The 144,179-nt window shown below is 46.8% G+C and overlaps 3 protein-coding genes, 1 long non-coding RNA gene and 1 other non-coding gene across 8 annotated transcripts; 4 read left to right on the top strand and 1 right to left on the bottom strand.

Moving 5' to 3' along the window:
- Positions 1–21,909: 21,909 nt before the first annotated feature.
- LOC141192445 (uncharacterized) lies at positions 21,910–43,005 on the top strand. Its single transcript, XM_073661977.1, has 12 exons — positions 21,910–23,338; positions 23,468–23,630; positions 23,714–23,837; positions 23,921–24,018; positions 24,216–24,306; positions 27,354–27,511; positions 30,041–30,190; positions 30,320–30,499; positions 30,581–30,704; positions 30,788–30,885; positions 31,082–31,172; positions 34,652–43,005. Exons 2-12 carry the CDS (start codon positions 23,607–23,609, stop codon positions 35,923–35,925), a joined length of 2,412 nt encoding a protein of 803 aa, XP_073518078.1. The 5' UTR covers positions 21,910–23,338; positions 23,468–23,606; the 3' UTR covers positions 35,926–43,005.
- LOC141192474 (U5 spliceosomal RNA) lies at positions 32,141–32,258 on the top strand. Its single transcript, XR_012265883.1, has one exon. It is a non-coding gene; the product is annotated as a U5 spliceosomal RNA (small nuclear RNA).
- Positions 43,006–61,703: 18,698 nt separating the features above from the next.
- LOC141192467 (uncharacterized) lies at positions 61,704–63,258 on the bottom strand. Of its 2 annotated transcripts, none has more exons than XR_012265881.1 (3): positions 63,059–63,258; positions 61,969–62,397; positions 61,704–61,839 (listed from the first exon to the last, which is right to left on the bottom strand). It is a non-coding gene; the product is annotated as an uncharacterized lncRNA (long non-coding RNA). The 2 variants fall into 2 exon arrangements; XR_012265882.1 differs by having other exon boundaries at positions 61,969–62,114.
- Positions 63,259–67,697: 4,439 nt separating this feature from the next.
- LOC141192415 (gastrula zinc finger protein XlCGF66.1-like) lies at positions 67,698–69,960 on the top strand. The gene is made up of 6 exons (XM_073661928.1): positions 67,698–67,897; positions 68,842–68,987; positions 69,117–69,296; positions 69,380–69,503; positions 69,587–69,684; positions 69,883–69,960. The coding sequence occupies exons 2-6, from the start codon at positions 68,910–68,912 to the stop codon at positions 69,958–69,960; spliced, it is 558 nt and encodes a 185-aa protein (XP_073518029.1). The 5' UTR covers positions 67,698–67,897; positions 68,842–68,909.
- A 10,253-nt stretch (positions 69,961–80,213) lies between these two features.
- LOC141192466 (uncharacterized) lies at positions 80,214–112,074 on the top strand. Of its 3 annotated transcripts, XM_073662004.1 has the most exons (9): positions 80,216–80,280; positions 103,136–103,543; positions 103,639–103,709; positions 104,329–104,468; positions 104,598–104,702; positions 104,786–104,909; positions 104,989–105,086; positions 105,245–105,335; positions 109,507–112,074. In XM_073662004.1, the coding sequence occupies exons 4-9, from the start codon at positions 104,391–104,393 to the stop codon at positions 110,445–110,447; spliced, it is 1,437 nt and encodes a 478-aa protein (XP_073518105.1). In that variant the 5' UTR covers positions 80,216–80,280; positions 103,136–103,543; positions 103,639–103,709; positions 104,329–104,390; the 3' UTR covers positions 110,448–112,074. The 3 variants fall into 3 exon arrangements, with proteins under 3 accessions (XP_073518106.1, XP_073518105.1, XP_073518107.1); XM_073662005.1 differs by lacking the exons at positions 103,136–103,543; positions 103,639–103,709 and having other exon boundaries at positions 80,214–80,280; XM_073662006.1 differs by lacking the exons at positions 80,216–80,280; positions 103,136–103,543; positions 103,639–103,709 and adding an exon at positions 92,445–92,557.
- The last annotated feature ends 32,105 nt before the right edge of the window (positions 112,075–144,179 follow it).

Genomic DNA, 144,179 nt, shown 5'->3' with positions numbered 1-144,179 from the left:
AGGGATACTGTTGTTTTTAAACCAGGTATTGGTACTTTTGGCAGTGTGGACAGGTGCCAAGTCCTGCTGGAGAATGAAATTTCCATCTCCAAAAAGCTTGTCGGCAGAGGGAAGCATGAAGTGCAGTAAAATTTCCTGGTAGACGGCTGCGCTGACTTTGGTGTTGATAAAACACAGTGGACCTACACCAGCAGATGACATGGCTCCCCAAACCATCACTGATTGTGGAAACTTCACACTAGACCTCAAGCAGCTTGGATTGTGGCCTCTCCACTCTTCCTCCAGACTCTGAGACCTTGATTTCCAAAGGAAAATTGGAACTCTGGGACCTTGTGGATGGTGTCAATGACTGCCTTCTTGGCATTTGTCAAGTCAGCAGTCTTCCCCATGATTGTGGAGCCTACTGAAACAGACTATGGGACATTTTTAAACACTTAGGAAGCCGTTGTAGGTGTTTTTTGTTAATTATTCTAATTTACTGAGATAATGACTTTTGTGTTTTCATTGGCTGTAAGCCATAATCGTCAACATTAACAGAAATAAACACTAGAAATAGATCTCTCTGTCTGTAATGACTCTATATAATATATGAGTTTCACTTTTTGTATTGAACAACTGAAATAAATTAACTTTTTGATGATATTCTAATTTAGTGAGATGCACCTGCATATGATGACTGTTGCCCCCAGTGGAATATATGCGGTGTCTATTTTGGGATATTTTAGTATACCCATGATGATACTATAGACAGCCATTATACCTGGAATGGCCTCTTCCTTGCGTGCCTTGCTTTTTTTGGCTTACATGTCTAACAATCACATATGTGTTGTGTCCCTTCCCCCATCATCCTATTTTTCTATTGCTGAATAGATATGATAGATTTTATTCTCCCTGGACTCCTTTGATGGTCTTTTACCCTGCGGGGTTTTCTTTCATATATGGACTCACTGTGTGGTGGTGATGGTACAGGACATTGTGTAGCAGGATCATTTTGGCCTTGTATAGTAGTAATTTTGGGAATATTGGTCTTTGTATAGTGTATTTTAGATTAGTAACAGTGGTATACTGTAATTATATATGTATAAATCCTCTTTTAAGTGGCAGGGAGGTTATATGGGGAAACATGTACTTTGGGGCTGGGGCTCCTGATCTCTTAGGACCCCAGCCACGCTCCTGCACTGGGGAAAAGCAGGGTCTGGAGGCCACTTTAATATGATCATTTCATGGATATGACGCCAAAGAAACTAATGAAGTGCTTTGCAAAGTGCCAGAATTTTCACAATTCTGAAAAACATTGTAAGTTTAGTTCCACTATAAGTGATGTTAATTCTGTTCTGAGAGCTAACCTTCTGAGACAGTTTATCCATGCGGTGTGTGAATTGTCACATGAAGCTTTGCTACATCTATACATAGTGAAGTTCAGGATCAAAATGCTGCAGGTCCCATCTCTTCTACAGAACAATCCCATGGAAATAAAGCTGATCATTTTATCAGACGGGATAATTAGAACTTACCTGGTTGGATCCTTTGTTTCTGGTGGTTTCTTTCCCAGGTCGTCATTAAGGCCCTTTACAATAAGCTCCAAAAACTCATCGGACTTTCTGAATCTTTCAAGCGTTTTCTCAATCACAGAAAGGACAGAAAGGAGGCGCTTATCCTGGCAGAAGAGAATCAGAGATATATTGTTCTACATCTCCCAGATGTTTGGATTTATCTACAGACTAATGATTAATCTCGCATGAAGAATGATAATATTATAACAGATCACAATTTTGGGTTAAAAATATTCAATTTTAAAAAAATATATATATAGCAATTACATTATTCTGACAAGACCAAATTTTTTTTTTCTTCCCCTTTTTCCCAAAAATAATAACTTTGTTTTTTCATTCACATAGAGGGCTTGTGTTTTGTGGGACTAGTTGTTATTTGGAATGACAACATTCAATTTAGCACATAAAGTATTGAAAAATGGGGAAAAAATCAAAGTAAGGTTATTATTTTTGTTTGTTTGGGTTTTTTTATGAACATTTTAAAAAAAATTTGGTTTGTGATCCCATTTTCATCTTGCGAAGACCTAATTTTATAAAATGATCCCATTGATGGAGTTGTCGGCTTGTTCTTGTGGAGCGATCAGTAGTTACAAGTTTCTGATTGCATTTTTGGGAGGGAAGCAGAGTGACCCAAAAACCACAACCATGGCACTTTACTGTCCTTTACAGCATTGACCCGACGTGTAATAGATTTATAGATTTACACTGTGTTCCAAATTATTATGCAAATAATATTTTCTCAGATTTTCCCAAATTACCTATATGAATTGCAGTCATTGTAATTTTCCAGTCAAATAACTATTAGAGTACAATTGAAAGGTTTTTGTACAAACTGCCTATGATAACAGTATATTTAAAAAAAAATGAAAAACTCAAACTGCACTCAAAATGCATGTTCCAAATTATTATGCACAGCAGAGTTTTCAACCTTTTCATTTTAATAAAGAACAAAAAAATGGTCATTTTTGAAATTATAAGCATTAGCAGGTTATTACAAACTGAAATCAAACAGTTTTCAATTCAAAACTTTATTCTAGGTGATGTTACATTTGCACATAGGACCGCATGTTCGAAAGGAGCTTCTGAACTCTCTCGTCCATTGAATTTGTCAGGTTTTGGATGGTTTCTGCTTCAATTGTTTTGCATGAGGACAGAATACCCTCCCAGAGCTGTTGCTTAGATGTGAACTGCCTCCCGCCATCATAGACACTCCTTTTGATGATGCTCCAGAGGTTCTCAATGGGGTTGAGGTCAGGGGAGCATGGGGGCCACACCATAAGTTTGTCCCCTTTTATGCCCATATCAGCCAGAGATGCAGATGTGTTATGTGCAGCATGAGACGGGGCATTATCATGCATGAAATGATCTCGATGGTCCAGATGGATGGAGTGGAGGATGGCTGGTTGATGGACACCCCATGCAAATACAGCTACGGCGCTAACAAGGAGGAGGTGGAGTAATGTTTTGGGCTGGAATCATGGGGAGAGAGATTGTCGGCCCCTTTAGGATCCCTGAAGGGGTAAAGATGAACTCCATAATGTATGTGGAGTTTCTCAAACAGCACTTCCTTCCATGGTTCAAGAAGAACTGTGCATTCCGCAGCAAGATCATTTTCATGCATGATAATGCCCCGTCTCATGCTGCACATAACACATCTGCATCTCTGGCTGCTATGGGCATAAAAAGGGACAAACTTATGGTGTGGCCCCCATGCTCCCCTGACCTCAACCCCATTGAGAACCTCTGGAGCATCATCAAAAGGAGTGTCTATGATGGCGGGAGGCAGTTCACATCTAAGCAACAGCTCTGGGAGGGTATTCTGTCCTCATGCAAAACAATTGAAGCAGAAACCATCCAAAACCTGACAAATTCAATGGACGAGAGAGTTCAGAAGCTCCTTTCGAACAAGGGGTCCTATGTGCAAATGTAACATCACCTAGAATAAAGTTTGAGTTGAAAACTGTTTGATTTCAGTTTCTAATAAGCTGCTAATGCTTATAATTTCAAAAATGACCATTTTTTTGTTCTTTATTAAAATGAAAAGGTTGAAAACTCTGCTGTGCATAATAATTTGGAACATGCATTTTGAGTGCAGTTTGAGTGATTTATTTTTTTTAAAATATACTGTTGTCATAGGCAGTTTGTACAAAAACCTTTCAATTGTACTCTAAGGCTGAGTTCACACGATGCGTTTTTAATGCGTTTCCGCGGCGGTTTTGCATCTGCGGAAACGCATTAAAAACGCATGGTAGAAGGGCAGCAATGTTCCCCAATTGAAATCCGCATGTGCTGTGCCCATGATGAGGATTTTTCCGCAGCTTAAACGCTGCGCTCAAAAATCCGCAGCATGTCAATTAATTTTGCGGAAACGCTGCTCTTTTGCCGCCATTGACTTGCATTAGACCGCATGGAATCCGCATCACTGTATATGTTGATGCGCATTCCATGCGGTCTAATGCGCGGATGGTACCCGGGTGTGGATGAGAGGACTCTCATCCAGACACAGGTACCATTAAAAAAAAAAGAATAAAATAAAAAATATATATATACTTACCTTCTGACGGCCCGCGCAGCGCTCCTGCTTGGTTCCCGGCACATCGCGGTTGAATGAAGAAGGACCTTCGCTGACGTCAGAGTCATGTGACGGGTCACGTGACGCTGACGTCGGCAGGTCCTTCAGTCTTCACTGCCGGCAGCCGGGATTGAGCGAAGCAGGACACTGGGGGCCATCAGAGGGTAAAGTATATATTTATTTTTTTGACATTCACACACTATATAAATCCATGCCGGCTGCATCGATTTATATAGTGTGAAGTTGACAAGCACTTTCCAAGTGATGCTAAAATCGCTTAGGAAGCGCTTGTCAACCCGCATGCGGAAATGAAAGTGAAGACCGCTTCATTTCCGCATGTCCCTGGCAGGGAACCGCATGTACAATCCGCATGTACAATCCGCATGTGGTTTTTCCTGCCAGGGAGATGCAGAAATGCTCAGGAAAAAATCCTGAGCATTTCTGCATCGTGTGCACATACCCTAATAGTTATTTGACTGGAAAATTACAATGACTGCAATTCATATAGGTAATTTGGGAAAATCTGAGAAAATATTATTTGCATAATAATTTGGAACACAGTGTACATATTATTGTACTTGTGTCAATGCAGCAGTAACAAATATTGTTTTACGCTTTTTCTTTTTTATAGTTGGCCAGAAAACCGCAGAACCTTAAGTAGAAAATGACATGAATGAGAACATCTGCCCGGCTTGTACCGGATCCGGGGGTGTTACGTACAAGGAAAAGTTCCCAGAATAAGGATTTGGTTCATTTTGGTGCAGAGTTTCTAGTAGTTTCTGGTTACTACTGTTACAGGCAGATGCCGTCTGCATAATACAGCCAGCACCGCCTCAACCCCTCCATGCATGTGGACCCCGGCACAAACACTCAGGTACATCCTTTTATGTTAAGACATTAATAATTCTACAATTATCACACACAACTTATATACAGAAACCTCCCAACCGTCCCCGATCCAATGGGACTGTCCGGCTGTCGCTGGAGGTCGGGGCTATGCCCTGACGAGCTGTGTTCTGTCAGGACAGTCTGTGTAGTACAAGAATGTCTCATGCCGTGCTGCTGTGATCGCTCCTGGAGAGGGGCAGCATCCGCTCCGTACACCTCGTACACACACGGCTCCGCTCCGCACGCCTTGTACACGCGTGGCTCCGCTTCGCACGCCTCGTACACAAACCGCTCCGCTCCGCACGCCTCGTACACACGCGGCTCTGCTCCGTACACCTCGTACACACACGGCTCTGCTCCGTACGCCTCGTACACGCCCGGCTCAGCTCCGCACGTCTCGTACACGCCCGGCTCAGCTCCGCTCCGCACGCCTCGTACACGCCCGGCTCAGCTCCGCTCCGCACGCCTCGTACACGCCCGGCTCCGCTCCGTACGCCTCGTACACGCGCGGCTCTGCTCCGTACGCCTCGTACACGCGCTGCTCTGCTCCGTACGCCTCGTACACGCGCGGCTCTGCTCCGTACGCCTCGTACACGCGCGGCTCTGCTCCGTACGCCTCGTACACGCGCGGCTCTGCTCCGTACGCCTCGCACACGCGCGGCTCTGCTCCGTACGCCTCGCACACGCGCGGCTCTGCTCCGTACGACTCGTACACGCGCGGCTCCGCTCCGTACGCCTCGTACACGCGCGGCTCCGCTCCGCAAGCCTCGTACACGCCCGGCTCAGCTCCGCACGCCTCGTACACGCCCGGCTCTGCTCCGCACGCCTCGTAAACGCCGGCTCCGCTCCGCACGCCTCGTACACGCCCGGCTCCGCTCCGCACGCCTCGTACACGCGCGGCTCAGCTCCGCACGCCTCGTACACGCACGGCTCCGCTCCGCACGCCTCGTACACACGCGGCTCCGCGCGCCTCGTACACGCCCGGCTCCGCTCCGCGCGCCTCTTACACGCCCGGCTCCGCTCCGTACGCCTCGTACACGCGCGGCTCCGCTCCGTACACCTCGTACACGCGCGGCTCCGCTCCGTACACCTCGTACACGCGCTGCTCCGCTCCGTACACGCGCGGCTCTGCTCCGTACACATAGTACACACGCGGCTCCGCTCCGTACGCCTCGTACACGCGCGGCTCCGCTCCGTACACGCGCGGCTCCGCTCCGTACGCCTCGTACACGCGCGGCTCCGCTCCGTACGCCTCGTACACGCGCGGCTCCGCTCCGTACGCCTCGTACACGCGCGGCTCCGCTCCGTACGCCTCGTACACGCGCGGCTCCACTCCGCACGACTCGTACACGCGCGGCTCCACTCCGCACGACTCGTACACGCGCGGCTCCACTCCGCACGCCTCGTACACGCCCGGCTCCGCACGCCTCGTACACGCCCGGCTCCGCTCCGCACGCCTCGTACACGCCGGCTCCGCACGCCTCGTACACGCCCGGCTCCGCTCCGCACGCCTCGTACACGCGCGGCTCAGCTCCGCACGCCTCGCACACGCGCGGCTCTGCTCCGTACGACTCGTACACGCGCGGCTCCGCTCCGTACGCCTCGTACACGCGCGGCTCCGCTCCGTACACGCGCGGCTCCGCTCCGTACGCCTCGTACACGCGCGGCTCCGCTCCGTACGCCTCGTACACGCGCGGCTCCGCTCCGTACGCCTCGTACACGCGCGGCTCCGCTCCGTACGCCTCGTACACGCGCGGCTCCACTCCGCACGACTCGTACACGCGCGGCTCCACTCCGCACGACTCGTACACGCGCGGCTCCACTCCGCACGCCTCGTACACGCCCGGCTCCGCACGCCTCGTACACGCCCGGCTCCGCTCCGCACGCCTCGTACACGCCGGCTCCGCACGCCTCGTACACGCCCGGCTCCGCTCCGCACGCCTCGTACACGCGCGGCTCAGCTCCGCACGCCTCGTACACGCGCGGCTCCGCTCCGTACGCCTCGTACACACGCGGCTCCGCGCGCCTCGTACACGCCCGGCTCCGCTCCGCGCGCCTCGTACACGCCCGGCTCCGCTCCGTACACCTCGTACACATGCGGCTCCGCTCCGTACACCTCGTACACACGCGGCTCTGCTCCGTACACCTCGTACACACGCGGCTCTGCTCCGTACACCTCGTACACATGCGGCTCCGCTCCGTACACCTCGTACACACGCGGCTCTGCTCCGTACACCTCGTACACGCACGGCTCCACTCCGTACACCTCGTACACACGCGGCTCTGCTCCGTACACATAGTACACACGCGGCTCCGCTCCGTACACCTCGTACACACGGCTCTGCTCCGTACACCTCGTACACACACGGCTCTGCTCCGTACGCCTCGTACACACACGGCTCTGCTCCGTACGCCTCGTACACGCACGGCTCTGCTCCGTACACCTCGTACACGCACGGCTCTGCTCCGTACACCTCGTACACGCACGGCTCTGCTCCGTACACCTCGTACACGCACGGCTCTGCTCCGTACACCTCGTACACACGCGGCTCCGCTCCGTACACCTCGTATACACACGGCTCCGCTCCGTACACCTCGTACACAGGCGGCTCCGCTCCGTACACCTCGTACACAGGCGGCTCCACTCCGTACACCTCGTACACAGGCGGCTCCGCTCCGTACACCTCGTACACGCGCGGCTCTGCTCCGTACACCTCGTACACACACGGCTCTGCTCCGTACACCTCGTACACGCGCGGCTCTGCTCCGTACACCTCGTACACACACGGCTCTGCTCCGTACACCTCGTACACACGCGGCTCTGCTACATCCACACTGTAAACCCCTCCTGACCCCACACATAAACTTCAGCTCATCCAGCACCATGACAACCAGCACAGCAGAGTCCTGCATCCACTGAGGCCCCTGATCATGTGACCCCTGACTCCTCCCCTCCTGTGACCTCATCACAGCTCCTGTGCGCACAGAGCAGCCATATATGTGGTGGCGGCTCTGCAGGTGGAGGTATGTGGAGACGCCATTACTGGGCGCAGGGGGCATTAACCCCTTCAGCACGAAGACTCTTTTGGGGTCTTGTGTTGCCCCTTTATAAGAATCATAAGGTTTCTGTTCTGTTTCCTGTAATAGATACATACGACCCAACTATGGAGACAGGAAGGGAGGAAACGTATTGTTCTCATAGTACAGGACCCCTTTACTGCCCCCACAGTGTAATGCCCCCATTATACCCCTTATGCAGGATGTATGATGCCCCACACAGTGTAATGCCCCCATTATGCCCCTTATGCAGGATGTATGATGCCCCCACACAGTGTAATGCCCCCATTATGCCCCTTATGCAGAATGTATGATGCCCCCCACAGTGTAATGCCCCCATTATGCCCCTTATGCAGGATGTATGATGCCCCCACACAGTGTAATGCCCCCATTATGCCCCTTATGCAGGATGTATGATGCCCCCCACAGTGTAATGCCCCATTATGCCCCTTATGCAGTATGTATGATGCCCCCCACAGTGTAATGCCCCCATTATGCTCCTTATGCAGTATGTATGATGCCCACCATTATGCCCCTTATGCAGGATGTATGATGCCCCCCCAGTGTAATGCCCCCATTATGCCCCTTATACAGGATGTATGATGCCCCCACACAGTGTAATGCCCCCATTATGCAGGATGTATGATGCCCCCACACAGTGTAATGCCCCCATTATGCCCCTTATGCAGGATGTATGATGCCCCCCACAGTGTAATGCCCCCATTATGCCCCTTATGCAGGATGTATGATGCCCCCCACAGTGTAATGCCCCCATTATGCCCCTTATACAGTATGTATGATGCCCCCCCCCACAGTGTAATGCCCCCATTATGCTTCTTATGCAGTATGTATGATGCCCCCCCCACAGTGTAATGGCCCCCATTATGCCCCTTATGCAGAATGTATGATGCCCCCCACAGTGTAATGCCCCCATTATGCCCCTTATGCAGGATGTATGATGCCCCCACACAGTGTAATGCCCCCATTATGCCCCTTATGCAAGATGTTTGATGCCCCCCACAGTGTAATGCCCCCATTATGCTCCTTATGCAGTATGTATGATGCCCACCATTATGCCCCTTATGCAGGATGTATGATGCCCCCCCAGTGTAATGCCCCCATTATGCCCCTTATACAGGATGTATGATGCCCCCACACAGTGTAATGCCCCATTATGCAGGATGTATGATGCCCCCACACAGTGTAATGCCCCCATTATGCCCCTTATGCAGGATGTATGATGCCCCCCACAGTGTAATGCCCCCATTATGCCCCTTATGCAGGATGTATGATGCCCCCCACAGTGTAATGCCCCCATTATGCCCCTTATACAGTATGTATGATGCCCCCCCCACAGTGTAATGCCCCCATTATGCTTCTTATGCAGTATGTATGATGCCCCCCCACAGTGTAATGGCCCCCATTATGCCCCTTATGTAGGATGTATGATGCCCCCACACAGTGTAATGCCCCTTATGCAGGATGTGTGATGCCCCACACAGTGTAATGCCCCCATTATGCCCCTTATGCAGGATGTATGATGCCCCCCCACAGTGTAATGCCCCCATTATGCCCCTTATACAGGATGTATGATGCCCCCACACAGTGTAATGCCCCCATTATGCTCCTTATGCAGGATGTATGATGCCCCACACAGTGTAATGCCCCCATTATGCCCCTTATACAGGATGTATGATGCCCCCACACAGTGTAATGCCCCCATTATGCCCCTTATACAGTATGTATGATGCCCCACACAGTGTAATGCCCCCATTATGCCCCTTATGCAGTATGTATGATGCCCACACAGTGTAATGCCCCTTATGCAGGATGTATGATGCCCACACAGTGTAATGCCCCCATTATGCCCCTTATGCAGGATGTATGATGCCCCCACACAGTGTAATGCCCCTTATGCAGGATGTGTGATGCCCCACACAGTGTAATGCCCCCCTTATGCAGGATGTATGATGCCCCCGTTATGCCCCTTATGCAGTATGTATGATGCCCCCAAACAGTGTAATGCCCCCATTATGCCCCTTATCCAGGATGTGTAATGCCCCCATTATGCCCCTTATGCAGGATGTATGATGCCCCCCACAGTGTAATGCCCCCATTATGCCCCTTATGCAGGGTGTATGATGCCCCCATTATGCCCCTTATGCAGTATGTATGATGCCCCCACACAGTGTAATGCCCCCATTATGCCCCTTATCCAGGATGTATGATGCCCCCACACAGTGTAATGCCCCCATTATGCCCCTTATCCAGGATGTATGATGCCCCCACACAGTGTAATGCCCCCATTATGCCCCTTATCCAGGATGTATGATGCCCCCACACAGTGTAATGCCCCCATTATGCCCCTTATCCAGGATGTATGATGCCCCCACACAGTGTAATGCCCCCATTATGCCCCTTATCCAGGATGTATGATGCCCCCACACAGTGTAATGCCCCCATTATGCCCCTTATGCAGGATGTATGATGCCCCCCACAGTGTAATGCCCCCATTATGCCCCTTGTACAGTATGTATGATGCCCCCATTATGCTTCTTATGCAGTATGTATGATGCCCCCCACACAGTGTAATGTCCCCCATTATGCCCCTTATGTAGGATGTATGATGGCCCCCACAATGTAATGCCTCCATTATGCCCCTTATGCTGGATGTATGATGCCCCTTATGCAGTATGTATGATGCCCCCCACAGTGTAATGCCCCCATTATGCCCCTTATGCAGGATGTATGATGCCTCCACACAGTGTAATGCCCCCATTATGCCCCTTATGCAGTATGTATGATGCCTCCACACAGTGTAATGCCCCCATTATGCCCCTTATGCAGTATGTATGATGCCACTACACAGTGTAATGCCCCCATTATGCCCCTTATGCAGGATGTATGATGCCCCCCAGTGTAATGCCCCCATTATGCAGGGTGTATTATGCCCCCACACAGTGTAATGCCCCCATTATGCCCCTATGCCCCTTATCCAGGATGTATGATGCCCCCATTATGCCCCTTATCCAGGATGTATGATGCCCCCAGACAGTGTAATGCCCCCATTATGCCCCTTATGCAGGATGTATGATGCCCCCACACAGTGTAATGCCCCCATTATGCCCCTTATGCAGGATGTATGATGCCCCCACACAGTGTAATGCCCCCATTATGCCCCTTATGCAGGATGTATGATGCCCCCACACAGTGTTATGCCCCTTATGCAGGATGTATGATGCCCCCACACAGTGTAATGCCCCCATTATGCCCCTTATGCAGGATGTATGATGCCCCCACACAGTGTAATGCCCCCATTATGCCCCTTATCCAGGATGTTTGATGCCCCAACACAGTGTAATGCCCCATTATGCCCCTTATGCAGGATGTATGATGCCCCCCCACAGTGTAATGCCCCCCATTATGCCCCTTATGTAGTATGTATGATGCCCCACACAGTGTACTGCCCCCATTATGCCCCTTATGCAGGATGTATGATGCCCCCACAGTGTAATGCCCCCCATTATGCCCCTTATGCAGTATGGATGATGCCCTCACACAGTATAATGTTCCCACAGTACCGCCTGAGGTCCTGCAGTGGAATAATCCCGCTGCACTTGGTTTTTCCTCTGCCTGCTCCCCTACATGTAGACCCTTGAGCATGTATACATGCATGTAGGGGAGCAGGCCTTACCAGATATCGAGGCTTTGTACAGTAATATATCGCATGAGGATTATATCAGAGGAGTAAGATGTTTATAGAAATCGAGATCAGTAGAGTGTAGAAGACATAATGACTTCATGGACAATCTTCTAAAATTCATTCTTACTCATAACGTCTTTCTTTTTGACAGGAAGTACTTACCCGATCTCAGGGTTACTGCGATGGGGAGCCCCTGTACCCCCTCATCTGCTAATCTATTCCTGGTCTGGTGGGAGGAAACCAACATACTCAGGGATGATTATAAGTGGTGGCATCCATATATTGGGGCATGATATAGATATATTGACAACATTTTTATCATCCGGTCAGGGACGAGTGAACAGTTTCTTGAATTTGGAACTCAATATCCATAGAGTGGGCCTTAGATTTATATCAGAGTTTAATTATTACCAGTTGCCTTTCCTTGATGTACCAATCAAGAAAGTACGGGATGGGAGCCAGGGCTGTGGAGTCGGTAAGCCAAACCTTCGACTCCTACTCCTAAATTTCCATGACACTGTCTCCGACTTCACGACTCCGACTCCCTCATACATGGCTCATGTTTAAGTGATAAATTTACAGTAGGACAAATTTTTCTCAGCTAAAAGTCTAGACCCTTAGATCAGGAATAGGAAAGACATTTATAGGACATTTCATAACTTTCCCAAATTCTTATGAAAAAATATTCCTCACAAACTGCATTGAACTACTGTACCCAATTTATTACATATTTTAGGCGCCGGAGTGGGTCAATTTTATACCGACTCCAACTCCACCAAAATGGGCACTGACTCCACAGCCCTTGTTTGGACCCTAGGGACACTCATCTACCATAAACTATTAAAGTGGCATAGCCACCACCGCATCCTACTTAAAAAAAAAAAAAAAAACAATATCCAAGGGCCAATGTTTACAGTTGAGAAGAAACTGCTCTGTCACAGATCTTAATATACAGGCAATAGACATAAACACCAGATTCAGGGAAAAAGGTACCCACAGTACATTTTGGATTCCGCATGATTGTTTGCAGAAAAACAGGAGAGACAGACACTCCTCCATACCTAACCAAGACACCAAGAAAAATATGGGATAACACAAGTAATAGGAATTTGTGACAATCAGAGTGACCATATCTTTAATATCCTCAGAAAACACTAGGATGTACTTGTGGCCGACCTGGACCTGAGGGTTCTGTGTGATCTACTCCCACAATAACTTTCAGAAAGGGTTGGTCAATTAGGGACCGTTTAGCGCATAGTTTCTGAAAAAACTGCACCCAAGGGGACATGGCTAGATAGATGAATCTGTGGTTTCTTTAGATGTGTAGAAAGTTGTACATGTAATTGGATGAGACCATGTAAATCTTTCTTGAGTTCCTCTACAGGTGAAACCTTTTTCCAGAGGGATTATTCCAACTGTAAAACCTCAGGACTTGTATATGTGGCCACATGCACCTGCCCCCTAGATTATGTATGCACGACCAAGAGGCCGTCTTAGAGGAGTGTGGAGGGGGCATTTGGGCAAAATACGCCATGGTTGGGTGCCACGGGTGTGTCAGAGGTGACAGTTGCCCTGCAGGGGTTTGCAGGAGATCTCCACGTTTGGCAATGCAGGCAGCTGCCTAGATGGGAGGCTGTGTTTAGGACCCAGATTCTACCTCCATTTAGTCTGGGTGTATATATACCTGGTGTGTCTATGTTGACGTCGCCGGGTATACTCATTTCTACTTGGAACTTGGCTGAAGCAGCATCACGTTCTCTTTGGAGTCTTTAGGCCGTGTGCCCTGTTGGAGTTTCTTCTAAAGCGAAGTTGTAATTCCCCTGTGTTGTCTTCCCCTTTTGTCTTTAGAGTGCTAGCGGAGGTTGACTAGCGCTCATCTCCTTCCACCCCCAGCTATAACCTTATGCCAGGGATAGTTGGGCGAGGCATGTGATGGGCAACAGCTGCGGAGGCTGTATAGGGACGTTAGGGGGAGACTGGATGATGCTAGTCCAGATTAGGAGGTCACCTCTTCCCCCTTTTCCCTAGTGTCTGGGCTCCCTTTCCCTTTCTCCTCTGTGTTGCACTTACACCTGGCGTGACTCTGTGTTGCACTCACACCTGGCGTGACATCGGGACACCCCATTAGTGAGACATATGAACAGTGCACATTGAGGTGAAACAAGAGACTTCTCCTTTTGTATCATTGAGGTGGTTAAACCCAATGTGAGAGGTGGTGATCTCAATAGATGTATCCTCAAAAAGGAAAGTGAGTGGATTTCCAGACTGGATTCACAAGGCCCTAAGTAACTGAGCAAATTTCCTATGCCTGTTTTGTATGAATACAGACCCATTCCGGATTACATTTTAGGATTTTATACTCTACTCATTGCTACTCAGTTCCCTGTGAACGAGGTTCACATATTGTTTTACTTCATCAAGAGATCTGAGCTTCTATATCAGAATTATTTCTTATCAGTTATATCCCACTTATACTATTAAGTAACTAACAAGTGTGGTGATCCTTGTGTATCTCTAATTATGCAATAGGGGTCAAATATGACCATTTAGGAGTATACTGTGGGCCACCATCCCATATATTTTGTAGTGATAAAGTAGATCCACATGCCGATTGCATGATGGGGGGATGTGCAATACTTATTTTTAGTCTCCCATGATATTGATCTCAGAGAGGATTTTTCTGTTGGTGGAATGCAATGCAATACCATATGCTCTCCAGAGACATGTGGGCATGCGCATTTGTGGACAATGATCCTAGATGGAATGATAACTACGGGCATGCGCAGTCACAAACTGATTGCCGCCGCGCAACTCGTACCTATCTGGTGTTTCAGCATAAAGAACGTCACTTCCGGACATGCACACTAGGTGATGGACATTATCGAACCTCTAGCTCATGAGAAGTAGCGTAGGCGCAGTATATTATTGTAGACAGACTCTATTCTGTATATCCTGTGACAATTCACCTCTAGGAATGGGAATGGGTCTCCTAGTCTGGGAGGGGTTTTCGATGAAGTGGGATATTTAAACATGGACACCTGGCTATTAGGCACACTATGCTGAACATCATGAATTATCATCCCTCTATCAAGCCTCCTAATGAACCTGTTGGGAAAATGCGTTGAGGCGGATTATTGAAACATTCTCTGAGTACCATACCCTTTCCTTTATACATATTGTAGGGGTTTTACTCACTAGGGCACAATGGGAGGAAACCAGGAGGCATGTTCCTTTAAAAGTTCATGTGCGTTTATTACTTCATAAACCCAGAAGCCAAACAGAAAAGCAAATCGCCTTTAGATCAGGCAAACAAAGTAAATGTCCTTAGCAGGTCTCTGCTCAGCCAGGCCTGTGTGGCACACAAGCTGGGGTAGCGTCCAGTGTCCTGGCTTGGTCTGAAGACAAACATACACAGTAGGCCTTCTACCTCCAAACACACAGACCATGTGCCAAACAACTGACTTCATTTTATAGGCTGTTAACCACACCCAGAGGTGAGGTATGTGGGTAGCTGGACCCGCCCATTCTCTCCTAGCTACCTGTAACCCGGCTCCCAGGTGCACCAAACGATCCTCTTAGTGCTTATCTGTCCTAGAGAAACACTCCGGGTTACATCACAGAGACCAGCCATCTCTGTGACACATACCTCCCATTTACTATGCGACCATTAGCCACCTTACATACCCCCCCCCTCTGCCTAAAGCCGTGGGCTTGACACCTTTTATTACCAGACAGGGGATTCCCGAGAGAGCATCGGCATTACTATGTAGCTTCCCTGCTCTATGTTCTACAGGGAAGTAGGAGTCCTGTAGGGCTAAAAACCCGAGGGTGACTCTGGCATTTTTTCTCTTTTTTCCCTCATCCATCTGAGTGGAGCATAGTCGGATAATAATCTAAATTTTCGACCTAACAGATAGTACGATAAGGTGTCCACCGCACACTTTATAGCCAAGCATTCCTTCTCTATGACCGAATAATTTTTCTTGCAGGAGGACAGCTTTCTACTCAGGTAGAGGACAGGGTGCTCCTCCCCGTGTATCTCCTGGGAAAGGACTGCTGCTAACCCGACATCTGAGGCATCTGTCTGTAGTATAAACTCTTTCTTGAAGTCCGGGGCAACCAGGACCGGTTGCCTACACAGAGCCAGTTTCATCTTTTGAAAGGATGTCTCCGCCTCTGCAGTCCACTTGGCCTTGGCTGATTTTGTCCCTTTAAGGAGGTCAGTCAGGGGTGCGGCCATCATGGCGAAGTTTGGGATGAATTTCCTGTAGTATCCCACGATTCCCAGGATGGCTCTGACTTGCTTTATCGACCCTGGTCTCAGCCAATTTTGGATTGCTTCTACTTTAGTATTTTGGGGGTTTAGCTCGACTCTACCCACTACATATCCGAATTACTTGGCTTCTTATTTCCCCATGCCACATTTCTTCGAGTTTATTGAAAACCCCACCTTCCTCAGAGCATCAAACACAGCCTGAATCTTTTCCAGATGACTCTCCCAGTCTGGACTGAGGATAGTATTGTCCAGGTATGTTGTGGCATATTTCTTATGGGATGCAAGGATGCAATCCATAGCTCTCTGGAATTTTGCAGGGGCCCCCTGCAGTCCAAACGGCATCCAGGCATACGTAGAAAACGCAGTCTTCTCTTTGGCTATCTGTGCCATGGGTATCTGCCAATATCCCTTCGTCAGATCCAAGGTGGTTATGTGCCTTGCTGGCCGAAGCCTCTTGATCAGCTCGACGACGCGTGGCATTGGATATGCATCAAATTTGGAAACCTCATTCAACTTCAGATAGTCGTTGCAGAATCTCCACTCACCATTGGGATTTGGGACCTAGACGATCAGGCTCGACCAACTGCTCTTGGATTCGTCAATGACACTGAGCTTCAGCATGCAAGCTACCGCTTTGCATATCAACTCTCGTCGGGCCTCAGGTATCAGATAGGGCTTCAAGTTCACCCGCACATGTGGCTCCGTCAGAACCTTGTGTTCTATGACCCTTGTGCAGCCCGACAATTCCGAGAACAGATCCCTGTTCTTCTGCATCAACTCCCGACACTGCTGTTTCTTGGCCTTCATTAGCGTTTCCGCTATTGCGACTCCTCCAACGTCACCTTCTAGCTTGCCCAGCAAGCATGGAGCTTCCACAGCCTCTTTGTCTTGCCACGGCTTGATGAGGTTGATGTGGTATATCTGGTACGGCTTACGTCGTCCCGGTTGATGACCTTGTAGTTCACATCACCCACTTTTACCACCATCTTATACGGCCCTTGCCACTTGGCCAAGAACTTACTTTCCACCATAGGAATTAGCATGAGGACTCCGGTCTCCCGGATTGAATTGCCTCACTCTGGCTGACCGGTTGTAGACTTTAGCATAACCTTCTTGTGCCTGGAGGAGATGTTCTTTTACGATGGGCATCACCTTCACAATCCTCTCCTGCATCAGAGCAGCGTGCTCGATGACAATCCTGTGGGGAGTGAATTCGGCTTCCCAGATTTCCTTTGTGACATCCAGAAGACCCCGCAAATGTCGGCCATACAGAAGTTCGAATGGCGAGAACCCTGTAGAGGCCTGTGAAACCTTTCGGTTGGAGAACAACAGATACGGTAGGAGACAGTCCCAGTCTCTACTGTCCCTTTCTATGTCCTTCCTCAGTATACTCTTCAGAGTCTTGTTAAACTTTTCGACTAAGCTATCTGTCTGAGGATGGTATACTGAAGTCCTCAGTTGGGAGATTTGGAGGGCTTTGCATAACTCCCTCATCACCTTACTCATAGTCACCGACCAGGAAATTCCCTCTATGTCCCTTTGGTAAGCCTGTTGGGGAAAAAACGTGGACCAACTCACGGGATATATTCTTTGCGGAGGAGTTTCTCAGTGGAATCACTTCTGGATAGCATGTGGCATAGTGCAGGATAACCAATATAAATTGATGCCCACGAGCAGATTCAACCAGGGGACTGACCAAGTCCATAGCAATTCTCTCGAACGGCACTTCAATAATGGGCAATGGCACGAGGGGACTTCAAAAGTGAGAGGTGGGGGCAGTTAACTGGCACATAGTGCAAGACCTGCAATACTTAAATATTTCCCGGTGACATCCGGGCCAATAGAACCTTTGTAAAAGATAATGCCTTATCAACACCAGATACAGCAAGCCTCCATGATAAAGGCAAGGCCAGCACATGTGAAAAATACTGATGCAGACAGCCACTCACTAACCTACCAATTCATGGAGGGGGTGGCTGTGTAGTATTATACATGCACACCGATGGAGTCTGCATAGGCCGCCAGTCACACAGATATGTGCGATGCCCAGTTTCTGGCTTGCAGCTTGTTGATGACTCCCATACTATTAGATCAGACGGGCTGCCCCGCACTATATACGTGCACCCCCACAAGACAGACGCCCCAATTCACCCAGCCAACACTCAGGAGGCCTGGCCGCATCCTGCAGCAAAAAAATGTGCAAAAAGATGAAAAATAGTGTAGAAGATAAATACACCACATGAGCTATTGCTCGATATTTTGGCCAAAATACACAAGCTCGCAACCCAAACGTCAAGGGTCCTCATACTTGTCAGTCCTAACACTAAACATTAAAAATGGTGAACATAAAACATCACAGTAAGGCTGTATGCCCACTATCCGTTTTTTAAGCGTTTCCGCCACGGCAATTCCGCTGCAGAAATGCTTAAAAAACGCTTGGTAGAAGGTCTGCCATGTTCTCCAATGATAATCCCATGTGCTGTGCACATGCTGCGGAAATTTCCGCTGCGGATTATCATTGCGGAAAAATCCGCAGCACTACCAATTATTTTGCGTTAGCGCGGTGTTTTCGCCGCCATTGACTTGCATTGGAACTCATGGAATCCGCATCACTGCATCTGTACATGCAGAATCCATGCGTTTCAATGTGCGGATGGTACCCGGGTTTGGAGAAGAGGAGACTCTCCTCCGGACCCAGGTACAATAGAACCTGTAAAAAAAAAAAAATGAATAAAATAAAAAATATACATTATACTTGCCTTCTGATGGCCCCTGGTGTCCTTAGCGATGCGTCTCAGCTTGCCGTCAGCTCGCGATGGTCTGAAAAGGACCTGCCATGACGTCAATTAGTCATGTGACGGGTCACGCGACCGCTAACGTCGGCAGGTCGTTTAGTCTACTGCGAGCTGCCGGCAAACCAGGACGCATCGGATAAAGACACCGGGGGCCATCAGAAGGTAAGTATATATTTATTTTTTACCATTCTTTCAGTCACCCTATATAAATCCATGCCGGTTGCATGGATTTATATAGTGTGACCAAGTTGTCAAGCACTTTCCAAGTGATGCTAAAATCGCTTGGAAAGCGCTTGACAACCCGCATGCGGAAATGCATGTGAAGAACGCTTACAATCCGCATGCTTTTTTTCTGCCAGGGAGATGCAGAAACGCTCAGGAAAAACTCCGGAGTATTTCTGCATCGTGGGCACATAGCCTAAAAGATAATGCCTTACCAACACCAGGTCAGATTACCAATGCACTGCAGGATGCAGCAAGCCTCAATGATAAAGGCGGGGCCAGCACATGTGCAAAATACTGATGCAGACAGTCACTCACTAAACTACCATTTCATGGAGGGAGTGGCTGTGTAGTATTATACATGCACACCGATGGGGTCTGCATAGGGCGCCAGTCACACAGATATGTGTGATGCACATTGTCTGGCTTGCAGCCTATTGATGACACCCATACTATTAGATCAGACGGGCTGCCAAGCACTATATACATGCAAGCCCACAAGACATATGCCCCAATTCACCCAGCCAACACTAAAGAGGCCTGGTGGGGTATTTATCATGTGGTGTATTTATCTTATACACTATTTTTCATCTTTTTTGCACATTTTTTTGCACTGTGCTTCACACATATCTGTGTGACTGGCGTCCGCCCTATGCAGACTATCGGTGTGCATGTATAATACTACACAGCCACCCCCTCTATGAATTTGGTAGGTTAGTGAGTGGCTGTCTGCATCAGTATTTTGCACATGTGCTGGCCCTGCCTTTATCATGCAGGCTTGCTGCATCCTGCAGTGCATTGGCAATCTGACCTGGTGTTGGTAAGGTATTATCTTTTACTGTGATGTTTTTTTAAATTATGTTCAATGTTCACCAATAGAACCTATGCACGATCCGTTCCTGCGTTTTTTCCACTCCCAGATGTCCCCCCAAGACATGTGAATGGGCCATGTCCAACACCTTCCGTCTAAAGGGGCCCGGCTGTATTAACTGCTCCACACTCTCCTCCCTCACTTTCTTGACCTGGTACAACAACTCCTTACTCATCATAAAATGGGGAAACCTTGTGTCAGCCCCCGACTCCTGTGCAACTCCATTTATAATAGTGACATTATTAAAGGCTTCCTTCAGAGTTAGGTCCCTATGTTGGGCAAACGCAAAATTCTCGCTGGTCACCCCTAACTCTGGAATGGCAGACTCAGGGGGCACTACCTCCTCATCCCCCACAAGTACACAAAAAGGAAACCTGTCTGACTCTGGGTGTGGTGATACTTCATTAGGGTTAATTTTTTTCTTATCTGAGCCAGCGAACCCAGAACCCTTCCCCCACAGATCCCAAAGCAAGCAAAAGTCCCAGCCTATAATTATAGGGTGCAACAAGTCCTGAACAACGCCGACCTCGTTGGACTCTGTACCGTGGGCCATTTCAATGTCCACTCTGGCCCTTATGGTAGTCTTTAGCATCACCATGAATGCACTGAACGCCGACTTTTTTCCCCGGGATAATTTGGAGAGGAAGGGTGGCCCTCATAAGGATCACCAGGCTCCCGGAGTCTAGCAGTGCCGTTACCTCCCATCGTTCACCTTCACGTGACATGCTTGTGGCCCCTCGCTGGGTGGACAGTTCACAATGCAGGCCGGATAAGCATAATATGAACTACGTTGTCCTATGCTGCTGTCCATCGGCTCAAGGGTCAGGGGACAACGAGCGGCTATATGGCCTGGGCCGTGGCATCTCCAGCAAACAACATCACCTGTATGGACCTTGGGCACCACCTCCCTCGTCCATTTGGACCTTGGAAGTCCCACCACCTTTTGGGCCTCCACCCCCTGTTGGGAACTCCAGTATGTAGTGGGCTGCCTTCCCAAGGAACCTTCAAACCCCTGGTATCTCTCGATCAGTCCGACCAGTTCATCCGCATACCGGGGATCACCCTGGGCAACCCAAGGCTGTATGGGCCTCGGCAGGGAGTGCACAAACCGGTCCATCACCACCCACTCTACCATCTGCTCAGGCATTGAGGACTCTGGCTGCAGCCACTTCTGGACCAGGTGCCGCAGGTCAAACATTTGGGACAGAGGTGGTTTTGTTCTGGTGATACGAACCCGCTGTGCCCTGATAGTCATTGTCAACCCCAAGCGTGCGAGAATCTCACTTTTTAGCTTGTCATACTCTTTGGCATCCTGCAAAGCTAAATCATAGTACGCCTTTTGGGCGTCCTATGCAGAGCTAAATAGGGCGTACTATGCAAAGCTAAATAGGGTGCCCTGCAAAGATAAATCATAGTATGCCTACTGCGCGTACTTCTGGGGCTCTCCAAGTCAAGTATGGCGACAGTACCTCTGCTCTTGTGGAAATTTCTCCCTCTCGGTGACCCTTTGAAACACCATCAGGAAGGTCTCAACGTCATCCCCCCAGGGTCATTTTCTGCAAAGCCCGTCATGCCGCCTTCCGGACTTGGGAATCATCAGTCGGACCTGGGGTTGGAGCGCTCATCCTCTCCTGGATGGCGGTTGCCAGAAGCTGCATCTGCTGACGTTGTTTCTGCTAGTACTGCTGGATCTGCTGTAACTACAGCGTGTTGGTCTCCTGTTGATGCTGCTTGCTTCATAAACCCAGAAGCCAAACAGAAAAGCAAATCGCCTTTAGATCAGGCAAACAAAGTAAATGTCCTTAGCAGGTCTCTGCTCAGCCAGGCCTGTGTGGCACACAAGCTGGGGTAGCGTCCAGTGTCCTGGCTTGGTTTGAAGACAAACATACACAGGAGGCCTTCTCCCTCCAAACACACAGACCATGTGCCAAACAACAGCCTCCATTTTATAGGCTGTTAACCACACCCAGAGGTGAGGTATGTGGGTAGCTGGACCCGCTCATTCTCTCCTAGCTACCCGTAACCCGGCTCCCAGGTGCACCAAACTATCCTCTTAGTGCTTATGTGTCCTAGAGAAACACTCCGGGTTACATCACAGAGACCAGCCATCTCTGTGACACATGCCTCCCATTGACTACGCAACCATTAACCACCTTAGAATACCTTGATACATATCTGGTTTTATGATTACCCCACGACTGATGAAAGGGAATCTGTCACCCCCTGGGACTTATCTGACCTCTCATATTGGCATACAGGTGATAGAAATGTGAATCTATACATACCTGTATGCCTCATTTTAGAGGTCTGTTTGCTAAGAAATGGCTTTTTATTCAGTGAAGATTCTGATGCTTGCTGGCCGTGGGGTAGTCGGTGGAGTGGATTCCCTTTAATAAATACTCACTTAGCCCCATTCTTCGTGCAGATACTAATAAATCCAGGACCTATGAGATTTTTACCATATGATAGTTGGATAGTTAGGGGTGTATCATCCATAGCAGCAGCCCACAGGGCCACTATGGTGCCCATGAAAAAAACACAGAATTTGAGCTTGGTTTAAGTTGGTATCCATGCAGCACATAAATGCATGTGTACTATGGCCATCAATCAGAAAAAAACTATAAGAAGAAAAATGATCATAAACCCTGCTGTAAATAAATAAAAACCAAACGTGCATTTAAATAAAATAGGGTTCTTAGTAACACTGTTTTTGATCAAAAATAGCATAAAAGCTATCCCACCATGGTAAAATGAACCCATTCGGGATAGTCCTACTCTTTAATATTAAAAACCTTACCATATATCAAAGCCTCAAACTTCTGTGTGTGAATCAGACATGAGAACTAACGTGATAGAAGATTACAGTCCAGGGAAGACGGGAAACATTCATATAGACGGCCGGTGGAGATGTAGTCAGTGAAGAACTCTGGCTAAATATGTTTGTAGAGCCGCAGTAAAAGAGGAAGATGCTGTCCTCCTCCTGAAGTAGTTATTTCTCATGTCACGTATAATGAATATCTCCTGCAGTATTGCTAATGCCGATTGCAGTGTCGGTAAATGAGACGAGAATTAGCGTTATGGAAGATGAGTCTATGAGAAACGTGTTCAGCTACAGACTCCGAGGAACAAACTGCTTGTTGTCTGTGGCCTAAAATATATAGGTTTTATTAGTAGATGTAAAGAAGAAATCTAAATACTGTAAAATAATAAATCTCCTCAAATGTTTCCCTTATTATCTCCAGTAATTGTATTATTACACAATATCAGATCCTCTCAGTGAAGATCTTCTATTTAAGAGAATTTTCCTTATGGACCCATCAAAGATGGATATGGACAGAGACAAGATGACAGAGAGGATATTAAACCTCACCCTAGAGATCCTCTTCCGTCTTTCTGGAGAGGTGAGAGATTCTGATGACGTCACATTACATCATTCTTATCTATGGAAATAACAGATGGACAGAACTGGAGAGGTGAGGACTCTGGAAATGTCTGGAGTGAGATTTATTTATATGTCTTTCCATAACCAGGATTACATATTAGTGGCGCTGTCAGGTCCATGTGTCTGAGGGATGGGAAAGACCCCTGAGCCCAATCACAGGGCCTCCATCTCACCCCTTCATACATGAGGACATCAATGACCAGAAGATCCTAGATCTCACCTACAAGATGATTGAGCTGCTGACTGGAGAGGTGACACTGCTGGGAATGCTGGGACATTATACAGTAATGCTATGAAAGGATTGGGGGGATGACTGTATCATTGTATGTGTCAGGTTCCTGTAAGATGTCAGGATGTCGCTGTCTATTTCTCCATGGAGGAGTGGGAGTATTTAGAAGGACACAAAGATTTGTACAAAGACGTCATGATGGAGGTTCTCCAGCCCCTCACATCACCAGGTAATACACAGGACTAAATACACACGGCCTATAATTATCTGTATGTAAAGAATGAATTCAGTCCCTGTATGTGCTTCCTCCAGATCTATCCAGTAAGAGGACAACACCAGAGAGATGTCCCCGTCCTCTTCTTCCACTGGACTGTAAAGAAGAAGATCCCAATGTTCCTCAGGATCATCAGGTAGATGGAGAGAAGGTGTCATGAGATCTCCCCTATGATGTGTAGACAGCTGTGAAGATCTTGTGCTCAGTCTTGTTTTATCCACCAGTATTATATGTTTTATACTTGTGTAATGAGAACGGTGGAGATAACAGGATTAGAGCTGATCATAGATGTGACTTCTCATCTGTTTGTGACTTTTACAATATTTGTTTCAGGGTGAAGATCTGACCCATATTAATACTACAGAGACATATGTAAGGGGTGATGAGCGGTGTAAAGAGGAGATTCCTACATATGACTACCCAGGTGAGTAGTAACCACTAAATGCAGAGAAGTTACAGATTCTTCTCAGTCACCGGCTGTGGCTGCTTTATCGGTGGTGTAGTCCAGCTGTATCACAATCGTGTCATCACCATTTTGCCTCTAGACCACAACATTCTCTTCCACCCAAAACTGTTCAAATGATTTTGGGCATTGAAACCCTTTTCCATAGAACTTACAACCTGGAGGATCCACCTACTCCCTGTGATTAGGAGACGTTACCTGCCCAGATCTGTAAATCACAAAGTCAGAAATTCACTTAAAAAAATATAATGATGGGACTGTAAGAGAAAGCGGAGGGTAATGATGGTGTTGGCTTCCTAGAACCCTGATATCTTATTGGATGAATCTACCTTCTCTCCCTTCTGTGCTGCTGAATGTGCTCATATGGTCCCTACAAGACCAGGTCCAGTCTTTCTGGCCAAACTTCACTTTTATGATCTACAACATTAAATGTGCAGTGAGGCCAAGTGTGAATTTCTGTACAATAACAGCAGAGTTTCCCTTTATCTTGACTTTTCAATTTCGTTTAAAACCGACTAACTTCAAACCAGATTGTGATAAACTAAACAATAAAAACATTACACCTGTGACATGATATCTCTCTAAGCTAAACTTAAGACACCTCAGCTCTGCAGTATTATAAAAAGTTCTCTTTGAACGTCTAATATTTCTTCCTGAAACTCATCTGACAGAAAATATTGTCCCTTACGATAGTTTAGATTGCCAAGATCCACCGAGCCCCATACTCCAATTACCCCAGAGAGGTTTCACCACTAGTTACTCACTACTTACTGATGGAGACTGTTGAGTTTGATCATTTCAGTAGATGTGTTATTGTCTATACTCACAGTTTTGACTATAGTAGTTAGTGCCCAAAATACTCTGATTTAACCCCTTCCTGCAGCCAGTTTTGTGTTCCTATCTGGGCCCATTTTTCAAATCTTATCTGTGTCACTTTATATGGTGATAACTTTGGAATTCTTCACAAAGGATAATAGGAAACAAATGAACCTTACAGATTATTTTCTAACTTCTCTTGAATCTGACAATACCCTATATACAGCTGTACACTACTGTCTGGCACATGGCAGGTTAAGAAGGGAAGGAGCGACATTTAGCTATTTGAATGCAGATGTTGCTGGGATAGTGTGCAGACACAATGTATTGGGGACACTGTTTGTTGTCACCTGGCAGCTCAAAAGATGGCTACCACAAACAGGCTATGCGTCATCTACTCCATTTTCCAGATCCCAGGGTTTGCCTTGCTCATCACCCTTTAACCCCTCTATATGGATCTGGACTTAGACAGAGACCCCCAGGCTTGGGCCACAGTGTTACCTAATGTTCTGTGGTGTGAGATGGCAAGAAGAATAGTCAGATAGCCGGGTCAGAACCAGGGGGTCAGAGAAAATACAAAATCACACAAAAGTAGTCAGTAAATGGGCCGAGGTCACAACAGGAAACAAATACAGAAGCCGGGAGCTGAGCACAGAGGACTGAACCAGAGGAGAACAAGGCTGGATCTGGCTGCTTCCAGCAATATGCTTCCAGCTTTAGTAGGGTGCGGTGCTTTCCAAATGGCTGAAGCAAGGAGCAGATTACTTCAGCTGGACAGCACACACACTCATACTGCCAGACTGGATGGTACTACAGGTCCCAGCAACCCTAATCTTACTGGCTGGACAGAGCCTGCGCCGCCCAGAGCTTCTGGTTCTGACGTCTCCTCCATCACCAGCGCCGCCTGCAGGATGAATAAGGCGGCTCCTGGTGAGAGAAGCAGACGTTGCAGGAGCAGATCCCAGAGGAGATGGGACCCACCATTTGCAGAAGCCCTAATATGACAAAATTGCAGAAAGCCAGAGCAGTAGAAATCCTCATAAAGTGACTCCATTTTGGAAATTATAACCCTCAGTGAAATAATCTATAGGAGTAGTGACTATTTTGACTCCACAGGCACTTTCTGGAAATTAGCACGCAGGATGATGGAGAGTGAAAATTACAAATATATAATTTTATTACCCAACACATAGTGCCCAGATTGTGCTCCAGGAAACACACACCATAAATTAAGTGGGTTCTTCTCACTATAGTAATGTCATATACATGGAGGCTAAATGTGGTTTAGGCGCACTGCAAGGCTCAGAAGCGAGGGGGAGATCTGACTTTGGGAGAGTGGATATTGCTGGATTGGTTTATGGAAGCCATGTAACCTTTCAAGAGCCTTTGAGCCACTAATAATGTGGAAACCTCTGGTTTTCCATTGACAGATGATGGACCTGAGTGGGGACTTGTTTTTTGTGAGAGGAGTAGAAGTTTTTATTGGTATTATTTTCGCCTACATAACATTGTTTGGTGGCTTTTTATTCCATATTAGGGAGGCAGAATTAACAAACAATTGAACACCACGCTCTACTGCTCCATCCTATGAGGTTTTCTATTAGACTGTGAACTGTTATTGTCTTGGTGAATAATGACGGCTAACATAGGGCAAAATAAAAAAAAACACAGAAAAAGATACAGCCTTACCAGCACCAAATCATATAACAAATGCACTAGCAGGATGCCGCAGACCCCCATGATAAAGGTGGGGGCAGCGCAGGTGCAAAATACTGATGGAGCAACCACTCACAATCATACCAATTCATGGAGGGGGTGGTTGCCTAGTATTAAAGATGCACACAGATGAAGCTTGCATAGGACGCCAGTCACACAGGTAGGTGTGATGCACAGTGTCTGACTTAGAATAGTGATGATGCCCATACTATTACATCAGGAAGGCTGCCCAGCACTATATAAGTGCACCCCACATGGACAGACACCCCAGTACACCCAACCAACACTAAAATGCTAATGCATTTGTTATCTGATTTGGTGTTGGTAAGGCTGATTTTTTCTGTGATGTTTTCTTGGTAAATAATGATACTTTTACATAAAGTAAATTTTTACGGAGAGTTTAAGTAAAAATATTCAACAATATAAATTTTAAGGATATGTTATTCATAAATAATAATTGGTTTTATTCTTGGCAGATGACTGTACCGGGAGATCAGAGGGACAGCTGACATCTTCAATTTTTAAATCAGATGATCTTGAGATCCCACAGGATACAATTGAAGTGAATGCCATTACTCCAGATATCCCATCATCCCTTCACAGCAAAGACCTGTCATCTGATCCTATGAAACAGGTCCTGTCTTCTGATTCGTTACCGACTACTAAGGAAAATCAAGGTCACAAAATAAGCATTAAAAAACAAACTGCTCCTAAAGCAAAGAAGCCATTTTCACATTCTGAATATGGAAATAGTTTTTCCCTCGAAAACTTTTTTCTTAAATATCAAAGCATTCACACAGCGAAGAATAGATTTTTTTTTTGTTTCAAGTGTGGGAAATTTTTTAACCAGAAATCAAATCTTGTTAATCACCAGAGAAGTCACACAGAGGAGAAGCCATTTTCTTGTTCAGAATGTGGAAAATGTTTTACAGAGAAATCAAGTTTAATCAAATATCAGAGAACTCACACAGGGGAGAAGCCTTTTTCCTGTTCAGAATGTGGGAAATGTTTTAGCCGGAAAACAGATTTGGTTGAGCACAAGAGAACTCACACAGGATAGAGGGCTTTTTTCTGTTAAGACATGAGATCTAACTTGATAGAAGATTACAGTCCGGGGAAGACTGGAAACAGTCATATAGATGGGTGGTGATGGACTCTGGCCAAATATGTTTCAAGAGCCGCAGTAGAAGATTAAGGAGTCGTCGTCCTCCTCATGAAGTACAGTACAGACCAAAAGTTTGGACACACCTCATTTAAAAATTTTTCTGTATTTTCATGGCTATGAAAATTGTACATTCACACTGAAGGCATCAAAACTATGAATTAACACATGTGGAATTATATCCTTAACAAAAAAGTGTGAAACAATTGAAAATATGTCTTATATTCTAGGTTCTTCAAAGTAGCCACCTTTTGCTTTGATGACTGCTTTGCACACTCTTGGCATTCTCTTGATGAGCTTCAAGAGGTAGTCACCGGAAATGGTCTTCCAACAATCTTGAAGGAGTTCCCAGAGATGCTTAGCACTTGTTGGCCCTTTTGCCTTCACTCTGCGGTCCAGCTCACCCCAAGCCATCTCGATTGGGTTCAGGTCTGGTGACTGTGGAGGCCAGGTCATCTGGCGTAGCACCCAATCACTCTCCTTATTGGTCAAATAGCCCTTACACAGCCTGGAGGTGTGTTTGGGGTCATTGTCCTGTTGAAAAATAAATGATGGTCCAACTAAACGCAAACCGCATGGAATAGCATGCCGCTGCAAGATGCTGCGGTAGCCATGCTGGTTCAGTATGCCTTCAATTTTGAATAAATCCCCAACAGTGTCACCAGCAAAGCACCCCCACACCATCACACCTCCTCCTCCATGCTTCACGGTGGGAACCAAGCATGTAGAGTCCATCCGTTCACCTTTTCTGCGTCGCACAAAGACACGGTGGTTGGAACCAAAGATCTCAAATTTGGACTCATCAGACCAAAGCACAGATTTCCACTGGTCTAATGTCCATTCCTTGTGTTCTTTAGCCCAAACAAGTCTCTTCTGCTTGTTGCCTGTCCTTAGCAATGTTTTCCTAGCAGCTATTTTACCATGAAGGCCTTCTGCACAAAGTCTCCTCTTAACAGTTGTTGTAGAGATGTGTCTGCTGCTAGAGCTGTGTGTGGCATTGACCTGGTCTCTAATCTGAGCTGCTGTTAACCTGCGATTTCTGAGGCTGGTGACTCGGATAAACTTATCCTCAGAAGCAGAGGTGACTCTTGGTCTTCCTTTCCTGGGGCGGTCCTCATGTGAGCCAGTTTCTTTGTAGCGCTTGATGGTTTTTGCAACTGCACTTGGGGACACTTTCAAAGTTTTCCCAATTTTTCGCACTGACTGACCTTCATTTCTTAAAGTAATGATGGCCACTCGTTTTTCTTTACTTAGCTGCTTTTTTCTTGCCATAATACAAATTCTAACAGTCTATTCAGTAGGACTATCAGCTGTGTTTCCACCAGACTTCTGCACAACACAACTGATGGTCCGAACCCCATTTATAAGGCAAGAAATCCCACTTATTAAACCTGACAGGGCACACCTGTGAAGTGAAAACCATTTCCGGTGACTACCTCTTGAAGCTCATCAAGAGAATGCCAAGAGTGTGCAAAGCAGTCATCAAAGCAAAAGGTGGCTACTTTGAAGAACCTAGAATATAAGACATATTTTCAGTTGTTTCACACTTTTTTGTTAAGTATATAATTCCACATGTGTTAATTCATAGTTTTGATGCCTTCAGTATGAATGTACAATTTTCATAGTCATGAAAATACAGAAAAATCCTTAAATGAGAAGGTGTGTCCAAACTTTTGGTCTGTACTGTAGTTATTTCTCATGTCACTTGTAATGAATATCTCCTGCAGTATTGCTAATGCCTATTGCAGTGTCGGTAAATGAGACGAGAATTAACTTTATGGAAGATGAGTCTTTGAGAAACGTGTTCAGCTACAGACTCCAAGGAAGAAACTGCTTGTTGTCTGTGGCCTAAAATATATAGGTTTTATTAGTAGATGTAAAGAAGAAAACTAAATACTGTAAAATAATATATGTCCTCATAGGTTTCCCCTTATCTCCAGTAATTGTATTATTACACAGGATTTTTATGTTGTTACATCGGCTCATCATCTTCTCATTCAGGTCTCTACAATATCGGATCCTCTCAGTGAAGATCTTCTATTTAAGAGACTTTTCCTTATGGACCCATCAAAAATGGATATGGACAGAGACAAAATGGTGGAGAGGATATTACACCTCACCCTAGAGATCCTCTTCCGGCTTACTGGAGAGGTGAGAGATTCTGATGACGTCACATTACATCATTCTTATCTATGGAAATAACAGATGGACAGAACTGGAGAGGTGAGGACTCTGGAAATGTCTGGAGTGAGATTTATTTATATGTCTTTCCATAACCAGGATTACATATTAGTGAAGAAGACCTCTAGTGAGCGCTGTCAGGTCCATGTGTCTGAGGGATGGGAAAGACCCCTGAGCCCAATCACAGGGCCTCCACCTCACCCCCTGATACATGAGGACATCAATGACCAGAAGATCCTAGAACTCAACTACAAGATGATTGAGCTGCTGACTGGAGAGGTGACACTGCTGGGGATGCTGGGACATTATACAGTAACACTATGAAAGGATCGGGGGGATGACTGTCCTTGTATGTGTCAGGTTCCTATAAGATGTCAGGATGTCACTGTCTATTTTTCCATGGAGGAGTGGGAGTATTTAGAAGGACACAAAGATTTGTATAAAGACGTCATGATTGAGGTTCCCCATCCCCTCACATCACCAGGTAATAGACAGGACTAAATACACACGGCCCATAATTATCTGTATGTAAAGAATGAATTCAGTCCCTGTATGTGTTTCTTCCAGATCTATCCAGTAAGAGGACAACACCAGAGAGATGTCCCCGTCCTCTTCTTCTACAGGACTGCAAACAAGAAGATCCCAATGTTCCTCAGAATCATCAGGTAGATGGAGAGAAGGTGTCATGAGATCTCCCCTATGATGTGTAGACGGCTGTGAAGGTCTTGTGTTCAGTCTTGTTTTATCCACCAGTATTATATGTTTTATATTTGTGTAATGAGAACGGTGGAGATAGCAGGATTAGAGTTGATCATAGAGGTGACTTCTCCATCTGTCTGTGACTTACAATATTTGTTTCAGGGTGAAGATCTGACCCATATTAATACTACAGAGACATATGTGAGGGGTGATGAGCGGTGTAAAGAGGAGAATTCTACATATGACTACCCAGGTGAGTAGTAACCACTAAATGCACAGAAGTTACAGATTCTTCTCAGTCATCGGCTGTGGCTGCTTTATCGGTTGTGTAGTCCGGCCGTATCACAATCGTGTGATCACCATTTTGCCTCTAGAACACAATATTCTCTTCCACCTAAAACTGTTCAAATGATTTTGGGCATTGAAACCCTTTTCCATAGAACTTACAACCTGGAGGATCCACCTACTCCCTGTGATTAGGAGACGTTACCTGCCCAGATCTGTAAATCACAAAGCCAGAAAATCACATGAAGAATAATATTCTGATGGGCCTGTAAGAGAAAGCGGAGGGTAATGATGGTGTTGGCTTCCTAGAACCCTGATATCTTATTGGATGAATCTACCTTCTCTCCCTTCTGTGCTGCTGAATGTGCTCATATGGTCCCTACAAGACCAGGTCCAGTCTTTCTGGCCAAACTTCACATTTATGATCTACAACATTAAATGTGCAGTAAGGCCAAGTGTGAATTTCTGTACAATAACAAGAGTTTCCCTTTTATCCTGACTTTTCAGTTTCTTTTAAAACCGACTAACTTCAAACAGGATTGTGATAAACTAAACAAAAGCAAACATTTCACCTGTGACATGATATCTCTCTAAGATAAATTTAAGACACCTCATCTCTGCACTATTATAAAAAATTCTCTTTGAATGTCTAATATTTCTTGAAACTCATCTGACAGAAAATATTGTCCCTTATGATAGTTTAGATTGCCAAGAGCCACCGAGCCCCATACTCTAATTACCCTAGAGAGGTTTCACCACTAGTTACTCACTACTTACTGATGAAGACTGTTGAGATTGGTCATTTCAGTAGATGTGTTATTGTCTATAGTCACAGTTTTTACTATAGTACTTAGTGCCCAAAATACTCTGATTTAACCCCTTCCTGCAGCCAGTTTTGTGTTCCTATCTGGGCCCATTTTTCAAATCTATAGAAAAATACTCTGGCTTCTCTTCAGAACGTAAAAATCTTTCGCCTTTTACTAAAGATTTCCGTGGAGAGAAGCAAAACTGAGTTTTGTGAAGATATTTTTTCTATTTTTTTTTTTAAACACAAATTGAGAGATTGCGGGAAATTTTACTTTGATTTTACAGAATGTCTGCAAAACTGCTGAATGGTTTGTGGTATCGGGGTATTTATTTTCTGGGCGTTGACTGGATGCTTTTGGTTTTTTTTTTTTACCCTTAACTGAAGGATGCTCCAAAAATGGAAAGAAAAAAACAACCACAAAGAGCTGAAAAATGGAGAGCTTCATCTGCTCCCCCAAACCCGCTATGTTATTAAACCACTAAACCCGTTAAAGAGGTTATGTACGGTTGTCCTGAGGAAGGAGTCGGTGGTCTCTGAAAAGCGTAGCCAATAAACCTACATTTTTATCCATACTAATGGTTTGTCATGACTCCAGAGAACGCAGAAACAACTTCCTTTCCCAGCACCTATCTCTGACATTTTTCAAATCTGACGTGTGTCACTTTATGTGGTGATAAGTGTTGGAATTCTTCACAAAGGATAATAGGAAACAAATGGACCTTACAAATAATATTCCATCTTCTCTTGAATCCGACAATACCCTGTATGCAATTGTACACTGCTGTCTGGGCACATGGCAGGTTAAGAAGGGAAGGAGCGCCATTTAGCTATTTGAATGCAGATTTTGCTGGGATGGTGTGCAGACACAATGCATTGGGGACACTGTTCATGGTCACCTGGCAGCTCAAAAGATGGTCACCACAAACAGGATTAGCGCTTTCTGCTGCATTTTCCAGATCCCAGGGTTTGCCTTGCTCATCATCCTTTAACCCCTCTACATGGATTTGGACTTAGACAGAGACCCCCCTAAGCTTGGGCCACAGTGTTACCTAATGTTCTGTGGTGTGAGATGGGAAGAACAATAGTCAGATAGCCGGGTCAGAACCAGGAGGTCAGAGAAAATACAAAATCACACAAGAGTAGACAGTAAACGGGCCGAGGTCACAACAGGAATCAAATACACAAGCCGGGAGCGGAGCACAGAGGACTGATCCAGAGGAGAACAAGGCTGTATCTGGCAGCTTCCGGCAATATGCTTCCAGCTTTAGTAGGGTGTGGTGCTTTCCAGTTGGCTGAAGCAGGGAGCAGATTACTCCAGCTGGACAACACACACACCCATACTGCCAGACTGGATGGTACTACAGGTCCCAGCAACCCTAATCTTAGTGGCTGGACAGAGCCTGGGCCGCCCAGAGCTTCTGGTTCTATCGTCTCCTCCATCACCAGCGTCGCCTGCAGGATGAATAAGATGGTGAGGGAAGCAGACGTCACAGGAGCAGATCCCAGAGGAGATGGGACCCACCATTTACAGAAGCCCTAATGTGACCAAAATGCCGAAAACCAGAGCAGTAGAAATCCCCATAAAGTGACTCCATTTTGGAAATTATAACCCTCGGTGAAATAATCTATAGGTGTAGTGACTATTTTGACTCCACAGGCACTTTCCGGAAATTAGCACGCAGGATGATGGAGAGTGAAAATTACAAATATATAATTTCATTACCCAACACATAGTGCTCAGATTGTGCTCCAGGAGACACACACCGTAAATTAAGTGGGTTCTTCTCACTATAGTAATGTCAAATACATGGATGCACAATGTGCTTTGGGCGCACTGCAAGGCTCAGAAGCGAGGGGGAGATCTGACTTTGGGAGAGTGGATATTGCTGGATTGGTTTATGGAAGCCATGTTGCTTTTCAAAAGCCTTTGAGAATCTAATAATGTGGAAACCTCTGGTTTTCCATTGACAGATGATGAACCTGAGTGGGGACTTGTTTTTTGTGGGATGAGTAGAAGTTTTTATTGATATTATTTTCGCCTACATAACATTGTTTGATGGCTTTTTATTCTATATTTGGGAGGCAGAATTAACAAACAGTTGGACACCACGCTCCACTGGTTCATCCTATGAGGTTTTCTATTAGACTGTGAACTGTTATTGTCTTGGTGAATAATGATGGCTAACATAGGGCAAAATTAAAAAAAATCACAGAAAAAGATACAGCCTTACCAACACCAATAATCGTACCAATTCATGGAGGGGGTGGTTGCCTAGTATTAAAGATGAACACAGATGAAGCTTGCATAGGACGCCAGTCACACAGGTAGGTGTGATGCAGTGTCTGGCTTAGAATAGTGATGATGCCCATACTATTAGATCAGGAAGGCTGCCCAGCACTATATAAGTGCACCCCACATGGACAGACACCCCAGTACACCCAACCAACACTAAAATGCTAATGCATTTGCTATCTGATTTGGTGTTGGTAAGGCTGATTTTTTCTGTGATGTTTTCTTGGTAAATAATGATACTTTTACATAAAGTGCATTTTTACGTAGAGTTTAAGTAGAAATATTCAACAATATAAATTTTAAGGATATGTTATTCATAAATAATAATTTGTTTTATTCTTGGCAGATGACTGTACCAGGAGATCAGAGAGACAGCTGACATCTTCAATTTTTAAATCAGATGATCTTGAGATCAAACAAGATACAACTGAAGTGAATGTCATTACTCCAGATATACCATCATCCCTTCACAGCAAAGATCTGTCATCTGATCCTATGAAACAGGTCCTGTCTTCTGATTCATTACCGACTACTAAGGAAAATCAAAGTCACAAAATAAGCATTAAAAAACAAACTGCTCCTAAAGCAAAGAAGCCATTTTCACATTCTGAATATGGAATTAGTTTTTCCCTTGAAAAGTCTTTTCTTAAACATCAAAGCATTCACACAGCAGAGAATAGATTTTTTTGTTTCAAATGTGGGAAATTGTTTAACCAGAAATCAGATCTTGTTAATCACCAGAGAAGTCACACAGAGGAGAAGCCATTTTCATGTTCAGAATGTGAAAAATGTTTTAGCTTGAAATCAGATTTGGTTGAGCATCAGAGAATTCACACAGGGAAGAAGCCTTTTTCCTGTTCAGAATGTGGAAAATGTTTTAACTGGAAATCACATTTGGTTGAGCACAAGAGAACTCACACAGGGGAGAAGCCTTTTTCCTGTTCAGAATGTGGAAAATGTTTTAGCTGGAAATCAGATTTGGTTAAGCACCAGAGAATTCACACAGGGGAGAAGCCTTTTTCCTGTTCAGAATGTGGAAAATGTTTTAACTGGAAATCCGATTTGGTTAAGCACCAGAGAATTCACACAGGAGAGAAGCATTTTTCCTGTTCAGAATGTGGGAAATGTTTTAGCTGGAAATCAGATTTGGTTATACACCAGAGAACTCACACAGGGGAGAAGCCTTTTTCCTGTTCAGAATGTGGAAAATGTTTTAGCCGGAAATCAGGTTTGGTTAAGCACAAGAGAACTCATACAGGGGAGAAGCCTTTTTGCTGTTCAGAATGTGGGAAATGTTTTAGCTGGAAATCAGGTTTTGTTACGCACAAGAGAATTCACACAGGGGAGAAGCCTTTTTCCTGTTCAGAATGTGGGAAATGTTTCATCCAGAAATCATATTTTGTTAGGCACCAGAGAATTCACACAGTGGAGAAGCCTTTTTCCTGTTCAGAATGTGGGAAATGTTTTAAAGATAAATCAGATTTGGTTAACCACCAGAGAACTCACACAGGGGAGAAATCTTTTTCCTGTTCAGAATGTGGGAAATGTTTTGTGAAGAAATCATCACTTCTTAGTCACCAGAGAACTCACACAGACGAGAAGCCATTTTCATGTTCTTAATGTGGGAAATGTTTTACACGGAAATCAACTCTTAACAAACTTCATAGAAGTCACACAGGGGAGAAGCCTTTTACATTTTTAACCGAAAATTGTATCTTCGTAAAGGGGTTGTCCACTACTAGGACAACTCCTTCTCATTCCTCATGTTTGGCCTTGTTAAAATAAAAACACTCATACGCACTTACTGTTCTGGCGCCGTTCCATTGGTGTCACAACTTGCGTTTCCGTAAGGCTGTTACATCACACAAGATTGTTACATCACACAATCCTGCTGCCAATCAACGCCGCCTTCAGACGTATTGTACATCAACAGGAAGGACATGGCCTGGACATAGCACCAAGAGAATGCACACAGACATAGCACCAAGAGAATGCACACATTGAAAGCACTCTCTTCAGACCGTGTTCTTGGGGGAATTATAAGCAATTTACAGCCTCAAACATGACTTTCGATATGGGAAAGAAAGATCAGAGGTTAATCTGAAGTCCTCCACCTCTGTCAGCATGTCTGGTATGCAGCGTTTCTTATGGAAGGTCTCATCATCCTTCTCTGGAGCTATTACTGCCTCACCTCAGCATGGAAAAAGAAGCAGTCTTAACCCTCATGATGTCAGACAGCTCCAGCCTGTAAGTCCTGCACCAACTTCTCTCTTAATGTAGGCCTCACAAGAAAACACCACCAATCTTCCTGTACTCTCACCAAAGCCCACATACTAAGCAGTGCTTGCTTCACAGGGACATTTACCCCCTATCCACAGGTTATTCTGATATGGGGAACAACATAACTTATTTGTATATCATATTGTGTCTATGACTCGCCCCCAGGGTCGTGGGGTACTCGGCAGCCGGGTCTTGTGGCTGCTTTTGAGGGATATCACGGTGGCTGGCCCGTTCCGTGACCCAGGGCGGTCAGTAAAAAGGGGAATAAAGTTTATGGGATAGTTTGTAAAGCCACCTGTGGTGTCTGGTGAGATTCACCAGCGCTGCTGCAGGCCGCTGAGGCCGGTGGTAAGGCAGCTCGGGTGGTATAGCTCCCCACAGGCGGAGCTAGGCCTCAGGGCAGCGGGGATGCAAGGATGCAGGACAAACGGGACCCGCCGGGTCAGAGCAAGAACAGGGACAGACACGATTGTCACTTCAGTACCTTTTCCTGGTGGAATTCAGGCACATCCCGGAGCACTGTAGGGTGAAGGGTGCACTAACGGATTCTCCCCAGTGAGCTGGTGTAGGGCCTCCTGTTTCTTGCCTTTGCATTGTAAGTTTCTGACCTGCCTGGAGCTAGGCCTAACTTTGTCTCTGTTCTGCACCTGCCGACATTGTGGTAGGGCCTTCTGTTGGAGATCACTCTCCCTATTCTTTGGGGTCTCCGTGATTCCTGACCCTGGTACGTATCAGCTTTTGGTGATCCTGGGACAAGTAGTTCGCCAGGGGTTAAAGTCGTTTTCTACTGGTCATGAAGATCCACGTAGACTCGGACCCGGTGTCCGGTATATACTTCGGGGTGAGCTGGTTAAGCTCCTCTGCCCCCTATGTTACTCAATTTCCACTCGCCTTCGGCCCCGCTCGGGCCCTCACTAGGCTACACACACACTGCAGCCGGGACGCTGCTCTTCTTCGCCGCACACTCCTAGCTCTCTGTAGCATTGGCGTCTCTGCCCCCTGCCAGACAGAGACGCCGTCCCTTTCACCTCCTCGCTCCCCGCGCGGCGTCCTCCAGCGCTCCTCTCCCTGCTACTGCCGGCGCGCGCTCCTTCCTAGGCACTGTGCTTAGGGCGCGCGCGCGCTCCCTCTCTCTTAAAGGGGCCGCGCGCGCCGTCCTAAGGAGTCCCCGGCCAATAGCCGGAGGACCTCCCATATATAAGGCACCTCCTCCAAAATGGAGGTGCCCGAGCAATAGTTGTTGCACAGTGTACTTACTTCTGCTTCAGCCCTCAGGTCCAGTTGCCAGCCTGACTACTGTTCCAGTCTGACTACTCTCCAGCCCGACAGTCTGTCTTCCGGTCATCCGCCAGTCTGTCTATGGGCAAGTCCACCTGCTTACCAGGAAGCACCAGCCAGTTACCTGCCTGCTACCTGCCGTGCCTGCTAGCCCGCTCACTTGGGAGCACTCGTCTGTTACCTGCCTGTTACCCGTTAGCCTACCTGGAGGCTTAGCCGTCACTTGCCATGACCACCTGATAGCCTACCTGGAGGCTCCCGCTGTCACTTGCCGTGACCACCTGTCTGCTAACCCAGAGACTTCTGCCTGCTTGCTGTGTCCATCCGCTATACCGGTCAGTCCCAGCCATCTGACCCGTGGGAGCCACCTGCTCTCTTACAAGGTCGTCCCCAGAGTAGCACCTGGTCCCTCTGCTCGGTCCCTCCCTGGTCACGGAGTCGTTAGCCGCCGTCTGACCAGGGTCGGTCTGAGTTGATACTTAGTTACGCTCCTCTGGGTCCCTCCTTGCACCGCGGCACAGAGGTTCCACCACCCGGACCCGTAACACTCTCTATCCTGAGCTCTGTGAGTTCTAGTCTGGACTCACTCTAGAGACTGTACTGAACTCTTTCTGCAGGAACTGCTAGGCTCTGGCTTGACTGCACTGACTCCTTCTGTGTCTGAGCAGGAACTGCTGAATCACTCACTGAGCTGCCTGGCTCCACCTTCCCTTTATATATCCCTAACAGGCTCCCTCTGGTGGTCTGAGGTGGAAGGTGGAGGTGTGTGAATGCTTATAAGGGCCTCTTGTGGAGAAATCCCCTAATGCACCCCTCTAGGATCTGTGGTACCAAGCGCAGCTGGGCGCCTCACCTATCCCTACTAAAGAAGATATGGAGTAATATATTCAGAGGCTGGAGACCACATACAATACTGAAATACGTCCCCTCACGTCTGTCCTGTCACAGCTTACTGACAAGGTACAGAGATTAGAGGATAATGTCATCCAAGTTGGAGGCCATCATAATGCTCAGAAACTAACACTGGATCGTCACAGCCAGTAAATAAACTATCTGTTTAATATGGTTGATGATCAAGAAAATCACAATAATATCTGGATAAGGGGTATACCTTAAAGCATCAATGCACAAGTGATTATGCCAACACTGCGATCATTATTCAATAATATTCTTGGTGATCCTATTGATAAGGAGGTGGAGATTTAAAAGGCGCACCGCACAATAGGCAATCATGGCCCAGATCTTGAGCATCCAAGGGACATTATCTGTCACATACATTTTTTCAATGTAAAAGAGGCCATTGTGAGGAAAGCCGAGGAGTTGGATCCTGGTGATTTAAATGGAAAACACATATAATTGCTCACATATCTATCCTGAATGACACTTGCTAAAAGAAGGGTATTGAAACCACTACTTGATGCCATCCGGGAAAATGGCCTGATGTACTCCTGGGGGTACCCATTCCAGCTGTATATTTTCAAAGATCCAAGCAACATGAGGCTTTTCTGTGATGCCCTGGACATTCCATATATCTGACTGGCCACCTGCTCCACCATTGCCACAGAGAGGTCCAGCACGTCACAGAAGACGTTCAATGGATCAGGAACTTGATGGTGATGCAGCCCGATGGGAAAGGAACCTGCCAATCATATGAGCTCCTGAAATGAATCTTGTCTTCCCTGAAGAGAGACAGTTTGCAGATACTTATTTCTTTCTGCATATAATTAGATATATCTAAAGAGAGTTTTAGGTGCCACTCTTCCACTATATAGAATGTCTCAGTTCATATGTTAGTACGGCATTTAAGTTGAGTTCACATTATATTTCTGTAATATCAGGCTGTATTACTTTACTCGCTATATATTCCATGGTTCCACCTAATAGGAACCCTAGGGCTGAAGGTTTCACTTACACCTGTAAAGACAACCCCCAGTTAGGGACTTGCATTGGGATCTGCTTGTTTCGCAATTTCCTACTGTTTTGATATATTCATAATCTATACTTCTTAGATACTGAGAGGTTGACGTTACTATCTACAGTCTATACTTCCTCTTTTAATCTTTCTCTCTTCCATTCCCCCTTTTTTTCATATAATATGGCACAACTCAAAACTTGTTCATTAAATGTCAGAGGACTTAATGTTCCAGAGAAAGGAGCTCAAGTGTTTTATCGTAGGCATAAACAGCACGTACATTTTCTATTTCTTCAGGAGTCACACTTTAGAGGTGATCATATACTGTACCTCAGATTACTAATAGATAGCATTTTTCTGGGATGCCAAGATTATTAATGTTTTGAAGTCTTGCTCCTGTATATTGTAATCTGACTATGCCGCACTCCACCAAGGCTTCACATGTTGGAACCTAAATGATAATCTGCTGAAAGATTCACTCTGTGCTCAGACCTTCTTGAGACTATAGACTGCTTCACATATATGAGCATGATGAAACTGCCTTACCATTTAAATGGGAAGCACTCACATGCGTCCTCAGAGGGATAATAATATAACATAGATAAAGGTTAAAAAAAGGAGAGAACAGCTAAAGTCTCATTTGCTTGAGCGGATTGATCTACTTGACAAACAACATAAACAATCTGCTTCCCTCCAGGTATACGTAGACCTGCTTAACGCTAGAAGGGAGCTAAAGTAGTTTCATGGATGGGGTACTCGCAAATATTGTGTAATTTCAGGGCACCTACTTATGGAAGGAAGTGGAAGCTTCCATTCTCGGTACTAGATATGGAGCCTCCTCGAGAAAATGACTTAAAATGTCGTACATTAAAGTTAATATATAAGGCGTGGGATAGGGGTAAAAATATTCTGGGAATTGGAAAGTACACAAATTATACTCCTTTATGGCACAACTATAACTTACCAGAGCTACATAAACTAAAAAATGTTAGTGAGTGGAAGGATATGGGTATATGTTTGGTGTCAGAACTCTTGAGGGATGGATTATTCAAGATGTTTGAACAAATAAAGGCAGATTTTAACCTCCCGCATAGGGTGTTTTATCAATATCTGCAAATACATCTTGCATATAGTACACAACTAGAATAAACGCCATACTGATTGACATCACCCAATAGATACCATTACTACATCGATGGATACAAAAGGTCTAATATCCCTTATTTATAGGCAGTTACTGGCCCTACATTTGGATAAATATCCTTTGATAGTTAAGACAAAATGGGAGGAGGATGTGGGTTGGGTCCCTTATCTGAGGAGCAATGGGGGAAATACTGGATTTGACACCGAAACTTTCATTGTCAGAGTCACAAAGATTGTCCCGAATTCTTCTCATTCATAGGGTATATAGATCCCCAAGTATTTTATTTAAAATTGAAATACAAACGGATGACACATGTCCTAGATGTGGTCAAAAGGACGCCCACCTGATGCATATGACGTGGGAATGTGTAAATATTGGCGACTAATGGAACGTACCAATCGCTCTTGTACTATCTGTATCTGGGATACAACTTCAGTTGGAACCTAAAATCTGTATCCTAGGACTCCTGGGAGAAGACGTAGATCCAGACTCCCATATGGCAATAGCTAGCTCAAGAATATTATTCCAAGCCAGAAAGTTGTTGGCACTACATTGGATAGACAATTCTCCCCTAACGATAACAGAACTAAGATCCAGGATAAATAACACTCTATGCTTGGAAAGTGGAGCTTATATTAAAGGAACGCTCTCAAGAAATCCATACACATATGGGAGCAATGGTTAATTACCCCAGGTATTGCTTCAGAAATACTATACTGGACCATTTGTACATATCCCTGCAGAAAACCAGGAATTTATATCCTTATACCTAAGGTGTCAGCAAATAATAATTGTCTCAGTCCACACAATTGCCCCTTCTTAGAGATATTCTTTTTCTTTTGACGTCCCAATAGGGAAAAAAAAACCGTCAGGAAGTATTCAGATATTCATGTACAAATGTAAAATTACTATTCCAAAACATTGTAGTATAGAGCGATATTAGGGTTTATATCATTGTAAACCGGTTCTTGTATTGTTTACTGTTTTTTCTTTCTTTTTATTTTTGTCACAAAGTTTATATGACAAAAACAAAATGTTGGTCTTTCTTTCTTTTGTTAAATAAAAATGATCTGATTGAAAAAAAAGAAGGGAGCGAAGATCTTTAATAGATCAAACGTATACAAAATATCAAGATCGCATGTGAAGGTACTCGTATGAATTCACAGATAAATGTGGTCTCTCATTGACAAGGAAGTTACATCCACGGATGCAAAGGACATACGGCTCCGGCAAAAATTAAGAGACCACTGAACAGTTTTCTATTGGAAAGCATGGAAAGACTGGTGGAAAGCATGGCAAGACGAATGAAAGCTGTGATTAAAAATCATGGTTAGTCCACCAAATATTGATTTCACATTTAAAACATGAGTAATTTGAGGTCTGAAAACACTTGTTTCTTTTTTAGTATTTTGACGCTCTATCATTTGCTGCAAATAAATTCAACATTTTTCGCTTTCAATTTCGGAGACATGTTGTCAGTAGTTTATAGACTAAAACAACGATGTACATTTTACTCTATAATATACCTATAAAGAGAAAAATCAGAGAAACTGAAAATTTTGCAGTGGTCTCTTAATTTTTGCCAGAGCTGTATGTATCCAAAACAAAAGGAGCACGACTGCTATAAATTCATAACCCCACTGACATAGCTGACGCATTTCATTGCTGTTATAGCTCACTACATAATATTCATGGAAAATACCACCACATGCCACCTAATTTTCTTGAAACAAAAATTGACAAATATATTATGGACACTGCCGTTCCTTCCTTACAGACCCCTGAGCAGGAGATACTAGACAAAGCTTTCACTAAACAACAGGTAGGGAATGATTTAATGGCCTGTCCTATCGGGAAGAGCCCTGGGCCAGATGGATTCAATAATAGATTTTATAACATGTTTGCACCTCTGTTGTTACCATTAGTGTTCAATAATATCTCAGAAGACTCCACTTTGCCCCCCAATCACTTGATGCTCACATAACAGTTTTACCAAAGCCTGGAAAAGAACTAAATGCCTGCCCTAATGTTCATCCAATTTCATTAATTAGTGTAGATGTCACCATATTCTCTAATATAATTGTATCATGGCTCTCCCACTACTTACCCTCAATTGTTAGCAACGTTCAGGTTGGCTTCGTTAAGGGTAGAGAAGTGCGTGATAATTAGTGTTGAGCCACCCCCGTAGTGTTCGAGTTCGGTTCGGTTCGTCGAACACCCGTGTGTTCGCCGAACTGTTCGTCGAACACCTTCGAACACCGTTAAAACCAATGGCAGGCAAACAAAAACACATAGAAACACATAGAAAACACCTTCAAAGGTGTCCAAAAGCTGACAAACTGCTCAGAAGACACAACTAACACATGGAAAAGTGACAAGTACATATAGTCATGCGAAAAGAAAAGAGGTAGAGGAGTAAAAGGAGGGGGAGACACAGATATAGGCATGTCATGCCCTTCTAAAATCCAAAAAGTGAGAAGCCGACACGGCCAGTCCGTTCCTGCCTGTGCCACCTCTGTGTCGCCGGGTTTGTGCCAGAGCCGCGGTGGACCCTGACGGCCAGCCCCCCTATCCCAATACTGGTGCCTGTCCGCCGGTGGGTCGAGGCCCCCCACGGTGGGGGGGGGAGTAACATCTGCAGAAGAAAGACCATCTTCCAGCCAAACTAAGATGTCGACTTCTTTTCGTGGACAATGTGATACGATCCCATTCTTACGGACACGCCCATCGCTACAAATTCTAGATGAGGCACAAAAACAGCAGATGCTTCAACGGATATCAAGTGCTCCTTCAAGTGGGCTCTCCATCACCTCAATTTCAACATCACAAATACTCCAGTCCTCAGAGGTGTCACCCCAATCGCACTTGCTTCCTCACAGCTCCCAAGTCTCCAGCTGCCCATCTGAGTATGGGGTAACACAGATGGCTGAGTCTGCCCAGCTGTTTACTCATACTATAGCCTGGGAAACGGAGGTCTGCTCCAGAGCTTCTGTTAATCCAGATGAGGAAATGATCTGATCCGATGCCCAGAATCTTTATAAGTTGGATCCAGGACCAGATGAAGAAGGTTCTGAGCATAATGTAGACCCTTGTTCCCAAACTGTAACTCCTGTTGGTGGAGACAATGATGAAGACGATGATGAGACTCAAATACCTGATTGGAGCGACAACTTGACTTTTCGGTCAGGGCAGGAAGAGGTTGGCTCTGAGGGCGACGGGTGTGATAACACACAGGGTGATGATGACGAGGTTGGAGATCCCACTTACTGTCAACCCACAGTCAAACAGTCGATGAGGTCAGCAGAGGAGGTGGAGGAGGATGTGACTAGCCCTGGGGATGGGGATGACTCGGTACCCGGGCATTTGCCTGGCCTTGGGGATGTCGCGGTGGTCGGCTCCCTGGCCCGTACCCTGGGGTCTCTCTTTAAAAGGGTGGATAATTGTTAATTTTATAAGAGTTCATGACGCCACCTGTGGTATCTGGTGACAAGCACCAGCGCTGCAGCAGTCCACTGAGGCCGGTGATAAGGCAGCTCGATGGTATAGCTCCCCACAGGTGGAGCTAGGTCTCAGGGCAGCGTATGCAGGGGGAATGCAGGACAGGCGAGACCCAGCTGGGTCAGAGCAAGAACGGGAACGGACACGGTAGTCACTTCAGTACCTTTTACTGGTGGAAATTCAGGCACATCCCGGAGCACTGTAGGGTGAAGGGTGCATATCAGGATCCTCCCCAATGAGCGGGTGTAGGGCCTGTTTCTTGCCTCTGCGTAGTAAGTTTCTGACCTGCCTGGAGCTAGGCCTAACTTTGTCTCTGTCCTGCGCTGGCTGAACTTGTGGTAGGGCCTTCTCTTGGAGTTCACGCTCCCAGTATGCGGGGCCTAAGCGTCTCCTGGCTCTGTTACATATCAGCATCTTAGCGATCCTGGGACTTGTAGTTCTCCAGGGATTCCGGTTATGCCTTACTGGGTCATAGAGATACCGGTAAGCTCGGATCCTGTGTCCGGTAAATGCTTCGGGGTGAGCTGGTTAAGCTCCTCTGCCCCTTATGTACTAACTCGCCACTCGCCTTCGGCCTACTCGGGCCCTCACTAGGCTATACACACTAACGGCAGCTTGCCGCGCTTCACTGATCTTACGGCACCGGCACACCTTAAGCTCTATCTGGGCTCCCTGAATCTAGCAAGCAGGAGCCTCGTGCTCCACTGCTGAACTATTAACTGCGTTCTCTAGACTAGACTGAGCTCCACTGCAGACTGACCTCTCTTAGGCTTCTCTACTGCAGGAACTCTTCAGAGGAACTGAACTGCCTAGCTCCACCTTCCCTATTTATATCCCTAACGGGCTCCCTCTGCTGGTCTGAGGTGGAAGGTGGAGATGTGTGAATGTTTATGGGGGCCTCTTGTGGAGGATTCCATCAATGCACTCTTGTAGGATCTGTGATACCAAGCGCAGCGGGGCATCACAGATGCTATTGACGACGAGGTTAGGTTGCGCCTTCCTGAACAGAGACGGAGTACTGGAAGCACGTCAACAACTGCATCCTCAACCACAACTCTGCCTCTGACCACAAGTCGTAGTGGCTCTTCAGGTCACATGGGCTCTAAGCCTTGCATAGCCTGGGCATTTATTCAGATCGATAAGGATGACCCAACTCGTGTTATCTGTAATATTTGTCAGCAAAAGCTAAGTAGAGGCCAAAAAATACATAGTTTGAGTACTTCATGCATGTACCGTCACATGGATATGAAGCATAAGTTGCAGTGGGAAGCTCACTGTGCTACAATGCGGCCTAGCCGGCTGGGCCAACCACCGTCTGCCCCATCTTGTGCATCCGCAGCCTCTTCATCCTCTGTGACTGGGGGGACAGCAGTCACACATGTTTTTGGACGCAGACCTGCCACCTCTTTACCCGCAACAGCCAGTGTGATTGGCAGGTCGTCAGTTCATTGGGAAGTGGAAACACCTGCTAGTGTTGAGCGCTCTCCGACATCGAGAGCACCACCTTTGGATCAAGGCAACCTAACATGTCCGCCTGCATCTTTCTCACAGACCGGCAGTTGCCGGGGACACCCTACTCAACACCGTCTAAGCACAACAGCCAGCCCTCGGTCCCTCAGATGTGGAAAAGTAAAAGACCATTTCCTCCTAGCCATGAGAAAGCTAAGAGGTTGAATTTCACCATCTGCAAGCTGTTGGCTACAGAAATGCTGCCTTTCCACCTGGAGGACACAGAGGATTTTCAAGACCTTATGTCCGTCACAGTGCCCCAGTACCAGATGCCCAGTCGGCACTACTTCTCAAAGAAAGGTGTGCCTGCGCTCCACTAGCATGTCGCACACAACATCACCGCTTCTTTGAGAAACTCTGTGTGTGACAGGGTGCACTTCACCACAGACACTTGGACGAGAAGGCATGGACAGGGGCGTTACATGTCGCTGACTGGGCACTGGGTAACTATGGTGACAGCAGGACAAGGGGCTGCTGTCCAAGTTTTACCGTCCCCACGAGTTGTGTGTTAATCCTCTTTATCTCGAACTTCCTCCACTGCTTCTGCCTCCTCAACCTCCTCTCGGTCCTCCACCTGCACCCAAAGCCTGTCTGGTAATGCCACCTGCTTTCTAACTGCGCAGAAGGAATCCTGCACACCTCCTTACTATGCTGGCAGCAGGGCTCAACGCATCAGTGTTTACTTTGAAATGTCTGGGAAATGTGAGTCACACAGCTGAGGAGTTTTGGTCAGCTCTGGAGACCCAGTTTCATGAAAGGTTGTCTCCACTGGACCTGCAACCAGGGAAGGCCATGTGCGACAATGCTGCAAACCTGGGTGCGGCACTTCGCAGGGGCAATGTCACACACGTGCCTTGTATGGCTCACGTGTTGGACCTGGTTGTCCAGCAATTTTTAGCCCACTATCCCGGACTAGATGGCCTTCTGCAGAGTGCACGGTCGCTGTGTGCTCACTTCCGCCGTTCGCATCCCGCAGTTCAACGACTTACATCTCTACAGAAGTCGTTGGGCCTGCCAGTTCACCGGCTGAAATGCGGTGTGCCGACACGGTGGAATTCAACTCTGCACATGTTGCAGCGACTGTGACAGCACCGACAAGCCCTGGTGCAATACGTTCTGACGTATAGCCTGGGCCAACGAGATCCAGAGGTGGGGCAAATCACGCTGGAGGAGTGGTCTCAGATCAGGGACCTATGCACCCTTCTGCACAGTCTTGAAATGGCGACGAAGATGTTTAGTGCTGACGATGCCATTATCAGCATGACTATTACGGTGATTTACATGCTGGAGCACATGTTAAACAGAATTCGGAGTCAGGTGGTGGGACAAGAGGAGGTGGAGGAAGTAGAGGAGGAGTCGTATGCGGAAGGGATAACATCTCCAAGGTCCAGACGGTTGGCAGCACCAAGGCGGCAGGCATGGGAGGGTGGGGGAGAGGGATTAACCAGGGCGCATGGTAGCAGCCAAACTGTTGAGGAAGGTGCAGGAGCCGAGGAAGAAGTGGAGGACGAACTGGCAATGGGCATGGAAGACTCATCAGATGAGGGAGACCTTGATCACATTTCTGTTGTGCGAGGTTGGAGGGAGAGGGCAGAGGAAGGAAGCATGATTCTTACCTCGCTACCAACACAACAATGACTTGGTCCTTCTGGATGCGCAAGACACATGAGTGCCTTCTTGCTGCACTACCTGCAACATGACCCCCGGATTGTCAGAATTCGAAGTAATCCCGACTACTGGGTTGCCACATTCTTAGATCCCCGGTACAAAAGTATATTTGCCGAAATAATTCCTGCCATAAAAAGGGTATTGACGAATGCAGGAGTATCTGTTGCAGAATCTTACATGTGCTTTTCCACAAAACACCAGTGGTGCACGTAGTGAATCTCACAGTTCTAACTTGCCAACGGTGGGACTGTCGAGTCTTCATCACTCAAACAGTAACAGTAACACAGTATCTGCTGGTAACAGCAATTTTGTGGAATCGTTTCACCACTTTTTTAGACCATCCTTTGCAAGGCCACAGGAGACAAGAAGTCTGACACATAGTCAATGCCTAGAGAGGATGGTACAGGAGAATCTCCAAGTGAACATCGAAGCCATGACTGTGTCACTGGACCCTTGCTCATTTTGGTATTCCAATCTTGAAAAATCGCCGGAGCTCGCCACTCACGCCTTGGAGATCTTGTCATGCCATGCAGCCAGCGTTCTCTCTGAACGTGTGTTCAGCGCTGCTGGTGGTGTGCTGACAGATAAGCGCACGCGGCTGTCCACTGAGAATGTAGACAGACTCACGTTCATAAAGATGATCAAATCATGGATTCGCAAGGACATTTCTACCCCTGTGTCATCCTTGGGAGACTAAAAGCTTGGGGATTTGGTAAAATCACCTCACCAACCATTTTAAGCAACAGTGGGGCAATTGATGCCACTTAACCCTAGAACGCATGACCATAAAAATCTACACTTTCACATACCTGGGGCCCTTTAGGCCCTTGTGCAAATAACATGGAATAACTCAAACTCAAATGACAAACAACTATATACATGAAGAATACCTAGAGTTTCAAAATTCTAACTAAAGCAATCTTGCAGAAAATAGAAAACAATTAACTGGGCGGGCCTGCAAGGCCACAGGTATGCGTTCTAGGGTTAAGTGGTGTCTGTGCCACAATTTTGGGAGTCCCCTTGCTGTGTCTTACGTGACGTTGGCATCGTCAATTCCAGGTGGGTTGGGTCGCACCCCCCCCTTTTAACTGTAAGAAACTACATACACTATGGCTTGGGGTAACACAGATGGTTGAGTCTGAAGAGCTGTTTACTCAGAGGTCTGCTCCAAATCTTCAGTGTCTGCTAGTCAGCGTAGAATTTTTAACTGCATCTAGCCTAGGCAATACTTTGGGCGTAGTAGCCCAGCTGCGAAGCAAGCTGCACCGCCTGTGTATCTAATAAGAATTTTTAAATTAATCTAGCCTAGCTAGACTGTGGGGACCCCCAACCAAACCCAGATGCTCAGCCCCCCTACCGCCCCCCTTTCATGGACAACCCAATAATGTAACTCTTACAACTGGATGGGTGAGGATCGGTCACAGCTTTATTAACTCTTTATACTCATTCCATTAGAAAGGCATTTTATTTCTAAAATAATTCAGCTTGTTGCAGCATGCCCTGGGTCCCCACTCCGGCAAGTTGGCCAACAAGTGTAACTCTCCAACATGTCCTTTCTATTTCCAGGCCACGGAGGATCCAGCGTACTCGTATGCAGGACTCTGACCCCCACCCATCACTCTTAACGCTTGTTCCACTCCGTCCTGGAGTCCTGACAGGAATATGTCCAGTCCAATATCCATTAAGTGAACACCGTCGGGCCGTATGAGGCCTGCTTTATCTCCTTCCAGTTGTCGGTGTCGTATCACTACACCGCCTCTGTCTCTTCTAAATTTTGCCATCCGAATATTTATTACCCGCCTTGTCCATTCGATGGCCGTGATGTCTCGCGCACCTTGCCATACCGCTATCGGCACAATCTCTGACCATACTATAGCTAATTTTGTGAAAAATTCTCTGAAGCGCTCAGTGTCTAGTTTCATTATTGCCATTAGTTATGCGCTCTTGTGATGACCTAGGTTGTTTCCCCCGGCCTGTATAACTAAGATGACCGGACCTCTTGCCTCTCTCCCTACCTTGATTACCTCCATTAGTACCTGTGGCCATAGCAGGCCTCTAATACCTCTCCAGTTGAAATATGTGTTATGAAACTCTAATTTCCTCCCGCCTGGGCGGACTTTCGCCCTTTTTTGTGCCCAATATATATACGAGTGGCCTATCACTCACACTGTTGGCTTAGCGTCACCTGTAAAAGAAACAAACCACGTTAGGATAACAAGTCCGGTCTTATGTATCTCGCCAAACACGTGGATCGCCATCTCCCTATCCTCTGAACTTCCGTTTCTGACAGTCCTGCTCTTGCTGCTTCCGTGGCCGCACCTATGCGGAATGAGTGTGTCCCGTAATCTTTGGGGTGGTTCCCTGCCGATGTTATGCATTTATTAAATATAGCTTGGAACAGGTATCTTGATAATGGCGTTCCATCAATGTGTGATACGAAGAAATTACTTTGTGATCTGATGGTTAGATATGTTTTTACTATTGTTACCCGCCTCAGTGTACCGTTTGTGGGTTGTAGAAGTACCCAAGTGCCCCTGCCCGCTGGAACCGTTTTCGATTGGTGTATGCGTACACGTATTGCATTATTGGCTATGACTACTTCCTGGTGTAATAAGCGTCCACTGGTGGTTATTTTGGATTGAGGGACTAATTCGCTTATACATAGCGCCCCGAAGAAGGCGATCACAAATGCAGTAGACATTAGTGTTGCTTCAAATTGTGAGTGTCATGTTAATGGTGTTAGGGATAAGATGTGAGAAATCAGTTTTAGTGACACGGGACGGGACGTCTACATTCCTGACTTGGCTGACCCCTTTTCCACCCTTTTATGGATTGTCTGATGATGAATCTTTGTCACATCTCCCCAATTCAGTAGTTGGAAGTGAAATGCTACTCCGGTCAGACACCGCTGCGCTGACGCCCCTGATATGCCCCTCATCATTAGCTGGTGGAGAAATTCTATGGTGACTTGTGATCTGGCTTGTTCACATTGGTCAACCCGTCTGCCTGCTACTAGTCGTGTCCACTCTTCCCATGCCTTACCGTATGCTTGCCACGTTGACGGGGCAACTGACGCTCTGATTAATGGCATCAACTATTCGCCACTAGATCCCATAGGGAGGGTGGGCAACTGTTGCCCGATGGGTGGGCGTTGTGGAAGAGCTCTGTGAAAATCTGCCAATTGAATTGTTATAAAGCGTTAGCAGCAGCTTTATACCCCTCAGCATAGTGGCTAGCGCGGACCCATACATTGTGTTTTAGGCACAGGAATACTAGCCTGCGTAGTAGGCCTAGCACTGGGAGAGACGATGATGCCATCTTATTAATGCAGTGCGCTAGGCTGGTGTTTTGTGTTATGAAGCGTATATTTTTGTTAGCCAGGCGCGCGCCCCATATTTCTATTGCTACCACTATTGGGAAAAATTATTTTCAGGGCTAGATGCAGCTAAAAATTATTATTAATTTCAAAGCTGGTGGAGCTTGGTATAGATGGCCTAATACAATGAGTCCCACACACTGCTAGAAGCCCAAATATTTTTTCAGAGGTAGATGCAGATAAAAATTATTTTTAATTTGCAACCTGATGGAGGTCAGTATAGATGGACTAATAGAGAAAGTCCCACACACTGCTAGAAGGCCAAATATTTTTTCAGAGCTAGATGCAGATAAAAATTATATTCAATTTGCAACCTGATGGAGGTCAGTATAGATGGACTAATAGAGAAAGTCCCACACACTGCTAGAAGGCCAAATATTTTTTCAGAGCTAGATGCAGATAAAAATTATATTCAATTTGCAACCTGATGGAGGTCAGTATAGATGGACTAATAGAACAAGTCCCACACACAGCTAGAAGCCCAAATATTTTTTCAGAGGTAGATGCAGATAAAAATTATATTCAATTTGCAACCTGATGGAGGTCAGTATAGATGGACTAATAGAACAAGTCCCACACACAGCTAGAAGCCCAAATATTTTTTCAGAGGTAGATGCAGATAAAAATTATTTTTAATTTGCAACCTGATGGAGGTCAGTATAGATGGACTAATAGAGAAAGTCCCACACACTGCTAGAAGGCCAAATATTTTTTCAGAGCTAGATGCAGATAAAAATTATATTCAATTTGCAACCTGATGGAGGTCAGTATAGATGGACTAATAGAACAAGTCCCACACACAGCTAGAAGCCCAAATATTTTTTCAGAGGTAGATGCAGATAAAAATTATTTTTAATTTGCAACCTGATGGAGGTCAGTATAGATGGACTAATAGAGAAAGTCCCACACACTGCTAGAAGGCCAAATATTTTTTCAGAGCTAGATGCAGATAAAAATTATATTCAATTTGCAACCTGATGGAGGTCAGTATAGATGGACTAATAGAACAAGTCCCACACACAGCTAGAAGCCCAAATATTTTTTCAGAGGTAGATGCAGATAAAAATTATTTTTAATTTGCAACCTGATGGAGGTCAGTATAGATGGACTAATAGAGAAAGTCCCACACACTGCTAGAAGGCCAAATATTTTTTCAGAGCTAGATGCAGATAAAAATTATATTTAATTTGCAACCTGATGGAGGTCAGTATAGATGGACTAATAGAACAAGTCCCACACACAGCTAGAAGCCCAAATATTTTTTCAGAGGTACTGTAGATGCAGATAAAAATTATTTTTAATTTGCAACCTGATGGAGGTCAGTATTGATGGACTAATACAACAAGTCCCACACACAGCTAGAAGCCCAATATTTTTTCAGAGGTAGATGCAGAAAAAAATATATTCAGTTTGCAACCTGATGGAGGTCTGTATAGATGGATTAATAGAACAAGTCCCACACACAGCTAGAAGCCCAATATTTTTTCAGAGGTAGATGCAGAAAAAAATATATTCAGTTTGCAACCTGATGGAGGTCTGTATAGATGGATTAATAGAACAAGTCCCACACACAGCTAGAAGCCCAATATTTTTTCAGAGGTAGATGCAGAAAAAATATATTCAGTTTTCAACCTGATGGAGGTCAGTATAGATGGACTAATACAACAAGTCCCACACACAGCTAGAAGCCCAATATTTTTTTAGAGCTAGATGCAGAAAAAAATTATATTCAATTTGCAACCTGATGGAGGTCAGTATAGATGGACTAATAGAATGATGCTATGCCCAAAAGATTTTACTTCACTAGGTGCAGTAAAAAAATTGGTATTCTATACACAGGTGGTATATCTTGCAACACAGATAGGCTACTCCACTGACTAACACACTCTGCAATAGGCCAAAAAGGATTAGCTTTGCTAGATTCAGCCAAATGCTGTGAAAAAAACTTGCACAGCACTGGCACAGACCTGCCTGGCAAAAACTGATAGGAACTGATGTAACCTAGTCCTGAAAAGGACTCCAATTACAATTAGTCTTTACTCCCACAACCTATCTATTTAAGAGCACAGACCTACCTGATAAAAGTCATAGGAAATGCTGTAACCTAGTCCTTAAAAGGACTGCAATCACAACTATTCCCTACTCCCAAGCTATCTGTAGATTTGTGCGAAAATTGGCTTGAAATTAACAAGGTATAGCGCACACAGCAACAGCGGTGCCGTCTAACACGCAGCTGCAGCAGTGAGAAAATGGTGGCGACGGGGAAAATGGCTTGGTCTTATAGGGCAAGGAGATGTGACATACACTGCCAATGACACATGCCCTTGCTTGTGTGAAAAAAAGCACTTCGCTCCGTGTGTGCGCTGCTAATAGGCTGACAGATTGCACCTCCCCACTGTAAATGCAGGAAAGAGGAAAAAAAAAATGGAGATCTTCATTGTTCCTGCAGAGATCCATCCCCTGCCCCTCCCCCCACCCCGCTGTACACTCAAACTGCGTATTAACATTAATTTTCATCATTACTGAGAAAAAATCCAGTTATGATTTTGGTGCACGAACAGTTATCGAACATAACCTCGAACAGCCGAATTTTTCTCAAATTGTTCGTGTTCACCGAATGGCTCGAACACCGCCCAAAACAGCTCAAATTTGAGATTGGCGAACAGTTCGAGTAGAACAACGCTCATCTCTAGTGATAATACAAATAAAACATTGTTAGTTTCACGTGCAAAAAAAACGGGATCCCAATGTGCCTTGTTTCTGTGGACGCTGAAAAAGGGTTTGACAGAATGCACTGGACTTTCTTGAAGAGCACCTTACGAAAAATTGGGTTGGGCTCTTTCTTATTATCTAAAATTCTATCCTTTTACACTGACCCTAAAGCGATAGGGTAAACGGCCTTCTATATGACACATTTTCTGTTAAAAATGAGACAAAGCAAGAGTGTCCCTTATCACCTCTCCTATACACATTGGTGATGGAACATTTCTCGGTAGCATTACAAAAAAATCCAGATATTAGTGGAGTTACTATAGGCTCACATCACTATAAACTAGCTCTATACGCAGATGACTTGTTGCTCTATTTTCAAACCCAATTATCTAATTCCCTTCTATACTAAAGGAATTTGAAGAATTTGGCCAAGTAAGCGATTTTAAAGTCAACTACTCTAAATCAGAAGCAATAACATAAGACAACAGCTAATTTTTAACTTTCCCTTTAAGTGGCAGAAAGACACATCTAAGTACCTCAGTACACAAATTCCAGGCAACATGGATGATCTGTATAGTTTAAATTATATCCCTGTCCTTGAACAAACTCTTCAAAATTGGTTGTATTTATGTGATAAAATGGACATTTTGCCAAAACTTCTTTATATATTCCAGATCGTTCCTGTCTGCGTTCCTCAGACCTTTTTCTCCCATTTCGACAACGCTATTAGGTAGTATGGGGAACGTCGAGGTCTAGGATACGTTTTAAAATATTGTGATGTTCCAAAAATAAAGGGGGTACTAGTATGCCTGATCTAAAAAAATTACCATCAATCTTTGATTCTTATTAGAGCAGTGGACTGGTTCACGTCTGTGGAACATAAGCAATGGGTGAAACTGGAAGGGGACGTCTATCCGTTGATACTCACATCTCTACCTTGGATTGACTAAATACATGTACAAACTAAACAATTACCAATACCCATTCAACACATTTTGAAAACATGGGATCAAGTCTTAATCTCTTCATCTATACCACGTAGGTTGGGTCCATTAATGCCCTTGTTTGGCAACCCAGATTTTCCCTCTGCTTCAGGTACGGGCTCATTTCTAATCTGGGACTGATCTGATGGGGTTAGATTGAGACATGTTCTCATGGGATCAGGCTCTTTTCCTTCATTTATAGAACTTCGTGGCTCCTTTCCAATTAGGAGTCTATCCTGCCTGACTTTTTTTCAGCTCAGGTCATTTATAAATTCTCACATGTTACTAGTATAAAGGATGAACTCACTCCGTTTGAACCCATAATCACTCAAGTAGGTCCTTGTTCTAAACTTCTATCTTGCATACACAGAGCAACACAAATGGACACCAGCAATGACCCTCTACCCTTTACTGGGGTTGGGAGAAGGAATTGGGTCGTCAAATTTCAGAGAAGGATAGGCAAAAAACATTCACACTCTCCCACAAATTATCTATTACTTGCCGTGCCCAGGAGAAAAACGATAAGATTTTGTCTAGATGGCACCATTGTCGCACTATGCTATGTAGCATCTTCGGACTTGTGCTGGCGGTGTGGTGGTGCAGACGGGTCTGTGTTACATATATGGTGGGAATGCCCATCATCGTCGGATTCGGTGGACTACGTTGGACCTGCATGCTTCTTTTTTTTTGGGGGGGGGGGGGGGGTATTAAAATAGTGAACCAGGAAAAGTGTTGAGGAGTGTTTATTCAAATTAAGTATTTTTTCGTGGGTGTTTTTATTTTTGATTACTGGGTCAGTAATGGGTTTGTCTGATAGACACCTCTCCATTACTATCACCAGAGTTTGATGCCAGCTGTGATTTTTGACAAACCACAGCTGCCATTAACCCCAAGATACTTTACACCAATTGTCAATGCATCTGGGCAATTGGGAAGAGCAAAGGCAAAAAGCCATAATTGGTGCATCTCATGTGATGCTCCACTTCTGGGGCAGCTATGAGCTGGTATTTTTAGGCTGGGGAGGGCCCAATAACAAGGGACCTTCCCAACTTGATAATATCAGCTCTCAGCTGTCTGCTTTACCTTTGCTGGTTACAAAAAAATAGAGGGAACCCATGTTGTTGTTTTTTAATTATTTATTAGGTTAAACAAGGCTCAACTCCCTTTAGCTCCAGATGAAAGGCTCTAAAGGGCGCAAATTTATAACATATAGGGGATTGTGAAATGATATATCTGCAGGACATCTATCTATTATCTATCATATCTCTAACATCTTTCTATCGATAACTGTATATAAGATTGTTTTCTTAGTTTTGTAATCAGCTTTTAGTTACATAGAGGATTATAGTCAGTAAAAGACGATGTTAATAACGCATTGTATATGGATGCAGGCGAGAAAAACATCTCACACTCACATGACACTCGTCTAACTATTCGAGATGAACATCGGAGCGATTTATAATCCGCTGATGTGAACGAACCCTCAGCCGGACTCTTCTGAACATAGTCTTTCAAAGCCGCCCTACCTGGAAGGGGTTAAACATACGAGATTTCTGCCTTTTAGCTCCTGGTATGAAGTGGATAGCACAATCATATGCCGTCATATAGTAGACGTCCGGTAACTGGTAATAATCACCTCATGTGTCGTCTATTTGTCTCCAAGCAGGAAAATCCCACTTTACATTCCTCACATAAAACTGTAGAAAAGGCGGCGCGGGGTAATTGTGCCCGTAGTGAGGGGCAAATAATGCCGGAAATGTCACTGACTGCGGAGACGTCTCCATGTAGCGTCTTCACTCCGGATATCACTGTACAGGAGCCGCACAGTTCACACTGTGCATTCACTGAGGCCCCTGATCATGTGACCTCTGACCCCTCCCCTCCTGTGACCTCATCAGAGCTCCTGTGCGCACAGAGCAGCCATATATGTGGTGACGGCTCTGCAGGTGGAGGTATGTGGAGATCCCCCATTACTGGGCGCAGGGGGCATTAACCCCTTCAGCACGGAGGCTCTTTTGGGGTCTCTGTGTGGTGTGAACAGTGAGGTAACAGCTGTGGACAGAATGCGGCTTAGCTGGTTCCCGTCCACATTAGATCCATTCAGACGACTGCAGGATGAAGGACAGAAGCCCAGAGAAGTCCTCACACAACGCCATTATTCCTCTCCTAGTTCCAGCACAGTAATGTAGATAGTTAACCATATATTCATCAGGTGCATAGTAATAAACCACTCTACCCAAGTTTGGGTCCCAAAATATGAGAAAGTGGAAATATATGCCACTCCATACGATAAATATGTATGCTATCACAAACCACAGGAGTTTTGTTGGCAATAATAAAAAGGCAAATATTTTATTAAACATATACAGACATGGGACATACAAGAAGGAACAACCCGGCATGAGAAGTGGGGCTGCATAAATACATATATGTAGATACACCAATCATAAAGAGTAAAAGTAACAATGGATAAAAACAAGTGCCACAATATTAAACCCTTCGTGGGATAGTTGTCTGAGTGCTGTGTACGGAAAAAGTCTAAAGAAAATCTAAAGTTCTAAAGAACATTTTGTATATTTAGTATAACAAATCGTATCAGCACATAGACTCCTAAGATCAAAATTCAGATCATGATATTGCACGCTTACCCATTGTTAAATAGCAGCCACACAAGAAAAAAATCCCCAACGCACGTTTCGCTTTGTGTATTTGATCGCTTCCTCGGGGGGAATGCAGAAAAGGACCTTCCATGCCGATTTAAGTATGTTCAGGACCTGCGATCACATGGTCACAGTGGACCAATCACGTAATGGTATATCGGCGCATGCGCACTGAGCCGTGTGCGTCAGCCGCACCGCCCACGGCTATCAAGGCAGACTGCACGTGTCCGGAAGAGCAGGGTGAGTAACCATGGCTCCCAGACAACAAACAGGCTCCATAAAGATGCCGGGGGCGGAGCGGGGACAACAGACAGCGCAGCACACACGCACACACCATTAAACACAGATTAATGGCAACAACTAATACATATATTTATAAGAGAAAGCACCAAATGACAATTGTAAATCCAGTCAGAGTGGTATGAATTCATAAATTGAAGGATGATGCCAATTCATGATGCAGGATAATAAATCAAGCTATGGAAGAAAAAGAAAAAAATAAATATACACAGGACAAGAAGCATAATAAAACATTAAAAATGTGGAAACATAAAATAATAAAAATAAATGTACCAAAGGGTTACTGTTGTTCACAAAAACGGGGCGAAGCTTAACGTTTCGTTAAGGCCATTGGGAAACATAGTTCCCAGTTCTATTATCCATTTGGCCTCTCTCTGAGCTAAAAGTTTTTTTATATTGCCTCCTCGGATGCCACCATGGATGGCCTCAATTCCCCGTACCATGAAGGTTTTGGGGTTACTATCATGATGTTGCCTAAAATGGCGTGGGATAGTTTTTAAAGAAGGGATGTCTGTCACCGTCCTTGCTGCACCAATGTCTCTCACATGCTCCCTAATCCTCACCCGCATTTCTCTAGATGTGAGTCCGATGTATATTTTTCCACACCCGCAGGTTGCATGGTATACAACATTAGAGGTCCCACATGAGATGAATTCATTAATCTTATAGTTGCGGTTTCCCGAGGAATTAGAGAACTCAGTACTGCGAGAGACATTGGTGCACGCCAGACAGTGACCACATGGCACGCATCCCTTTCTTGGTCCCCTTGACCCAAAAGGATTAGGTCTGGGCGCAATATAGTGACTTTTAACCAGAATATCTTTAATATTTCTGCATCTCCTGGAAGTCATAAGAGGAGATGCTGAAATATACGGAGCCAGTGAAGGTTCAGTCAATAAAATCGACCAATGTCGTTGCATAATTGTTCTCATAAGTGACCAGTCTTGATTATATGTGGAGATAAATCTAGGTGGTCCAAAATTTTCCTTTGATTTAATAATGGGGCCTAACAATTTATTACGTGAGGTAGCCCTCGCTCTCCTATACCCTTGTTTAACACAACGTTTGCTGTAACCTCTCTCCGCAAACCGTTGGAAAAGGTCCATAGCCTGTTCCTCAAATTTAGCCTCAGAAGAGCAAATCCGCTTCATCCTGAGAAATTGACCAACTGGGACAGCCCTGACTGTAGAAACATTATGTGCTGAATCGGCATGTAATAATGCATTCACTGATGTGGATTTTCGATAGACATCAGTTTGGATATATCCTTGTTCGTCTACCCCAAGGGAGATATCCAAAAAATAAATTTTTTTAGTACTATATTGGAAGGTCAGTTTAATGTTAAAGGGGTTGTCATTAAGTTGGTCCATGAATTGCTCCAGCTCAGAGGCGGTGCCTTGCCAAATAATGAAAAGATCATCAATATATCTTAGCCAGCACTGCACATGGCTGGCGGCCCGCGCCCCCGCATCACCAAACAAACACCTCTCCCAGAAACCAAGGAAAAGGTTTGCGTACGCGGGCGCACAGGCCGCCCCCATGGCAGTGCCGCGTCTCTGCAAATAAAAAGTGTCTTTAAAAACAAAAAAATTTTGTGTGTTAACACAAACCGGAGCAACTCAAGGACCAAATCACCCAATTGGCTGTCCCAGTTTGAACTCCCCAGGAAGAAGCGGACCGCTCTAATGCCATCTTCATGGTCAATGCAGGTGTAAAGGGATTCAATATCCGCAGTAACCAACAACATATCTGATTCCACAAAGATCCCGTCCACCCTTCCCAGCACGTCCGTCGTGTCCCTAACAAATGACGGTAAGGTTTCCACCATAGGTTTTAAATAGTAATCTATAAACTTACATACTGGTTCACATAACCCATCTATTCCTGACACGATCGGACGGCCAGGAGGGTCAACGGGATCCTTGTGGACTTTTGGAAGGAGGTAAAAGGTTGGGATTTTTGGGTATTTAACCATTAGTCCCTCAAAAATTTGTTTTGTGATAATCCCTTGATCAAAGGCTTCGCAGAGTATGGAGTGCAGCTGAGCCGAAAAAGAAGCGAGGGGTGAGAAAGCTAGTTTTTCATAAGTGTTTCTATCTCTCAGTTGTCTGAGAGCCTTTCTCATATTTGTTTATAGGCCAGATAACGATATTTCCCCCCTTGTCCGCAGCCTTGAAGACTACATCATCAAGTGCCTGCAGCTCCTTCAAGGCTTGTCTTTGTCTGTAGCTAAGATTACCATGTCTTGGTTGTGTAGAGATTTTCTTGAAATCATCCAAAACTAATTTAGTGAAGATTTCAACAGCTGGACATAGGGACAAGGGGGGAAACCTCGTTGATCTGGGTATAACATCCTGAGGAAACATACCTTGTTTCTCAATACTCTGCTCTTGTAATAATTCCTCCAAAATGGAGAGGGCCTCCCGCTCAGCTGTACTATCCAGGCCAAAATCCAATGTACCACGATTATGTAGTTTTTTCATGATCAATTTACGGGAGAAGATATAAAGATCTTTCATGGCTGTAAACAGATGAAATGGGTTAGTTGGTGCAAAGGACAGACCTCTACTCAGTACTTCGCATTGTGCTGAACTGAGATTATGTGATGATAAATTAATTACCTGTAGGCTTGTCTTAGTTTTTTTATCCTGTTGATTGTTTGTCAAATTCTTACGTTTAGCGGCCAATCTAGTTTTGTTGTATCTAAAAATAGGGGTTTGGCCATCATTTCCCTCCATATTTGTCTTTGTTTGACTTTCATCCACAGATGTAAGGGATACACTCGATCCTGATCTGGAGCGAGATCCAGGTCTAGTGTAATAAATAGTACGTGATCGACTAGTATTCATCTTCCACTTATAAACCCGACTGGTCGCTTTGTCATTTAAGTCTCTCTGGAACTTCTTAGTTTTGGTAGATACAATTTCTTTCTCCCATAATTGGAGATCATGATCTAACTCTTCACTGAGTTTTTTCAATGCGTCAGCTGATAATTCCTTTTTTAAGATCTCCTGTAATTCCTCTATTTCGTTTTCGAGGCTATTCAATGTAGTTTGATTAAAGTTACATAGTAGTTCCATAAAACCTTTTGCACATGAGTCTGCCAAGTCCTCCCATTTGGACTTGAAGACATCATCTTCCAGAGGGAAGGACGGGAACACCTGCACCCTCAATCCACGGGGAATTAATCCTCTTTGAATATACTTCTCGAGGAAGGCACGATTCCACCATATTTTAATCCTTTTATTTAAAAGGCTCTTAAGTCTCACCACCGTTTGTTGTAAACCCTTGTCACTGGTATCAATCATAAAGCCAGAGTCATCCTTGAACACTTCATTTAATTTAAGGAGCCACGCCTGATCACGGGCCCTAAAGTCCATATTACCCTTTGAATCTGCTGTGAAGGACACAGAAAGATAGACAGTTAACCATATATTCATCAGGTGCATAGTAATAAACCACTCTACCCAAGTTTGGGTCCCAAAATATGAGAAAGTGGAAATATATGCCACTCCATACGATAAATATGTATGCTATCACAAACCACAGGAGTTTTGTTGGCAATAATAAAAAGGCAAATATTTTATTAAACATATACAGACATGGGACATACAAGAAGGAACAACCCGGCATGAGAAGTGGGGCTGCATAAATACATATATGTAGATACACCAATCATAAAGAGTAAAAGTAACAATGGATAAAAACAAGTGCCACAATATTAAACCCTCTTACTGGATAAAACTGGAGGAAACACATACAGGGACTGAATTCGTTCTTTACATACAGATAATTATAGGCCGTGTGTATTTAGTCCAGTCTATTACCTGGTGATGTGAGGGGCTGGGGAACCTCCATCATGACGTCCTTGTACAGATCTTTGTGTCCTTCTAAATACTCCCACTCCTCCATGGAGAAATAGACGGCGACATCCTGACACCTTATAGGAACCTGACACACACAATGATACCGTCATCCCCCTGATCCCTTCATAGCGTTACTGTATAATGTCCCAGCATTCCCAGCAGTGTCACCTCTTCAGTCAGCAGCTCAATCATCTTATAGGCGAGTGCTAGGATCTTCTGGTCATTGATGTCCTCATGTATCAGGGGGTGAGGTGGAGGCCTCGTGATTGGGCTCAGGGGTCTTCCCCATCTCTCAGACACAGGGTCCTGACAGCGCTCACTAGAGGTCTTCTTCACTACTGTGTAATCCTGGTTATGGAGAGACACATTCATAAATCTCACTACAGACATTTCCAGAGTCCTCACCTCTCCAGTTCTGTCCATCTGTTATTTCCATAGATAAGAATGATGTAATGTGACGTCATCAGAATCTCTCACCTCTCCAGTAAGCCGGAAGAGGATCTCCAGGGTGAGATATAATATTTTCTCTGCCATCTTGTCTCTGTCCATATCCATCTTTGGTAAATCAGGAAAATTCTCTTATATAGAAGATCTTCACTGAGAGGATCCAATATTGTAGAGACCTGAATGAGAAGAAGATGAGCCGACGTAACATCATAAAAATCCTGTGTAATAATACAATTACTGGAGACAATAAGGGAAATATATGAGGAGATTTATTATTTTACAGTATTTAGTTTTCTTCTTTACACCTAGTAATAAAACGTATATATTTTTGGCCACAGAAGACCAGCAGTTTCTTCCCCGCAGTCTGCAGCTGAATACTTTCTCACAAGATGGTGGTCTGATGGTTATTATGAGATGGTTGTCTGTTCTCGGCCCCGACCCTTTCACAACTCCTGTCTCCTGGTTTAATCGAAGAGAAACACATAATGAGAACCTGGCTTACACCTCTGGGTTGTCACAGATGCGGCATTGATAAATGTCCACCATGTAAATATGCCGCACACAAGAAATAGATTTAATCACATTAAATAAAACATTTCATTACACAATGGATCACCTGCAGCAGTGAATTTGTAGTATATTGTATTCAGTGTCTGGGGTGTAATGTCAGATATGTCGGCTGCTCCTCCCGTAAATAAGGCAGAGAATTAATGAGCACATAGGAGACCCCACTAATCCCGCAGCTATTAACCCTTCCAACGTTTCCACACATTTCCTCTGAGAACACAATGGTGACTTCAAGAACTTTCAGTTTTGTGGCAGTGAAAGGGTAAATCGTTCAGGTGTCGGGGAGATGGCAGAGGGGCATTGCTGAACCGTGAAGCTTCCTGGACACTGAGGGTAAATCCATCGTACCGGAGGGTATAAAGAGAAGGACCGATCTGATCTTACATTACCAGACAGGTGAAGGGGCCATATTGTGATGACTGTAAGATGATTGTGTTTTATCATTGTCTTTCTTTGTATAATATCTATTACATCTATTAATGCCGCCATTCATCCTGTGCACAGGAGCGGCTGCTCCAGAGACATTTATATCCTGCTCGGGTTTCATTCTTACCTTCGGTTCTGGGTAAGAAGTATCACTCCGAAACGCGTCACCTCCACCTTAATCCTCTCTGGATTCTTTCCTCCAATGTTCTGATGACGTCCCATCATTATTGTGACATAAGGTTATAAAATGAAGGAATATAAGTTTTATGTTATTTGAGGTCCTGGATCGTCCTCTATGTGTGGACGGTTATCACTACTATCTACATTACTGTGTATTCTATCACAAACCACAGGAGTTTTGTTGGCAATAATAAAAAGGCAAATATTTTATTAAACATATACAGACATGGGACATACAAGAAGGAACAACCCGGCATGAGAAGTGGGGCTGCATAAATACATATATGTAGATACACCAATCATAAAGAGTAAAAGTAACAATGGATAAAAACAAGTGCCACAATATTAAACCCTTCGTGGGATAGTTGTCTGAGTGCTGTGTACGGAAAAAGTCTAAAGAAAATCTAAAGTTCTAAAGAACATTTTGTATATTTAGTATAACAAATCGTATCAGCACATAGACTCCTAAGATCAAAATTCAGATCATGATATTGCACGCTTACCCATTGTTAAATAGCAGCCACACAAGAAAAAAATCCCCAACGCACGTTTCGCTTTGTGTATTTGATCGCTTCCTCGGGGGGAATGCAGAAAAGGACCTTCCATGCCGATTTAAGTATGTTCAGGACCTGCGATCACATGGTCACAGTGGACCAATCACATAATGGTATATCGGCGCATGCGCACTGAGCCGTGTGCGTCAGCCGCACCGCCCACGGCTATCAAGGCAGACTGCACGTGTCCGGAAGAGCAGGGTGAGTAACCATGGCTCCCAGACAACAAACAGGCTCCATAAAGATGCCGGGGGCGGAGCGGGGACAACAGACAGCGCAGCACACACGCGCACACCATTAAACACAGATTAATGGCAACAACTAATACATATATTTATAAGAGAAAGCACCAAATGACAATTGTAAATCCAGTCAGAGTGGTATGAATTCATAAATTGAAGGATGATGCCAATTCATGATGCAGGATAATAAATCAAGCTATGGAAGAAAAAGAAAAAAATAAATATACACAGGACAAGAAGCATAATAAAACATTAAAAATGTGGAAACATAAAATAATAAAAATAAATGTACCAAAGGGTTACTGTTGTTCACAAAAACGGGGCGAAGCTTAACGTTTCGTTAAGGCCATTGGGAAACATAGTTACCAGTTCTATTATCCATTTGGCCTCTCTCTGAGCTAAAAGTTTTTTTATATTGCCTCCTCGGATGCCACCATGGATGGCCTCAATTCCCCGTACCATGAAGGTTTTGGGGTTACTATCATGATGTTGCCTAAAATGGCGTGGGATAGTTTTTAAAGAAGGGATGTCTTCAGCGAACAATGCGAAGTACTGAGTAGAGGTCTGTCCTTTGCACCAACTAACCCATTTCATCTGTTTACAGCCATGAAAGATCTTTATATCTTCTCCCGTAAATTGATCATGAAAAAACTACATAATCGTGGTACATTGGATTTTGGCCTGGATAGTACAGCTGAGCGGGAGGCCCTCTCCATTTTGGAGGAATTATTACAAGAGCAGAGTATTGAGAAACAAGGTATGTTTCCTCAGGATGTTATACCCAGATCAACGAGGTTTCCCCCCTTGTCCCTATGTCCAGCTGTTGAAATCTTCACTAAATTAGTTTTGGATGATTTCAAGAAAATCTCTACACAACCAAGACATGGTAATCTTAGCTACAGACAAAGACAAGCCTTGAAGGAGCTGCAGGCACTTGATGTAGTCTTCAAGGCTGCGGACAAGGGGGGAAATATCGTTATCTGGCCTATAAACAAATATGAGAAAGAGGCTCTCAGACAACTGAGAGATAGAAACACTTATGAAAAACTAGCTTTCTCACCCCTCGCTTCTTTTTCGGCTCAGCTGCACTCCATACTCTGCGAAGCCTTTGATCAAGGGATTATCACAAAACAAATTTTTGAGGGACTAATGGTTAAATACCCAAAAATCCCAACCTTTTACCTCCTTCCAAAAGTCCACAAGGATCCCGTTGACCCTCCTGGCCGTCCGATCGTGTCAGGAATAGATGGGTTATGTGAACCAGTATGTAAGTTTATAGATTACTATTTAAAACCTATGGTGGAAACCTTACCGTCATTTGTTAGGGACACGACGGACGTGCTGGGAAGGGTGGACGGGATCTTTGTGGAATCAGATATGTTGTTGGTTACTGCGGATATTGAATCCCTTTACACCTGCATTGACCATGAAGATGGCATTAGAGCGGTCCGCTTCTTCCTGGGGAGTTCAAACTGGGACAGCCAATTGGGTGATTTGGTCCTTGAGTTGCTCCGGTTTGTGTTAACACACAATTTTTTTGTTTTTAAAGACACTTTTTATTTGCAGAGACGCGGCACTGCCATGGGGGCGGTCTGTGCGCCCGCGTACGCAAACCTTTTCCTTGGTTTCTGGGAGAGGTGTTTGTTTGGTGATGCGGGGGCGCGGGCCGCCAGCCATGTGCAGTGCTGGCTAAGATATATTGATGATCTTTTCATTATTTGGCAAGGCACCGCCTCTGAGCTGGAGCAATTCATGGACCAACTTAATGACAACCCCTTTAACATTAAACTGACCTTCCAATATAGTGCTAAAAAAATTGATTTTTTGGATATCTCCCTTGGGGTAGACGAACAAGGGTATATCCAAACTGATGTCTATCGAAAATCCACATCAGTGAATGCATTATTACATGCCGATTCAGCACATAATGTTTCTACAGTCAGGGCTGTCCCAGTTGGTCAATTTCTCAGGATGAAGCGGATTTGCTCTTCTGAGGCTAAATTTGAGGAACAGGCTATGGACCTTTTCCAACGGTTTGCGGAGAGAGGTTACAGCAAACGTTGTGTTAAACAAGGGTATAGGAGAGCGAGGGCTACCTCACGTAATAAATTGTTAGGCCCCATTATTAAATCAAAGGAAAATTTTGGACCACCTAGATTTATCTCCACATATAATCAAGACTGGTCACTTATGAGAACAATTATGCAACGACATTGGTCGATTTTATTGACTGAACCTTCACTGGCTCCGTATATTTCAGCATCTCCTCTTATGACTTCCAGGAGATGCAGAAATATTAAAGATATTCTGGTTAAAAGTCACTATGTTGTGCCCAGACCTAATCCTTTTGGGTCAAGGGGACCAAGAAAGGGATGCGTGCCATGTGGTCACTGTCTGGCGTGCACCAATGTCTCTCGCAGTACTGAGTTCTCTAACTCCTCGGGAAACCGCAACTATAAGATTAATGAATTCATCTCATGTGGGACCTCTAATGTTGTATACCATGCAACCTGCGAGTGTGGAAAAATAAACATCGGACTCACATCTAGAGAAATGCGGGTGAGGATTAGGGAGCATGTGAGAGACATTGGTGCAGCAAGGACGGTGACAGACATCCCTTCTTTAAAAACTATCCCACGCCATTTTAGGCAACTTCATGATAGTAACCCCAAAACCTTCATGGTACGGGGAATTGAGGCCATCCATGGTGGCATCCGAGGAGGCAATATAAAAAAACTTTTAGCTCAGAGAGAGGCCAAATGGATAATAGAACTGGTAACTATGTTTCCCAATGGCCTTAACGAAACGTTAAGCTTCGCCCCGTTTTTGTGAACAACAGTAACCCTTTGGTACATTTATTTTTATTATTTTATGTTTCCACATTTTTAATGTTTTATTATGCTTCTTGTCCTGTGTATATTTATTTTTTTCTTTTTCTTCCATAGCTTGATTTATTATCCTGCATCATGAATTGGCATCATCCTTCAATTTATGAATTCATACCACTCTGACTGGATTTACAATTGTCATTTGGTGCTTTCTCTTATAAATATATGTATTAGTTGTTGCCATTAATCTGTGTTTAATGGTGTGCGCGTGTGTGCTGCGCTGTCTGTTGTCCCCGCTCCGCCCCCGGCATCTTTATGGAGCCTGTTTGTTGTCTGGGAGCCATGGTTACTCACCCTGCTCTTCCGGACACGTGCAGTCTGCCTTGATAGCCGTGGGCGGTGCGGCTGACGCACACGGCTCAGTGCGCATGCGCCGATATACCATTATGTGATTGGTCCACTGTGACCATGTGATCGCAGGTCCTGAACATACTTAAATCGGCATGGAAGGTCCTTTTCTGCATTCCCCCCGAGGAAGCGATCAAATACACAAAGCGAAACGTGCGTTGGGGATTTTTTTCTTGTGTGGCTGCTATTTAACAATGGGTAAGCGTGCAATATCATGATCTGAATTTTGATCTTAGGAGTCTATGTGCTGATACGATTTGTTATACTAAATATACAAAATGTTCTTTAGAACTTTAGATTTTCTTTAGACTTTTTCCGTACACAGCACTCAGACAACTATCCCACGAAGGGTTTAATATTGTGGCACTTGTTTTTATCCATTGTTACTTTTACTCTTTATGATTGGTGTATCTACATATATGTATTTATGCAGCCCCACTTCTCATGCCGGGTTGTTCCTTCTTGTATGTCCCATGTCTGTATATGTTTAATAAAATATTTGCCTTTTTATTATTGCCAACAAAACTCCTGTGGTTTGTGATAGAATACACAGTAATGTAGATAGTAGTGATAACCGTCCACACATAGAGGACGATCCAGGACCTCAAATAACATAAAACTTATATTCCTTCATTTTATAACCTTATGTCACAATAATGATGGGACGTCATCAGAACATTGGAGGAAAGAATCCAGAGAGGATTAAGGTGGAGGTGACGCGTTTCGGAGTGATACTTCTTACCCAGAACCGAAGGTAAGAATGAAACCCGAGCAGGATATAAATGTCTCTGGAGCAGCCGCTCCTGTGCACAGGATGAATGGCGGCATTAATAGATGTAATAGATGTGAGACAAAGAAAGACAATGAAGAAACACAATCATCTTACAGTCATCACAATATGGCCCCTTCACCTGTCTGGTAATGTAAGATCAGATCGGTCCTTCTCTTTATACCCTCCGGTACGATGGATTTACCCTCAGTGTCCAGGAAGCTTCACGGTTCAGCAATGCCCCTCTGCCATCTCCCCGACACCTGAACGATTTACCCTTTCACTGCCACAAAACTGAAAGTTCTTGAAGTCACCATTGTGTTCTCAGAGGAAATGTGTGGAAACGTTGGAAGGGTTAATAGCTGCGGGATTAGTGGGGTCTCCTATGTGCTCATTAATTCTCTGCCTTATTTACGGGAGGAGCAGCCGACATATCTGACATTACACCCCAGACACTGAATACAATATACTACAAATTCACTGCTGCAGGTGATCCATTGTGTAATGAAATGTTTTATTTAATGTGATTAAATCTATTTCTTGTGTTCGGCATATTTACATGGTGGACATTTATCAATGCCGCATCTGTGACAACCCAGAGGTGTAAGCCAGGTTCTCATTATGTGTTTCTCTTCGATTAAACCAGGAGACAGGAGTTGTGAAAGGGTCGGGGCCGAGAACAGACAACCATCTCATAATAACCATCAGACCACCATCTTGTGAGAAAGTATTCAGCTGCAGACTGCGGGGAAGAAACTGCTGGTCTTCTGTGGCCAAAAATATATACGTTTTATTACTAGGTGTAAAGAAGAAAACTAAATACTGTAAAATAATAAATCTCCTCATATATTTCCCTTATTGTCTCCAGTAATTGTATTATTACACAGGATTTTTATGATGTTACGTCGGCTCATCTTCTTCTCATTCAGGTCTCTACAATATTGGATCCTCTCAGTGAAGATCTTCTATATAAGAGAATTTTCCTGATTTACCAAAGATGGATATGGACAGAGACAAGATGGCAGAGAAAATATTATATCTCACCCTGGAGATCCTCTTCCGGCTTACTGGAGAGGTGAGAGATTCTGATGACGTCACATTACATCATTCTTATCTATGGAAATAACAGATGGACAGAACTGGAGAGGTGAGGACTCTGGAAATGTCTGGAGTGAGATTTATGAATGTGTCTCTCCATAACCAGGATTACACAGTAGTGAAGAAGACCTCTAGTGAGCGCTGTCAGGACCCTGTGTCTGAGAGATGGGGAAGACCCCTGAGCCCAATCACGAGGCCTCCACCTCACCCCCTGATACATGAGGACATCAATGACCAGAAGATCCTAGCACTCGCCTATAAGATGATTGAGCTGCTGACTGAAGAGGTGACACTGCTGGGAATGCTGGGACATTATACAGTAACGCTATGAAGGGATCAGGGGGATGACGGTATCATTGTGTGTGTCAGGTTCCTATAAGGTGTCAGGATGTCGCCGTCTATTTCTCCATGGAGGAGTGGGAGTATTTAGAAGGACACAAAGATCTGTACAAGGACGTCATGATGGAGGTTCCCCAGCCCCTCACATCACCAGGTAATAGACTGGACTAAATACACACAGCCTATAATTATCTGTATGTAAAGAACGAATTCAGTCCCTGTATGTGTTTCCTCCAGTTTTATCCAGTAAGAGGACAACACCAGAGAGATGTCCCCGTCCTCTTCTTCTACAGGACTCTAAACAAGAAGATCCCAATGTTCCTCAGGATCATCAGGTAGATGGAGAGAAGGTGTCATGAGATCTTCCCTATGATGTGTAGACGGCTGTGAAGGTCTTGTGCTCAGTCTTGTTTTATCCACCAGTATTATATGTTTTATACTTGTGTAATGAAAACGGTGGAGATGGCAGGATTAGAACTGATCATAGATGTGACTTCTCCATCTGTCTGTGACTTTTACAATATTTGTTTCAGGGTGAAGATCTGACCCATATTAATACTACAGAGACATATGTGAGGGGTGATGAGCGGAGAGGAGTTTCCTACATATGACTACCGTAACATGTTGACATGTCTTTCTGGTAATGAGCTCATTTTTTATGACAGTGTAAATTTCTCCTGCAATGACTTAGTCCGGCCATTAGGGGTCAGCAAGAAACAAGTAAAAAAAAGCCCGGGAAAACACTGATCCAGGAAGTCCAGAAAGAAGGCAACAGGTGTCTGAATGCTGTTTTGATGTTGGAAAGCTTATACAGACTGGGGGCCATACTGTGTGTCCAAGGAGAGGCTGTGCCCTGTGAGTAACTGAGATATGTGACCGGTCACCAACTGTGTAGTCAGTTAGGGAAAGCTAGTTAGTGATTCCAGTAGTGCTGAGAACTGCCTGGTGTATATCACTGCTGATGGACTGAGCAGGCATGATCCAGAGATTGTGAAGGATCTGGTATACTAAGACTGTGCACGTGGATACTACAAAGGAGCCCTGTTGTGAACTACACTTTGAGACTGAGATTGATTCTAATTCCTGCTGACACCTGGATGTGCTGGAGAGCTTGGTGAGAAGGAGAAGCAGATCAAACCCTGTGGCCGGAGATCAGAGTCTAGCTAAAGGTTTAGTTTGTTAACTGTTTGCATATGCATTAAGTCTGAGAGATTTCTCTTTGCTCTTGTAAGAAGAGAAACTGTACACTGTATAGGTAACGCGTTGGTAAAATATATATGAGTGTTCTCTAAGGGGAAAACAAGGGTACCCAGATCTCATTGTATTAGTGTGGGAGGGGGGTATAAGGTTATATTCCTGGGAGGACCACGTGCCACGTTCGCGGTAACGTCCTTGGTAGGTCCTGTACTGAATAAGGGTGGGAGCGGCATAGCCCAGGGGTAGATTGGCTCATCCCCGCGAGATTGGCACTTGGGCTCTCTCGGGCTGCATAACTTGTATTTTGTGTTAGTGGCTGTTGTGGCCCATATTTTGTAGAATTGTTTAACCTTGTCATTTTTGTGACCAGTAAAAAGAAAGTTATTTGCCACTATACAAAGGTCGGAGTCATTCATAGCAGCGCCGTATTCCTCATACACATGCGACCGGAGTTCCGGTCGTTACATCTTGGCGTAGTCGGCAGAATACGGTGCTCGTCATGAATGGTGACAGTAGCGCGGAAGGTGCTGCCGCGTCCACTGTAGTACGCCACCCCCCTTCTCCCGTTGTGACCGGTAGAGACCGGTTAGTTGGTTGCTCTGCAATGGGCGTGCTACTTAACCACCTGGCCAAGTTTGATGGGTATAACTTGCTGTTCAGTGATTGGGTAGGCAGGGTGAAGAATGCTATTGCCTTGCACGGTGTCAGCTTTCAGCTGCAACCGGAAGTCACGCTGAATGCTCTGGAGGGGGATGCCCGTAAAGTTGTCATGTTAAAATCCGAGGATAGGCGAAAAACAGTCGACGACATCATCCGGATACTAGGGAAAGCATTTGATCACGTGGCGGCAGCAGGGCAACTACAAGTACAGTTTTTCGCCCGGACCCAGAGAGACGGGAAAAGCCTGATCCAGTATGCTATAGCGCTGGAGGAATTGCATCAAGAGATCAAAAAGAAGTCGCCTGTAACCGTGGGTACTGAAGCCGATGTCGACAGCATTCTTCGGGATCAGTTCATCGAGGGGATACGGAGTGAGGCGCTAAGGAACGAATTGTTGCTGAAGGCGCGGAATACCCCTGGTGTCACCTATACCGAAATACAGGAAGAGGCGGTAGCACGGACTTTGGAAGTGAAGCCTGCTCTGCAGTGGAATAGCCTGCAAGTGGCTAACACAAGAGAGCCGAGACCAGATCCTGTTCAGGCACAGCTGGCTGCTTTGCAGAAAACCGTGGAAAACCTGACGGAACAGGTACAATAGATGCAAGTTCGGGGAACGCCTCCGATATGCTCGGCCTTGACGAATCCCTCTATTCCCCTTTATGATCAACCCCCCTATACCTCAGGAAGGACGCAGACTGCTCCTAGACCTGAGGTATCCGGAGGTAGGGCAAGAAGACCACTTCAATGTTGGCGATGCCATGAACTGGGGCATATGCAGCGGTACTGCCCGAGGAGTCTGCCAGCTGAAGTCCCGGCATCGGTAAAAGAGAGGCCCTTGCTGTAGTTGGGCATACGGCAAGGCAGGAATGAAAATCAGTGCCCAATGTCTGTTCCGAGGATCTGATTGCAGAGAGTCCCACGTTGGATGTGCAGTTTGCAGGAAAAAAGGTGGCGTGCTTGGTGGATACCGGATCGGAGGTGACGACCATGCCGATGGAATTTTTCAAGACGCACTTCGAAGAGACTGTCAAAACGGAGTCAGGACACCTGCTAAGGCTGAAGGCCGCTATTAATGAAGAAATTCCAGTGGCAGGCATCGCTTGGATGAGAGTACAGCTGTGCGGCCAGGAGTTGGGAACCAAAGGAGTGGTGCTCGTGAAGACTCAGGCGAGGCCGAATCTCCTGGTGGTTCTGGGAATGAATATCCTGAGAGAACTGGACTCCCTTTTGTTTGAGTGTGATGGTCCAAGATACTGGAAACGAGCGACACCCCACAAAGCCACTCAGAGGGCCCTGCAACAGGTGGTCCGTTCGTGCGGCATTCAAAAGAGTTCGGCTGAAGGAAGAGCAGTGGGAGCGGTGTATGTCCCACGTGGGTCTGCCGTTGTAATCGCTCCGGGTCAAGAGAAGCTTGTGTTGATGCCGGTAGGGACGCACAGGAAACTGAATGGTGTGGAGGTGATTCTGGAACCGGTGGGACAGTCAGAAGATACTGATAGCCCGATGATAGCCCAAACACTGGCCATTGTGCAAGATGGAAGTGTACCAGTGAGATGTCTGAATCTGCAGAATCATGAGGTGACTCTGGCAGTGGGCACAAATCTGGCTGACATGTATGTGTGTGGTGAAGGAGTCATCCCCAAAAGCCAGTTCACACTGAGGGCAGACCGCCGGACCGCCTGGACCCTGTCGATGCAGACGACAGCTGAAGAATCCCCCACACCTGAGTGGAATGGCAGAAGGATTATGGAAATAATGGGAGTGGATGAGTCCCAGTTGACTCCCCAACAGGCTCGCAGACTGGAGGCTGCGCAGTGGGAATATCAGGCTGCCTTCTCCAGGGGAGATGAAGACTTTGGTTGCACCAAGGCTGTGGAGCACCCACGGGAAACACCCCCCCCAATTCGGGAGAGATATCGCCAGATCCCACCGAGTCTTTATCAGGAGGTCAAAGGAATGCTGGCGCAGATGCTGGATAATGGGGTGATCCGGCCAAGTCAAAGTCCTTGGGCCGCACCGGTCGTGCTGGTCTGGAAAAAGGATGGGACCGTACGGTTTTGTGTTGATTACCGTAAGCTGAATGCGCATACAGTACGTGATTCTTACCCATTGCCCCGGATCGAGGAATCCCTGTCTGCCCTGGGAAAGGTGAAGTACTTCTCCACTCTTGACCTGGCCAGCGGCTACTGACAGGTGCCCATGGTAGCTCTAGATCGGCAGAAGACAGCATTCATCTTGCCGATGGGACTGTACGAATTTAATCGAATGCCCTTCGGACTGACTAATGCTCCAGGAACATTTCAGCGGTTAATGGAATACTGCTTGGGCGATTACAATTTAGATTCCGTGCTGATCTATTTGGATGATGTGATTATATTTGGAGATTCGTTCGACGACCACCTGAAGAAGCTCCGGCAAGTGTTGCACCGACTGAGAGACAATGGACTTAAGATCAAGCCGAAGAAATGTTACTTGTTCCATACACAGATCGAGTATCTGGGGCATGAAGTGTCTGCTGAGGGTGTGCGACCAGCACCTAGTAAAATTGAGACCATTCAGGGGTAGCCCCGTCCCAAGACCGTGAGAGAAATACGAGCGTTCCTAGGTTTAGCTGGATACTACCGTCGGTTTGTGAAGGACTTTGCTAAGGTGGCTGAACCATTGAATGAGTTGTTGCGAGGGACGGCACAGGGGCCCAAGAATCAGCCAATTCGGTGGACTGACCGACAGCAACAGGCATTTGATCGGGTCAGGGCCGCCCTCGTACAGGCACCTTTATTGGCGTATGCTCGCTTTGACCAACCGTTCACCCTGTACACGGATGGAAGTCTCCATGCTCTGGGAGCTGTGTTAGCCCAAGAACAAGATGGGCGTAAGAGGGTCATCACGTATGCTAGCCGGTCTCTACGGGACACCGAGCGAAATCCGGACAATTACAGCTCGTTTAAGCTGGAGATGTTGGCCCTGGTGTGGGCCATGAGCTGGTTCTGAGATTCTCGTGATGACGGACAATAATCCGCTTGCACACTTGGAAAACGCTAAGCTTGGAGCCCTGGAGCAGAGATGGGTAGCTCGGATGTCCAAGTTTAATTACCGGATTCGGTTGCGTTCGGGTAAAGAGAGCTCCAATGCTGACGCATTATCACGAGTGACCCGGGGCGCACCCGAGCATGGGGTGGATGAAGACCTCGAGGATACTGAGATCCCCTATTTGAGGCGATTGCCTGTGTTTGTGGACGTGGCACGTTCAAGTGGGGTGGCGACACGGGTCGCCACGTTGCTGGGCCAGACTCATCAAGAGTGGGCTGAGTTACAGGATGCAGACTCCGAACTGTCATGAGTAAAGAAATGGCTGAGTCAAAAGTCCTGGCCCGATGGGAGAGCAAGAGCCCAGCTGGGAGCCGAAGGACAAAAGCTGCTAAGGCAGTGGGATCGATTGGTCATAGCGGAGGGGATACTGTATCGCTGGATCTACATAGCAGCGGAGCCGGGGTACCCTTTGCAGGTAGTAATTCCAGCTTCAGTGGCTCCGGACATTGCCCAGGAAGCTCATACACGGGGTGCACATTTCGGGCCTGAGAAGACTTATCGTTGGCTGCACCGGTACGTGTACACGCCTGGCTTAGAAGAAGTTGTGAGAGAGGTGTGTGGTAGGTGCCGGGCATGTGAGCTGAATAAGTCCCCAGAGCAGAGGGCTCCTGTCCAGACAATCGTGACGTCTGCCCCACTGGAAATGCTAATGGTGGATTATTTGTCAATTGGGTACGCCAGAAGTGGTCATCAGTCATGTCTGGTCATGACTGATCACTTTACTAAGTTTGCCGTCGCTGTCCCCACCAAGGATCAGACTGCTAAGTCTGCAGCGGAGGCAATTTGTAAGTATTTCATCCAGGTTTATGGATGTTCTCAAAGGATACATTCAGATCAAGATGCTTGCTTCCAAGGTCAACTCATAACGGAGTTGCTGCAAGTCTATAGGATTCAGCAATCCCGGACAACGCCCTACCATCCGCAGGGAAATGGGGCCTGTGAACGGTTCAACCGAACCCTGCTTCAGATGCTGAGAACGCTTGAACAGAGGCAGAAGGAGCGATGGACTGAGTTCCTCTCAGAACTTATGTGGGCCTATAACAATCGGGTCCATAGCACCACAGGATTCACTCTGTACGCGATGATGTTCAGTCGGCCTGGGCGAAAGATTAAAGAACTTAGTCTCACTGTACCCGATGAACCAGAATATCATACAGCCAGTGAGTGGGTCCAGGATCATCGCCGAAGGTTGCGTGAAATCCACCGGATAGTAAAAGACCGTGTGCAGGATCATCCCCACCGAGATCGGGGGCCGTTGCACCTAGATGAGTTCCGGGTAGGTGATAAGGTGCTAGTACGAGTCACGCGTCCGGGAGGGAAGTTGAGCGACAGGTGGGAGGAAACGCCCTACACAGTAGTGGAAAGGGTATTCCCAGGGGGAAGTGTGTACACAGTGGTTCCTGAAGGGTGCATTGGACCCCGTCGCACAATGCACCGGAACTGGCTAAAGAGGTGTATGTCCGACACACCTGCCTGTCACCCTGAGTCACCTGCGCCACCTACGGCAGTTGCACCGAGCAATGTTGAATGCGACTGTTGGGATGATTTCGGGGTGAGACCATCGGACGTGCAGAGTCCGATAGCGCAAGTTCCAGGTGTTCCAGACACCGCCCCTGATGTTACTGTTCCACTAGATGCGGTGGACCCTCCATCAAGCTCGGCTGGTACTGGTTTGCGGAGATCGGAGAGGAGCACAGCTGGTGTTCCCCCAATACGATATAATCCTGAGGAGTATGTGTTACATATGAGTGGTATGAAACCATTTGTCGGGACGCCAAATTCTAAGTGGGGTGGAGTGTAACATGTTGACATGTCTTTCTGGTAATGAGCTCATTTTTTATGACAGTGTAAATTTCTCCTGCAATGACTTAGTCCGGCCATTAGGGGTCAGCAAGAAACAAGTAAAGAAAAAGCTCGGGAAAACACTGATCTAGGTAGTCCAGAAAGAAGGCGACAGGCGTCTGAATGCTGTTTTGATGTTGGAGAGCTTATACAGACTGGGGCCATACTGTGTGTCCAAGGAGAGGCTGTGCCCTGTGAGTAACTGAGATATGTGACCGGTCACCAACTGTGTAGTCAGTTAGGGAAAGCTAGTTAGTGATTCCAGTAGTGCTGAGAACTGCCTGGTGTATATCACTGCTGATGGACATACTAAGACTGTGTACGTGGATACTACAAAGGAGCCCTGTTATGAACTAAGGGGAAAACAAGGGTACCCAGATCCCATTGTATTAGTGTGGGAGGGGGGTGTAAGGTTATATTCCTGGGAGGACCACGTGCCACGTCCGCGGTAACGTCCTGGGTAGGCCCTGTACTGAATAAGGGTGGGAGCGGCATAGCCCAGGGGTAGATTGGCTCATCCCCGCGAGATTGGCACTTGGGCTCTCTCGGGCTGCATAACTTGTATTTTGTGTTAGTGGCTGTTGTGGCCCATATTTTGTAGAATTGTTTAACCCTGTCATTTTTGTGACCAGTAAAAAGAAAGTTATTTGCCACTATACAAAGGTCGGAGTCATTCATAGCAGCGCCGCATTCCTCATACACATTCGACCGGCATTCCGGTCATTACAGCGCCACTCATTTGCATAAAATAAGGGCAGAAGCCGCACGGCTATCCCGCAGCTTTGGGGCTGCAGGTGGCTCCTGACCATGGGCACATACCCTTAATGTGTGATTACTGAGGATGTGGTGCATAAGTGGAGTTTTTCCAAGAGTGGGCGGTGTGACTATGGAAGGCTCGAGGAGTGAAGGCTGAGCTGGGGTGGAGCCTGGGTGGAGTCTCACGGGGCCCGAAAATTTTGCCAGTAAGGGACCTGAAATTCCTGGTGGCAGCCCTGCACACATATACATACACTCATATACTAATCTTTTATGATATAGGGGTCTTCTGGAGAGGGCTGCAGAATGCACTGTGGAGGAGGGGACACAGCAGACAGGACTGATTTCAGCTTCCTGCCCCTGCGTGCTGTTTGATGTCCGACTCTCCTCCCCCACCCTCTACTCTTTGAGGAAATGCTGCTGGGAAAGGAACAGCAGGAGGCAGAAGACCCCCTGTAAGACCCTGCAGGAGGACAGACAAAGCAGTCAATCAGCGCTCTTATCAGTCTGATGAGGAATCGTTCATTGGCCAGCGGCCTCTCTCCTGCATGACACGTCCCCTTTTTCAATGGGCGCACTCTGCCCTGGGTATCAAAAATCATGATGGGTGGGAGTGGACAAGGTTAAGCAGCATCGGACCCCTTGACTGATCGTGGTCTACTGCCTGAGCACTACGCCCCTTCCTGCATGGGCCCCCCTCCACCTCTGGGCCTGGGTGCAGCTGCATCGGCGGTGTGTCCGCCCCTGGCTGAACCCCTCGCTGCGGCTCTAAGCAAATGTAATATTATTTACACACAAACGAGTGGTAAAGAAATCAGTGAGACCCCTGTGGGATAACAACGCCCATTACCAGGGCCGGCTCCAGGTTTTTGTGGGCCTCAGGTGAAAGAGTCTCAGTGGCCCCTTTAACACATACCACGATTCATGATGCACAGATACCGCAGATAAATATATATATATATATAGTACAAGCCCGAAGATTTCACTTCTTACATTACATGAGCGATATCTATTGTAAATTCTTCTTTAGCTCAGAAACCGGCGAATCGCTCCACACAGTATACTGGCCCCCATATAACGCTCCATACAGGATAGTGGCCCCACATATAACGCTCCATACAGAATACTGGTCCCCATATAATGTTCCATGCAGGCTGTGACCCCACATAATGCTCCATGAAGGCTGTTCCCCCCACATAATGCCTCATGCAGGTTGTTACCCCCACTTAATGCCCCGCACAGGCTGTTTCCCCCACATAATGCCCCACACAGGCTGTTCCCCCCACATAATGCCCCATGTAGGATGTCACCCCCCCTTATAATGCCCCATGCAGGATGTCACCCCCCCTACCTTATAATGCCCCATGCAGGATGTCACACCCCCTCCCTTATAATGCCCCATACAGGATGTCACCGCCCCTCCCTTATAATGGCCCATGCAGGATGTCACCCCCCCCTCACTTATAATGCCCCATGCAGGATGTCACCCCCCTCCCTTATAATGCCCCATGCAGGATGTCACACCCCCTCCCTTATAATGCCCCATGCAGGATGTCTCACACCCCCTCCCTTATAATGCCCCATGCAGGATGTCACCCCCCTTATAATGCCCCACACAGGATGTCACACCCCCCCTTATAATGCTCCATGCAGGATGTTACACACCCCTCCCTTATAATGCCCCATACAGGATGTCACCCCCCCTTATAATGCCCCACACAGAATGTCACCCCCCCCTTATAATGCCCCATGCAGGATGTCACCCCCCTCCTTATAATGCCCCATGCAGGATGTCAGTTTCCCCCTCCCTTATAATGCCCCATAATGCCCCATGCAGGATGTCACACCCCCCTCCCTTATAATGCCCCATGCAGGATGTCACCCCCCCTTATAAAGCCCCATGCTGGAGGTCACCCCCCCTCCCTTATAATGCCCCATGCAGGTCACCCCCCCCTCTCTTATAATGTCCCATGCAGGATGTCACACCCTCCTCCCTTATAATGCCCCATGCCGGATGTCATACCCCGCTCCCTTATAATGCCCCATACAGGATGTCACCCCCCTCCCTTATAATGCCCCATACAGGATGTCACCCCCCTTATAATGCCCCATACAGGATGTCACCCCCCCTCCCTTATAATGCCCCATGCAGGATGTCACACTCCCCCTCCCTTATAATGCCCCATACAGGATGTCACCCCCCCTTATAATGCCCCATGCAGGATGTCACACCCCACCCCTTATAATGCCCCATAAAGGAGGTCACCCCCCCCTTATAATGCCCCATGCAGGATGTCACACCCCCCCTCCCCACCCCACCATATAATGCCCCATGCCTCCATACAATAAAAAAAATCAAATACTCACCTCACTTCTCCTTACCTGCTGCCGCTACTCCAGGCTCCTCAGCGACTTACCACTCTGCGCTGTGACGGCTCAGGAGAGAGCGTGGTGTAAAGACGTCACAGTGCAGCAGCCGCGGAAGAGACCGGATCTGCTGCGGAGGCACAGGGAGAGGTAAGTATTGTGCTGGCTGCCGGGGCCCTGAGCAAGCGGGGGTGGGGCGGGCACTGGCACCACTCTCCTCCGCTCACGGGTCCCATAGCGCAACGGGGTGCCCGACGGCAAGTGGGCCCCCCACCTTCTCAGGGCCCCGGCACTTGCCCGGGTCCGCCGGGTGCTGACACCGGCCCTGCCCATTACACCCTCAGATGACTTCCCTGGTGGGTACAGTGTCTGAAATGGGGTCACTTTAGGGGGTTGTATGTTCTTCACACCTTGGGGGCATAGCTATTGGCCCCCACAAGTGAGGACTGACAAACACACACGGCTCCGCTTCGTTCACACGCGGCTCCGCTCAGTACGCCTCGTACACGCGCGGCTCCGCTCAGTACGCCTCGTACACGCGCGGCTCCGCTCAGTACGCCTCGTACACGCGCGGCTCCGCTCAGTACGCCTCGTACAAGTGCGGCTCCGCTCAGTACGCCTCGTACAAGCGCGGCTCCGCTCAGTACGCCTCGTACACGCGCGGCTCCGCTCAGTACGCCTCGTACACGCGCGGCTCCGCTCAGTACGCCTCGTACACGCGCGGCTCCGCTCAGTACGCCTCGTACACGCGCGGCTCCGCTCCGTATGCCTCGTACACGCGCGGCTCTGCTCCGTATGCCCCGTACACACTCGGCTCTGTTACATCCACACTGTAAACCCCTCCTGACCCCACACATAAACTTCAGCTCATCCAGCACCATGACAACCAGCACAGCAGAGTCCTGCATCCACTGAGGCCCCTGATCATGTGACCCCTGACTCCTCCCCTCCTGTGACCTCATCACAGGTCCTGTGCGCACAGAACAGCCATATATGTGGTGGCGGCTCTGCAGGTGGAGGTATGTGGAGATCCCCCATTACTGGGCGCAGGGGGCATTAACCCCTTCAGCATGGAGACTCTTTTGGGGTCTTGTGTTGCCCCTTTATAAGAATCATAAGGTTTTTGTTCTGTTTCCTGTAATAGATACATACGACCCAACTATGGAGACAGGAAGGGAGGAAATGTATCGTTCTCATAGTACAGGGCCCCTTTACTGGGCCCACAGTGTAATGCCCCCATTATGCCCCTTATGCAGTATGTATGATGCCCCCACAGTGTAATGCCCCCATTATGCCCGTTATGCTCTGGCTCGGGATAGCACGCGTGCTGGGTCACGCGTGCAATAGATTTGAAGTGCAATAGTTAAAAGTGTAGTTATACATGACAGTTGGACAGGGCAGGAGACAGGTAAGGTGCATAAGATATTCATACAAACATGCTTCTCGGTCAGTCATACTGCATTATGCATTAGTCTTATCAATCTGCTTTTTATTTGTTTTCACTTCTGCTTTCTCACAACTCGCCTGCCCTTTAACACATTTTGTGCACTCTCCCTATATCAACCCCTCCCTTCTCCCCTCTCCCATGTATAACTCTGAGGCTCTACTGACATTCCTCACCCACTGCAAGCCATCCTCTACCTCCATACAGCACTCAAAACGTTCATACAAATCATTAGACCACCTGCTCTTTCTCTTCTTTATCCTTCTACTAGTCGCAGGAAACATCTCCCCCAACCCTGGGCCCCCCTCCACTAGCATACATTACTCTCCTCCAGCTGCATATAGAAACCCTGCTAATTTTATTACCGTTCAGTGCATGCCCTCTCCTATCGATTTCCATTGTGCTCTCTGGAACGCACGGTCTGTGTGTAACAAACTAACTTACAGCCATGATTTTTTCCTCTCTAATTCCATTAGCCTTCTGGCTATCACAAAAACCTGGATTCAGCAGCCAGACACCACCGCTGCTGCTGCTCTCTCGTTTAGTGGGCTGAAATTTTCACATACCGCCAGACCTGGCAACAGACAGGATGGAGGTGTTGGTCTGCTCCTTTCCTCACCATGTGTTTTCCAGGTCATCCCCCCAGTTCCCTCACTTATGTTTCCTTCCTTTGAAGTCCACACCATCAGACTCTTTTTAAACCCTTCTCCCTGCGAGTGGCAATTGTGTATCGCCCTCCAGGCTCCTCCCGCCAGTTCTTGGATCACTTTGCCACCTGGCTTCCTCACTTTCTATCCTGTGACATCCCCACCCTCATCATGGGCGACTTTAACTTCCCCATCGATGATCCCCTCTCCCAATCTGCCTCTCATCTACTTTCTCTAACCTCTTCATTCCGTCTCTCACAGTTTACTAATTCTCCTACCCATGAAGACGGGAATACTCTGGACCTGTTTTTTTCCAGTCTCTGCTTGCTGGATGACTTTACCAACTCCCCTCTCCCGCTCTCGGACCATAACCTTCTTTCCTTCTCTGTTAAGAATTGTCTCCTCACCCGGGACACCCCCACTTACCACACTTATAGGAATACACGTACCATTAATACCCAGCAGCTTATGAACAATCTCCACACATCTTCAGCCCCCATCTCCTCCTTCTCCTGTCCAGACTTAGCATTGTCACACTACAATAATACACTGAAGAGTGCCCTAGATGAAGCAGCTCCTTCTACTCGCAGAAAGATCCGACGCTGGCAACGGCAGCCCTGGCACACGATGCAAACACGTTTTCTTCAACGTTGCTCAAGGTGTGCTGAGCGTCAGTGGAGAAAATCTCTTTTAGCAGAGGACTTCATCCACTATAAATTCATGCTCAAAACCTATAACTCTGCCCTTCATCTGGCCAAACAATCCTACTTCACCACCCTCATCACTTCAATGTCCAACAATCCAAAACGACTTTTCGAAACCTTAAACTCCCTCCTGAAACCTAAAGCACAGGCCCCCACCACCAACCTCAGCGGGGAGGATCTGGCCACTTATTTCTTTGAAAAATCAACCACATCCATGAGGACATCTCAGCCCAATCTCCTCAGTGCCTGGATCCCCTTCCCTGCCGCACTTCAAGCTCACTTGCCATCTTTGAGCCTGTCACAGAAGAAGAAGTTACCCAGCTCCTCGCTTCTTCTCGGCCTACAACTTGCAACAGTGACCCCATTCCTTCACATCTCCTGCAGTTCCTCTGACCGATGGTCACCACTCACCTGACTAAAATATTTAACCTCTCTCTTTCTTCAGGTATCTTTCCCTCCTCACTTAAACATGCCATCATAACGCCTTTACTTAAAAAGCCATCCCTGGACCAGAACTGCGCTGCTAACTACAGACCTGTCTCTAATCTTCCTTTCATCTCTAAAGTCCTGGAACGCTTGGTCCACTCCCATCTAATCCGCTATCTCTCTGATTAACTCTCTCCTTGACCCTCTACAATCTGGTTTCCGCTCCTTACACTCCACTGAAACTGCCCTCAGTAAAGTCTCTAATGATCTACTAACAGCCAAATCCAAAGGTCACTGCTCCCTGCTGATTCTCCTGGATCTCTCTGCAGCATTTGACACTGTGGATAACCAGCTCCTCCTCACTATGCTCCGCTCTATAGGCCTCAAGGAAACCGTTCTCTCCTGGTTCTCCTCCTACCTCTCTGACTGCTCCTTCACTGTATATTTTGCCGGCTCCTCTTCCCCTCCTCATCCCCTTACTATCGGGGTTCCGCAGGGCTCAGTCCTAGGCCCCCTCCTCTTCTCTCTATACACTACCCCTATTGGACAAACAATCAGCAGATTTGGGTTCCAGTATCATCTCTATGCTGAGGACACCCAATTATACACTTCTTCCCCTGACATCACCCCTACCCTAATACAAAATACCAAGGATTGCTTGTCTGCTGTGTCTAGCATCATGTCCTCCCTCTATCTTAAACTGAATCTCTCCAAAACTGAACTTCTTGTGTTTCCCCCCTCTACTAACCTAACTCTACCTAACATCGAAATTACCTTGGAGGGTTCAACCATAACTCCCAAGCAGCACGCCCGCTGCCTTGGGGTCATATTCGACACTAACCTTTCCTTTACTCCCTATCTCCGATCACTCACTCGCTCTTGTCACCTGCATCTTAAAAACATCTCCAGAATCCGATCTTTTCTCACTTTTGAAAATGCTAAAACTCTTACTGTCGCTCTTATTCACTCTCGTCTGGACTACTGCAACTCTCTTCTGATCGGTTTCCCTCTTACCAAAATTTCCCCTCTCCAATCTGTCCTGAATGCGGCAGCCAGGGTCATATTTCTGTTCAGCCGCTTCACTGATGCCTCCACCTTGTGCCAGTCATTACGCTGGTTACCCATTCGCTACAGGGTCCACAATAAACTCATCGATCTCACCCACAAAGCTCTCCACAGTTATGCACCACCTTATATCTCCTCTCTCATCTCAGTCTATCATCCTACATGTGCCCTCCGTTCCACAAATGACCTAAGACTAACATCCTCCATAATCCGAACCTCGCACCTCCATCTCCAAGACTTCTCTCGTTCTGCGCCAGTTCTCTGGAATGCTGTACCCAAGACGATCCGATTGATGCCTAGTCCCGATATCTTCAAGCGCGCTTTAAAAACCCATCTCTTTAAACAAGCCTACCACCTCAAATACTCAGTAAACTAACTTTCCCCTGTTCCCTCCTAAATACTATTCAGAATCTGTTCCCTTCTCTTCATCTGTCTCTACACCCTCCATGCACACGATAACTGCACTCGGTAATTGAGTATTGCACTTGAACATACAGGCTGATGACCGGATCATACAGCTTTATATGATAATCCCGACTTATTATAATTGCCAGTCCTGAAATAACAAGCACTTTCCACCTATTGTGTCCCCCCATTTCCTTGTACAATGTAGGCTTGCGAGCAGGGACCACACTCCTGATGTACTGTAACTGTTAAACTGTCTCACCTTGTATTGAATTTATTGTTTGTACATGTCCCCGCTTAATTGCAAAGTGCTGCGGAATATGTTGGCGCTATATAAATAAAAATTATTATTATTATTATTATGCAGTATGTATGATGCCCCCACACAGTGTAATGCCCCCATTATACCCCTTATGCAGGATGTATGATGCCTCCACACAGTGTAATGCCCCCATTATGCTCCTTATGCAGGATGTATGATGCCCCCCACCCAGTGTAATGCCCCCATTATGCCCCTTATACAGTATGTATGATGCCCCCATTTTGCCCCTTATGCAAGATGTATGATGCCTCCACCCAGTATAATGTTCCTCCAGTACTGCCTGACTACCTGAAGTTGGAATAATCCCTCTGGAGTTGGTTTTCCCTTTCCCTGCTCCCCTCCATGTGGACCCTCGAGCATGTATACATGCATGTAGGGGAGCAGGCCTTACTAGATATCGAGGCTTTGTACAGTAATATACAGTATGAGGATGGTATCAGAGGAGTAAGACATTTCTTGAAATCGAGATCAATAGAGTGTAGCAGACATAATGACTTCATGGAGGATCTTCTAAAATTCACTCTTACTCATAACTTCTTTATTTTTGACAGGCAGTACTTCCACCAGCTCACGGGTACTGCGATTGGGAGCCCCTGTGCCCCCTCATATGCTAACTAGGGTTGAGTGAGTATGTTCTGTCCGAGTATGCTCGGGCCGAGCTCCGAGTATTTACAGCTGCTCGGTGATAAGGTTAAATCGCTCCCGTGTGCATGATTTGCAACTGTTTGACAGCTTTATTACATGTAAGGAATGTCTATTTCTTACACATTCCTCACATGTAATAAAACTGTCAAACAGTTGCAAATCATGCACACGGGAGTGATTTAACCTTATCACCGAGCAGCTGTAAATACTTGGAGCTCGGCCCGAGCATACTCGGCGAAAGGGTTAATAGAACATACTCGCTCAACACTAATGCTAACCTTTTCCTGTGCTGGTGGGAGGAATCCACAATATTCAGGGATGATGATAAGTGGTGGCAGCCATATATTGGGGTATGGTACAAATATATTGACTACATTTTAATCATCTGGTCAGGGACGAGTGAACAATCTTTTGAATGTGTCACGGAACTCAACATCAATAGAGTGAGCCTGAGATTTATATCTGAATTTAATTATTACCAGTTGCCTTTCCTGGATGTACTAATCTAGATAGAACGGGATGGGACCCTAGGGACACTCATCTACCATAAACCTACAAGCACTAATAAACTATTGAAGTGGAATAGCCACCACCCCCATCCCCATAAAAAGAGGAATACCCAGGGGCCAATTTTTATGGTTGAGAAGGTACAGCCATAATGTCACAGATTTTAATATACAGGCAATAGACCTGAACACAAGATTCAGGGAAAAAGGGTACTCCTGGTACATTTTGGACTCCGCATCATCGTTTGCAAAAAAATGGGAGAGACAGACACTCCTCCATACCTAACCAAGAGACCAAGAAAAAGATGGGATAACACGAGTAAGAAAAACTTATGACAATCAGAGTGACTGTATCTTTAATATCCTCAGAAAACACTGGGATAAACTTATAGCTGACCCGGCCCTGAGGGTGCTGTGGGATCTACTCCCACAATAACTTTCAGAAAGGGTTGGTCCATTAGGGACCATTTAGTGCATAGTTTCTACAAAATACCTGCACCCAAGGGGACTTGGCTAGATAAAAGAATCTGCGGTTTCTTTAGATGTGGAGAATGTTGTACATGTAATTGGATGAGACCATGTAAATCTTTCTCGAGTTCCTCCACGAGTAAAATCTTTTTACCATTGGGATTATTCCAACTGTAAAACCTCAGGATTTGTATATATGGCCACATGCACCTGCCCCCTAGATTATGTATGCAAGACCAAGAGTCAGTCTAGGAAGAGAGTGGGGGATCATTTGGGCGATATACACCATGGTCGGGACACCTCATTAGCGAGACACATGAACAGTGTACATTGAGGTCAAACCGGAGACATCTCCTTTTGCATCATTGAGGTGGTTAAACCCAATGTGAGGGGAGGTGATCACAATAGATGTGTCCTCAAAAAAGAAAGTAAGTGGATTTTTAGACTGGATTCACGAGCCCCTAAGGGACTCAATGAGTAAATTTCCTATGCCTGTTTTGTGTTAATGCAGCCCCATTCTGGATTACATTTTGGATTTTATACTCTACCCATTGCTACTCAGTTCCCTGTGAATGGGTTCACTTATTGTTGTACTTCATCGAGATATCTGAGCTTCTATATCAGAATTATTTCTTATCAGTTATATCCCACATCTACTATTTCATAATTAACAAGTGTGGTGTTCCTTGTGTATCTCTATGCAATAAGGGTCAAATTTGACCATTTAGGAATATACTGTGGGCCACCATCCCATATTTTATGTCGTGATAAAGTAGATCTACATGCCTATTGCATGATGGGAGGATGTGCAATACTTGCTTTAGTCTCCCATGACGCTGATCTCAGAGAGAGGATTTTTCTATATTGGTGGAATGCAATCCAATACCATATGTGTGGAACGCATGCTTCCGGACATGCGCATTCGCAGATAGGAGACCGTGATGCACTCCGGCATGGAACGCACATGTCCGGGCACGCTTGAGCTTTCTGCCCGCCCGTCTCCGTTGTTTTGTGCTGAATTGTGGGGAATACTTGAGAATTTATTTTTGTTCCTTCTGTGTTTAGTTGATCCCACTGATACATCAGATAAGTCCTCAGAGAATTATAATTAGAGGAACCCATGGACACATTAGGATTTGTGAAGCTGACCTCCGCTCTCCTCTATTTCCTTTGAATTTATTGTGTGACTTGTATTTCAGAACAGTAGCTCTTGGTTTGTTTCATTTCCATGTGTAAATTGAATTTGACTCGTAGTCTTTGATATCTCTTTCAAACTTAGTTTTTTCGATGTCTGAGATCCATCCTCCAGACTTTGTAAATTCTTTTGCATATTTTGTTTGAGTTTTGTATCCATAAAGTCTTCTACACTGGGCGGAAAACTTTCACCTAGTTTTTTTCAAGCAACAAATATCAAACGCAATGTGACTTGATTATCCTTTATAAACTTATATTTATTAAGTTTTGAAAAGGAAATACAGATACAAACACCGGGTACTAGTTGTGCAACAAGTAGTAGGTCAAACATGACCCCATAACCATAACAATAACCAGTATTTCCAAAACATTTGAAAACAAAATGAAATAATTAAACACAATACAAAGTAGAGTCACTGGTAGAACATTGGTTCAATGTGTTTTAGGATATACCAGCGTAGTGACTCAGACTTAAACATTAAGTCATTACATATTCATGTGGATTAACATACACTGCTCAAAAAAATAAATGGAACACTTAAACAACAGAATATAACTCCAAGTACAGTACAGACCAAAAGTTTGGACACACCTTATCATTTAAAGATTTTTCTGTAATTCATGACTTTGAAAATTGTACATTCACACTGAAGGCATCAAAACTATGAATTAACACATGTGGAATTATATACTTAACAAAATAGTGTGAAACAACTGAAAATATGTCTTATATTCTAGGTTCTTCAAAGTAGCCACCTTTTGCTTTGATGACTGCTTTGCACACTCTTGGCATTCTCTTGATGAGCTTCAAGAAGTAATCACCGGAAATTGTCTTCCAACAATCTTGAAGGAGTTCCCAGAGATGCCTAGCACTTGTTGGCCCTTTTGCCTTCACTCTGCGGTCCAGCTCACACTAAACCATCTCTATTGGGTTCAGGTCTGGTGACTGTGGAGGCCAGGTCATCTGGCGTAGCACCCCATCACTCTCCTTGGTTAAATAGCCCTTACACAGCCTGGAGGCGTGTTTGGGGTCATTGTCCTGTTGAAAAATGGTCCAACTAAACGCAAAGCGGATGGAATAGCATGCCGCTGCAAGATGCTGTGGTAGCCATGCTGGTTCAGTATGCCTTCAATTATGAATAAATCCCCAACAGTGTCACCAGCAAAGCACCCCCACACCATCACACCTCCTCCTCCATGCTTCACGGTGGGAACCAGGCATGTAGAGTCCATCCGTTCACCTTTTCTGCGTCGCACAAAGACACGGTGGTTGGAACCAAAGATCTCAAATTTGGACTCATCAGACCAAAGCTCAGATTTCCACTGGTCTAATGTCCATTCCTTGTGTTCTTTAGCCCAAACAAGTCTCTTCTGCTTGTTGCCTGTCATTAGCAGTGGTTTCCTAGCAGCTATTTTACCATGAAGGCCTGCTGCACAAAGTCTCCTCTTAACAGTTGTTGAAGAGATGTGTCTGCGGCTAGAACTCTGTGTGGCATTGACCTGGTCTCTAATCTGAGCTGCTGTTAACCTGCAATTTCTGAGGCTGGTGACTTGGATATACCTATCCTCAGAAGCAGAGGTGACTCTTGGTCTTCCTTTCCTGGGGCGGTCCTCATGTGAGGCAGTTTCTTTGTAGCGCTTGATGGTTGTTGCAACTGCACTTGGGGACACTTTCAAAGTTTGCCCAATTTTTCGGACTGACTGACCTTCATTTCTTAAAGTAATGATGGCCACTCGTTTTTCTTTACTTAGCTGCTTTTTTCTTGCCATAATACAAATTCTAACAGTCTATTCAGTAGGACTATCAGCTGTGTATCCACCTGACTTCTCCACAACACAACTGATGGTCCCAACCCCATTTATAAGACAAGAAATCCCACTTATTAAACCTGACAGGGCACACCTATGAAGAGAAAACCATTTCCGGTGACTACCTCTTGAAGCTCATCAAGAGAATGCCAAGAGTGTGCAAAGCAGTCATCAAAGCAAAAGGTGGCTACTTTGAAGAACCAAGAATATAAGACATATTTTCAGTTGTTTCACACTTTTTTGTTTAGTATATAATACTACATGTGTTAATTCATAGTTTTGATGCCTTCAGTGTGAATGTACAATTTTCAAAGTCATGAAAATACAGAAAAATCTTTAAATGAGAAGGTGTGTCCAAACTTTTGGTCTGTACTGTACATCAAACTTCTGTGAAATCAAACTGTCCACTTAGAAAGCAACACTGATTGACAATCAATTTCCCATGCTGTTGTGAAAATGGAATAGACAATAGATGGAAATTATTGGCAATTATCAAGACACACTCAATAAAGGAGCGGTTCTGCAGGTGGGGACCACAGACCACATCTCAGTACCAATGCTTTCAGGCTGATCTTTTGGTCACTTTTGAATGTTGATTGTGCCTTCACACTCGTGGTAGCATGAGACGGACTCTACAACCCACAGAAGTTGCTCAGGTAGTGCAGCTCATCCAGGATGGCACATCAATTCGAGCTGTGGCAAGAAGGTTTGCTGTGTCTGTCAGCGTAGTGTCCAGAGGCTGGAGGCGCTACCAGGAGACAGGCCAGTACACCAGGAGACATGGAGGGGGCCGTAGGAGGGCAAAAACCCAGCAGCAGGACCGCTACTTCTGCTTTTGTTCAAGGAGGAATAGGAAGAGCTCTGCCAGAGCCCAGCAGGCCACAAATGTACATGTGTCTGCGCAAACAGTTAGAAACCGACTCCATGAGGGTGGTATGAGGGCCCGACGTCCACAGATGGGGGTTGTGCTCACAGCCCAACACCGTGTAGGACGCTTGGCATTTGCCACAGAACACCAGGATTGGCAAAGTCGCCACTGGTGCCCTGTGCTCTTCACAGATGAAAGCAGGTTCACACTGAGCACATGTGACAGACGTGACAGAGTCTGGAGACGCTGTGGAGAGCTATCTGCTGCCTGCTACATGCTTCAGCATGACTGGTTTAGCAGTGGGTCAGTAATGGTGTGGGGTAGCATTTCTTTGGAGGGCCGCACAGCCCTCCATGTGCTCGCCAGAGGTAGCCTGACTGCCATTAGGTACCGAGATGAGATCCTCAGACCCCTTGTGAGACCATATGCTGGTGCGGTTGGCCCTGGATTCCTCCTAATGCAGGACAATGCCAGACCTCATGTGGCTGGAGTGTGTCAGCAGTTCCTGCAAGATGACGGCATTGAAGCTATGGACTGGCCCGTCTGTTCCCCAGACCTGAATCCGATTGAGCTCATCTGGGACATCATGTCTCGCTCCATCCACCAACGTCACATTGCACCACAGACTGTCCAGCAGTTGGCGGTAGTCCAGGTCTGGGAGGAGATCCCACAGGAGACCATCCGCAACCTCATCAGGATCATGCCCAGGCATTGTAGGGAGGTCATACAGGCACGTGGAGGCCACACACAATACTGAGCCTCATTTTGACTTGTTTTAAGGACATTACATCAAAGTTGGATCAGCCTGTAGTGTGTTTTTCCACTTTAATTTTGGGGGTGTATAAGGGTTATAAAGAAAAAACGAGTAGTTAAAACCAAAAACACAAATTCAAACAAAGATAAAGGAAAGTGGGGGAAGGGATGTATGGGTAAGAGGGTTAGGGTAATATCAGAGGGGCTCCTAAAGTATAGACTTAAGCCCCATCACACTAAGCGAGATTGCTAGCGAGATCGCTGCTGAGTCAAAAGTTTTGTGACGCAACAGCGACCTCAGCATCGATCTCGCTACGCTTGACACATAGCAGCGACCAGAGCCATGCTGTGAGATCGCTGGTCGTGTCGAAATGGCCTGGACCAATTTTTGATCGTTGAGGTCCCACTGGGTAGCATGCATCTTTATGTTTGACACCTTACCAACGACCTCGTTGGCGACTCAGAACTGGGAAGTCGTTTCTCATCGAGGTCTGAATCGTCAGAGTAGCTGCTATGTGACAGGGTCCCAACGACCGTCAACATCGTCATGCAGGTCCCTACGGGTCACCGTATCGTTGCTGCGTCGTTGGGAAGATCTGACTGTTTGACATCTCACCAGCGACCACATAGCGACGCAGTAACAATCCCAGCCAGGTCGTATCGTTGTCGGGATTGCTGTAGCGTCGCGAAGTGTAACGGTACCTTTAGTTTTCCCCTATGAGGTCAAGGTAATCAGCGGTAGATTTAAACTCCAACCAGTAGAACCATGTTTTATAAAATTTATCATGGGAGTTATTGATCGTATAGGTGAGCTCCTCCGTTAACATAATCGCATTTATTTTGCAGAACCATAGTGAGATTGTCGAGATATTGTTACTTTTTTATAGCGAGGGAATACATGCTCTAGCAGACGTGATGAAGTGTCTCAGTATCGAGTTTTTATATGTTTTTAAAGGGATGTTGCTGTGATGGAGAAGGACGAAAGCTGGGTCAAGGTCTGAAATAAGATCAGTGAATTTACTAATCACTAGTAGAACTTTTCCCCAGAAAGGAGAAAGGAGTTTACAGGTCCAGAAAATATGTAGTAGGTCACCCCCCTCCTCCCCACATGTCCAACACATGGGACTAGCATCTGGGAATATAGAGTGTAGGCGAGTTGGGACCCTATACCACTGAGACAGCAGTTTATAGCTGGCCACCTGAAATCGCGAGCTGATTGATGATTTGTGTGTCAAGGTTAAGATCTGCTTCCACTGATCCCTCGTTAAGGTGCAACCCAGATCTCTCTCCCATTGAGATTGGAAGCGTGTTTTAGACTGGTCCAGTGGTTCAATCAGAAGGGAGTACGAGAGTGACAAAGTGTGTCTTTATCGGCCAGTATTTGGTGACTTGGTTATCTTATAAGGTTTTTTTTTAAATGTGGACATACACCCTGTAAAACATGCAACTATGTTAATAAAGCTGACACATTTGAAGAAAATCTAACGGGACAGCAATTTGCAATACACAATTTCATCAGTTGTAACACTATAGGGGTCATCTATTTAATAGAGTGTATAGAGAGTTAATTACAATATGTGGGATGGACGTCAGATCTGCTAAAAAAATGTATTAGACAATCATTAAACCTGTCTGTGGTTTCAAGACACTTTTCACAAAAACATAAAGGGGATATCAGATCCTTCAGATATTAGGAATAGAAAAGTCTTATAAACCATTAAGAGGTGGAGATATGAAAAGAAAAATCTTAAATAGAAAGTCATATTGGATATTAAAATTACAAACTAGAGCCCCTCAGGGAATGAACATCAGACAGGATTAATATTACAGTGCAATTAATTGTATTTGTCTTTGATTTCCAGTGATTTTATTGAATGTCTCATGCATGAGTTGTATTTGTGTATTATCTTTTTCGTCCATACAATACAGGGTTAAATTGTCTGAGAAGTGCTCAGTAGTCAATGGACACCCAGGAAAGGGAAGGATATAAAAGTATCACGGAGACTCACATGTTGTAAATCAGGAATAAGCATTGGTTTGGTATGTGGGCACTTGGTGGTATGCCATCACAACAGTTTTATGAATTCACAATAAATGTGAGGTTTTAACAATATAGACCATGCTGGAGAATCCATCTCTCCTCCTTTCTCTACTTGAACCTTGAACTTGAAATGTCCCTGACCAGGGCGGCTCCATGCGGTGATCTTCAGACAACGTACATTGAATAAACAGTGAGCTGACCTCCCTCTCCATTTTCCCATTATATGATGTTTTCCCTATAGTGACAAATATTTATTTTTGCTAAAACTGTGATATTTTCACTTTAATACTTTTTTTAAACTTTTTTTTAACAACTCTCCTTAGTGCGATCATACAACATACAAGTCTCTGATTGCTCCGGTGATGACTGTACTACTGTAGTGCCGTGTATTATCACTAACTGAGCTAAGTGTTGGCTGATCAGTCATTTGGCAGACGGCTATCTCTCCAGACTCCCCCATACACACAAATATTCCAGCTTTCCTGTGGTTTGTATGACTGACTGTAGGGAGGCCCCCTATAGCCAACCAAAACCCCCAAAATCAGTGCTTCCATGCAACTGTAGTCAAATGTTTATGGGGTCGTTAAAAGGTAACTTTTGGAACGCTGCCTCTGGCCCGTCCTAATAGACTTTCATACATTGCAGGCCCAGACACCATGATTAGGCATTTAAGTATTGTAGGAACTAGTCAGCCCCCTACTATCGAGTACTTGGGGAGGAGGGGCATTCAGCTGAACTCTGTCACACCTTCTTATATGCCATGTTTGCTTTTTGCAGGAGCAAGTGGTTAAACTGCCAGGGATTTTATCCCTGCGGTGTACATCTATGTTCTGGTGCCCAAAAGAGTTCATATAAAACCAAAAACAAATGTTTAACGTGTTAAAAGAGGACAAAATGTGTCTTCTGATTTTTGCATGTTTTTTTTTTTTACAAGAATTGTTGGGGCCAATTGTCTCTTGAAACATTTTAATATCTCCTTTTTTCTGGGGTTTTTCTTGTAATATAGGAAAGCCTAAGGCCAGAAATAAACCCCATAATACACTATACATGTAGGCTTTAGCATCATATCTTTTCTGTCCGTGGTGTTTGTGCAAACAAAACAGCTTTCATAAAATCCTCAAACTTCTGTGTGTGAATCAGACATGAGATCTAACGTGATAGAAGATTACAGTCCGGGGAAGACGGGAAACGTTCATATAGACGGCCGGTGGTGATGTAGTCAGTGACGGACTGTGGTCAAATATGGTTTTAGAGCCGTAGTAGAAGATGAAGATGTTGCCTCATCATGAAGTAGTTATTTCTCATGTCACGTGAAATAAATATCTCCTGCAGAATTGCTAATGTCAATGACAGTATAAGATAATAACCGCTGCACTACCAGACAGAGGTGCTCGAGTTGGGTCCAAACCTGTACTGTAACTGAGAATAACCTCGGCACAAAATGGTTCTTGTAGAAAAATGTTTTTTTAATGCAGTCCAAAAACAAAAGTAAACGTTTCGGTCAATCTGACCTTCATCACTAACTGTTGGAAATAGCACAAAGAACAAAACAATAAATAAATGAATAATAATACATAATAAAATAAAAAAGCATATACAAATGGATCATGGCGCAATAACATGATATCTCTTGTTTAACATGAACAATAAACATGCTGTCAAACAGTGTATAATATTTCGTCAAACCCCATTAATGCGGATAGAACATCATAGTATAGAGCAAGTATATATACAAATTGAAGCGAGCTGACACCTACTAGACTGCTGGATGATATTCAAAGGTAGGAATTCAAAAGTCTGGAAATATGGTGACACTGGTTGCTTGGGTCTGCAGAAAAGAGCAGAGAGTGGCAGACTCAGAGTTAACAGCTGAGAGGGACTGTGGAGGCAGAGATACCCAGAATAGAGCTGGACGTAGCATACCTGTGACCCCTAGTTCCTGGTTATAAGTTGGTACTGCACGTAGTGGCTTAGAGAAACGCGGTGTCCACCACTAGTTCCTGGTACTGTGCGCGTTGTCAGGGGCAGGATGGTATCTAAAGGCGGGGGGGGCGGGAATAGTGAGGGTGGCTGACCAATCGCCGCCAATCCCACAGGGCTGTGTAGTGTGAACTCCGGAAGTGCACGTGTGTCGTCACTGGAAGTGACTCGCTGCTCCCAAGAAGCTGTGCGTTCCGCAGGCCAGTGTAAATGCATTTCAGTGAGTCGGAAGTTTGAGGGAGAGAGAACGTGCGTTTCACCAGTATAGAACATAAGACCCAATGGGCATGAGCCTGATCCAGGAGAGGGGACAAGAGTGTGCCAGAGAGGAATAATCTGCAATAAAGGAGACAATATATGAGTAGGATATGGAGAACAAAACATGTATATTATTGACCTATTCAAATTGAAGACCACATTTCCAAACGTAAAATACATTTCAACATCGGGTCACATAAGATCCCTTGGTGACAAGTTTCTCTATACCAATTGTTCAATGAGAACCCAACTCCAAACATAAAAAAAAACCTTGTATAAAGGCCAGTAGGTCATAGTCCCTATTAAGGCCTTTCGGCTCTAGGGACTGTAATTCATGAATCCAGTAGGCTTCTCTACGTTTGAGAAGGCTCACTCGGTCGCCCCCCCGACGTGGTTTAAAAACTTGTTCCAATACCTGGTATTTGACTTGAGAAATACTATGTCCTGCCGTGATAAATTGTTGAGGAACGGGTAACATTAGGTTTTTGCACAGAATTGTGGACTTGTGCTTTGAAATCCTATCCCTTATGGGCTGTGTCGTCTCCCTCACATAGATTCGGCCGCATGGTCATTTAATAAGATATACCACATATGAACTGTCACATGTAAAGTATCCTTTGATATTGTATATCTTGCCAGTTTGTGAGTGATGAACAATGCTACCCCTGAGGACATTGTTGTATTGACGGCATTGGAGACATGGGAATGTGCCCATTTTGGGATTCTGCAATAACCGTTGTGCGGGACCTTGGTGCGCTGCGCCCAAATCGGCACGTACCAGAGAGTCTCTAATATTGGCTGCTCTCTTAAAACACGGTAGGAAGGGTTGTTGGAATGCAGGGATCGTGGTATAGCCGGTTTGTAAGATGTTCCTGTGTTTCCTAATGGTTTTATGTAAGATGTAGGTGAAGGGGTGGAACGTGTGAACGAAGGGGATTCTGTCCTTAGTGTTTGGACGATCAGTTCTGGAATTACACGCCTAGGGATGTGACGCGCCCCCTGGGCCATATTCTTTAGGGGGAATATCCGGAGCCGGATCAGATGGGAGTTGTAGTCTTCCGAGTGGCTGTGACCCGGTCCGTGCCCAGGGTGTCAAACTCAGTTGTATGTGGCAGTCCTACAGATGTTATTAAGTTCTTTATTGTCGACTACGCCACCCGTTGTATTGCGGTCACTATGGCCGCCGCTGCAGCAGGGTCCGCTGAGGCTGATGGTGTAGGTGCAGCTTTTGGTGGTATAACCCCCAACGGGTGGGGTATAGCCTCAGGGGGTCAGGTGCAGAGGATGGGGGTTGTGGTGGTGCAGCATAGATGTTAAAGGAAGACAAAGTCGGGTTGTGCAGTTTAGGGTATTTACTCACTGCTGATGTTCCGGTCACTCCAGCTTCAAGTGACCACCCGAGCCGTGCTGCGTCCACCAGGTCCTGGATCCAGCCAACCCCCAAACAAGTCCGGAGCGTGACCCTGAGCTCTCCTTCTGTCCTTTCCTCTGGCCGTCCCCACTAGTGATCCACCCAGGTCCAGCTCCCTCGGGCCTTCTGTTGGGACACCCTTGGCCTTGGGTTCCCTGACCCTCCACGTGGTATGCCTTCGGGGTGGATGTGGTGGGTGGCCGTGGCAGACGCTGCCCACGGCCTCCGGTCTCTGGCTAGGGTGTGCTTTTGCCCCCACCAGTTTGGGATCCGGTACCCTATTGCCGACTCTTCACCCGGGGATTGAATTTGGGTTCTCAGAGTCCTCTCTTTGTCTCCTCTGGGTCTTTCCTTCTCTGCTCCACTCTCTCTCTCTCTCTCTGGGGCTTCTCTGCTCCTCTTCCTCCTCTGACTTCTCTCTGCAAAAGGCTGGCAGACTGACTCCTCTGCAAAGACTGACCCTGTTCTTTGATGGTGCCCATCTTATATACACCCTCTATGTGTGAGCTCAGGCGACCAGCACCCAATGAGCTCCTATCTTTACCCAGGCTGCTCCCCCTATCTGCCCCTACACTACTTGGGATGTACCACCCCCCTCCCACTCCAGCCAGGAACAGACTCGGTCGTACCTGCACATTTCTAAGTGGGAGTACCGTTGGTCTGTTCCTCGGAAATGGGATGTGTGTAGTGCATGCAGCCTACCGAGCTCAGATCCACACTCCATCCTTACCCGGGAGTGGAATATCACACCTCTGGGTTGAGGTGCAATACCCCTGTAGCAGCCGAATCCTCAGGGTGCTACAGATGCAAGAAGCTAGGTGGATAGCCTCGTTCAGTGAATCTGGTCGACATTTCTTGTAACCTCTGACTGCAGATAGTTTCACTGGACACTATCCGTTTGACCCTCTGAAATTGTGATGTAGGTATAGATTTCTTCATCAACCTTGGATGATTGCTAGAAAAGTGTAATAGGCCATTGCAATCGGTGGGTTTGGAATAGATGTCAGTTGTTAGGTGGCCCTATGTATCCTTGATCACCATGGTATCAAGGAAACTGACACGGCTTGAATCATATGTCATGGTGAAGCTCAAATCTGGCCATGCGGAGTTCAGTGTGGAGAAAAACCTCTAAGGATTCCAAGGGACCCCCCCATATGCAAAAGATGTTGTCTATGAAACGTTTCCAGAGAATGGAATGTTCTTGAAAAAGTGGATTAAAGTAGACCACCTGACTCTCGAAGGCTGACATGTATCAATTTGCATATGGGGGGGCCACAATAGAGCCCATCGCAGTGTCCTTAACTTGGAGGTAATACAGTAGGTGTCCTGGAACAAGAAATAATTATTGGTAAGAACCAAAGTGAGTAATTCATTGCACAGATCAACTACCTGTCGATCCGTGTGTGACTCAATGAGAAGATTCTATACTGTCCTGATTCCTTGGTCATGGAGAATAGATGTATATGGATTTTTTACATCAAAAGAGACTAGGATAGCCCTAGTTGGGACCTTGTTTGAGTTCAGTGAGTATAGAGAGGAAAGCTCCTGTGTCCAGTAGGAAATATGGACTCTGTTGAATGAGGGGCGTAAGGACTTTTTCAAGGAAAATAGACAATGGGGATAGAAGTGTCTCTGTGGAGGCCACAATCGGCCTCCCCGATGGATCTGTTACACTTTTGTGAATCTTAGGCAAGACGTAAAAAAACGGTGTAATAGAATGTTTCTTTGAAAGGAATTCACCTGTTTTAATTTCAATGACTCCCGCCATAATGAAGTGGTTAATGACTGAAGATATTAAAGTGCTGTATTGGGGCAGGGGATCATGGGGCAATCAGCGATGTGTAGTCTGGGAACTAAATTGACGCTCTATTTCCCTGACATAGTCACACTCAGGGCCGGCGTCAGCACCCGGGCAAGTGCCGGGGCCCTGAGCAGGCAGAGGGGCCCACTGGCGGTCGCGCAACCCGCTGGGCTATGGGCGGAGGAGAGCGGTGTCAGCGCCCGCCCTTCTCCGCCGCTTGCTCAGGGCCCCGGCAGCTGGATACTTACCTCTCCCTGTGCCTCCGCAGATCAGCTGTCTTCCTGCTCTGCGCTCCCTGTGACGTCTCAGGTCAGAGGGTGCGGTGACTTCTTTACACCGCGCCCTCCCCTGAGCCGTCACAGGGAGCGCTGAGCGGGACAACGCCGACAACGCTGGAGTTCGGACCCGAGCAGCGGGCAGCAGGTAGCAGGTAGCAGGTGAGGAGAAGGGAGGTGAGTATTTGATTTTTTTTTTTAATGTATGGAGGCATGGGGCAGTATAAAGAGGGGGGGGGCATCCTCCATGGAGCATTATAAAGAGAGGGGGGGGCATCCTGCATGGGGCATTATAAAGAGGGGGGGTGACATCCTGCATGGGGCATTATAAAGAGAGGGGGGGACATCCTGCATGGGGCATTATAAAGAGGGGGGGGGAATCCTGCATGGGGCATTATAAAGAGAGGGGGGGCATCCTGCATGGGGCATTATAAAGAGGGGGGGTGACATCCTGCATGGGGCATTATAAGGTGGGGAACAGCCTGCATGGGGCATTATAAAGCGGGGGGGCAGCCTGCATAGTGCATTATGTAGGGGGGAACAGCCTGCATGGAGCATTAAAAGGGGGGGGCCTGTATGGGGCATTATGTGGGGGGCAACAGCCTGCATGGAGCATTATAAGGGGGGGGACAGCCTGTATGGGGCATTATGTGGGGGGTAACAGCCTGCATGCAGCATTATATGGGGGCCAGTATCCTGTATGGAGCGTTATAAGGGGACCGGTATCCTGTATGGAGCGTTATAAGGGGACCGGTATCCTGTATGGAGCGTTATATGGGGGCCAGTATCCTGTATGGAGTTTTATAAGGGGACCAGTATCCTGTATGGAGCGTTATATGGGGGCCAGTATCCTGTATGGAGCTTTATAAGGGGACCAGTATCCTGTATGGAGCGTTATATGGGGGCCAGTATTCTGTATGGAGCCTTATATGGGGGCCAGTATTCCGTATGGAGGCCAGTATTCCGTATGGAGCCTTATATGGGGGCCAGTATTCCGTATGGAGCCTTATATGGGGGCCAGTATTCCGTATGGGGCCTTATATGGGGGCCAGTATTCCGTATGGGGCCTTATATGGGGGCCAGTATTCCGCATGGGGCCTTATATGGGGGCCAGTATTCCTTATGGGGCCTTATATGGGGGCCAGTATTCCGTATGAAGCGTTATATGGGGGCCAGTATTCCGTATGGAGCCTTATATGGGGGCCAGTATTCTGTGTGGAGCGATTCACCGGTTTCTGAGCTATTGTGGAATTTACAATAGATATCACTCATGTAATGTAAGAAGTGAAATCTTTGCATTGTACTATTATATATATATATATTTCTCCGCCGTATCTCTGCATCATGAATCGTGGTATGTGTTAAAGGGGCCCACTGAGACTCTTTCGCCCGGGGCCCAGAAAAACCTGGAGCCGGCCCTGGTCACACTTATTCATGACCACAATTGCTCCTCCCTTGTCGGCTGGTTTTATGACCAAATTTTTGTCCTCTTTGAGACTTCTCAAAGCCTGTTGATCAAGGGAGGACAAATTGGGTTCATAGTGTAGTTTACCCCTGTCAACTTTGGAGCGTAATTCCTAAAAAGCAGTGTCCACAAAGCTGATAAACGTTTCAAGGGCATGGGTGGTCTGTAGGAGCCTTTTGTGCGGAGGCCCAAACTACTGGATGTGATGGCTATAGCTGGATTGGGATGGATGCTACTAGAGTTATTAACGCCGGACATTTCAGTTTGAGCGAAATGTGCTTTCAGGCGTAAAGAGCGGTAAAACCGCTGCAGTTCTATATCCAAGTTAAAGGTATTGTATCTATTAACTGAACAAAAGGAGAGACCTTTTTGTAGTACTGATAGCTGGGCAGTGCTAAGTGTATAAGAGGAAATATTTACCACCACGGGCCTGCGCCTGGGACCGAGTCACCCTGATGAAGTCGGTGTTGCCTCTCATGTTTTCCGCCTCTTCTCGTCTTCTTCTTGTTGTTTGACGTCGCCTTGGTTGTCTTAAAAAATGAGAAGAAGAGACATATGGGTCTCACCTGTCTAGTTCCGATCTGGAAGAGGAAAGCTCGGTGAATGATCTGTTGAATCGATTAGGATTTCTCCCAGAGAAAGATCTGTCCTGACATCGGTAAACTCTGTTCAGATCGTAATCCTCTGTATCTCTTAAGAACTTTCTTCGTTTCCTTGCCTCAGTGTCTCTCCGATGGCGGTCAGTGTTGTCTTTGATCTTACCCTAGAGGGTTGTCAATTCTTCAGTGCTGACTGTAGAGGAGAGTCGTGACTCGATGTTTTTGATTTGGTCCTTCGTTGAGTTGATAGCCTTATGTAAAAAATCGACTGTTGGCGTCATCAAATCAAATGAACACTTATTCAAAATCAGTTCAAATTTGGTACAGTAATCCGATTGATCGGAAAACAAGGTGGGACGTATTGGCACTCTCAGCCCCCTAGGGATCCTTTGGACCCTTAGGTATTCTGTTAGAGTTTCACAGTGCTGCTCTATGTTGATCAGATGTCGGTGTTGCCTTTCCACGTCCCGACCTCTGGTTTCCTTAGGTGGGACCCTTAGGAAGTCACTTGGTATGCTGGTTTTTGCGAGAATGGTAGATGTCTCATCCGCATTATATAAAAAGGTCAGTGATGACATATCACTGCGATGTGCAAGCATACAGGCGCAGCAGGATAAGAAAATAACCGCTGCACTACCGGACAGAGGTGCTCGAGTAGGGTCCAAACCCATACTGTAACTGAGAATAACCTAAACACTCAATGGTTCTTATAGAATTTTTTTTTTTTTTTTAATGCAGTCCAAAAGCAAAAGTAAACGTTTCAGTCGATCTGACCTTCATCAGTAACAGTTGGAAATATCACAAAGAACAAAACAATAAATGAAAAAATAATAATAAATAATAAAATAAAAAAGCATATACAAATGGATCATTGTTCAATAACATGATAATATCTCTTGTTTAACCTGAACAATAAACATGCTGTCAAACAGTTCATAATATTTCATCAAACCCCATTAATGCGGATACAACATCATAGTATAGAGCAAGTATATATACAAATTGAAGAGAGCTGACACCCAGTCAGCTGAGAGGGATTGTGGAGGCAGAGATAGACAGAATAGAGCTGGATGTAGCATAACTGTGACCCCTAGTTCCTATTTATACAGTGGGTATGGAAAGTATTCAGACCCCTTTAAATTTGTTCACTCTTTGTTCATTGCAGCCATTTGGTAAATTCTAAAAAGTTCATTTTTTTTCTCATTAAAGTCCACTCTGCACCCCATCTTGACTGAAAAAAACAGAAATGTAGAATTTTTTTTCAAATTTATTAAAAAAGAAAAACTGAAATATCACATGGTCATAAGTATTCAGATCCTTTGCTCAGACACTCATATTTAAGTCACATGCTGTCCATTTCCTTGTGATCCTCCTTGAAATGGTTCTACTCCTTCATTGGAGTCCAACTGTGTTTAATTAAACTGATCGGACTTGATTTGGAAAGTCTCACACCTGTCTATATAAGACCCCACAGCTCACAGTGCATGTCAGACCAAATGAGAATCATGAGCTCAAAGGAACTGCCCAAGGAGCTACATGGCAGCCTTCAAGAGTCAGGTGGTCCACTCTAATCGACTTTTTCAAGAACATTGCATTCTCTGGAAACGTTTCATAGACGACATCTTTTGCATATGGGGGAGGTCCCTTGGAATCCTTAGTTTTTTCTCCACACTGAACTCCGCATGGCCAGATTTGAGCTTCACCATGACATATGATTCAAGCCGGGTTAGTTTCCTTAATACCATGGTGATCAAGGATACACAGGGCCACCTAACAACTGACCTCTATTCCAAGCCCACCGATTGCAATGGCCTATTATACTTTTCTAGCAATCATCCAAGGTTGATGAAGAAATCTATACCTACATCACAATTTCAGAGGGTCAAACGGATAGTGTCCAGTGAAACTATCTGCAATCAGAGGTTACAAGAAATGTCGACCAAATTCACTGAACGAGGCTATCCACCTAGCTTCTTGCATCCCTAGGCGTGTAATTCCAGAACTGATCTTCCAAACACTAAGGACAGAATCCCCTTCGTTCACACGTTCGACCCCTTCGCCTCATCTTGCATAAAACCATTAGGAAACACAGGAGCATCTTACAAACCGACTATCCCACGATCCCTGCATTCCAGCAACCCTTCCTACCGTGTTTTAAGAGGGCAACCAATATTAGAGACTCTCTGGTAAGTGCTGATTTGGGTGCAGCGCACCAAGGTCCCGCACAACCGTTCTTGCAGAATCCCAAATGGGTACATTCCAATGTCGTCAATGCAACAATGTCATCAGGGGTAGCATTGTTCATCACCCACAAACTGGCAAGATGTACAACATCAAAGGGTACTTTACATGTGACAGCTCATATGTGGAATATCTTATTAAATGACCATGCGGCCGAATCTATGTGGGGGAGACGACACAGCCCATAAGGGATAGGATTTCAAAGCACAAATCCACAATTCTGTGCAAAAACCTAATGTTACCCATTCCCCAACACTTTATCACCAAACGTAGAGAAGCCTTCTGGATTCATGAATTACAGTCCTTAGAGCCGAAAGGCCCTAATAGGGACTATGACCTACTGGCCTTTTATATAAGGTTTTTTTATGTTTGGAGTTTGGTTCTCATTGAACAATTGGTATAGAGAAACTTGTCACCCAGGGATCTTATGTGATCCTATGTTGAAATATATTTTACGTTTGGAAATGTGGTCTTCAATTTGAATAGGTCAATAATATACATGTTTTGATCTCCATATCCTACTCAAATATTGTCTTCTTTATTGCAGATTATTCCTCTTGTCCCCTCTCCTGGATCCTTCTCCACTCCAACAAAGGCTCTGGCTCATGGCCATTAGGTCTTATGCTCTATACTGGTGGAACGCACGTTCTCTCTCCCTGGCACTGGAATTTCCGGCTCACTGGAACGCATTTACACCGGCCTGTGGAACGCACAGCTTCCTGGGAGCAGCGCGTCACTTCCGGTGACGTCACACGTGCACTTCCGGAGTTCACACTACACAGCACTGCGGGATTGGCGGCGATTGGTCAGCCGCCCTCTCTATTCCCGCTCCCGGCCTTTAGATACCATCCTGCCCCTGACAACGCGCACAGTACCAGGAACTAGCGGTGGACACTGCGTTCCTCTAAGCCACTACGTGCAGCACCACTTTATAACCAGGAACTCTGGGTCACAGGTAGGCTACGTCCAGCTCTATTCTGTGTATCTCTGCCTCCACAGTCCCTCTCAGCTGATAACTCTGAGTCTGCCACTCTCTGCTCTTTTCTGCAGATCCAAGTAACCAGAGTCACTATATCTCCACACTTTTGAATTCCTACCTTTGAACACCATCCAGCAGTCTAGTAGGTGTCACCTCTCTTCAATTTTTATATATACTTGCTCTATACTATGATTTTGTATCCGCATTAATGGGGTTTGACGAAATATTATACACTCTTTGATAGCTTGTTTATTGTTCAGGTTAAACAAGAGATATTATCATGTTATTGCACTATGATCCATTTGTATATGCTTTTTTATTTTATTATTTATTATTATTCTTTTATTTATTGTTTTGTTCTTTGTGCTATTTCCAACAGTTACTGATGAAGGTCAGATCGACCGAAACATTTACTTGTTACTATTTTGTTTTTGGACTGCATTAAAAAAAAAAATTCTATAAGAACCATTGAGTGCCGAGGTTATTCTCAATGTCAATTCTAGTGTCAGAGAATTAGATGAGAATTAGCGTTATGGAAGATGAGTCTATGAGAAACGTATTCAGCTGCAGACTCCAAGGAAGAAACTGCTTGTTGTCTGTGGCCTAAAATATATAGGTTTTATTACTAGATGTAAAGGGAAAAAAATGAAATTCTGTAAAGTAATAAATCTCCTTATATGTTTCCCTTATTATCTCCAATAGATGTATTATTACACATGATTTTTATCATGTTACATCTGCTCATCATCTTCTCTCTACAGTGTCGGATCCTCTCAGTGAAGATCTTCTATATTAGAGAATTTTCCTGATTTCCCTATCAAAGATGGATATGGGCAGAGACAAGATGGCAGAGAGGTTATTACACCTCACCTTAGAGATCCTCTTCCGGCTTACTGGAGAGGTGAGAGATTCTGATGACGTCACATTACATCATTCTTATCTATGGGAATAACAGATGGACAGAACTGGAGAGGTGAGGACTCTGGAAATGTCTGGAGGGAGATTTATTAATGTGTCTCTCCATAACCAGAGATTAATCACGGGGCCTCTACCTCACCCCCTGATACATGAGGACATCAATGACCAGAAGATCCTAGAACTCACTTACAAGATGATTGAGCTGCTGACTGGAGAGGTGACACTGCTGGGAATGCTGGGACGTTATACAGTAACGCTATGAAGGGATCGGGGGGATGACTGTATCATTGTATGTGTCAGGTTCCTATAAGGTGTCAGAATGTCGCTGTCTATTTTTCCATGGAGGAGTGGGAGTATTTAGAAGGACACAAAGATGTGTACAAGGACATCATGATAGAGGTTCCCCAGCCCCTCACATCACCAGGTAATAGACAGGACTGAACACACATGGCCTATAATTGTATGTAAAGAATGAATTCAGTCCTTGTATGTGTTTCCTCCAGATCTATCCAGTAAGAGGACAACACCAGAGAGATGTCCCCGTCCTCTTCTTCCACAGAACTGTAAACAAGAAGACCCCAATGTTCCTCAGGATCATCAGGTAGATGGAGAGAAGGTGTCATGAGATCTCCCCTATGATATGTAGACTGCTGTGAAGGTCTTGTGCTCAGTCTTTTTTTATCCACCAGTATTATATGTTTTATACTTGTGTAATGAGACTTCTCCATCTGTCTGTGACTTTTACAATATTTGTTTCAGGGTGAAGATCTGACCCATATTAATACTACAGAGACATATGTGAGGGGTGATGAGCGGTGTAAAGAGGAGATTCTTACATATGACCACCCAGGTGAGTAGGAACCACTAAATACAGAGAAGTCGTCACAGATTCTTCTCAGTCCCTGTCTGTGGCTGCTTTATCGGTGATGTAGTCCAGCTGTATCACAATTGTGTGATCACCATTTTGCCTCTAGACCACAACATTCTCCTCCATCTGAAAATGTTCAAATTACTTTGGGAAATTGTGAGAGCTCTTTTCTATAGAACTTACAACCTGGAGGATCCACCTACCCCCTGGGATTATAAGACACTGTCCATTACCTGCCCAGATCTGTAAACTACAAAGCCAAATGACAGCGTATGTAGAATGTGCTGACAAGTGAGAAAATCACTTGAAGAAAAATATTATGATTGGCCTGTAAGAGAAAGTGGATGGTAATGATGGTGTTGGCTTCCTAGATCCCTCATATCTTATTGGATGAATCTACCTTCTCTCCCTTCTGTGCTGCTGAATGTGCTCATATGGTCCCTACAAGACCAGGTCCAGTCTTTCTGGCCAAACTTCACATTTATGATCTACAACATTAAATGCGCAGTGATGGCCAAGTGTGAATTTCTGTACAATAACAGCCGAGTTTCCCTTTATCCTGACTGTTCAATTTCTTTTCAAACCGACTAACTTCAAACAGGATCGCGATAACGTACACAAAATTTACACTGTGCCATGATATATCTCTAAGCTGTGCGTGGCTGATGGCTGTAATATACATTTATTCCCGCCTGCAGGAGATGTGTTGGCTCGAGCCCTGGTTTCATGGATTCACTCCACGTCATAAATTCCATTATGTTTTCAATCCTCAGGAATTCAGATTACTGCACAATCTCTCCTGAAATGGGGGCGCTAATACTTTCTCTACTGTTCTGGTCAGAACTCATAGTAGCTCCAATGGTCCACCATAAATGAGTGTGACTCCGGTTTAGTGTTGGATTTCTCCCCTCATACATACGTTGTTGTTGGGGATGTTACATGTTTATATATTCTTTCTTTTTTCACAAGTTCATTCTGTATGATGGTTTCATTGTGGTGGGATCGGCCGGCCTCACTTATGTGAGTCTGTAACTCCCTGGTAGTCTTTCAAAAAGATCTCCATTATCTCTTCCAAATGCCCGAAATCTAAATTTAAGACCCCTCAGCTCTGCAGTATTATAAAAAAGTTCACTTTAAATGTCTAATATTTCTTCTCATCTGACAGAAAATATTGGCCCTTACGATAGTTTAGATTCCCAAGAGCCCCCGAGCACCATACTCCAATTACCCCAGGGAGGTTTCACCACTAGTTACTCATTTTTCTCTGATGGAGACTGTTTAGTTTGATCATTTCAGTAGATGTTTTATTGTGTATAATCACAGTTTTTGACTTTGTAATCCTCTGATTTAACCCCTTCCCACAGTCAGTTTTGTGTTTCTAATCAGGCCCCATTTTTCAAATCACTTTATGTGGTGATAACTTTGGAATTCTTCACAAAGGATAATAGGAAACAAATGGACGTTACAAATAATATTCCAACTTCTTTTGAATCTGACAATCCCCTATATACGGTTGTACACTACTGTCTGGGCACATGGTAGGTTAAGAAGGGAAGGAGCGACATTTAGCTATTTGAATGCAGATCTTGCTGGAATAGTTTGCAGACACAATGTATTGGGGACGCTGTTCATGGTCACCTGGAAGCTCAAAAGATGGCCACCACGAACAGGCTTGCCTTATCTAACCCATTTACAGATTTCACAAATTAATAATAATAATAATTTTTTTTATTTTTATAGCGCCAACATATTCCGCAGCACTTTACAAATTTTAGGGGGGACTTTGGACAATACAGAATAAGCATATCTCATATCGAAAGAAGTGAGGGCCCTGCTCGCAAGCTTACAATCTATGAGGAAATGGGGGAGACACAAAAAGTAGAATGTACATATATTGTATAATGCAGCCTTGATATACTAAATAGGATAAATAATACATGGACTGGTCGCCTGCCAGTATGTGTGCAGTCCTGACCGAGGCTATTATGTGCATGGTTGGTATGAACCTTAACTTGAAGAAGATTTTAATATGGGGGAAAACTGGGATGGACAACTGGGATGGACAGATAGTGTGTGGAGTCGATACGCCAGTCTAAAGAAATGGGTTTTTAGGGTCCACTTGAAACTGTGGGTATTGGGAATTAATCGAACTGTCCTGGGTAGTGCATTCCAAAGAATTGTCGCAGCACGCGAGAAATCTTGGAGACGGGAGTGGGAAGTTCGGATTATGGAGGATTTTAGTTTTAAGTCACTGGCAGAACGGAGGCCACGTGTAGGGTGGTAGACTGAGACAAGGGAGGAGATGTAGGGGGGTACTGAAGCATGGAGCGCTTTGTGGGTAAGCGTGATAAGTTTAAATTGAACTCTATATTGGATGGGTAACCAATGCAATGACTGGCACAGGGAAGAGGCATCGGTGTAGCGGTTGGCGAGGAATATGATCCTGGCTGCTGCGTTAAGGACGGATTGGAGAGGGGAGAGTTTAGTAAGAGGGAGCCCGATAAGTAAAGAGTTGCAGTAGTGCAGACGAGAATGAATAAGAGCTACAGTAAGAGTTTTTGCCGAGTTAAAGGTGAGCAAAGTCCTGATTCTTGAGATGTTTTTGAGGTGTAGATGACACAAGCGAGTGATTTGATGTGAGGAGTGAAGGAAAGATCTGAGTCAAAAATGACCCCAAGACAGCGGGCTTGTTGCTGGGGAGTAATGGTTGAGCCACAAACGGAAATGGCAATATCGGGCACAGGTAGGTTAGTGGAGGGAGGAAATACGAGTAGTTCAGTTTTTGACAGATTCAGTTTTAGACAGAGGGAGGACATAAATTACTTCATAAATTTACGTCATAAACACAAATTACTTTGCTCATCATCCTTTAACCCCTCTACATGGATCTGGACTAACACAGAGATCCCTAGGCTTGGGCCACTGTGTTACCTGCAAACTCAGAGAAAATACAAACTCAGAAGACACAAGAGTAGACAGTAAATGGGCCGGGGTCACAACAGGAAACAAATACACAAGCCGGGAGCTGAGCACAGAGGACTGAACCAGAGGAGAACAAGGCTGTATCTGGCAGCTTCCGGCAATATGCTTCCAGCTTTAGTAGGGTGCGGTGCTCTCCAAATTGCTGAAGCAAGGAGCAGATTACTCCAGCTGGACAACACACACACACATACTGCCAGACTGGATGGTACTACAGGTCCCAGGCACCCTAATCTTAGTGGCTGGACAGTGCCTGCGCCGCCCAGAGCTTCTGGTTCTGACGTCTCTTCCATCACCAGCGCCACCTGCAGAATGAATAAGGCGGCGCCTGGTGACAAAAGCAGACAAGTCACACAAGTCGGAGCAGGAGGAGAAGTAGACGACCCAGAGGAGATGGGACACACCTTTTGCAGAAGCCCTAATGTAACAAAATGGCAGAAAACCAGAGCTGTAGAAATCCCCATAAAGTGACTCCATTTTGGAAATTATAACTCTCAGTGAAATAATCTATAGGAGTAGTGACTATGTTGACTCCACAGTCACTCTCCAGAAATTAGCACGCAGTGGATGTTGGAGAGTGAAAATTGCAAATATGCTATTTTATTACCCAACACATAGTGCCCAGATTGTGCTCCAGGAGACACACACCATAAATTAAGTGGGTTCTTCTCATTATAGTAATACCAAATACATGGATGCTAAATGAGATTTAGGCACATAAACTACTGCAAAGCTCAGAAGCGAGAAGGATATCTGACTTTGGAAGAGCTGATATTGCTAGATTGGTTTATGGAAGCCATGTTGCTTTTCAAAAGCCTTTGAGCCACTAATAATATGGAAACTTCTGTTTTTCCATTGACAGATGATGGATCTGAGTGGGGACTTGTTTTTTGTGAGATGAGTAGAAGTTTTTATTGGTATTATTTTCGCCTACATAACATCATTTTGTGGCTTTTTATTCCATATTTGGGAGGCAGAATGAACAAACAGTTGAACACTACGCTCTACTGGTCCATCCTATGAGGTTTTCTATTAGACAGTCATTGTTCTGGTGAATAAGTGAATTTTTTTTTATATAACTTGCCTTTTTACGGACAATTTAAGTAGAAATGTTAAAACATATAAAATTCAAGGATTTTTTATTAAAAATAATAATTGTTCTTATTCTTGGCAGATGTCTGTACCAGGAGATCAGAGGGACAGCTGACATCTTCAATTTTCAAATCAGATCATTTTCAGATCCAACAGGATACAATTGAAGTGAATGCCATTTCTCCAGATTTACCATCATCGCTTCACAGCCAAGATCTGTCTTCTGATCCTTTGAAACAGGTCCTGTCTTCTGATTCATTACTGACTACTAAGGAAAATCAAAGTCACAAAATAAGCATTAAAAAACAAATTGCTCCTAAAGCAAAGAAGCCATTTTCACGTTCAGAATATGGAAATAGTTTTCCTCTCAAAAAGTCTTTTCTTAAACCTCAAAAAATTCACACAGTGAAGAATAAATTTTCTTGTTCAAAGTGTGGGAGATGTTTTAATCAGAAATCAGATCTTGTTAGGCACCAGAGAACTCACACAGGAGAGAAGCCATTTTCCTGTTCAGAATGTGGGAAACGTTTTACAGAGAAATCAATTCTTATCACACATCAGAGAACTCACACAGGAGAGAAGCCATTTTCCTGTTCAGAATGTTGGAAATGTTTTACAGAGAAATCAAATCTTATCAAACATCAGAGAATTCACACAGGGGAGAAGCCATTTTCCTGTTCAGAATGTGGAAAATCTTTTGCAACGAAATCAAATCTTATCAAACATCAGAGAATTCACACAGGGGAGAAGCCTTTTTCATGTTCAGATTGTGGAAAATGTTTTACAGAGAAATCAACTCTTACCAAACATCACAAAACTCACATAGGGAAGAAGCCTTTTTCCTGTTCAGAATGTGGGAAATGTTTTACAGAGAAATCAACTCTTACCAAACATCACAAAACTCATATTGGGAAGAAGCCTTTTTCATGTTCAGAATGTGGGAAATGTTTTAACCAGAAATCGGATCTTGATAAGCACCAGAGAACCCACACAGGGGAGAATGTCACAACTACACCCAACTAGTCTCTGTAGAGACTAGAAAGGCCCTAGCTGCACACCTAAAAACACCACCACACACCCAACTAACTAATAAGCCATTGAGGAGTTTCTCATACCCCCAGAGGAACCAGAGGGGAGGCTGCAACACACTCTTAACAAGGGGAAAGGAAAGTATGAAGTAAAATACAAAAAAGCTGAATGAGAAACAAAAACACATTCATATAGGGCAAAGAAGGCAAGCTAAGGAGAACCAAAAATAAAAGGAACAAGTATAATCTCCCCGAAACCTAACATTGTTAGAATTAAAAGGTACTGGGAGGGAAAGCAAACTGACCGGGAGGATAGTTTCACCTTTGTGGTGAAACTTACAAAATTTATCCTCACCAACTGTAAATGTAAAACCTGTCCATTTATAATGATCACGGACAAGATAAAGATTCCCAACTCACATCAGGACCACAAGATCCCAGGTACTTTCAGCTGCATCACAATGAACTTAATTATATGTACCAAATGTCCAACTGGGGGTCTGTATGTAGGGGAGACAGGGCAAAAACTTAAAAAAATGATGAATTCTCATCGCCACACAATAAAAGAAAAAAAAAGAATAGATCTACTTGTGGCCAAACATTTTTACGGCCACAACTGCTTATCCGTTTCCCATACTGATAGTTCTGCTTCACATCACTTGTCTTATCTATTGCATTATTCCTGTGCCCTGTTGTGTATAAATATGTGACTCTTCAGATTTTGTATTATACTATATCTGATGAAGAGACCTGAGTAGTCTCGAAAGCTTACTGACTAATGGCTAACTGAAAAGATTGTATCAACCACTGAGAACTTTAAAATTTTAATGTTTTTCTCCAAGCAGCAATTTTAAGATCTCTCCACAGGTGTTCAATGGGATTTAGATCCGGATTCATTGCTGGTCAGAACTGTCCAGCACTTTGTTTCCATCCATTTTCTGGGTGCTTCTTGAAGTATGTTTGGGGTCATTGTCATGCTGGAAGACCCATGACCTAGGACGCAAACTCAGCTTTCTGACACTAGGCACTACATTGTGCCCCAAAATCCTTTGCTAATCTTCAGATTTCATGATTCCTTGCACACAGTCAAGGTACCTGACCAAAGGCAGCAAAACAACCCAAAAACATCTTTGAAGCGCCACCATATTTGACTGTATGTGTTGTAAATTTATTGATTATGTTGCGCACCTTGGACAGCGGAACATCCGGATCTCTAAAGATGGACTTATAACCTTGAAATTATTGATATTTTTCAACAATTTTGGTTCTCAAGTCCTCAGACAGTTCTCCTTTTTCTGTTTTCTCCATGCTTAGTGTGCCACACATATGTACACAATGCAAAGATTGAATCAACTTCTCCCTTTTTTATCTGGTTTTAGTTGTGATTTTCATATTGCCCACACCTGTTACTTGCCACAATCACGTTTGAACAAGCTTCACATGCTTGAAACAAAGTTGTTTACCCACAATTTTGGCAAGGTGTCAATCATTTGCCCGACCTATTTTATGTGGTTTTGTGTGAAATTATGTTAAATTTGCCTTTTTTTTCTCTGTTTTCTTGTGTTGTTCCAATACACACAAAGGAAATAAACGTGTATAACAAAACATGTAACTGCAATAATTTTCTGGGAGAATTACTTCATTTTCTGGAACAATTTCAAGGGAGCCAACACTTTTGACCATGACTTGTTTTTGTTGCCTTTTTAATTTGTTGCAGCATATCATCCTCTTCATGTTCAGCTATATTAGGAGGCTTGTAGCAAAGTCCAGTTAGCAGCTTTCCATTATTGCCATTTCCATGTACATTAACCATACTGATTTTACATCAGGGATGTAAAGCTCAAAACATGCAGAAGGCCAAAATGAAAAACTTGGACAAAATTGTGGACCATCCAGTATACAGTATAATGGGCCCCACATAGTCCTCCATACTGAATAATGGGTCCCACATAGTCCTTCATACAGTATGATTGGTCCCACATAACTTTCCATCCAGTATAATGGGCCCCACATAGTTTTCCATACAGTATAGTGGGCCCCACAAAGTCCTCCATGCAGAATAATGGCCCCACATAGGTGTGGTGGTTCTGGTGTCGTGGGTCAAATATAATCAGCAAGAGTTGGGCATGTGTGCTGTACATTGTCGAAGCTGCCCTACATGTCGTCATAGAGCTTGAGGTCTTAAGTCAGCGCAGTTCTCCATGAACCCAAACCCTTTCTTCCTGACAATTATCTCCTTAAGTTCCCGCTGACTTTCTAGTGACGTAGTGGAATCAGCAGTATTTCTGAAAACACCACCTGTACTTCAGCTTCTCTCCTAATTCCCTGTAATCATTTTTAAAGACCTTTCACCTCCCTCTAACTTTGTCATTGGTACCAACGTGTACCATGACTGCTGGGTTTTCCCCAGCCGCACCCAATAATCTGTCTATCTGATATCATGAAAATCCCCGTTAGGAGCACACAAAATGTGTGTGTTCTCGTCTTAGTTGTCTGCCGGCAAATTGTATATAGGATCTATACAGTCAGAGAAATCACAAATGAACACTGAGTAGTGTCTCAAATAGGCTTTTTATAGGAAAAATCAGGTACCTTTCCACACATTACCTCATTGCCTTATCTTATAATTATGGTTGACATCTGTCGCTAATGGGTCATTTTTTTAATATGTAAACAGTTAAGTCAAGCTGACTCTCAATTAAATCAATTAAGTCCGTCTTGCACATAAGGTTCAAAGGTCAATCAGTATAGTCACTTATCTTTTATTATTCTGTAATTTCCCTAAAAGTAATGAGATCATTAGCAAGCTCTTATTATCAGATTAATATGTTAGTCAATAATCATTAGGGATTTTCCATAATTCCATGTTCCACGTAGTATGTGGATCTTTGATCAATATGAGGTTATTGGTACAATGTGGTACGGGCAGGAGGAGGGCATTCTGGATTGTCTGCAACTCTTAATACATAAAAGTATGGCGTTCCATTTTCATATAGATAAATATATGTATGATTATGGAAGTTATAACACCCCAAATTAACTTAGGAATTATCTTAAGGACCATAATCTTTCCACTTGAAGAGATAATGCAGACGGTACCTGACCCACCTGGAACCAAGAATTCGCCTTACTTCATACTCCCAACACCCTTCCAAATCCACCTCAATTATGTCTTGAGGTCCCCTCAAATTTTTTTAAAAGAGAAGAATGGAAATGATTATTGATTTTCCAGGCAATAGGAAGTTGCAACTTAACGGTCACAGGATTTAAAATTTTAATAAATTTATAAGGACCTACAAATTTAGGTGCAAACTTTCTAGATATTATCTTTAAGTGCAGATTTTTTGAGGACAACCACACAAAATCCCCCATCCTAAAGACAGGAGCCTTCCTACGTCTGTGGTTAGCAACTCTTTTGGTCCAGTCACTATCTACCAAAAGATACCTTTCGACCTCCCTCCAGGCCTTTAAAGAGGTTGTCCACTACGATTAACAATGCCCCCATGGATTTAAATTGTGCCAACAAGTCTTTTTGTAAATACCTTGCTTGTTCTTTATTGCCTGTGAGCGGCGCTATTGCTGGCCGCTCACCAGGTATCATGTGACCCCGGCTGCAGCCGGCTCCGACATCCGCTGATGTCACGTCAAGTTCCGGCTGCAGTCGGGTGTGAGCAAGTGACGCCCTCCCCATTGAGTGATGGGCTGTGGTCGGGGTTTCATCGCACATCACAGCCCAGCATCCACCGTGTGCTTTCCCTCTCTGCTTTAGTTGGGAAAGAGCAATAAAAAATTGAATTGCACTCGAACCAATGTTAATGAATGAGTGACATCTCATCTGCCATTTTTTTTTTATCAGCTGAAATCGGGCTGAGAAAAAATTCACAGCATGCTGCAATTTGCCACATATCTCGGACGAGACTCGCCAATGCAAGTCAATGGGTGTGTGAAAAAAATCGCACAGCACTCGGACCATGCGAGTGCCGTCCGATTCTCACGCCCCCGTCTCTTTAAAAGCCGACAATTCATCAGCCGCATACAGTTAACAATACATCGGTGCCCAACAATTTAGAATAGAAAGAATAGCTATACACATAGAATAGATAGAAAGGTGTCAGTCATGTATATAATTGGTACAATGATAGTGTTGGTTACTGTACTTGTCATTTATTGTTAAATTAAAGGATTTATTAAAAAAAAATTGGTGTGGGGCCCCCCGTAATTTTATAGTCTAGCAGAGGTTAAGCAGACAGCTGGAGCAGATTTTTGAAACCTGGGAAGGGCTTTTTGTGGGGTCTTGAAGCCTTTTTTTTGAAGCCTTGGTGTGGGGTCCCCCTATTTTACCAGCTAGCACAGGCTATGCTGTAGGTTGCCTTACGTGCACCTGCATTTTCAGCTTTGCCCATAAATTTTCAATAGGATTGAGATCAGGACTTTGTGATGGCCACTCCAAAACATTGAATTTGTTATGCTTAAGCCACTTTGTTACTATTTTGGCAGTATGCTTCAGGTCATTGTCCATTTGGAAGACCCATTCCCGCCCAAGTTTTAACTTCCTGGCTGATGTTTTGAGATGTTGCTTCAGTATTGCCACATAATCTTCTTTGTTAGTGATGCCATCTATTTTGTGAAGTGCACCAGTCCCTCCTGCAGCAAAACAACCCCACAACATGATGCTGCCCCCCTATGTTTCACAGTTGGCATGGTGTTCTTAAGCTTCCAAGCTTCTCCCTTTTTCCTCCCAACGTAACAATAGTCATTATGCCCAAAAAGTTGAATTTTAGTTTCATCAGACCACAGGACGTCTCCAAAAGTTAAGGTCTTTGTTCCTGTGTGCATTTACAAACATTAATCTGGCTTTTTTATGTTTCTTTTGGAGTAATGGCTTCTTCCTGGCAGATTGGCCTTTCAGCCCATGTTGATATAGTACTCGTTTCACTGTGGATATTGACACAATCTTACCAGCTTCCGCCATCATCTTCACAAGGTCTTTTGCTTTGGTCCTTGGGTTGATATGTACATGTCGGACTAAAGCACGTTCATCTCTGGGACACAGAACCCATCTCCTTTCTGAGCGGTATGATGGCTGGACATTCCCATCTTGTTTGTACTTGCGTATAATTGTTTGTACAGATGAACGAGGCACCTTCAGGTATCTTGAAATTGTACCCAAGGATGAGCCAGACAAGTGCTAGTCCACAATTCTCTTTCTGGTATCTTGGCTGATTTCTTTAGACTTTCCCATCATGCTGCACAAAGAAGCAGTGTGTTTCAGGTGTGCATTAAAATACATCCACAGGTGTGTCTGAGAAGCTTCCAAACACATGACATTGTTACGGATCCGGGTGGTGGAACCTCTGTGCTGGGATGCAAGGAGGGACCAGAGGGGCATAACTAAGTGCCTACTCTGACCGACCCTGGTCGCACGGCGGCTTAGTTGACTCCGTGAACCAAGGAGGGACCAGGCAGGTGGACCAGGTACCACACTGGGACCAACCTTGTGTGAAAACAGGCGACTCCCACAGGTCAGATGGCTGAAGCTGACAGGTACAGCGGGAGAGCACGGCAGAAAGCCTGACGGGTGATCCAAGTTGGCAAAAAGGCGGGCACGGCAGGTAGCCAGACGGGTGATCCGGGTAGACAGGCTGGCGGGACACGGCTGACAGACAGGCTGGCGGGGCACGGCTGACAGACAGGCTGGCGGGACACGGCTGACAGACAGGCTGGCATGCACGGCTGACAGGCTGGCGGGTACGGATGATAGACAGGCTGGTGGGCACGGCTAACAGACAGGCTGGCGGGCACTGGAACCTGAGGGCTGAGGAGAGTGTTAGCACACAAACAACAAACTTGCACAGGCACCTCCAAACCCCTTCCAATCCACAAGAAAGAAAGTCTTTCCTCTTACCCTGTTGATGGCCAAAATGTTCTCTACCTCAAAGACGTCCTCAGTGGAGACTGGAGCTGGAGCGGTACCTGGATCGTCAGAGAAAGAATTAAGGACAACAGGTTTGAGGATGGACACATGAAAGGAGTTGGGAATCCGTAAGGAGGCCGGGAGTTTCAGCTTGTAAGCCACTGGATTTATTTGGTTCTGAATCTCGACCGGACCGATGAACCGTGGACCCAACTTATATAATGGTATCTTGAGACGGACATATTTGGAGAAAAGCCAGACCTTGTCTCCCAGACGGAATTGAGGCGTATCCAGACGTCTCTTATCAGCATGCTTCTTCATCCGCTCGGAGGACTGAAGAAGCGCAGATCTAGTTTCTTCCCAAATAACAGAAAATTCACTGACGAGAGACTCCGTGGCAGGATTGTCCACTGCAGCGGAGACGGGAAACGGAATCCGGGGGTGTTGACTGTAGACCACAAAAAACGGAGACTTAGCAGAGGACTCACTCACATGGTTGTTATAGGAAAACTCGGCCCAGGGCAGGAGCTCAACCCAATCGCTATTGTGAGTGTTGACAAAGTGCCGAAGAAAGCTGGTAAGGATCTGATTGATACTTTCCACTTGACCATTGGACTGAGGATGATAAGCAGAAGAGAAATCCAAACAGACATCCAGCAGCTTGCACGTGGCTCTCCAAAAGCGAGAAGTGAACTGAACTCCTCGGTCCGAGACAATGTAGAGGGGTAAGCCATGGAGACGGAAGATTTGACGGATGAAGTCCTTAGCCAGCACAGGTGCAGACGGAAGACCAGGCAGAGGGATGAAGTGAGCCATCTTGGAGAAGCGGTTGGCGACCACCCAAATGACTGTACAACTGGCCGATACAGGGAGATCCGTGATGAAATCCATTGCAATATGTTGCCACGGAGCGGAAGGCACGGGAAGAGGAAGGAGGTGACTGGCTGTAAGGTGCCTAGGTATCTTGTTACGGGCACAAGTCGAGACAAAATCCGCAACATCCTTGCGCAGGGTGGGCCACCAATAGTGCTGGGCAATGAGCAGAAGTGTCTTCCTCTGGCCGGCATGGCCAGCCAGTTTGGATGAATGGCCCCAGAGTAAGACCCTCTAGCGATCTTGAGCCGCTACAAAGGTCTTACCAGGAGGTAGATGAGACAGGTCAAAAGGAGCAATAGTCATTATTCTGGAGGGATCAATGATGTGTAGAGGCTCCTCCTCCAGTTCGGAAGACAGAAAAGAGCGGGATAGAGCATCGGCTTTAATGTTCTTGTCTACCGGGCGGTAATGGAGATTGAAGCAGAATCGAGCAAAGAACAAAAACCATCTGGCCTGACGAGGGTTAAGTCTCTGGGCGGTCTGCAAATACGTGAGGTTTTTATGGTTAGTGTAGATGACCACCAGGTGCAGAGCCCCCTCAAGCAAGTAGCGCCACTCCTCCACCGCTAATTTGATGGCGAGCAGTTCTCGATTTCCTATGGAGTAATTACGCTCGGCCGGAGAGAAGAGTTTGGAGAAGAAGCCGCAGGTCACCATTCGCCCGGACGAGGATTTCTGGGTGAGCACTGCTCCAGCTCTGGAGGAAGAGGCATCAACCTCCAGGAAGAACTGTTTATTGCCTTCAGAACGGTGTAGCACAGGAGCTGAGGAGAAGGCTTGTGTAAGAGAGATAAAGGCATTCTCTGCCTCAGGAGACCACTCCCTGGGATTTGCTCCCTTACGGGTAAGAGCAGAGATCGGAGCTGTCCGGGAGGAGAAATGAGGAATGGAGAGGCGGTAATAGTTAGTGAATCCCAGAAACTGCTGAATAACCTTCAACCCCTCCGGTCGGGGCCACTTTAAGACAGCAGACATGTTCGCGGGATCCATCCACAGTCCGGTCTCTGAGTTGATATACCCCAGAAATGGCAGGGAGGTCTGCTCAAAGAGGCATTTCTCGTACTTAGCATACAGGTGATTCTTCCAGAGCCTCAGCAGTACCTGACGAACATCCCTCCGGTGAGAGGGCAGATCAGGGGAGAACAGCAAGATATCGTCCAGGTACACCACCACGCAGGAATACAGGAGATCTCGAAAGATATAGTTTACTAACTCCTGGAAGATGGCTGGAGCATTACAGAGACCGAAGGGCATCACGCGGTACTCGTAGTGACCATCCCGGGTGTTGAATGCAGTCTTCCACTTGTTTCCCTGGCGTATCTGGACCAGATTGTACGCCCCACGCAGGTCGAGTTAAGTGAAGACCTTTGCGCCCTTTAGGCAGTCAAACAGCTCCAAGATGAGAGGCAGGGGGTACTTATTCTTGAAGGTAATCTGGTTGAGGCCCCTATAGTCGATACAAGGACGAAGAGAGCCGTTCTTCTTGACAAAGAATAATCCTGCTCCAACCGGAGAGGTGGATTTCTGGATAAATCCCCTAGCAAGATTTTCTTCGATATATTCAGACATAGCACGGGTCTCGGCCAGCGACAAGGGGTAGATTCGCTCGCGAGGAGGTGAAGCACCAGGTATTAGATCGATGGGGCAATCATACGGCCTATGAGGTTGTAGTGTATCTGCCTCCTTTTTATTAAAAACGTCCGCATAGGACCAGTAGGGTGCTGGCAGGCCAGGTAGGTTAGCCGGAGTAGACAGGGGTTGAGCAGGACGAACTGGAACCAGACAGGTCTTATGGCGTTTCTGACCCCAACGGAACACCTCTCCAGAGCTCCAGTTCAGGACGGGCTCATGTCTTTGTAACCAAGGCAGGCAAGATGGGATGAGAGAGACCGGACAGTATGTAAAAGGAGATCTTCTCAGAGTGCAGCATTCCCACATGAAGAGTTACCGGCTCAGTGACCAGCAAGATGGTTTCAGGGAGAAGGTTTCCATCCACAGAGGAGACTGCTAAAGTGTCCACCAGATGTATGGTAAGAATCTGAAAATGCTCCGCAACGGCCTGTTGGATGAGATTCCCAGCGGCTCCGGAATCAAGATGGGTAGTCTCAAAAAAGCGGGTCTCACCACTGGTAACGGAAACGGACAGAGTCAAGGGCAGAGAGGAAAAACTCTTGCCTAAAACGACCTCTCCGAGCAGTTCTAGAGACTGGAGTTTCCCGGTCTCACCGGGCAAGAGCGGATAAGATGCTCATTATTGCCACAATAGAAGCAACTCCCCTCAGCACGACGGGTATCCTGGCGAGACTTGACCATCTTGACTTGGTCAATTTGCATCGGCTCTGGAGAAGACACCCGGGGGAGTGCAGGTTGCGAGACTGGACTTTGGAGGACGGGAGCGAGGCGCGGAGGTTTCCTCTCACGGTTCATCTCCTTAGCGCGTTCCAGGAAATGAATGTCAATCTGGGTAGCTAATGACACCGGGTCGTCCAGGGAGGGAGGTATGTCACGACCGGCTAGCTCATCCTTGATCCGTCCGGAAAGGCCCTCTCAAAAGGTGGACACCAGGGCCTCATTGCTCCAGGCAAGTTCAGATGCGAGGGTTCGGAAATGTACGGCATACTGGCCCACAGTGAGACTCCCTTGGCAGAGTTGGAGAAGTGAGGAGGCAGTAGGAGATTTTCGTCCAGGCTCATCGAACACCTTCCAGAAGGCCGCGAGGAAAGCCTGAAGATCGGACACCAGAGGATCCCCTGTCTCCCACAGAGGGTTAAGCCACGCCAACGCCTCTCCAGTGAGGTGAGACATGATGAACGCCACCTTGGCCCTGTCGGAGGTGAACTGGTGTGTCAGGAGTTCAAAGTGCAGCGTGCACTGATTCATGAAGCCCTGACATAGTACGGGATCACCACCAAAACGTGCAGGCGCAGAGAGCCGGGGTCCACAGCGCCCAGGGTTGAGGTGCCGCTGGAGCGGGTGCCGCTTGGATAGAGGTGGACACAGTAGGGGTGGACAGCGCGTCCAGATGGGAGTTGACTGTCCGCAGATAGGACAGGATAGTATCCTGTTGGTACAGGTCAGAGAGCGAAGGAGCCTGGGAGCCACCGGGTTCCATAGCCTGTGCAAACTGTTACGGATACGGGTGGTGGAACCTCTATGCTGGGATGCAAGGAGGGACCAACGGAGCGTAACTAAGTGCCTACTCGGACCGACCCTGGTTGCACGGCGGCCTAGTCGACTCCGTGAACCAAGGAGGGACCGGGCAGGTGGACCAGGTGCCACACTGGGACCGACCTTGTGTGAGAGCAGGCGACTCCCATGGCTTAAGCTGACAGGTACAGCGGGAGAGCACGGCAGGTAACCTGACAGGTGATCCGGGTTGGCAAGCAGGCGGGCACGGCAGGTGGCCTGACAGGTGATCCGGGTAGACAGGCTGGCAGGCACGGCTGACAGACAGGCTGGCGGGTACGCCTGACAGACAGGCTGGCGGGCACGGCTGACAGACAGGCTGGCGGGCACGGCTGACAGGCTGGCGGGCACGGCTGCTAGACAAGCTGGCGGGCACGGCTGACAGACAGGCTGGCGGGCAGGACTGACAGGCAGTGGGACCTGAGGGCTGAGGACAGTGTTAGCACACAAACAACAACCTTGCACAGGCACCTCCATTTTGGAGGAGGTGCTTTATATAGGAGTGGTCCTCCAGCAATTGGCCGGGGACTCTTTAGGACGGCGCGCGCGGCCTAAGCACAGTGCCCGGGAAGCTGTGTGCGGTGCGTGGAACAGCAGAAACTGGTGCAGGGGAGCTGGAAGACGCCGGACCGGGACTGTGGCGGCGAAGGAAACGGCGTCTCTGCCCGGAAGGAGGCTTCGCTCCATACACCTCGTACACACGCGGCTCCGCTCCGTACGCCTCGTACACGCGCGGCTCCGCTCCGAACGCCTCGTACACGCGCGGCTCCGCTCCGTACGCCTCGTACACGCGCGGCTCCGCTCCGTACGCCTCGTACACGCGCGGCTCTGCTCCGTACGCCTCGTCACCGCGCGGCTCCGCTCCGTACGCCTCGTACACGCGCGGCTCCGCTCCGTACGCCTCGTACACGCGCGGCTCCGCTCCGTACGCCTCGTACACGCGCTCCCCTCCGTACGCCTCGTACACGCGTGGCGCCGCTCCGTACGCCTCGTACACGCGTGGCTCCGCTCCGTACGCCTCGTACTCGCGCGGCTCCGCTCCGTACGCCTCGTACACGCGCGCATCCGCTCCGTACGCCTCGTACACGCGCGGCTCCGCTCCGTACGCCTCGTACACGCGCGGCTCCGCTCCGTACACCTCGTACACGCGCGGCTCCGCTCCGTACACCTCGTACACGCGCGGCTCCGCTCCGTATGTCTCGTACACGCGCGGCTCCGCACGCCTCGTACACGCGCGGCTCCACTCCGTACGCCTCGTACACGCGCTCCACTCCGTACGCCTCGTACACGCGTGGCTCCGCTCCGTACGCCTCGTACACGCGCGGCTCCGCTCCGTACGCCTCGTACACGCGCGGCTCCGCTCCGTACGCCTCGTACACGCGCGGCTCCGCTCCGTACACCTCGTACACGCGCGGCTCCGCTCCGTACACCTCGTACACGCGCGGCTCCGCTCCGTACGTCTCGTACACGCGCGGCTCCGCACGCCTCGTACACGCGCGGCTCCGCTCCGTACGCCTCGTACACGCGCGGCTCCGCTCCGTACACCAAGTACACGCGCGGCTCCGCTCCGTACGCCTCGTACACGCGCGGCTCCGCTCCGTACGCCTCGTACACGCGCGGCTCCGCACGCCTCGTACACGCGACGCTCTGCTCCGTACACCTCGTACACGCGCGGCTCCGCTCCGTACACCTCGTACACGCGCGGCTCCGCTCCGTACACCTCGTACACGCGCGGCTCCGCTCCGTACACCTCGTACAAGCGTGGCTCCGCTCCGTACGCCTCGTACACGCGCGGCTCCGCTCCGTACGCCTCGTACACGCGCGGCTCCGCTCCGTACGCCTCGTACACGCGCGGCTCCGCTCCGTATGCCTCGCACACGCTCGGCTCCGCACACCTCGTGCACGCGCGGCTCCGCTCCGTACACCTCTTACACGCGCGGCTCCGCTCCGTACGCCTCGTACACGCGCGGCTCCGCACGCCTCATACACGCGCGGCTCTGCTCCGTACGCTTCGTACACGCGCGGCTCCGCTCCGTACGCTTCGTACATGCGCGGCTCCGCTCCGTACGCCTCGTAGACGCGCGGGTCCGCTCCGTACACCTCGTACATGCGCGGCTCCGCTCCGTACGCCTCGTACACGCGCGGCTCCGCTCCGTACGCCTCGTACACGCGCGGCTCCGCACGCCTCGTACACGCACGGCTCCGCTCCGTACGCCTCGTACATGCGCGGCTCCGCTCCGTACGCCTCGTACACGCGCACATCCGCTCCGTACGCCTCGTACACGCGCGGCTCCGCTCCGTACGCCTCGTACACGCGCGGCTCCGCTCCGTACACCTCGTACACGCGCGGCTCCGCTCCGTACACCTCGTACACGCGCGGCTCCGCTCCGTAACCTCGTACACGAGCGGCTTCACTCTGTACACCTCGTACACGCGCGGCTCCGCTTCGTACAAGCGCGGCTCCGCTCCGTACACGCGCGGCTCCGCTCCGTACGTCTCGTACACGCGGGGCTCCGCTCCGTACGCCTCGTACACGCGCGGCTCCGCACGCCTCGTACAGGCGCGGCTCCGCTCCTTACACCTCGTACACGCGCGGCTCCGCTCCGTACGCCTCGTACACGCGCGGCTTCGTACGCCTCGTACACGCGCGGCTCCGTACGCCTCGTACACGCGCGGCTCCGCTCCGTACACCTCGTACACGCGCGGCTCCGCTCCGTACGCCTCGTACACGCGACGCTCCGCTCCGTACACCTCGTACACGCGCAGCTCCGCTCCGTACACCTCGTACACGCGCGGCTCCGCTCCGTACACATCGTACAAGCGCGGCTCCGCTCCGTACACGCGCGGCTCTGCTCCGAACACCTCGTACACGCGCGGCTCCGCTCCGTACGCCTCGTACACTCGCGGCTCTGCTCCATACGCCTCGTACACGCGCGGCTCCGTACGCCTCGTACACGCGCGGCTCCGCTCCGTATGCCTCGCACACGCTCGGCTCCGCACGCCTCGTGAAAGCGCGGCTCCGCTCCGTACACCTCTTACACGCGCGGCTCCGCTCCGTACGCCTCGTACACGCGCGGCTCCGCACGCCTCATACACGCGCGGCTCCGCTCCGTACGCTTCGTACACGCGCGGCTCCGCTCCGTACGCCTCGTACACGCGCGGCTCCGCTCCGTACGCCTCGTACACGCGCGGCTCCGCTCCGTACGCCTCGTACACGCGCGGCTCCGCTCCGTACGCCTCGTACACGCGCTCCCCTCCGTACGCCTCGTACACGCGTGGCTCCGCTCCGTACGCCTCGTACACGCGTGGCTCCGCTCCGTACGCCTCGTACTCGCGCGGCTCCGCTCCGTACGCCTCGTACACGCGCGCATCCGCTCCGTACGCCTCGTACACGCGCGGCTCCGCTCCGTACACCTCGTACACGCGCGGCTCCGCTCCGTACACCTCGTACACGCGCGGCTCCGCTCCGTACACCTCGTACACGCGCGGCTCCGCTCCGTACACCTCGTACACGCGCGGCTCCGCTCCGTATGTCTCGTACACGCGCGGCTCCGCACGCCTCGTACACGCGCGGCTCCACTCCGTACGCCTCGTACACGCGCGGCTCCGCTCCGTATGTCTCGTACACGCGCGGCTCCGCACGCCTCGTACACGCGCGGCTCCGCTCCGTACGCCTCGTACACGCGCTCCACTCCGTACGCCTCGTACACGCGTGGCTCCGCTCCGTACGCCTCGTACACGCGTGGCTCCGCTCCGTACGCCTCGTACTCGCACAGCTCCGCTCCGTACGCCTCGTACACGCGCGCATACGCTCCGTACGCCTCGTACACGCGCTCCACTCCGTACGCCTCGTACACGCGTGGCTCCGCTCCGTACGCCTCGTACACGCGTGGCTCCGCTCCGTACGCCTCGTACTCGCACAGCTCCGCTCCGTACGCCTCGTACACGCGCGCATCCGCTCCGTACGCCTCGTACACGCACGGCTCCGCTCCGTACACCTCGTACACGCGCGGCTCCGCTCCGTACACCTCGTACACGCGCGGCTCCGCTCCGTACACCTCGTACACGCGCGGCTCCGCTCCGTACACCTCGTACACGCGCGGCTCCGCTCCGTACACCTCGTACACGCGCGGCTCCGCTCCGTACATCTCGTACACGCGCGGCTCCGCACGCCTCGTACACGCGCGGCTCCGCTCCGTACGCCTTGTACACGCGCGGCTCCGCTCCGTACACCAAGTACACGCGCGGCTCCGCTCCGTACGCCTCGTACACGCGCGGCTCCGCTCCGTACGCCTCGTACACGCGCGGCTCCGCACGCCTCGTACACGCGACGCTCTGCTCATTACACCTCGTACACGCGCGGCTCCGCTCCGTACACCTCGTACACGCGCGGCTCCGCTCCGTACACCTCGTACACGCGCGGCTCCGCTCCGTACACCTCGTACAAGCGTGGCTCCGCTCCGTACGCCTCGTACACGCGCGGCTCCGCTCCGTACGCCTCGTACACGCGCGGCTCCGCTCCGTACGCCTCGTACACGCGCGGCTCCGCTCCGTACGCCTCGTACACGCGCGGCTCCGCTCCGTATGCCTCGCACACGCTCGGCTCCGCACACCTCGTGCACGCGCGGCTCCGCTCCGTACACCTCTTACACGCGCGGCTCCGCTCCGTACGCCTCGTACACGCGCGGCTCCGCACGCCTCATACACGCGCGGCTCCGCTCCGTACGCTTCGTACACGCGCGGCTCCGCTCCGTACGCTTCGTACACGCACGGCTCCGCTCCGTACGCCTCGTACACGCGCGGCTCCGCTCCGTACACCTCGTACATGCGCGGCTCCGCTCCGTACGCCTCGTACACGCGCGGCTCCGCTCCGTACGCCTCGTACACGCGCGGCTCCGCTCCGTACGCCTCGTACACGCACGGCTCCGCTCCGTACGCCTCGTACATGCGCGGCTCCGCTCCGTACGCATTACGGAGGTTACGTGCTAGTTTGTTAACATCCAGAATTGTTCTGAAAATATCGAATTCGTTAGAAGGTGAAAAGCTCAGGCCTTTAGCCAGGAGAGAAATTTGACTCTCAGATAAGATGTAGCTAGAGAGATTCCAAACAGGTGACTCTAATAATGGCGTTTTTTGCTCTGTGTTGGGTACTTGTTTGCATTTACGCTTACGTCCCGCCCTTGTGTGACCCGCCACTAGCTGTTTCAGTAGCGGCTAGCCCTCCCTGGGAAAGGGGTGTACTCGGACGGCGGGCCCAGTTGGTAGAATGGGGATGCAGTCGCGGCCTCGGCCCGGTCCGTGCCCAGGGCGCACACATTAAAAATAGGGGCCAGTTGATGAGTGGCAATTATGAGTGGATAAACGACTACGCCACCTGTGGTGTCTGGTGATGCGCTATCAGCGCTGCTGCAGTCCTCTGAGGCGGGATGTTGTGGCAGCCGATGGTAGTACTACTCCCCACAGGCGGAGCAGGGCCTCAGGGCAGAGGAAAAAGGAGGATGAGGGGAGTCGTAGTAGGTGCAGTGGTGCGGTGTGGTGTCGCGCTGCAATAATGGACCGGAGGCAATGGATGTAGTCTTCCAAGCTTTACTCACGTTGTTAGAGGTCAGCTGCAAGGCTTCTCCTTGCTCCTCTTGGCGTGCTGTGGCCACCAGAGAAGGGGGTTCGTCACACAACAGGGGTTGCTGCAGGTCCTTCGGTGACGCAGACCAGTCCGGGTTGGGGTAGGTGGTGTCCTCACTAAGCACAGGCTCTTCTAGGCCGGGAGTCGGGAGGCATTGCAGGCCTCAGGCGGAGAATGACACGTAAGCCTCCAGCTCCGGAGCGAAGATCTGCTCCCAAACAACAGCGCCCAGGGACAGGGGTGCCGGCATTAGATCGACTAGGGCCTCCGTGCGTCTCTCACCTGGGACAGGGGTTTGTATCTTACCCAGTCCTGGGCTGCACGCAGCCTCTGAGGTTTCTTCCTCCTGGGTTGCTGCTCCGCTTTCTTGGCTTGCAGCACCTTGGAGGCGGGACCGGATCTTCTGCAGCACCTCCTCTCTCCATGCTGCGGACACCGTACGCTGGGCCTCCACAACCCTCCGGGTCAGGTCCTGTGACTCCACTCGGAGGAACTCGGCCTCCTCCGGGGTCAGGTGAATCCCCCGCATTCCGAGTGAGGCAGCAGTTGGTGGGGCGGCATCAGAGCATCTCTCCTGCGCTGCTTCCATCCTCGCTGCTGGGTGTGGAGTCTCTAGGATTGTTGTGGCCACACCTTGTTGTTGCTTACTCCTCCTTCTCTTGGGGCGACTCCAGGGTGGCTGGCTGACTGGCAGCCCTTGGGACGTCCCATCCGTCTTGACGGACACTACCTCGCGGACAGTCTCTAATGCAAGGGCCGGTCCTAGCTGTTGACACCATGGGGGAAGCCAGACCCACGATGGGAGGTGCTGGGTGGTTGTCCTTTTTGCACATAATGGCGTCCGTTCTTCTTGGGCGGGCGCCATCTTGGTTGTTAAAGACAGTCTGTTGTAAAGGCGCGCAGTACCCGCTGGCAATGGGAATCACTTCTTCTGTTGCTGCGGGCACGCAATCCTGCCGACTATGCCAGTGATGTTTGACCCGCCACTAGCTGTTTCAGTAGTGGCTAGCCCTCCCTGGGAAAGGGGTGTACTCGGACGGCGGGCCCAGTTGGTAGAATGGGGATGCAGTAGCGTCCTCGACCCGGTCCGTGCCCAGGGCACACACATTAAAAATAGGGGCTAGTTGATGAGTGGCAATTATGCTCGACTAATCCACCTGTCCCCCCGCTATTCCCCGGCCTCTCCTCTCTGTCAATCTCTTCACTGGCTCCCCATTGCTCAGAGACTCCAGTTCAAAACCCTAACCATGACATACAAAGCCATTCACAACCTGTCTCCTCCATATATCTCCGACCTAGTCTCCCGTTACATACCTGCACGCAACCTCCGATCCTCACAAGATCTCCTTCTCTACTCCCCTCTTATCTCCTCCTCCCACAACCGTATACAAGATTTCTCCCGTGCTTCCGCCCTACTCTGGAACTCTCTACCCCAACGTATCAGACTCTCACCTACCGTGGAAACCTTCAAAAGGAACCTGAAGACCCACCTCTTCCGACAAGCCTACAACCTGCAGTAACCACCGCTCCACCATACCGCTGCACGACCAGCTCTACCCTCACCTACTGTATCCTCACCCATCCCTCGTAGATTGTGAGCCCTCACGGGCAGGGTCCTCGCTCCTCCTGTACCAGTCGCTGTCACATTGTGTTCAAGATTATTGTAATTGTTCTTGTATTATACCCCTTTTTCACATGTAAAGCGCCATGGAATAAATGGCGCTATAATAATAAATAATATAATAATAATATAATAAATTATATAATGAGTGGATAAATGACTACGCCACCTGTGGTGTCTGGTGATGCGCCACCAGCGCTGCTACTGTCCTCTGAGGCGGGATGTTGTGGCAGCCGATTGTAGTACTACTCCCCACAGGCGGAGCAGGGCCTCAGGGCAGAGGAAACAGGAGGATGAGGGGAGTCATAGTAGGTGCAGTTGTGCGGTGTGGTGTCCCGCTGCAATAATGGACCGGAGGCAATGGATGTAGTCTTCCAAGCTTTACTCACGTTGTTAGAGGTCAGCTGCAAGGCTTCTCCTTGCTCCTCACGGCGTGCTGCGGCCACCAGAGAAGGGGGTTCGGCACACCCCGGTAGTTCAGGTGCGTCTATCAGGACCCCCAGCACCAGTGTGTTCCTAGAAATCTCCCCCTTGGGCCTCTCCTGTCCGTGTGCGGTGCGTGTTGCAAGGCTGGGTCTCCCTCTGGCTATACACAGAACAAGGGCACAGGTGGCGACTACGCTCCGTCTGTTACCCGGTGGGAACCACTTAGCCTTCAGGCTTTTCCGACTGAGACGTGAAGTAACAAAGTCAGATATCGGGGGCCGGTACCCCTCTTGCAGCAGGAATCCCTTTGACTATGCCAGAATGGAGAGTACAGGTGGCGTATGCCGATCCGTCCGTATTCCCTGGGATCCTTTTGCCTGCAGAGCTCTCCTCCTCAGCTCCCCTCCAGGCCTTCTTAAGCAGGGACCTTAACCGGGTAGAGACCTCCGTTAACTCTATCCTGCTCCTCGTCTCAAGGCCAGAGTACGAGGACTGTGCATCTCCAGCACGCTGCAGGCTCCTACACGAGGCCACTGCCAGCTGTGAAGACCACAATCAAACAACCTTGAACTTAAGATGGCTGGCTATTAAATATGTATCTACAAGTGTAACCTAAAAGTGCGTCCTCCACCCTCACCCACTACATGGTTCCCCCTATCTTTGGTTCCCCCATCTCCATTATCCTGCTGGGGCAGCACCCTAGTGCATACTAGCCCCCCATAGGACAGGAGTGTGTAGTGTTGAGTGATGAGGTGGGGTCCTGACAGGTGCTCCATCCTAACCTGGGAGAGGAGATACCACACCTCTTTCACAAGATACAGTACCCCCCTGTGGCGACCGAACCCTCATGGGCGCCACACCCTCTTCCTCCGTTTTTTGTAATCGTTCCACCAGCACTAGATAATTTATTTTTGACAAAATACAATTGTTGCATTTCTCCCATTGAACTCATAGATGAATCTGAGTAATCATCAGAGGTGGCAGCAAAAGAATTATCCGTAACATCATCATGCTCCTTAAAACTCCCTCTTCCAGATCTCTGAAAACGTTTGTGGGAGCGTTTTTTTTAAGATGGATGGTAATTGTTTATTCCAACTATAAATCTTGTTCTGCGCATAGTCCTCACTGTCCCTTTTGAACTTGGATCTTTTTTATATCCATAATGGTGTTCTCCAACTTGGCCAAATTAGATTTCAGTTTGTCATTACAAATATTAAATTCTTTTAGTTGCACATATTTCCCCAAAGACGATTGTATATTTTTAATATCCAATTTAATTTAAGTCAGTTCCAGTTCCTCATGTTTGATTATGAGGTGCATAAGATTCAGTGAACATTGACTAAGAATCGCATTCTGATCTTCTTGAAAACCGTCATTGTATATAGTGGTGGCGACTTTTTTTTAAACGCAGACCTCTAGGGATCATTTCCTTTTTTATATACAGTACAGACCAAAAGTTTGGACACACCTTCTCATTTAAAGATTTTTCTGTATTTTCATGACTATGAAAATTGTACATTCACACTGAAGGCATCAAAACTATGAATTAACACATGTGGAATTATATACTTAACAAAAAAGTGTGAAACAACTGAAAATATGTCTTATATTCTAGGTTCTTCAAAGTAGCCACCTTTTGCTTTGATGACTGCTTTGCACACTCTTGGCCTTCTCTTGATGAGCTTCAAGAGGTAGTCACCGGAAATGGTCTTCCAACAATCTTGACGGAGTTCCCAGAGATGCTTAGCACTTGTTGGCCCTTTTGCCTTCACTCTGCGGTCCAGCTCACCCCAAACCATCTCGATTGGGTTCAGGTCTGGTGACTGTGGAGGCCAGGTCATCTGGCGTAGCACCCCATCACTCTCCTTCTTGGTCAAATAGCCCTTACACAGCCTGGAGGTGTGTTTGGGGTCATTGTCCTGTTGAAAAATAAATGATGGTCCAACTAAACGCAAACCGGATGGAATAGCATGCCGCTGCAAGATGCTGTGGTAGCCATGCTGGTTCAGTATGCCTTCAATTATGAATAAATCCCCAACAGTGTCACCAGCAAAGCACCCCCACACCATCACACCTCCTCCTCCATGCTTCACGGTGGGAACCAGGCATGTAGAGGCCATCCGTTCACCTTTTCTGCGTCGCAGAAAGACACGGTGGTTGGAACCAAAGATCTCAAATTTGGACTTATCAGACCAAAGCACAGATTTCCACTGGTCTAATGTCCATTCCTTGTGTTCTTTAGCCCAAAGAAGTCTCTTCTGCTTGTTGTCTGTCCTTAGGAGTGGTTTCTATCAGCTATTTTACCATGAAGACCTGCTGCACAAAGTCTCCTCTTAACAGTTGTTGAAGAGATGTGTCTGCTGCTAGAACTCTGTGTGGCATTGACCTGGTCTCTAATCTGAGCTGCTGTTAACCTGCGATTTCTGAGGCTGGTGACTCAGATAAACTTATCCTCAGAAGCAGAGGTGACTCTTGGTCTTCCTTTCCTGGGGCGGTCCTCATGTCAGCCAGTTTCTTTGTAGCGCTTGATGGTTTTTGCAACTGTACTTGGGGACACTTTCAAAGTTTTCCCAATTTTTCAGACTGACTGACCTTCATTTCTTAATGTAATGATGGCCTCTCGTTTTTCTTTACTTAGCTGCTTTTTTCTTGCCATAATACAAATTCTAACAGTCTATTCAGTAGGACTATCAGCTGTGTATCCATCGGACTACTGCACAACACAACTGATGTTCCCAACCCCATTTATAAGGCAAGAACTCCCACTTATTAAACCTGACAGGGCACACCTGTGAAGTGAAAACCATTTCCGGTGACTACCTCTTGAAGCTCATCAAGAGAATGCCAAAAGTGTGCAAAGCAGTCATCAAAGCAAAAGGTGGCCACTTTGAAGAACCTAGAATATAAGATATATTTTCAGTTGTGTCACACTTTTTTGTTAAGTATATAATTCCACATGTGTTAATTCATAGTTTTGATGCCTTCAGTGTGAATGTACAATTTTCATAGTCATGAAAATACAGAAAAAGCTTTAAATGAGAAGGTGTGTCCAAACTTTTGGTCTGTACTGTATGTGTCCAAGGTTGTGAGATCCCACCAAACTTTAAGTTCTCTGGTCATTTTGTTTTCCATCTGGAACATGAGATCTTTAAATTCATCCGGTTCTGTTGTCACCACTGACGGTTTATTATCAAAAATAGATGCTAGTTTGTTCAGTCTAGCCGAACAATCCTCTGTGTCACTGAAATTCATTATGTCAAATTGAGGGGATGTGAAAATCCACAGGGACTCCCGGTTCAGAAGTGTTCACTTGCAGTCAGACAAGCCAATGGCCTGGTAACAGGGGCCAAGCAGAGCCGGGTAAGTGATAATACAAGTGGGCAGTGGAATGAGTCGAGGTTTTGGTAATCATGGTGTAACAGATCGGGCAGACTGACTGGGCAGGAGAGAATTTCATGTTTTCTTGATTATAGCATCATGCGGAGAATTCCTGCTCCTTAATATTAAAAGGGGTTGTCCGGGACTTTTTTTTTTTTTTTTACCATGGACCTAAGAACTAACAGGCAAGTATTTGCTAACTATGTGCCTGTTGTGCCAGGCGCCGATATCTGCTGGTTCAGAGTGGCCACGGAGCTCTCCTGACAGTGATTTTTCAGCTCCCGCTCTGATCTGTTGATGGGGTGTGACTGCCGGTGTCATGCTGATTGACAGCTGGCTCCCTGCTGCCTAACTGCAGGGAGCCGTGTGTCAATCAGCATAAAGTTGGCAGTCACGCCTCTTTGACAGAGCAGTCGGGAAGAGGAAGAGCTGTTCTGTTGACGTGAAGCAGCAGAATCGCTGTTAGGAGCGGTCCAGGAGCAATCTTAGCCACCACAGGGTAGAACAAGCACGTAATAAGCAATTACCTGCCTGATACTTCTTAGGCTCATTGCAGTTTTCTATCTCACCCTGTAGGAGTCACCTTCTCCTCAACCAAAAAGAGAAGGTGCATATCCACCGACACTGTGATGCGCCAGCTTCCAGATCCAATTGCAGATAAAATTATGATTTTATTGTTAATCCATTAAAAAGATATACACATTGCAAAAATAAAATAAATAAAGGTGGAGACCTCTGTGAAACCTACACGTTTCGAACGCCAAACGTTCTTCGTCCTGCTATAGAAATACATGTAGGGAGTTACAATTTACATGCTCGACCGCGCCATCATATGGGCGTGTTGATCGTTCCTCATGCCCAATTTTCTAAGTAAAGAAATGATAGGGTGTGGGAATAACAGAATAAAAACAAGTGATCTAATCTTGAAAAGTAGGCAGTGTGTATAAAAAATACACAAAGATGATACAAACAATATGATATATACATTAACATAAAATCAAAAAGATAATAAAAGAAAAGTGCTAAACCTGTGTCAGAGAAATAGCTCAGAGCTTAGCTCAAGGAAGCACTCCTTAGAAGAACTCCTTAGGAAAACAGATACAACTACAGCAAGCTGTACCTTCCAGGACTGACCAATGACCAAAATCCAAGCTCTGATTTAATAAGATCACGGTTACACCCACATACCTTCTATTGGTGAGCTCATATGAGGACTTGTCATAGGTGTGCTAGATCTTTCAGAAGTTTATGAGATCCCCAACTTTCAGGATATCTTCGCTCATGGAGGTCTCGGGCGGGAAATATCATGGTCATGTTTTCTATCATGATTTTACCTTTCTATAGAGATGAAACATGGCATGGATAGCATTATCCATCTAAACGATATTAAGTTGGGGGTGTTCGGCTGGCCTTACACTGATGTGAGTGAATGCGTTATGATCGTCCCTTTGCTACGATGTTGAAAATGCATCTCCCATGAATATTGGATCGATGCAAACCCCAATATTCATCATTGACCACAGTCTTCAGAGTGTCTGAGACAAGTCCTTTGAAAAGAGGAAGCCCTTGCTTCGGAAATGTACTTATCTGCCTCTGAGTATGCAAATTCTAGGCTGGTTCTCATCAGATTTTTGCTGAATTTACCTGACCACGGGAGGAGGCCCTACGTCAATAGAGGTTGAAGTGTCAGCTTTTTCTCACTTTTCTAGTTATAATCCTATATGTTCAATGTGAGTGTGATATGTCCCCTCTCCAGAGATGTGTTTTTGGATTTTACAATTTTTCTTTATGACAGGGTGCAAAATTACCCTCCCCACCCCCAACCAGGATCAAACTGGGGTGTCTGGGGCCCCAATAGGAATTGATTCTAGGGGCCAACACTACAGCTGTATATGAAAACCTGTTAGCCATTATCCCGATTATAGTGGAGCGTTGGCTGTAAAATACAGGAGGCTCCTGCACCTCTTACTGTGCGATACCATAACTGGGATGTACAATTACGGTAATTTGCAGTAAAGGACTTTGTTGGTGAAAACAAGTTATGACCATAGGATCCACAGGAGAGGTGATAACTCCATAGGATCCACAGGAGAGGTGATATCTTATTGGTCAGTGATTTATTGGTCTGACCATTTGGGACTGTACCGATTGGAAGAATGGGGAATTTTTATCCCTGACAGGGCACTTTTATTCCTATTGTAAAATGGAGCGGCAGATCGGGTGTGTCATCTTCTTTGCCAGAAAAAGCCAAGTGCAGTGCTCATATAAAATACATATAATACAGACTGTCTTTGATGTGAGCTCAGGAGCAGATGATGGGAGTGTTACAGATTCCCCTTTAAAAAGGACCTTTTGCTGACAGCCTCTTCACATGGAAGCTCTGTGCTTTGCTCCTGCTCTGCATTCTTTCATTTCCACCTATTAGCAGTGAAATATTGATTCCTTCACACCAAAGACTGGGGGAAAGTACACAGAGAAGCTTAAAGTGCACTCAGACATGACCAGAAGCAAGCATCAGAAGGAGCAGAGTCCAGATAGTGGGCCTTCCAACATGGCGCCTCCTCCCCCACACCAGCCAGAGTGAGAGATGCTGAGGCTGCTGCAGCAAAGCTGGGGAGATTTGCCAGACTGACCTTAGATTCTGACCCTTCAGATGATTTACAACCTGATCAGGTATGCTCACAGAGGAAGAGAGATACAGAGACTGTGCAGGGGAGGCAATGTGGCACCACTCTCACAGCAACAGTTAAACAGAGAAGTGCAGGAAATGCAGAGCACTAACAACACCTATGGAGAAGTCAATGATTCTGGGCAAGAGCCTACACGACAAGATGTTTTCTCTGCTGGAAAATCCTGTAGCTTCTCATTAGAAATTCTCAACAAACACATGGGAGGGCTTAGAGAGGACATTAATCTCATCAGACAAAACATGAAGAAAATAAACAGCCGAGTCAATGAGTTGGAGGAAAGAGTGAGTTCTGTTGCGGACCAAATGCCTACTATACATAAATATTTCAGGAGAGGTCTTCAGAATATCAATGCCCTTCTCAAGAAGGTTGATGACCTAGAGAATAGGCATCGGCGAAATAACATACGTTTAGTCGGGGTTCATGAAAAAGCGGAGGGTCGTAATTCAGTTGATTTTCTTTTAATCCTGGCTGACTACAATGTTCGGCAAAGACACTCTCTCTCAATTTTTTGCAATTGAAAGAGCTCACAGAGTTCCTACACGTCCTTTGCCACCGGGTGCTCCACCAAGACCTGTACTCATCAAATTGAGAGAGACCTTATCCTACGAAAGGCCAGGGACCACTCTTCACTTACCCTTGATGGAAGGAAAATATCTATTTATCCTGACTTTTCAACAGAAGTTCAGAAGAAGAGGGTCAAGTTCTGGGATAGAAAAAGGAGGCTCTGTGAAAAGCAAATTTCCTATTCTATAATCTACCCTGCTCGGCTCAGGGCGGAGTTCATATGTTTGACTCCCTTCCAGATGCTTTATCATGAATGGATGCCAAAAAGAGATCTCTGCGAAATGGAGCTGGATGAGAGACTTCTCCTTGAGGCGGTTTTCTCCAAGCACTTTTCATATACCATTATGAAAAAATGCCTATCCCTGAATCTATTCCGTTATTCTATTATGAGCGGGAAATGTTGAGCTATGATGAGTTTTGTACCTGCCTTATTGTACATACAAAGTATTCTTATTTTGTGAGTGGAGCATCTGTGGAGAAAATCTCTTTTGACAGAAAACTTCATCCACTATACATTTACTTTCAATTATTTGGGTATTTTTCTTGTTTTTGGTTTCTCTTCATCCACTATAAGTTCATGCTCAAAACTTATAATTCTGCTCTCCATCCGGCTAAACAAGTCTACTTTACCACTCTTATCTCATCTCTAGCCAACAATCCTAAATGACTCTTTGAAACCTTCCACTCCCTCCTGAGCTCTAAAGTACAGACCCCGTTACCAACCTAAGCGCTGACGATCTGGCCACTTATTTCCTACAAAAAATCAATCATATCTGTCAAGACATTTTTACACAATCCCCTCAGAGTCTGGATTCCCCTCCCTCCCGCACCTCAAGTTCACTTTCCATCTTCGAGCTGGTCACAGAATAAGTGACAAGACTCCTCACTTCTTCCCGCCCTACAACCTGCAACAGTGACCCTATTCCCTCACAGCTCATTCAGTTCCTTTTCCCAGCTGTCACTGTGGAGGTTTCACCAATTTAAGATACACTAGGTAACTGCTCTCCTCCTAATTAAAGATGTCCGAGTGAATGCAAATCAACCAAATTTGCTAATATGGTTGAAAAACTTCACTCAGAAACTAAACCACGCAAAATGACGTACTTTATTATGTAGACATGGGGTTATATAGTATTCTACTTCTAGGTGGGATTAGTAAAATTCATTGCTCCTTCTGATAACTTGGTACACTGCAATTTGCTCATCCATGTATCTCCTGGCCTCAGTAACACCTTAGGAATTCTGATGGGAGGGGTGAAGTCGTCTCTCAGCGCCATCTTTGCCAACTCGACATGAATCTCTCTGTTATCAGCCATGCACATACATACTTCATTCCCAGGAAATCATTTAGTTGTTCATGTCTACAATAAGGCTGTGTGCCCACGATGCGTTTTTTAAGCGTTTCCGCAGCGGCAATTCCGCTGCAGAAACGCTTAAAAACGCTTGGTAGAAGGCCTGCCATGTTCCTCAATGATAATCCGCATGTGCTGTGCACATGCTGCAGAAATTTCCGCTGCGTCTTATCATTGCGGAAAAAAACGCAGCACGATCAATTATTTTGCGGAAGCGCTGCGTTTTCGCCGCCATTGACTTGCATTGGAACGCATGGAATCCGCATCACTGGATCTGTACATGTGCATTCCATGCGTTTCAATGTGCGGATGGTACCCGGGTCTGGAGAAGAGGAGACTCTCCTCCGGACCCAGGTACCATAGTACCTGTAAAAAAAGAATAAAAAAATAAATAATTATTATACTTACCTTCTGATGGCCCCCGTCTTGTCTTGCCGGCAGATCGCGGTGGACTCAAGGACCTGCGCTGACGTCATTTAGTCATGTGACGGCAGGTCCTTCAGTGTACCGCGAGCTGCCGGCAAGCTGAGACGCATCGGATAAAGACACCGGGGGCCATCAGAAGGTAAGTATGACATTTATTTTTATTTTTTAACATTCTTTCGGACACACTATATAAATCCATGCCGTTTGCATGGATTTATATAGTGTGACCAAGTTGTCAAGCACTTTCCAAGTGATGTTAAAATCGCTTGGAAAGCGCTTTTCAATGCGCATGCGGAAATGCATGTGAAGAAAGCTTCACATCCGCTTGTCCCTGGCAGGAAAAACGCATGTAAAATCCGCATGTACAATCCACATGTAAAATCCGCATGTACAATCCGCATACATTTTTTCTGCCAGGGAGATGCAGAAACGCTCAGGAAAAATCCGGAGCATTTCTGCATCGTGGGCACATAGCCTGAGAACAGAAACTGTTATATATCATTAACTATTAACATAATCAATGTGCATATACACATTTGCATACATACATACACATAGATTATTCCATCATTTCTATATTAATTCACACTGATTAGGTAATCTATTAAAATAAACTAATTGATTTTCTATAATATATATAATTTACCTTGACATCACTACCCACCTAACTAAAATATTTGACCTCTCTCTTTCTTCAGGTATCTTTCCCTCCTCACTTAAACATGCCATCATAACCCTTTTACTGAAAAAGCCATCCCTGGACCAGAACTGCACTGCTAACTACAGACCGGTCTCTAATCTTCCCTTCATCTCTAAACTCCAGGAACGCCTGGTCCATTCCCGCCTAATCCGCTATCTCTCAGATAACTCTCTTCTCGACCCTTTACAATCCGGTTTCCGCTCCTCACACTCTCCTGAAATTGCCCTCACTAAAGTCTCTAATGATCTACTAACAGCTAAATCTAATGTTCACTACTCCCTGCTGTTTCTCCTGGATCTCTCTTTTGACACTCTAGATCATCAGCTCCTCCTCACTATGCTCCGCTGTATAGGCCTCAAGGACACCGCTCCCTCCTGGTTCTTCTCCTACCTCTGACCGCTCCTTCACGGTATCTTTTGCCGGCTCTTCTTCCTCTAATCTTCCTCTTACTATCGGGGTTCCACAAGGATAAGTCCTAGGTCCCCTCCTCTTCTCCTTGTATACTGCTCCTATTGGACAAACCATCAACAGATTTGATTTCCAGTACCATCTCAATGCTGATGACACCCAACTATACACCTCTTCACCTGACATCACCCCCACTCTAATACAAAATACCAGTGATTGTCTGTCTGCTGTCTCTAACATCATGTCTTCCCTCTATCTGAAACTGAATCTCTCCAAAACTGAACTCCTTGTTTTTTCTCTCTCTACTAACCTACCTATACCTGAGTTTTCAATTTTCTTGGGTTGCGCCACCATAAACCCCAAGCAGCAAGCTCGATGTCTTGGAGTCATATTTGACACACAACTTTCCTTTAACCCCCATATACAATCATGTAATGCAGGTGCGGGAATGCAACGCACAGAGACACAAGGCGAGAACAGTCTGAGATGAAAATAAACAATTTTATGCAACAGGTATTCTGAACAAGGGATTAGTAACAAGGGTAATGAACAGTAATTCAATATATCAGCAAAAGGCAAAATCTCTCAAAATAAGATGCAGCCTCTCAAAGTAAGGTGAAGCCTCTCAAAGTAAGGTGAAGTCTCTTAAGTAAGGTGCAGTCTCTTTAGTACGGTGAAGTCTCTTAAGTAAGGTGAAGTCTCTTAAGTAAAGTGAAGTCTCTTAAGTAGGGTGATGTCCCCAGTCATGGGAGACACCACGTAAGTTCTTTAACTGTACATTTGGCCCTAGCAGGGGTCACCGGTTATTCCCGCTAGGCCGTGAGTCTCTTCCGCATAAATTCAATTAGATCACGTTGTGCTCCTTCAGTCCCAACCGTTCCCCTCCCAACCTGAGTATCTAAACCCAATTGTCCCCGGTACCGTGGGTGAACAGTGGAAGTGACGGCCCTGTTCACGTATGCAGCTCCTCCGCTTCCGCTGGCGTGACTTTCCTGGGGCAACTGTCTCTCAACTCCTCTCTGCTTGGCTGTTGGAGGCAGTCTCTCGAGCCTTGGATAGGGGGGTCCAGGCCTTGTCTGTCGGCGGGCGACGTCGGGTTCCGCGAACTCACTCAGCACCGCAATCAGGTTCCTAGTCTCCTCAGCAGGCACAGCACTCAGGTAACATCCGCGAGATATCCGGAGCTCTTTTACCGGTGCCCGACTGTGGCACCTCACAGGCCTCTGGCCTGTCACGCGGGGTTTCTCAGGATGCAGGGAACACGTCTGCTCCTTTCTGCTGCTTGGCGCCAAAAACCCCTCAGGTTTGGCGCGCTGGCCTCGTATTTTCCGGAACTCCTTCCTGGAAGTCACCTGATCAGGTCCAGCGTCTGAACTTGCTCTCCCTGCAACTTCCCTTGCATATCTTGGTTCCGCTTGACTGCGTCTGGCCAGTAGATGGCAGTCTCTTTCCATCCTTGAAACATCATGTAGAAGTTCTTTTACAAGCTCTCTTGACTGGGCTACATTTCTCCCTCCTTTTTGCTCGCCAGTCCTCAGGCGAGTGGGCTTCTCGCAGAACTGATGCCTCCTTCCAGGCAGTGCAAGCTCACACAGGAGTTGGGCACACTCCTGCGTTTTCTGTTGGATTTGAGACCAGATGAACTCTTCCTGAGCATACCGGTTAGGAGGGATTCCGGCATTAGCCCGCTCAGTTCTGCGGAGCTCTTCTTGCGGAGGTGACCGCGGGAGATCCGAGGAATCAACCACTGGGGATTGCAAATCATTTCCCGACTCATTTGGAATTCCACTCGAGGTTGGCATCAACGGTTCTGACGGGCCCAACTGCATTGTGGCCCATCCTTCTTCGTCCCCTAAGGTTCCTGCATATGGCACTTCAGCCAATACGTCTGGGGGCCCAACTCCGTTACAGACTTCTGCTTCAGAGGAGCAAGGTCGCAGCATATTACAGTGCAACACCCTGGGTGTCGCGGCGTCATCCCTTTCGGGCCTAACCTCGTAGACTGGGTTGTCTGGGTGAACTTTCTTCACCACCCGATATGGTATCGCCTCCCAACGATGATTCAGTTTACTTCCAAATCGTTTAGCCCTCACCAGCACTCGGTCTCCTGGCTGAAGTGATCCACCTGTCGTCGGGGGCTGAACTGCATGCTCTACTTCCTGAAACTTCTGAGCAACCAGTCTTCTCACTGTATGGAGTTGACTCCGGTGTTCTCGAATCCAGGTACTTGGGCTACCGGCCGTGCCGGGGTCTTCTGAGTCTAGCTCCTGTTCAGTGATTTCTCTGCCACTTCTTCCAAACAGCAACATGTAAGGGGTGTAGCCGGTGGTCGCATGAACTCGATTATTATACACCCACACCAGCTCGGACACATATTCGGGCCACTTCATCTTTTTGTCCGCTTCCAGCGTTCGCAACATTTGCAACAGGGTTCGGTTAAAGCGCTCGCATGCGCCGTTCCCTTGCGGGTGGTAGGGCGTTGTTCGGGAACGGTCGATTCCATAGATGCGGTACAACTCATCCATCACTCGCCCTTGGAAGCAGGCCCCCTGGTCAGAATGTATTCGCTTCGGGCACCCATAAATCCGGATGAAATCTTGACAGATGGCCTTAGCTGCGGCTTCTGCCATCTGGTCTTTAGTAGGCGTCACTACTGCGAACTTGGTGAAGTGATCAGTCATGACCAAACAGTGTCCATAACCATTGTATGAAGTTCCTATCATCAAGTAGTCAATCATCAAGACCTCCAAGGGGGCAGAAGTTCGGATGGTCTGAATGGGAGCTCTTTGTTCTGGGGGTTTATTCAACTCACACTGGCGACATGCTCGGCAGACTCCCTCGACTTCTTGCTGCAGTTGAGGCCAATACACCAGCCGTTGCAACCACCGAAAGGTCTTTTCTACTCCGAAGTGAGCACCTCTTCTATGAGCTTCTTGGGCTAGCTGTGTTACTAGCGCTCCTGGAACTACCACCTGCCAGGTAACATCAAACTCTCGAGGCAGCTGGATTCTTCGGCATAGCAAGCCGTTCTTCAGGAGAAGCCTCTCCCACTGACCTAGGATTTGTAGGGTAGTTGGAAGTGAAGCGGCACTGGTTTCTTGGTCGGGTCTTTGATTAAAGGCGACCCATTCCCTCAATTTTGCTAAGTCCGGATCAGATTGCTGCAGATGTATCCATTCGTCTCTTGAACGGCCCAGAATCTGAGTGGGCTTCGGCTCCTCTTTGGTCTCTTGGGCAGCGACGAACTGGCTGAAATCCGGAATCTCGTCGCCTTCGAGCTCCTCATGTCTGTCCTCCTTCGGCCCCGCCTGACTGACCCGGGACAGGGCATCGGCATGGGTGTTCAGGGCCTTGGACCGATAGCCAATCTTATACTGGTATTTGGACATCCTTGCGACCCACCGCTGTCCTAACGTGCCCAGTTTGGCGTTCTCCAAGTGGGCCAAAGGGTTGTTATCTGTCCGCACTTGCACTTCTGACCCTGACAAGTACTCAGCAAATTTCTCGGTCATGGCCCACACCAGTGCTAGTAGCTCCAGCTTAAACGAACTGTAGTTCTCCGGATTCTTCTCCGTATCTTGGAGTGACCTGCTGGCATACGTGATCACTCGCTCTTTTCCTCCTTGTACTTGAGCCAGCACTGCTCCCAGTCCATGCAAGCTTCCATTGGTGTACAACACGAAAGGCTGCGAAAAGTCGGCGTAGGCCAAGATTGGGGCATCTGTTAGCACCATTTTCAATGCTCGGAATGCCTCTTCTTGTCGTGGACCCCACTGGATGGGCTGTCGCTTGGCTCCCCCAGCTGTTCCTCTCAGCAATTCATTGAGCGGGATCGCAATCTTAGCGAAGTCTTTAATGAATCTGCGGTAGTATCCAGAAAGCCCCAGGAACGCCCTCAGTTCCCTTAGGTTGGCGGGCGTGGGCCACTTCTGGACGGCAGCTATTTTCTCTGCAGTGGGGTGTACTGCTGCACTGGACACAGTGTGCCCCAGATACTCAATTTCTCATTTGAAGAGACGACACTTTCGAGGCAAAATTTTCAGGCCGTGTCTCTGAAGCCGTTCTAACACTTGTTCCAATCGGCGGAGATGATCCTCAAACGTAGCGGAATAGATAATTATATCGTCCAGATATATTAAAGTCGCTTCAAAGTTGAGGTCCCCCAAGCATCTCTCCATCAGCCGTTGGAAGGTCCCTGGCACATTTGTTAGTCTGAACGGCATCCGATTGAACTCAAACAGGCCCATAGGGAGAACAAAAGCGGTCTTCGGGCGATCCTTCTCAGCTACTGGGACCTGCCAATAGCCACTGGCCAGGTCAAGGGAAGAGAAGAATTTGGCGCTCCCTAGTGCAGATAGAGACTCTTCAATTCGGGGGAGTGGATAGGAGTCCCGGACTGTACAGGCATTCAGCTTTCGATAGTCCACACAAAATCTCAGGGTACCATCCTTCTTTCGGACCAGCATGATCGGAGCCGCCCAGGGGCTCTGACTTTCACGGATCACACCGTTCCGCAACATGTGGGCCAACAGCTCTTTCACCTCCTGGTACATTTGAGGCAGGATCTGCCGATATCTCTCTCGGATGGGAGCAGTATTTCCGGTGGGTATTTCGTGCTGAATGTCCCGAGTGCACCCGAAATCATGTTCATGCTGTGCAAACACTCTCTGATATCGCTGTAGAAATTGTTCGATCTGCCTTACTTGTCCAGCAGAAAACTCAGTCAGATTAGCCTCCATTTCTTCCAGAAGGTAGCGTCCAGTCAACGGTTCTCTTCCATTCTCCTGGCTGTTGAGGGACACCTCCAGGGTCCATGGTTTTCCTTCCACAGGTGCCAGCCCTATAGCGTCCGCTCTAGTAAGGGTCTCTGGCATTATGTACACTCGCGTCACCTCTTGTCGGGGCAACAACTGTAAACTGGTGCCACCTAAATTGATGCAGCGCACGGGTACTCGGCCGTGCCGCACGGTGGCCAGGGTTCGAGCAATCAGGAGTCCAGAGGGCGCTTCTTCTCCTTCCATCGGTTCAGTTTGAATGTCCACGCCCTCTAAGGACATATGTGCCAGCACCGGCAACGTGAGTACAGTCTGTCCCACCGGCAGTGTCATTGTGGCTTTGGGCGGTATCGATACCTTGCCAAGGTACTGAGAGGTAGCGGGCAATTTTTGAATCTGGCTGACCCGCACGAGGTGTTGGAACACTCTCTTGCTAGCTGGGTCTCGAGTGGCGCGGGTCCAGTTGTTTTTGCTACAGCCCTCAGCCAGGAACTGTCCGACTTCTTTCAGCACATTCATGCCCAGGGTAACAATGGGCCCATCGCCTCCGGGCCCTGTGGTTAATACGATCCCTTTTCGACCGAGGTCCTTTCCACATGCCCGCATGGACATCCATACTACTCCCGCTACTGGGATAGGTAGTTGATTGGCTGCCACCAATTTGACAGTGGGTTCCCGGCTGGAATGAGTGACTTCAGGACTTTGGACTTTGGAAATATGTCTCAGGCATAGTGGTCACTTGAGACCCGGTGTCCATCAAACAGCGGATCCGCTGCCCATTGAATTCAGCCCAGATGATGGGCCTCTCAGAGACAATGTCTTCAGAGCTCCCTCTTCTACTCTCTGAAGCACGAGACCCCACGGTATGCTCCACAACCGTGGGGCATTTTAGTTTAACGGCTGTCCCCTCCTCCTCCTTTCTTGGTTGGGAAAATCTTTGGAGATATGCCCCCTACCTTCGCAAGTCCAGCACTCCGGTCCTCTTTCTGCCGATAGGTCGGGTACATGCCGTGCTGGGGCCAGGTAGGAACGTCTCTCTCGTTCTGGTCTCCGTCCGCGTTGAGCAGTACGGTCTGTCGGTAAGGGGGCAGTAGGGGGCTTTCTAATAGCATTCAGCTCACCCCGAAAGTCTCAAATTTCCTGACGTATTTCCCGTACCCAATCAGGCTCTTGGTTGGTGAATCCAGGAGAAATTGCCTCTTGACTTCTAACTGTGGCTTTGAGAACAGGAACTTCTCTCTCCAGCACTCTAGCTTCAGCCCCTACCTCCAGGAAGCCCATATCAGGGCTCAATCGCAGCCGCTCCTTCAGGATCTGCCTCAGGGAAGGGTCTTTCAAGCTGGCAATCAGTTGGTCACGCAACACCTCATCCAATGGTCCCAGTCCTCGGTTCCCATCTCGAGCTTTCTTAGTGATATGGGCCGTCACTTCCTGCAACGCATTAACATACTGATTTACTGTCTCTGTGGCGCCCCAGGGGTCTGGTTACCACAGTAATAGAAATATTACGTCTGAGAGCAAGTGGGAGGTTTCCTGGTCAGGAGCCCTCAAACATGCAACACCGCCTGCCCAGTCCTGGGAGGGGAGGAATCTGCCCTTATAAACTGGGTCTGGGGCGGGGTTAGACAGTTAGTCAGAGCCTGGAGCAAGTTCCAGACAGACACAGGGAGAGTTACAGCAGGAGCTCTGTAGGAGCAGGAGCTGAAGACCAGAGGCTGGAGCTAAGCAGAGCTCGCCCTGGCAGAAGAATATAAGAACCGGACACAGGAGTCCGAGGCTGCGGGGACA

Source organism: Phyllobates terribilis, unplaced genomic scaffold (assembly GCF_046119375.1).
Source record: "Phyllobates terribilis strain yellow unplaced genomic scaffold, ASM4611937v1 Scaffold_61__1_contigs__length_8056638, whole genome shotgun sequence".
Taxonomy (NCBI): domain Eukaryota; kingdom Metazoa; phylum Chordata; class Amphibia; order Anura; family Dendrobatidae; genus Phyllobates; species Phyllobates terribilis.
The sequence above is the reverse complement of the archived record's forward strand: the minus strand, read 5'-3'. Positions and strand labels throughout refer to the sequence as shown.

Excerpts from the sequence above, each read along its gene's own strand:
- LOC141192415 (XM_073661928.1), top strand. The coding sequence starts at position 68,910 with ATGGATATGGACAGAGACAAGATGGCAGAGAAAATATTATATCTCACC. Across the intron at positions 69,297-69,379 it reads TTGAGCTGCTGACTGAAGAG|GTTCCTATAAGGTGTCAGGA; the intron begins GTGACACTGCTG and ends TGTGTGTGTCAG. Across the intron at positions 69,504-69,586 it reads CCAGCCCCTCACATCACCAG|TTTTATCCAGTAAGAGGACA; the intron begins GTAATAGACTGG and ends TGTTTCCTCCAG.
- LOC141192445 (XM_073661977.1), top strand. The coding sequence starts at position 23,607 with ATGATTGAGCTGCTGACTGGAGAG. Across the intron at positions 30,500-30,580 it reads TTGAGCTGCTGACTGGAGAG|GTTCCTATAAGATGTCAGGA; the intron begins GTGACACTGCTG and ends TGTATGTGTCAG. Across the intron at positions 31,173-34,651 it reads TTCTACATATGACTACCCAG|ATGACTGTACCAGGAGATCA; the intron begins GTGAGTAGTAAC and ends TATTCTTGGCAG.
- LOC141192466 (XM_073662005.1), top strand. The coding sequence starts at position 104,391 with ATGGATATGGGCAGAGACAAGATGGCAGAGAGGTTATTACACCTCACC. Across the intron at positions 104,469-104,597 it reads TCTTCCGGCTTACTGGAGAG|AGATTAATCACGGGGCCTCT; the intron begins GTGAGAGATTCT and ends CTCCATAACCAG. Across the intron at positions 105,087-105,244 it reads ATGTTCCTCAGGATCATCAG|GGTGAAGATCTGACCCATAT; the intron begins GTAGATGGAGAG and ends TATTTGTTTCAG.